This window comes from Oncorhynchus masou, chromosome 29, assembly GCF_036934945.1.
Source record: "Oncorhynchus masou masou isolate Uvic2021 chromosome 29, UVic_Omas_1.1, whole genome shotgun sequence".
Classification (NCBI taxonomy): domain Eukaryota; kingdom Metazoa; phylum Chordata; class Actinopteri; order Salmoniformes; family Salmonidae; genus Oncorhynchus; species Oncorhynchus masou.
Window position 1 is genome coordinate 84292316 of NC_088240.1, and position 114858 is coordinate 84407173.

The window sequence follows — 114858 nt, forward strand, 5'->3', positions numbered from 1 at the left end:
AAAGGTCTCTTCTATGGTTCTGGTAGGTTGTTGAAGAACCTGTAGTTGACTCATCACAGAGAATGTCAACACTCTCCAGTGCCAGTATGGTACGGCTGCCGAAGTGTTATCAGACAGAGCGTGAGTTTCAACATGAGCTGTTTCAGCTTGTTGTCGAGACAAGAGTATACAGGCTCCTCTTATCAAAACAAAATTGATCATCGGGGCCTCCCGAGTGGTGCAGTGGTTGAAGGCACTGCATTGCAGTGCTAGCTGTTCCACTAGAGATTCTGGGTTCGAGTCCAGGCTCTGTTGCAGCCAGCTGCGACCGGGAGACCATGAGGCGGCGCACAATTGGCCCAGTGTCGTCCGGGTTAGGGGAGGGTTTGGCCGGTGACACGGTCGCCAGGTGTACGGTGTTTCCTCCGACACGTTGGCGCGGCTGGCTTCCAGGTTTAGTGGGCATTGTGTCAAGAAGCAGTTGGTTGTGTTTCGGAGGACACATGGCTCTCAACCTTCGCCTCTCCTGAGTCCGTACAGGAGTTGCAGCGATGAGACAAGACAGTAACAACCAATTGGGGAGAGAAAATAATAAAAAATATGATCATCAGGTTCCTGGGATGAGTCAAAACCAACTTATCCACAGAGACAAAGCATTGAGTTATTATTATTATGCAAAAACGGTTTAATAGTACATGTATCAAAGGAGGTTGGTGGCAACTTAATTGGGGAAGATGGGCTGTTGGTAATGGCTGGAGCGGAATCAATGGAATGGATCCATACTTGCAGGACACTGGAGGAATCTATTGGACTTTTCCCGAAGACATGGTGACTGGATTAGAAGCTCATTATTATTAGATTGCTGGAACGTCCATTTTGTTTTTGTCTCGGGGCTGTCAGATTTCTGGAAAGAGCTGGTTTCTTTTATGTTACTCACTTGGAAAGTCCAATCATTGTAAGATTCTTACTTTATCCCACTAAGGTTCCTTCCTACCATTGTGATTGAGACCTGTGATCAAGAGAGAGAGAGGTCAGAATTCCCCCTCACATACTTCACATGTGACTTTGTGAGAGTTCCCATCCCCAACTTTCAGCTAAACCCCCCTCTCTGCTACGTCCATATTGTGTATGTCTGGCATTGGTAACAGTAGCAGCAGCCATATCCACCCTTCTCCCCTTCAATTCCCCATCAGGACTGTCCCCACCTGACCCACCACTGGATATTTCGCTCTGAAGGGCAGACATTTCCTCTTTTACGTTCATTCAAGCTGTTTTCATGAAGGTTAGTCTATCATACAGGCCATGTGGTTGAATGAGATGGTGGTAAAGCCCTACAGTGGGGGCAACTTCTCATCTCTTGAGCATGTTTGTCAACCAACTCTCCATGAGCATTTTAGTCCTCTGCAATTATTGAGAAATTGTTTGATATATCGCAAGCTAAATATGTGGCCCTCAATCAAATGACAGGAAAACGCTGTCTCTAGAACGTATCCAAAAGTTAATACGGTCATTCACATGTGGCCTTGCTCAACCGAGCATTTCACAAGACATGCGAAGGTTTGTTTCGCTGGCTGAGGAGATTCCACCAGGGAAACCTGATGCTCATTGTTTCACACCAGTCCGCTCTGCATCGTGTCCCACTGTAGTTCACTGCTCTGCAGTTTACTCTTGGCTGTCCACTACTGGTATAGAGTCTGATGGATGGAGTTCCAGATACTCTGTGTATTGTCCTGCTGCCAGCTCCATGATGTATCCCCCTGGGGGCCAGACCAGCTCCATGATGTATCCCCCTGGGGGCCAGACCAGCTCCATGATGTATCCCCCTGGGGGCCAGACCAGCTCCATGATGTATCCCCCTGGGGGCCAGACCAGCTCCATGATGTATCCCCCTGGGGCCAGACCAGCTCCATGATGTATCCCCCTGGGGGCCAGACCAGCTCCATGATGTATCCCCCTGGGGGCCAGACCAGCTCCATGATGTATCCCCCTGGGGGCCAGACCTCCCTCCTGCCTCCATACGGTTCCATTATTCTCCTCTGTTTGTCTCTGCTCCATAACCCATAGGAGAAGTCTCTGTTTGTCTCTGCTCCATAACCCATAGGAGAAGTCTCTGTTTGTCTCTGCTCCATAACCCATAGGAGAAGTCTCTGTGTGTCTCTGCTCCATAACTCATAGGAGAAGTCTCTGTGTGTCTCTGCTCCATAACTCATAGGAGAAGTCTCTGTTTATCTCTGCTCCATAACCCATAGGAGAAGTCTCTGTGTGTCTCTGCTCCATAACTCATAGGAGAAGTCTCTGTGTGTCTCTGCTCCATAACTCATAGGAGAAGTCTCTGTGTGTCTCTGCTCCATAACTCATAGGAGAAGTCTCTGTGTGTCTCTGCTCCATAACTCATAGGAGAAGTCTCTGTTTATCTCTGCTCCATAACTCATAAGAGACGTCTCTGTGTGTCTCTGCTCCACAACTCATAGGAGAAGTCTCTGTTTGTCTCTGCTCCATAACTCATAGGATAAGTCTCTATTTGTCTCTGCTCCATAACTCATAGGAGAAGTCTATGTGTGTCTCTGCTCCATAACTCATAGGAGAAGTCTCTGTGTGTCTCTGCTCCATAACTCATAGGAGAAGTCTCTGTGTGTCTCTGCTCCATAACTCATAGGAGAAGTCTCTGTGTGTCTCTGCTCCATAACTCATAGGAGAAGTCTCTGTGTGTCTCTGCTCCATAACTCATAGGAGAAGTCTCTGTGTGTCTCTGCTCCATATCACATAGGAGAAGTCTCTGTGTGTCTCTGCTCCATAATTCACAGGAGAAGTCTCTGTGTGTCTCTGCTCCATAACTCATAGGAGAAGTCTCTGTGTGTCTCTGCTCCATAACTCATAGGAGAAGTCTCTGTTTATCTCTGCTCCATAACTCATAAGAGACGTCTCTGTGTGTCTCTGCTCCACAACTCATAGGAGAAGTCTCTGTTTGTCTCTGCTCAATAACTCATAGGATAAGTCTCTATTTGTCTCTGCTCCATAACTCATAGGAGAAGTCTATGTGTGTCTCTGCTCCATAACTCATAGAAGTCTCTGTTTATCTCTGCTCCATAACTCATAGGAGAAGTCTATGTGTGTCTCTGCTCCATAACTCATAGGAGAAGTCTCTGTTTATCTCTGCTCCATAACTCATAGGAGAAGTCTCTGTATCTCTGTGCTCCACAAGTCATAGAAGTCTCTATTCATCTCTGCTCCACAAGTCATAGAAGTTTCTGTTTATCTCTGCTCCATAACTCATAGGAGAAGTCTCTGTTTATCTCTGCTCCATAACTCATATGAGAAGTCTCTGTTTATCTCTACTCCATAACTCATAGGAGAAGTCTCTGTTTATCTCTACTCCATAACTCATAGGAGAAGTCTCTGTTTATCTCTACTCCATAATTCATATGAGAAGTCTCTGTTTATTTCTACTCCATAATTCATATGAGAAGTATCTGTGTGTCTCTGCTCCATAATTCATAGGAGAAGTCTCTGTGTGTCTCTGCTCCATAATTCATAGGAGAAGTCTCTGTGTGTCTCTGCTCCACAAGTCATAGAAGTCTATGTTTATCTCTGCTCCATAACTCATATGAGAAGTCTCTGTGTGTCTCTGCTCCACAAGTCATAGAAGTCTATGTTTATCTCTGCTCCATAACTCATATGAGAAGTCTCTGTGTGTCTCTGCTCCACAAGTCATAGAAGTCTATGTTTATCTATGCTCCCTAACTCATATTGAGACGTCTCTGTGTGTCTCTGCTCCATAACTCATAGGAGAAGTCTCTGTGTGTCTCTGCTCCATAACTCATAGGAGAAGTCTCTGTGTGTCTCTGCTACATAACTCATAGGAGAAGTCTCTGTGTGTCTCTGCTACATAACTCATAGGAGAAGTGTCTGTTTATCTCTGCTCCATAACTCATAGGAGAAGTCTCTGTTTGTCTCTGCTCCATAACTCATAGGATAAGTCTCTATTTGTCTCTGCTCCATAACTCATAGGAGAAGTCTCTGTTTATCTCTGCTCCATAACTCATAGGATAAGTCTCTATTTGTCTCTGCTCCATAACTCATAGGAGAAGTCTCTGTTTATCTCTGCTCCATAACTCATATGAGAAGTCTCTGTGTGTCTCTGCTCCACAAGTCATAGAAGGTTCTGTTTATCTCTGCTCCATAACTCATAGGATACATATCTGTGTGTCTCTGCTCCATAACTCATAGAAGTCTCTGTGTGTCTCTACTCCATAACTCATAGGAGAAGTCTCTGTGTGTCTCTGTGTAACGACGTTCTTTGTTTGTCGAAAGAGAGTCGGACCGAAATGCAGCGTGTTGGTTACACTTTTTTTTTTAATGAAACAAATTATGAATACATGAAAATAACTGAGACAAATACAAAACAACAAAACGGAACGTGAAACCTACTTACAGCCTATCTGGTGAAACTACACAGAGACAGGAACAATCACCCACGAAATACACAGTGAAACCCAGGCTACCTAAATACGGTTCCCTATCAGAGACAACAAGAATCACCTGACTCTGATTGAGAACCGCTTCAGGCAGCCAAACCTAAACTAAACACACCCCTAATCAACCACAATCCCAATGCCTACAAAAACCCCAATACGACAACACAATAACATAAACCCATGTCACACCCTGGCCTGACCAACTAATTAACTAAAACACAAAATACTAAGACCAAGGCGTGACAGAACCCCCCTCCCCCCCTAAGGTGCGGACTCCCGGACGCACCTCAAAACCATTGGGAGGGGGTCCGGGTGGGCGTCTGTCCATGGTGGCGGTTCCGACTCGGGACGTGGACCCCACTCCATAAATGTCATAGTTCCTTCCCTTCGCGTCCTGGGATAATCCACCCTCGCCGCCGACCATGGCCTAATAGTCCTCACCCAGAACCCCACTGAACTGAGGAGTAGCTCGTGACTGAGGGGCAGCTCGGGACTGAGGGGCAGCTCGGGACTGAAGCAGCTCGGGACTGAGGGGAAGCTCGGGACTGAGGGGAAGCTCGGGACTGAGGGGCAGCTCGGGACTGAGGGGCAGCCCAGCACTGAGAGGAAGCCCAGCCAGGCAGTTGAATCCGGCAGATCCTGGCTGGCTGGCAGTTCTGGCAGATCCTGGCTGACTGGCGGATCTGGAAGAGTCTGGTTGACTAGCAGATCTGGAAGAGTCTGGTTGACTAGCAGATCTGGAAGAGTCTGGTTGACTAGCAGATCTGGAAGATTCTGGTTGACTGGCAGATCTGGAAGAGTCTGGTTGACTGGCAGATCTGGAAGAGTCTGGCTGACTGGCAGATCTGGAAGAGTCTGGTTGACTGGCAGATCTGGAAGAGTCTGGCTGACTGGCAGATCTGGAAGAGTCTGGCTGACTGGCAGATCTGGAAGAGTCTGGCTGACTGGCAGATCTGGAAGAGTCTGGCTGACTGGCAGCTCCTTGCAGACTGGCAGCTCCTTGCAGACTGGCAGCTCCATGCAGACTGGCAGCTCCATGCAGACTGGCTACTCTGGCTGCTCCAAGCAGACTGACAGCTCCTTGCAGACTGGCAGTTCCTTGCAGACTGGCAGCTCTAGCTGCTCCATGCAGACTGGCAGGTCTAGCTGCTCCATGCAGACTGGCAGCTCTGGCTGCTCCATGCAGACTGACAGCTCTAGCTGTTCCATGCAGACTGGCAGCTCTAGCTGCTCCGAACAGGCAGGAGGCTCCGGCAGCGCTGTAGAGGAGGAAGGCTCTAGAAGCGCTGAACAGGCGGGAGACTCCGACAGCGCAGGAGAGGAGAGGCGCACTGCAGGCCTGATGCGTGGTGCTGGCACTGGTGGTATTGGGCCGAAGACACGCACAGGAAGCCTGGTGCGGGGAGCTGCTACCGGAGGACTGGGGTGTGGAGGTGATACTGGATAGACCGGACCGTGCAGGCGCACTGGAGCTCTTGAGCACCGAGCCTGCCCAACCTTACCCGGTTGAATACTCTCGGTCACCCTGCCAGTACGGCGAGGTGGAATAGCCCGCACTGGGCTATGTAGGCGAACCGGAGACACCGAGCGCAAGGCTGGTGCCATGTAAGCCGGCCCAAGGAGACGCACTGGGGACCAGATGCGTAGAGCCGGCTTCATGGCATTTGGCTCAACGCTCAATCTAGCCCGGCCGATACGCGGAGCTGAAATATACCGCACCGGGCTATGCACCCGCACTGGGGACACCGTGCGCACCACTGCATAACACGGTGCCTGCCCGGTCTCTCTAGCCCCCCGGTAAGCACAGGGAGTTTGCGCAGGTCTCCTACCTGGTGTAGACATACTCCCTGAAAGCCCCCCCCAAGAAATTTTTGGGGCTGATTCCCGGGCTTCCATCCACGTCGCCGTGCTGCCTCCTCATACCAGCGCCTCTCCGCTTTAGCCGCCTCTAGTTTCTCCTTGGGGCGGCGATATTCACCAGGCTGAGCCCAGGGTCCTTTTCCGTCCAGTTCTTCCTCCCATGTCCAATTCTCCAAGTGGTGCAGCCTCTCCCACTGAAGCTGCTTCTGTTGCCTCTTCTGTGGCTCCTGCCTGTTAACATGCTGCTAGGTCCGTGTGTGGTGGGTGATTCTGTAACGACGTTCTTCGTTTGTCGAAAGAGAGTCGGACCGAAATGCAGCGTGTTGGTTACTCATGTTTTTTAATGAAACAAATGACAAATACATGAAAATAACTGAGACAAATACAAAACAACAAAATGGAACGTGAAACCTAATTACAGCCTATCTGGTGAAACTACACAGAGACAGGAACAATCACCCACGAAATACACAGTGAAACCCAGGCTACCTATATACGGTTCCCTATCAGAGACAACAAGAATCACCTGATTGAGAACCGCTTCAGGCAGCCAAACCTAAACGAAACACACCCCTAATCAACCACAATCCCAATGCCTACAAAAACCCCAATACGACAACACAATAACATAAACCCATGTCACACCCTGGCCTGACCAACTAATTAACTAAAACACAAAATACTAAGACCAAGGCGTGACACTCTGCTCCATAACTCATAGGAGAAGCCTCTATTTGTCTTTGCTCCATAACTCATAAAAGTCTCTGTTTATCTCTGCTCCATAACTCATAGGAGAAGTCTCTGTGTGTCTCTGCTCCATAACTCATAGGAGAAGTCTATGTGTGTCTCTGCTCCATAACTCATAGGAGAAGTCTCTGTTTGTCTCTGCTCCATAACTCATAGGAGAAGTCTCTGTGTGTCTGTGCTCCACAAGTCATATAAGTTTCTGTTTATCTCTGCTCCATAAATCATAGGATAAGTCTCTGTTTATCTCTGCTCCATAACTCATATGATACGTCTCTGTTTATCTCTGCTCCATAACTCATATGAGAAGTCTCTGTTTATCTCTATTCCATAACTCATATGAGAAGTCTCTGTTTATCTCTGCTCCATAACTCATAGGAGAAGTCTCTGTTTATCTCTACTCCATAACTCATATGAGAAGTCTCTGTTTATCTCTGCTCCATAACTCATAGGAGAAGTCTCTGTTTATCTCTACTCCATAACTCATATGAGAAGTATCTGTGTTTATCTCTGCTCCATAACTCATATGAGAAGTCTATGTGTGTCTCTGCTCCATAACTCATATGAGAAGTATATGTGTGTCTCTACTCCATAGCTCATATGAGAAGTATCTGTGTTTGTCTCTGCTCCATAACTCATAGGAGAAGTCTCTGTGTGTCTCTGCTCCATAACTCATAGGAGAAGTCTCTGTTTATCTCTGCTCCATAACTCATAGGAGAAGTCTCTGTTTATCTCTGCTCCATAACTCATAGGAGAAGTCTCTGTGTGTCTCTACCCCATAACTCATAGGAGAAGTCTCTGTTTATCTCTCCTCCATAACTCATAGGAGAATTCTCTGTTTTTCTCTGCTCCATAACTCATAGGAGAAGTCTCTGTGTGTCTCTGCTCCATAACCCATAGGAGAAGTCTCTGTGTGTCTCTGCTCCATAACTCATATGAGACATCTCTGTGTGTCTCTGCTCCATAACTCATATGAGAAGTCTCTGTGTGTCTCTGCTCCATAACTCATAGGAGAAGTCTCTGTATGTCTCTGCTCCATAACTCATAGGAGAAGTCTCTGTTTATCTCTGCTCCATAACTCATAGGAGAAGTCTCTGTTTATCTCTGCTCCATAACTCATAGGAGAAGTCTCTGTTTATCTCTGCTCCATAACTCATAGGAGAAGTCTCTGTTTATCTCTGCTCCATAACTCATAGGAGAAGTCTCTGTGTGTCTCTGCTCCATAACTCATATGAGAAGTATCTGTGTTTATCTCTGCTCCATAACTCATAGGAGAAGTCTCTGTGTGTCTCTGCTCCATAACTCATAGGAGAAGTCTCTGTTTATCTCTGCTCCATAACTCATATGAGAAGTATCTGTGTGTCTCTGCTCCATAACTCATATGAGAAGTCTCTGTTTATCTCTGTTTATCTCTGCTCTCCTCCATAACTCATAGGAGAAGTCTCTGTGTGTCTCTGCTCCATAACTCATATGAGACATCTCTGTGTGTCTCTGCTCCATAACTCATATGAGAAGTCTCTGTGTGTCTCTGCTCCATAACTCATAGGAGAAGTCTCTGTTTATCTCTACTCCATAACTCATATGAGAAGTATCTGTGTTTATCTCTGCTCCATAACTCATATGAGAAGTCTATGTGTGTCTCTGCTCCATAACTCATATGAGAAGTATATGTGTGTCTCTACTCCATAGCTCATATGAGAAGTATCTGTGTTTGTCTCTGCTCCATAACTCATAGGAGAAGTCTCTGTGTGTCTCTGCTCCATAACTCATAGGAGAAGTCTCTGTGTGTCTCTGCTCCATAACTCATAGGAGAAGTCTCTGTGTGTCTCTCCTCCATAACTCATAGGAGAAGTCTCTGTGTGTCTCTGCTCCATAACTCATAGGAGAAGTCTCTGTTTATCTCTGCTCCATAACTCATAGGAGAAGTCTCTGTTTATCTCTGCTCCATAACTCATAGGAGAATTCTCTGTTTTTCTCTGCTCCATAACTCATAGGAGAAGTCTCTGTGTGTCTCTGCTCCATAACCCATAGGAGAAGTCTCTGTGTGTCTCTGCTCCATAACTCATATGAGACATCTCTGTGTGTCTCTGCTCCATAACTCATATGAGAAGTCTCTGTGTGTCTCTGCTCCATAACTCATAGGAGAAGTCTCTGTATGTCTCTGCTCCATAACTCATAGGAGAAGTCTCTGTTTATCTCTGCTCCATAACTCATAGGAGAAGTCTCTGTTTATCTCTGCTCCATAACTCATAGGAGAAGTCTCTGTTTATCTCTGCTCCATAACTCATAGGAGAAGTCTCTGTTTATCTCTGCTCCATAACTCATAGGAGAAGTCTCTGTGTGTCTCTGCTCCATAACTCATATGAGAAGTATCTGTGTTTATCTCTGCTCCATAACTCATAGGAGAAGTCTCTGTGTGTCTCTGCTCCATAACTCATAGGAGAAGTCTCTGTTTATCTCTGCTCCATAACTCATAGGAGAAGTCTCTGTGTGTCTCTGCTCCATAACTCATAGGAGAAGTCTCTGTTTATCTCTGCTCCATAACTCATAGGAGAAGTCTCTGTGTGTCTCTGCTCCATAACTCATATGAGACATCTCTGTGTGTCTCTGCTCCATAACTCATATGAGAAGTCTCTGTGTGTCTCTGCTCCATAACTCATAGGAGAAGTCTCTGTTTATCTCTGCTCCATAACTCATAGGAGAAGTCTCTGTTTATCTCTGCTCCATAACTCATATGAGAAGTATCTGTGTTTATCTCTGCTCCATAACTCATATGAGAAGTCTCTGTGTGTCTCTGCTCCATAACTCATAGGAGAAGTCTCTGTGTGTCTCTGCTCCATAACTCATATGAGAAGTATATGTGTTTATCTCTGCTCCATAACTCATAGGAGAAGTCTCTGTGTGTCTCTGCTCCATAACTCATAGGAGAAGTCTCTGTGTGTCTCTGCTCCATAGGAGAAGTCTCTGTTGGTCCTGGGCAGGGAAGATAAGGTTTATTTCTCCCCTGAGGCATACCAAACAAATGAGGTGGGGCTCTCCAAACCCAGAATCCACATTTAATGGAACAATGGCTTTTGTTAGCTTGCAAATAACACACTGCGTAATCCTCATGTTGGGTGTATCTGATAGGTTTGTAATAGGAGATGTTGAGGAGCACAATGACTTGGAGTGTAGTTCAGTGAAAGACATGATGGGATATGAGGTATGATATAGATGGCTTTTAGTTTCAGGGCTGACCAGGTTTTTGGTCATAGCATTTCGCTCTCTTCCCTTTTTCCACAGCAAACATAGAGGACTATGAGGAGGAATATGATGACTATTCTACACAAACACCAGACTATGACTACACCGCCACCTTCGATTACGCCTATTTCAGTAAGCCACTTAACCAGATATGTTAGTTCAAGTGTTAGTGTGGCCTCACTTTGTGGTTCTCCTCACCAACATCGTTGATGTCTGTCATCTTTTAAGATAACACCACCGGCCATGAGGACTATAGTTTGTATGTAATTCTAGGAGAGAAGAAGAATGTGGAGGAGAAGGATCTTGAGAATAAGGTACAGTATGTTTGGCTTTATGGCTGCTTCCTATCTCAGCACACACCACTAAATGACAGCCTGGCTTCATACATCTCCCCATCAATGTATAACATGAAGGAAAACCTGTGTTTTGGACAAGGTCTGCAGACTGAAAGCAAATCTATTCTGTTTTTGTTTGTCAGTATGTCCCGTTCTGTCTAATGTCCCAAATGCGTCTCATATAATATGGCAGCTTCTTCATGTCATACAGTGGTGTATTACTGTATTTTAAATGTGATGATGTCATACAGTGGTGTATTACTGTATTTTGAATGTGATGATGTCATACAGTGGTGTATTACTGTATTTGAAATGTGATGATGTCATACAGTGGTGTATTACTGTATTTTAAATGTGATGATGTCATACAGTGGTGTATTACTGTATTTTAGATGTGATGATGTCATACAGTGGTATATTACTGTATTTTAAAGGTGATGTTGTATAACCAAATGTAATCGTTAATGTCCATGGACTCCCTCATCCTGTGTCACACCCTATACATCCTATACACATCCTGGATCAGTTTTGGGTCTTGTCATGCCTCCACGACATGAAAAATTGTGTTTGACCAAATGCAATGCTATTTCTCTGTAAACAAATTGAAAACAGACTTTCAGCATGCTTATAGGGAAGGGCACTCAACAGGACACAAATGACTGATTGACTGGTTGAAAGAAATTGACTGGTTGAAAGAAATTGATAAGAAGAAGATTGTGGGAGCTGTACTGTTAGATTTCAGTGGACCTTTGATATTATTGACCATAACAATTTACTAGGCAATTCAGTTAAGAACAAATTCTTATTTTCAACGACGGCCTCAGAACAGTGGGTTAACTGCTTTGTTCAGGGGCAGAACGAAAGATTTGTACATTGGCAGCTCAGGGATTCGATCTTGCAACCTTTCAGTTAATAGTCCAAGGATCTAACCACTAGGCTACGCTGCCACCCCATGTTGTTGAGAAAACTTTTTTAATGGATTTTCAACCTGTGCCATATCGTGGATTCAGAGCTATCTATCTAATATAACTCAGAGGGTTTTCTTCAATGGAGGCTTCTCTGATGTCAAACATGTAGGGTGTGTCACACCCTGATCTGTTTCACCTGTCTTTGTGATTGTCTCCACCCCCCTCCAGGTGTCGCCCATCCTCCACATTATCCCCTGTGTATTTATACCTGTGTTCTCTGTTTGTCTGTTGCCAGTTCTTCAAGCCAACCAGTGTTTTTATGTCAGCTCCTGCTTTTCCCCAGTCTTGCTTTTCCCATCCTCCTGGTTTTTGAACCTTGCCGGTCCTGACCATGTACCCACCAGCCTGACCCTGAGCCTGCCTGCACCTTTGCCCCACCTCTGGATTACCGACCTCTGCCTGAGCCTGCCTGCCCCTGTTGCTGTAATAAACATTGTTACTTCAACATGGTCTGCATCTGGGTCTTACCTTGATACCTGGTGCATCACATGGCAGTTTCCTGGCCCTCTACTTGTTTCTATTTTTACCATGACCGGCCACTGGCATTTATTTTTTTATTTTAACTTTAACCAGGCAAGTCAGTTAAGAACAAATTCTTATTTTCAATGACGGCCTAGGAACAGTGGGTTAACTGCCTGTTCAGGGGCAGAACGACAGATTTGTACCGTGTCAGCTCGGGGGTTTGAACTTGCAACCTTCCGGTTACTAGTCCAACGCTCTAAACACTAGGCTTCCCTGCCACCCTGTGAATTAAACAAAGCCTGTATGTCCATGTATGCTGATGATTCAACCATATAAGTGGCAGCAACCACAGCTAATGAACTCACTGAAACCCTTGTCCTGAACATCTCTAAAACTAAGAGCATTGTATTTGGTACAAATCATTCCCTAAGCTCAGCTGAATCTGGTAATGAATGGTGTGGCTGTTGAACAAGTTGAGGAGACTAAATTACATGCCGTTACCTTAGGTTGTAAACTGTCATGGTCAAAACATATAGATTCAACGGTTGTAAAGATGGGGAGAGGTCTGTCTGCAATAAAGATGTTCTGCTTTTTTGACACCACACTCCACAGGCTCTAGTTGTATCTTATCTTGATTATTGTCCAGTCGTATGGTCAAGTGCTGCAAAGAAAGACCTAGTTAAGCTGCAGCTGGCCCAGAACAGATCGGCACGTCTTGCTCTTCATTGTAATCAGAGGGCTAATATAAATACTATGCATGCCAGTTGTTACATCTGCTCCTGCCACGCCCTCTACTTCTCATCCTGTGTCTCCCTAACCTGCCGCCACTCCCCCAGTGCTCTCTCCCTCTCTGTGCGTGTGTGATTGTGTGAGTGGAGACAGGTGTGCTGGAGGCAGAGCAGATCCCCACCAGCTGCAACCTGTTCCATATTCAAGACCTCTACAAATGCTGCCTGTCCTTGAGCTGTTCTTGTCTATTAATGTTCTGTATTATGTCATGTTTCATGTTCTGTGTGGACCCCAGGAAGAGTAGCTCCGGCTTTCGCAACAGCTAATGGGGATCCTAATAAAATACCAAAAATACCATGATCATTGTAATCCCTCAACGAACACAAACGTGTCTTTGTGGGCCTCCGTATTTTAGATTTGTCACATTTGAGCAGGAAAAATGTATTTCAGTAAACACAAGGGGTAAATAATGCTGAAGTGTCACATATTGTAGTTCCAGCATTTACAGAGACAGGAGGTCTCTGCAGGAGGAGCAAACTTGCCAAGACAGCGATGAAACATGCAAACACTAACCCCAGTGAAGAATGTTCTTATAACACTTCCATTCTGCAGCTTATCATGTTCTAATGACCTTTTACCGACCACTATTCAGGCTTTAGCGATTGGCTCCCCATGCCCAGTGCTACTCCTCGGATTGGCTGCTCACCAACTCCATCGATTACTGTGAATGAAACCGAGCACTGCAGAACATACACAGGTACATCTACTTATTGACCAAAACTTTCTTTAACATGTCTTTGTCTTTCTTTCTCCCTTCTCCTATTTCTCCTCAATACTTTACAGGTTGCAGGACATAATGAATGTGGAAAAGTGCTATGCATTGATAGCACACAGTGGTACACAAGTACACACTAGGACTAGGAAGTTAACCCAGGACCTTGAGGTCAAAGGTTAAGTACCCTGACCACTTTATTTGTGACTCCAATCATTCATAGGCCCATAGCCATAAAGATATCTCTCTCTAGACATTCATGTGAAGGCCCCAATGGGATGAACGCCGAAGGGCACCTAAGTAACCATCATTTTTCACCTCGTCTAGAATCGAAGGGTCTTGAAAATAAACAAAGTTAATTGATGACAATGTCCTGTGAAAAGGCTTTTTTAATGATTTGGTGACAGGGTCATAAACCTCTTGTTTATTTTCTCCACTAATATGTGTTTCTCAATTCTTACAGATATACAGGACCCTGAACTGAGCAGAAAGTTACCCAATATTCTGGAATTGGACTGAGGAGAAAGCTAATCAATATTCTGGAATTGGACCTTTTTAGGGATCAAATGGACACAGCATGAGATTCTCCACCACTGTCTTTCTATACTATAGTTGTAAAAACTCCTAGTGACTCCTGAATCCTAACTTGTGAAAGAAGCCCACACCTTGAATTCATAAACATCGGCCATAATAATATTTGCATTGTATGCGCGTCTCAAGTTGTAAGATCAAATCAAAATCAAAATCAAATTTATTTATAAAGCCCTTCTTATGTCAGCTGATATCTCAAAGTGTTGTACAGAAACCCAGCCTGAAACCCCAAACAGCTAGCAATGCAGGTGTAGAAGCACGGTGGCTAGGAAAAACTCCCTAGAAAGGCCAGAACCTAGGAAGAAACCTAGAGAGGAACCAGGCTATGAGGGGTGGCCAGTCCTCTTCTGGCTGTGATGTGTCCCTTAGAGTAATAATAGCACAAAGCCAATATACCCACGTATTCCATCTTGTTTTGACTTCATACAAACTAATATGTATATTATACATGCTGTTTATCTTTTAACACATCTTTTCCAAGTATGTTTTGTTTCTGTTTGATATTCTGTTATGAAAATATAATGCTTTCTACAACCATGGTACATTTTTTCTCTTCTTTATGGTCAATGGTTAATAGTCTATGGTTTAATGACATGCAGATGTGAAATGAGGCAACCCATGTATTAGTTATAGGGTTCTAATTTCCTTCCCTGCCCTAGAAAAGCATTTAAAAGAGAATTATATGTTAACAATAAAACAGAGAAATCCCCAATGAGGTGCAAGGAGGCTTTAGAGCCATTTACAGAGGGGTAGAGGGATGGGACTGGGCCTGTACAGGGGTAGAGGGATGGGTCTTACTGAGATTTACTGTCAGGGTCCAGGTCTGGTAGAATCTGTGCAGAAGATCTAGGTGCTGCTGTAGGCCCTCCTTGGTTGGAGACAGAAGCACCAGATCATCAGCAAACAGTAGACATTTGACTTCAGATTCTAGTAGGGTGAGGCCAGGTGCTGCAGACTATTCTAGTACCCACGCCAATTGGTTGAAATATATGTTGAAGAGGGTGGGGCTTAATTAAGCTGCATGTCTGTCTCACCCCACAGCCCTCTGGAAAGAAATGTGTGTTTTTTGCCCATTTTAACCGCAAACTTCTTGTTTGTGTACATGGATTTTATAACATTATATGTTATAAATTTGTAAGTCGCTCTGGATAAGAGCGTCTGCTAAATGACTTAAATGTAATGTAAATGTATGTTTTTCTCCCAACACCACTTTCCATCAGTTTGTATAGCAGACCCTCATGACAAATTGTGTCAAAGGCTTTTTTGAAATCAACAAAGCATGAGAAGACTTTGCCTTTGTTTTGGTTTGTTTGTTTCAATTAGGGCGCAGGGTGAATATGTGGTCTGTCGTTTGGTAATTTGGTAAAAAGCCCATTTGGCATTTGCTCAGTACATTGTTTTCACTGAGGTAATGTACGAGTCTGCTATTAATGATAATGCAGAGGATTTTCCCAAGGTTGCTGTTGATGCATATCCCACGGTTGTTATTGAGGTCAAATTTATCTCCACTTTTGTGGATTGGGGTGATAAGTCCTTGTTTCCAGATATTGGGGAAGATGCAAGAGCTGAGGATAATGTCAAAGAGTTTAAGAACAGCCAATTGGAATTTGTGGTCTGTATATTTTATCATTTCATTTAGGATACCATCAACACCACAGGCCTTTTTGGGTTAGAGGGTTTGTATTTTGTCCTGTAGTTCATTCAATGTAATTGGAAAAACCAGTGGGTTCTGGTAGTCTTTAATAGTTGATTCTAAGATTTGTATTTGATCAGGTACAGTATATGTTTTGCTGTTTGTTCTTTGTTATAGGGCCAAAAAGATTGGATAAGTGTTTTGTCCATCTCCATTTTGGATAGATAACTCTTTGTGTTGTTTGTTTAGTGTTTTCCAATTTTTCCCGAAGTGGTGTTCTATGGATTCTTCAATTACTTTGAGCTGATTTCTGACATGCGTTCCCTTCTTTTTCAGTAGAGTATTTCCGTATTGTTTTAGTGATTCACCACAGTGAAGGCTCAGCTTTTCTGGGTCTCTATTTTTTGGGTTTGATAGGTTTCTCAATTTATTTCTTAGGTTTTTGCATTCTTCATCAAACCATTTTCAGCTTCCCTATTAGATTTGATAGGGAAGCTGAGAGGTCAAATATACTATTTAGGTTTTCTACAGCCAAGTTTACACCTTCAGTTTTACAATGAAACATTTTGTCCAGGAAGTTGTCTAGAAGGGATTTAATTTTCCTTCCATTTACAGTATTTCGACTTTATTAATGACCAAAGGCTCGTATTTCGGTGTGTTATTATGTTATAATTAAGTCTATGATTTGATATTTGATATTTGATATTTGAGCAGTGTGACTGTGCGATGGTAGGCAGCAACAGGCTCGTAAGCATTCATTCAAACAGCACTTTTGTGCGTTTTGCCAGCAGCTCTTCGCAAGCATAGCGCTGTTTATGACTTCAAGCCTATCAGCCTAATGGCTGGTGTAACCGATGTGAAATGGCTAGCTAGTTAGCAGGGTGCGCGCTAATAGCGTTTAAAAACGTCACTCGCTCTGAGACTTGGAGTAGTTATCCCCCTTGCAAGGGCTGCGGCTTTTGTGGAGCGATGGGTAACGCTGCTTCGCGTGTGGCTGTTGTCGATGTGTTCCTGGTTCGAGCCCAGGTAGGGGCGAGGAGAGGGATGGAAGCTATACTGTTACACTGGCAATACTAAAGTGCCTATAAGAAGATCCAATAGTCAAAGGTATATGAAATAGAAATGGTATAGAGAGAAATAGTCCTATAAATACTATATTAACTACAACCCAAAGCCTCTTACCTTGGAATATTGAAGTCTCATGTTAAAAGGAACCACCAACGTTCATATGTTCTCATGTTCTGAGTAAGGAACGGAAACGTTGGCTTTTTTACATGGCACATATTTTACATGGCACATATTTTACATGGCACATATTTTACATGGCACATATTTTACATGGCACATATTGCACTTTCCCTTCTCCAACACATTGTTTTTGCATTATTTAAACCAAATTGAACGTTTCATTATTTATTTGAGGCTAAATGGATTTTTATTGACGTATTATATTAAGTTAAAATAAGTGATCATTCAGTATTGTTGCAATTGTCATTATTACAAATACATTTTAAAAATCTGCCGATTGATCAGTATCGGATTTTTTTGGTCCTCCAATAATCGGTTTCAGTATCGGCGTTGAAAAATCATAATCGGTCGACCTCTAGCTTGAACTATAATATTAGTGCCAAATTTCTTACAACTTCTGAATAGAAAAAAACTTCCAGATGCATGTGGTACGATACTGTTGTGTTCCGCTCAAAGCCGTCTCTCTAGAAAATGTGTGGGTTAAATTAGTGTTCCGCGTTGCCACTGTCTAATAACGGATGTAAAAAAAGAAAGATAGCAAAAATGAGTTATGTAAAAATGATTTCATACTCCACATTTAGGGGGGCCACAAGGGGGTCCAAAATTGTTGTCACAGGGGAACTGGTCCCTGAAGTATCAACATTTTGTTGGCTGCATCAATCACCTTTACACACCTGTTAGTGCCAGCCCAGAGCGATGGGCCATCTACAAAGAGAAAACAGGCTGCTCTTTGTATCGCCTCTCCGATACCCGCTGGAGGGCAGGGATCGATGCTGTTGAACCTGTAGTAAAACACCTTGTGTCATCAAGGCCCTTGATAGCATACCCAGGAACATGCTCTTTGTATCGCCTCTCTGATACCCGCTGGAGGGCAGGGATCGATGCTGTTGAACCTGTAGTAAAACACCTTGTGTCATCAAGGCCCTTGATAGCATACCCAGGAACATGCTCTTTGTATCACCTCTCTGATACCCGCTGGAGGGCAGGGATCGATGCTGTTGAACCTGTAGTAAAACACCTTGTGTCATCAAGGCCCTTGATAACATACTCATGACATGCTCTTTGTATCATCTCTCTGATACCCGCTGGAGGGCAGGGATCGATGCTGTTGAACCTGTAGTAAAACACCTTGTGTCATCAAGGCCCTTGATAGCATACTCATGACATGCTCTTTGTATCACCTCTCCGATACCCGCTGGAGGGCAGGGATCGATGCTGTTGAACCTGTAGTAAAACACCTTGTGTCATCAAGGCCCTTGATAGCATACTCATGACATGCTCATTGTATCACCTCTCTGATACCCGCTGGAGGGCAGGGATCGATGCTGTTGAACCTGTAGTAAAACACCTTGTGTCATCAAGGCCCTTGATTGCATACTCATGACATGCTCTTTGTATCACCTCTCTGATACCCGCTGGAGGGCAGGGATCGATGCTGTTGAACCTGTAGTAAAACACCTTGTGTCATCAAGGCCCTTGATAGCATACTCATGACATGCTCTTTGTATCGCCTCTCTGATACCCGCTGGAGGGCAGGGATCGATGCTGTTGAACCTGTAGTAAAACACCTTGTGTCATCAAGGCCCTTGATAGCATACTCATGACATGCTCTTTGTATCGCCTCTCCGATACCCGCTGGAGGGCAGGGATCGATGCTGTTGAACCTGTAGTAAAACACCTTGTGTCATCAAGGCCCTTGATAGCATACTCATGGCATGCTCTTTGTATCGCCTCTCCGTTACCCGCTGGAGGGCAGGGATCGATGCTGTTGAACCTGTAGTAAAACACCTTGTGTCATCATGGCCCTTGATAGCATACTCATGGCATGCTCTTTGTATCACCTCTCTGATACCCGCTGGAGGGCAGGGATCGATGCTGTTGAACCTGTAGTAAAACACCTTGTGTCATCAAGGCCCTTGATAGCATACCTAGGAACATGCCGTCTCAACAGTGAGGCCAGATCAGAAGCTAGTGGTCGGAAAGAACTACTTCATGTCATTCAACGCTATTGTCCTCCTCTGGCTGAAAGTACTGCAATGCATTGAGGACAGGAATGTGATTCTCCAGTCAGTACAAATCTCACTTGACACAGAGGCAGCCAATATCAGAGCCTTAAAGGAAGAGGTGCAGGCTCTTAGAGATGGATGGGAGTCTCTCCTGTCTGTGGAAACACTGACTGCTACGCAAATGGATGTTGCACCTCAATTTAGCAAGGAACACATCTGCCAGAGGAAAAGGAAGAGATTCCATGATGAGACCTCTCAAGAGGAGACAGCTCAGGACAGTGTAGTAACGATGTATCGGACACTGTGTTTTTTACTGCTATGGACAACATCATATGTGACTTGGACACTAGGTTTCACACCACTGCAAAAATGGTTATATCATTTTCTGTTGTTCTGAAAGTTGGTCAGATTAGTGAGGGTAAAGTATTTTCTGCATGCCAGAGATCTTACACCTGAGTTTCAACATGAAGTATTCCAGAGATCTGACACCTGAGTTTCAACATGAAGTAAGACAGAGATCTTACACCTGAGTTTCAACATGAAGTATTCCAGAGATCTTACACCTGAGTTTCAACATGAAGTAAGACAGAGATCTTACACCTGAGTTTCAACATGAAGTATTCCAGAGATCTGACACCTGAGTTTCAACATGAAGTAAGACAGAGATCTGACACCTGAGTTTCAACATGAAGTAAGACAGAGATCTTACACCTGAGTTTCAACATGAAGTAAGACAGAGATCTGACACCTGAGTTTCAACATGAAGTAAGACAGAGATCTGACACCTGAGTTTCAACATGAAGTAAGACAGATGAACACTGTATAAGCTGACACTTAAGCCCCCCTAACTTGTGCCCTCTTTGTCTCCTGACACCTGAACACTGTATATGCTGACACTTCCCCCCCTAACTTGTGCCCTCTTGGTCTCCTGACACCTGAACACTGTATATGCTGACACTTCCCCCCCTAACTTGTGCCCTCTTGGTCTCCTGACACCTGAACACTGTATAAGATGACACTTAAGCCCCCCTAACTTGTGCCCTCTTGGTCTCCTGACACCTGAACACTGTATATGCTGACACTTACCCCCCCTAACGTCTCTTTGTCTCCTGACACCTGAACACTGTATATGCTGACACTTCCCCCCCTAACTTGTGCCCTCTTGGTCTCCTGACACCTGAACACTGTATATGCTGCCACTTCCCCCCCTAACATGTGCCCTCTTGGTCTCCTGACACCTGAACACTGTATATGCTGCCACTTCCCCCCCTAACTTGTGCCCTCTTGGTCTCCTGACACCTGAACACTGTATATGCTGACACTTCCCCCCCTAACATGTGCCCTCTTGGTCTCCTGACACCTGAACACTGTATATGCTGACACTTCCCCCCCTAACATGTGCCCTCTTGGTCTCCTGACACCTGAACACTGTATATGCTGACACTTCCCCCCCTAACTTGTTCCCTTTTGGCCTCCTGAATGCAATTTGTCAGATGCAGCTGCAAAGCATTTTTGGAAAAGTGTTCATTGCTTTCCGTATATGTTGCACACTGCCTGTGACTGTTGCTGGTGGCGAGAGAGCTTTCAGTAAGCTAAAACTGATTTAAAAAACTATTTGAGGTTCACTATGTCCCATGACAGGCTTTGTAAACTTGCCATGCTGTCCATTTAAAGTCAGTTAGCTAGAAAGCTGGACTTCAAAGACTTGATCAGGGACTTTGCTAGCCAGAAGGCTTGGCGCTGGCCTCTTGGTGAGTAAGGCTGAGCAGGGGCCAGTGGTATCTGTTAAATGGCTGTAGATATTGGATCACAATACAAATGATGCTCGCCGGCTGAGAACAAGACTGAGAACAAGATATATCTCATAGTAATGGCTGGATTGCCATAACATTTGTTGTGCACAATCAAGACCCCAAGTGGAAAGAACCTATTGATTTGGTGACCTCATGACCTTTCCTCTAGCGCCACCATCAGGCCTTTTCATTTACATTTCCATTTTGTTTTCCATTTTCCATTTCCACTTTTCCAGCTGCTTATTTTCTAGTTGGTATGTATACTTAGTTCTGAAATCTGCTGCTGATTTGATCATTTTGTCTGTTATATCATTCTATAGATGATAATGTTCATTTATTTTAATTGAAAATGTTGATGTATATTTAAGTTATATTTATTTTAAGTTATTCATTCATGTTAAGAGAATTTTCCATTCAAGAATTTTACCATTAAAATGACATTTAGACTGTAAAAGATGGCCTTTAGCACATTTCTTATACAGGGTATCAGTCTTGCATAAAATAATGAATTCCATTGTATGCAGAATATTGCATGTATTTCTGCACGGTGTTATATTATCACAGCTCGTTGTCAGGAAATATTGAACAGTAAATATTGGACTACAAGAGAGTTGCAAGCCTGCAAAGGTAGAGTTATTTAAAGCTTTGAGTGGATCGATTGGGTTTTGGAGGTGTGTGGTTACAGCAATTGCGCAGGGTTGACATGGCCTGTGGTGGTGGAGCCCAATGTGATATCTTTTCATGGGAACCAAAATCCCTGGCGGTGCTCCTGGGTGGGGGGGTGGATGTGGCTGGTGGTGCTGTGGTCTGGATGAATTCTCTCTCTCTCTCTCTCTCTCTCTCTCTCTCTCTCTCTCTCTCTCTCTCTCTCTCTCTCTCTCTCTCTCTCTCTCCCTCTCTCTCCCTCTCTCTCCCTCTCTCTCCCTCTCTCTCTCTCTCTCTCTCAACCCTATAGAGATTTTACCTGGAATTTTATGACGTCATGACATGGAAATCCTTGGATGATACATGTACGAGATCCTCGCCCTCTGACGTTACCAAGGTATTTAATCCATCTAAATAAGGAAAAGATTACATCAGGGGAGTCAAGAGATTAACTGGGGTGTCTTTTTGTCATATTATGTAACAGGACTACAGCATAGGTGGACTGGACATCTAGCATTTCGGGCAAATGCCAGATGGGCTGGTCCATTTTTAGCCCAGTGGATCTGTCTAACATGTTGTTGTTTTTTGCGCAAAGTTATCATTATCTGGCTAATAATAGGGGCCGATGTGGGGGACTCAAGGAAAAGAATGGGCCGATGTGGGGGACTCAAGGAAAGGAATGGGCCGGTGTGGGGGCTCAAGGAAGAGAATGGGCCAGTGTGTTAGATATTCCAGGGCCGATTTTTGGTCCCAATCTGCCCCTGGCCTGCAGCAATAATAAGGTGATATGCTATATTTAGAGGGATGAATGCAATGTCATCTCATTCACAAAATTGTGCCACTTTCCCACGGTCACAGTGGGGTTGGAGCCAAAAAGTCTCTGTCAACACGTTTAAAAACATGCCTTTCAGCTCACATGTATGCTTATTTGTCATTAGGAGTCTACCTTTGGGAAATCCATGCAATCCAATTAACTCAAACAACTAAGACACAGAATGAAAACAAACATGTTGTCCTCCTCGTATATTTCTGTAGCCTACTAGTCTGCTATATGGGGATTAATGACATAAAGGGACGTGTGTGTGACTTCTTTATTAGATGGGTGTCTGATAAAGGAGCTAAACCCAGATGACTAAATCAACCCAGGGGTTTCTGTTCAGCACCTTGGACAGCACCTTCCACTACAAGCGCAGTACATCGGTTATCTGCCTCTCTCTTGACCGGACAGTAGATTATCCGTTCCGCCCTAGGTGGAAAACACAACAATTAGAAACAGACATGGCAAAATCAGCAGCTATCTTGCTGGTGTTAATTTCCTTTTTGTACATCCTATCTCAATCAGCCCATGTGGTTGCAGGATGGACAGATGAAAGGCTACCAAAGGCTGAAGTTATAGAGGACTCTAGGGAACTGGTGAGTAACCTGCTATAGTAATAAGTATTAGTTGAGGTTATGATACAATTAAAGAATGCTATTGACACTATTTGATCATATAGGCCAAATGTACTGTACATTCATAGTGAGTCATTGCAATTAACCAATAAACATGGCCTATTGTGAGACGACAGATTTGATGTAGGGCCATTTCAATACAGAAGGGTTTTTCTCTGTGTGTGTTGCAGCTGGGTGTCCTTCACAATGTCCTGGAGAAACTCCAAAACAGAAGAATGGCTGTGTGGGAAAGAAGACAAAGCCACCTTCCTAGTGTAAGCAAGCTATTTCAGGCACCACAGGTGAATAGTTGAATAGGTGATTGATTTCCCAAATGTGTGGGTCAGACCCTCTGGTGGGTTGTGGGTGGCACCCTTTGGATTGCGGGTCAAGACTACATTCCTGCTAGAGCATGTTCTAGGGAAAATAAACACTCCAAAAGCTTATGCTGTGTCCTTTTTTTGAAGATGACTGAAAGCTACTAAAGAAACAAAGTCTCAAAGGATTCTATTCAGAACTGATTTAGATTATACACAGCCTTTTGAATAACTAATGGGTACATTTAACCCCACAAATAGATGGAGTTTTTCCCACTGAATGAATACTATTCTGTAGAAAAAAACTATAAAATGAGGAATAAAACATAAATGTAATAAACAGATGGAACTTTGAGCTTTGTTTATGTTATGCAGTTCATAGAAAGATTTGTGCGGTTGCAAAAGCCTGCAAAAGACAGACCATCTTGTCGGCTGCAACAAGGATTGTGATGGGAAAAGTACTGTCTTATGGCGACATCTAGTGGTCAAGGTACTTAAAAGTACTGTCAACTTTTCCTTCCTTGTGAATATCTAATTTGGAAAATTCTACCATAACATTTTTGTTCTATTTTCTTCCCAGTGTATTGTCGGTGACTACTGCACAGTGAAAAAGGGACCACGGTACGGCCAACTATGTGACTGTCCAAGAGGATCAAAGTGCAACCTCTTCTTCCTCAAGTGTTTGTGATTTATTTTTGTTATGGTATTAGTTCATTTATTTCTGTTTGAAATATAGTAGATTTTGAAATTTCGCTTCACTAACTTCTAATATATATCCTTCTTCTGACCTATTCCATCCATGTGTTCTTTAATTTGCCTCTCATTCTACCATTCTGGTTGTTGTGCATTCAGCACAGATATGAAGGTAAGCTCTGTAAATATGAAAAAGAGAGGCTCTTTTTTAAATAAAAATGTTGATTAATAAACTGTCCAATTCCTTTCACAACTTAAGCAGAAAAAAAGCAGAACTATATTTACTAACAAAAACCTACATTGTGCACATACCCTAAGTTTATTTTTATTGGTCATAAATAGAAAGTGCAATAAACTGTACAATTTGCTACACACTTACAGCAATGTAATAATTAGGAATAGTGTTAACAGTGCTGTAAAATACATAAATACTGTAAGAAATCAGAGGAAACATGGTTTTACAAATAGTGTGTAACCAAAATTGAAAAGGCACTCACACATCTGAGCTATCTTTGTTGCAGGTGCCTGGTAACAGATGAATAAGATCAGAAAAACGAAGAAACCAGCATACTGCTCGATAGTGTCACTGCTCTTTATTAAGCTAGTGTGTAACCACAAGGAAACGCTTGTCAAATGACACCATAAATAAATAGATGTGTATAGTTTAGACAGACCTGAATTTCACACAAACGTGATTGACCAATCATTGGTAAATACACCGTAAGCACATTGATCACAGACCAAAAAATGTAATCTATCGTAGCGCATTAAATGAGGCTGGTAATACCCAGTTTTCAGAAATCAATCTTTAAAGGAAAATAGGGTACATATTAAAAAATAACACATAGATATTTGTGGTATTCGTCTCTCTGGCTGGACCAACTCCGTTATTATGGTGACAATGCAGACAATGTGAGACAATGTCAGGAAGTGAGACCAAGTTGACATGTTCAAATCCCCAAAACTGACACATGGAATAGTTAGGCAGGACTATACTCTAATCACAGACACAGAAAAGATATCAACTATGACAACAACATAAAGACATGCTGTGCTGCAATATTAACTATACTGCAGTAATGACTTGGAACATATTGTAAGATTAGTTCAAATCAATAACTATTGTGCAGTGTATGGGTCATACTTACACATAGACATTTCACAAATAAGGCCACAACAAAACATGGGATCAAAATGGAAATGGTGATACCAATGTGCAAGTTCTGCCATTCAAGTCCTTCAAACATTTGATCGGTCAAGCGCCGGACAACAGCACCCAGTCTCTATATGGACAGGATCTGCCTGCGGACCTTTTCAGAAGCCAGGTGGTCCAGGGATCTCTGACGAGCTATAACCACCAGGACCAAGACTACCGTCAGGCACATCATGATCCCCTCAAACCTCCAGAATAGGCGCTCATCAATCCAAGAGGAACGGCAGCTGAGAAAAGAGAAAGATAGAATTGTAGTCGGACCTGAATTGGCGGTTGCATCAATTTAGGAAAATACTATAATAAAGATATACAAAAAAGGGGGTAGGCTACCTCTTGTATTCAACTTTGTTGGTTTTTGCACAGTTGATCTTTTCTATGAATCCAGTTCTGGCGCAAGGTGCCCATGATTTCTAGAGGAGACAGACACGTGAGGGGATGCCATAATTAAGATGTTATTGATCAGTATTAAGGTGTTCAAGAAGATAGGAATTATTTTAACCCTCACCATCTGAAAGGGGTTGCACCTTACACACTCTGTCAAAATCGAAAACTCATCCTCTTGCCAGCAATGAAGGGATGTTGTGCTTATCGCTACAAAATAAAGAGATTACAATAACTAGAAACTTCAATTGTTGGGTCTACAGCTACCCGATCTGTATTTAAGTGTTATTTAACTAGCTAGGGTCTACCTGTAGTAGAGTACTCCTCTCCTGAAATAGCACCATGGACACTAGAAGAAAATGATATAATGATTTGGTTTACACATTCACAAAAGTCAGAGGTTTGACGACAGCTCAGTCAGTGACATTGCACACTCACCTAATTGACGCAGGTACAACCAGGAGTAGTGTTAAGATCGAGAACATTCGGGAATCGCTCATTGTGCTGGTAAGGGGGGCACGAACTCTATAGACTGTCAGTAACTTCTAATGAGATGGCTAAATAACGTAGCTTCTGTAACGTTTGGCTTCTAGCTAGCTACATATTAGCTAAGGTTAGTTATCGGTTGAGTTCCAGAAGTATATTTACAGCAGCAAACCCACTACGGAATACTCAAGTGTCACTGTAAGCATCTTTAAAATGTTAGTTATTCCATTATAAAATGGTTTTGACTTGGCAGAATTGTAGCCATCTTGAATCCTCGAAGTTCCTCCCCATGTCACCTGACCTGAGTAACATGCTTGAAGTGCTCTCCCCAGCCCTAGCGGTGACAAGGCATTTAAGTTCGTTGGTAACTTTCTGGCTCATGTCTATGCTGTGAGTGACAATTACATTTATACTGAAGGTCAATAATGAACTGCCGCCATGTTTCTAGACATGTCATGATAATGTTTATATCATTGGGTAGCAACAGCTTTAAATATTTTTATTAAAACAATGTTGAGCATATCAAAACTCTTAAGAATATTTTTAACAGTTGGGCCATTCATTCTCAAAAAAAACAACAAAAAAAAACATTATCTGACAGGAACTGGTTGGATAACTAGTCCTCTTACTACAAATGGTGGCAATTTCTCTCAGCTAAACTAAAATCAACATTTCTATATAAATCCACAATGCAGCCAAACCTGGCAAGCTGAGGTACATACAATACAGTCTGTCACAAAATAAAAAAATAAACTCAGTTTTGAAAGTACATTGTAGCAAAAACATGACATCTATAGTGTGAAGTGTCTTGGACAAACCCACAATGTACCTGAGCAAAGAGAATTGGTTGGCTTGTGATTTTACTGAACAAGTAATTATTTTTAGACAAGTCTTGCAGACCTTCATACTTCTTTCTTAGGCAATGTTTTAGCCCACCTTGCTCAGCACTGAGCTAAGTTTATAAATGAATAAATGATGAAAAGAACATAACAGTTAAAGTATGACTCTAGAGAGCTCCAATTCAGCCACATAACACAGGCTTCTGGGCTTGTGTGTGTACCACCACATATTTGTTCACAAATAGTGCTTTTAACAATAGTTCTGAGTAAGCCAGAGAGCCTGGTTGTCACATCCATCTGTTTCCAGTGAGGGATAGTTCTACTAATGAATCACCCCTGGACAGCCTCAGTGTATTTGTTGATGCTGCCTACTCGTCTTCCAGCAGGGTTCTACTCCATGTAGTCGGAACCTGCCGTGGCCATGTAGGAATCCAGCTCTGCGTCTAGGTGGCGCTTGGTCATTGACATGTAGTTGTCTAGTTGGTTATCCAGCTCCTCTTTGGTGGGGATTTTCTCAGGTTTGCCCATGCCTCGGAACCATCCCCGGCCCCGCAGGCCCAGACCAGCTCCTCTACCTGGTAGGGATGACAAGATATGAGTGAGGGCAGTGGGAGAAGGGAGGGCAGAGTACACACAGTTAAGAGAGTACTCTCACCTCTTCCTCTCAGGCCCAGTTCATTCCTGGCTCCGCAGCTAACCAGCACTCCAGCATCGTTCAGCTGGCCACCTTGCAACCTCAAGCCCCGACGAAACCTAAACTTAGTCACCCCTCCCCGGGCACGCATCTGACTCACTCCTGAACGAGAGAGGGATACAAAGTTAAACTGGCTCCAACTGTGCTACAGTTGAAAAACATTACACCCACCTCTGAAAGCATAGCCACCTCTGAAAAATCCCCTTCTGTTGTTTCCACACACTCCGAAACCTCCTCGATGCATTCCTCGCAGTCCCCTTACAGCAAATCCTTGGCTTCTGGTGGCCCCCCGCATCAGGGTCCCCATTGGCCGACCTAGCCTTGCCAGGACATTGCCCTTCCCCAGGCACTGCTTCAGGCTCTGTGGGACATTGGGACATACCAGAGTTTGGGTGTATTCCATTTCAATTCAATAGATGAACTGAAAGTCAAGTCATGCCCAGGAGGTGGCGCCCTTAGTTTCAAAATTCAAATGAACTTTTCAATGCTTCTAATCTAGTCCACTTCTTAATTTCTCTGATGAAAAAGGAAAATAGTGATACTGGGGTAGTTCTGATCTGGGGTGCGTTCAGCTTTTAATTCAATGGAAACGACAAGTTGAAGAACAGTGTGATTATGGTTTCGCAGACGGAGATAACTCTACAGACATGTACATATTACCTCAATTAACCGGTACCCCCCCTGTATATAGTCTTATTTTACTGCTGCTCTTTAATTACTTGTTACTTTTATTTCTTATTCTATTTTTTTAATAATTAAACTGCATTGTTGGTTAGGAGCTCATAAGTAAGCATTTCACTGTAAGGTCTACATCGGTTGTATTCAGCGCATGTGACTGATACAATCAAATCAAATTGTATGGTCAGATGGTATGGTGTATGCTGCACACGTTTTTGTGATTTCAAAATGGCCACACCCATATTGATCATGCCACATCCACCAAAGTGGTGCGCACCATTTTGGGGAAACGGGCCCTTCAGTACAAACTGTCATGGAATGTTACACTGAACTGAATGCAGCCCTGGAATAGTGACACTTAATCTAACTAACTAACCTAGAGAGGTTGAAAAGTGGATGGTTAGTTCCCTCACCTTGGGCTGCAGGGCAGCCTGCACAGAGGTTCTGTTCTCCATCTGCCGAGCCAGTCTCCTGTTGCGGACACTGGCCACTTGCTGCTGCTGCATGTTGACTGGTACAGCCACTGGCTCCAGCTGCTTGTTGTTCAGCAGGGTGGTGAAGCTTGGAGGAGCAGGGGTTGAGGGATAAAGGAGGACAGAATGGGGCAGGGGTGTCAAACTCCTTCCATGGAGGGCCGAGTGTCAGCTGGTTGGTACCTTACCTTTGAAATATGTCCAATTAAGACCTAGACAACCAGGTGGTGGAGTCCCTAAATGATCAGTGACTTTACTTGATCAAGTACATGGGAGTGAACCTGCAGACACTTGGCCCTCAGTCGAATAGGGTGATATAGGATGGGAGGATTTAAGAACCACAGGAGGCTGGTGGCGGCATAATTGGGGAGAGCGGGCTTATGGTAATGACTGGAGTGACATTAGTGAAATGTTACTAAATACAGCAAACACCTGGTTTCAAGGCATTTGATGCCATTCGCTCCGTTCCAGCCATCGTCATGAGCCGTCCTCCCATCAGCAGACTCCTGTGTTAATTAAGAACATACTGCTAAGCATACTACTGTATCCATGTAGTTGCGTTCCCCTGCCCTTACTGCCTATACCAGGGGTGGGCAACTCCAGTCGAGGGCCTGATTGGTGTCACTTTCTCCATCCCTAGCAAACACAGCTGATTAAATCAAATGTCATTCTGAACTGAAGACCACGATTAGGTGAATATTGAAGTCAGGTGTGTTAGCCGGAGCAAAACTGACACCAATCAGGCCCTCCATATACAATACACATGTGTACATGGGTGAAGTCCCCCAATTATCCAGCTGTAGCTTGTAGTCTAGCAAGCAGACCAGTTTGGCCTTGGACTCTGGATGTTGTATCAAGGGAGAAGAAAGACTGATAAGAGAAAAGACACTTCGTCATAACAGGGTTTGCAATGAGCAAGATATGGAGTACAGGAGGTGGCCTCTGCAAACTCATCACCACTGACTAATGGTTGTCTCACCGATCGTTGAGGGAAATTGTTGAGGTGCTTTTCAGCACGATTTTCTCTGTTGGTGAAGTCATTACGTCTGTTTGCTGATACATTCCTGTGGAGACACTCAACAGGGAGACCGATATATTGCAATGGAACAAAAGCATAACTTTAGTTGGTAGTTATAGTGACAATCTAAGAATGACCTGATGTTAAGATAGGAAACTGCCTTGTAACATAACTTTCAAACAACGTTACTAGCTACTAACTAGCTGTTCATTCGTTTGACATGCTGGCTTGGTTGGTAAACTTTTGCTAATTTGCTGCCATGTGAGATGGTAGCAAAACCTCAAACTAGATAAACCTAACTAGCTTTTAATCAAGTTGACCACGCTAACGTTTGTCTTACTCACTTTAATTAAAGAACAGCACTGGAAGATGCTAGCAAAAAAAATGGTTAGCCTCCCCCTCTTGACTGTCCGCACCAAAGATGCACCTACCTGCACACCATTAAAAAAAAAAAGAAGTTATTCTCAACTAAGGAAAGCCTCAAGTTTCGTACTGTAGTTACCGCCCAAAATATAGACGCAAGAATTCAATCAAACTTGTACATTGATTCGACCACATGCGGAAAACTACAAATGCTCGTTTACAAATCAAGAACGGATGAAAAGTTGCATTTTTGCAGTATATAGATAATTAATTTGACTAAGACCCCAAATACACAATCACTTTTTGAAAAGTCGGTAAAAAAAGATTTTTTTTAAGACACTGGCCAAGTAAGATTTCAAAACGGTACCCACATATTTTGCTGCATGACAGTGGAATTGAGGAACAGAGGGCTAAGCAGCAATGGAGCTACCGAATAGCCTACCTTCGAGAGACAGAGGTACAATTTACAAGAACCCCCCCCTTTTCCTGGTAAAGTACCTGATAAACTATCCACCTACTGCTATCTTAATATTCTAGCCTGGTGTATTTATTGTAAATTCAACACTAGCCTTCTGAGTTCCCATAAGGTAAATGCAACACATACTTGAAACAAATCATCCACTTTGTGTAGAGAGCAGATTATCTAAAACACCGTTAGTCTATAAAACACAAGCTGTGGATTTTTTATATATAGTAATGAGAAAAAAGTGACAATATACTCTTCTATGTAAAGCCTAACTGGCTTTTGTGTAGCCTACCAAAAATAATACATTACAGTAAAAAACTGTCAGCCACTAGAGGACAGTACAGTCTCATATTTAACAGTCATGGAAATCTACAGTTATTTGCGATATTGTCCGATTTTTTTTCCAGAAATGTCACTGATCAAGAAATGTACAAGACAATGGTCATACGATGTGTATTAGATGTGTATGTTTGTATGCATGCTTGTTTTGGACTATAGCTAGCTATAACAAGGGCAGAATATCCAAGCCAAACATACAGCCTCATGATGATGTTGGCTGTTGTGCTTTTTTCCCTGGTTATTTTCATGAAATTTGAGGTCCATTATTGCGTTACTGTGCTCAGTATTGATGTGTTTAACTACTAATGTGTATTATTTCACATATTGCCATGGTGAAATACACTTATTATTGCGGACCTCTTCATTGGTATGGACCATTGTGGGATTCTTTCCAGCTAGCTACGTTTCTTTGACGTCAGAAATTAATGCGGCTGATGCCCAACCATAGAGAATGATAGAGGCCGAGTAGTGGCCAAAATGCTTTATTTAGCATGGGCAGCGCCATTGAGGGCTTCCACCACTTGAATGTAGTCTACTGGGTGGGACTTCTAACTGCATGGACATGATTCCAACAGGGTCACCAGGAGGGATCAGTCAATCGTGAAGAAGAAACTGACTACTTTAAAATGGAGAGAGTATCAATGGTGCTGCCCATGCTGTCACATACCCTACAATGGCACAGATACAAACATTAGTCTTCCATCTATCTCTATGTGCCCAACACACTTACGGCGCCGCCGCAACCGTTTCTGGGAGGAGAATGATTTCGACGAGAGATGCAATTCAATCCCAAGAACGTTGCAATGCCTTGTTTCACTGATGAGGTTTGGGCATAGGCACCGTGTAAGTGTCATTGGTAATCACAACAGAGGAGGATACAATTAGTTAATAATAAACTTCATCGGGGGTAGAACGAAGGACATTATTTATCATCCAGTGTACTAGCTAGCTGAAGATTTCGGCTTGATGTTTACTGGAGAGAGTGGTAAGTCCGACCAGCCGTTGTTAGCTTGCTAGCTTGTAGCTAGGGTTAGTTTAGTTATCAGTGTATTTGAGGTTACGTTAGCTAAACTCACGTTAACCAACGTTCGTTCATACAATTATTTGAGGAAATTACAATTAAATCGGCGCCGCAAGATGAGTTTATCCAACGTCAAAATATGTTGTTACCCAGTAATACCTAGCTAGTTAAGTAACTAACGTTTCGCTAGCTACTGTTAGATAGCTAACGCGTTACTCGGTGAATGAACGAGTCACTAGTACGGTAACGTAGCTAACACAGGCCTATCAAGCTGTTTCTCTGTCTCATGTGATGGAAGCTTACGCGTTAGCTAACTAGCCAACTGCTTTCATGGACTAACTAACTTAAACATTAGCTAGCCAAGTATAATCATGTCAAATAGCTAGTTAACTAACTTTTAGCCACTTGAAATTGGCTAACTAGCTAGCTAAGTTAGTGAGCTAGCTACTGTACTGTATCTTGTCATGACAACCAAATCACCTGACCTGATCTCATTTAGCAATTGTGTGGTAGTTAAAATGTTACATAACTAAATTCTTTCCTATATGTAACTAGTAGTCATGTTCCCTGTATGCATGCATTAGTAGTACAGTATTGGCTTCAATTCATAGCTACATTGTCATTGTAGCTAGCTAGGTATTTAGTAATGTGTGGTGTATGTTATGGCTACATTTTCAAGAAGGAAATACTGTAGCGTCCATTGATTATGAATGATGGAACGTCTTTGACTATAATACCCACGTGGGGTTAATGGCTACATTAACTAAATCCTACCAATTGAACCTGCAAATAAGCTCAACACAAGCTCAACTGTCAGTCCAAATTCCTTGCAACTTTGAAACTCAGTGGGTCTGTAAGGCTAAACGTTACATATATTAAATCAACCCTTTTGTAAGTTAATTTGGTGTTTTTCTTCATGTATCTACGAGCTTCACTGCTAGACCCTTGGCTTTGTTTTTGTTGAACAACAGAAATTCGGGTGTAATCATTACTCCAAACAGTCGCAAAACGTTCTGTTTTGCAATGAAAACTAGCGTTTCTACTGGACAGATCTACTGGACAGGTAGGGCCCTAACTGTTTGCTGAACCGTCCCAATAGAAATGGTAATTTCTGTTGCAAAACAGAATGTTTGTCAACTGTTTGAAGTAATGATCACACCCCAGTACAAATCTGTGAGATGTTCCGCAATGACGGTTTGAGTCAGGCGGTAGGCCTCATTTCCTTCAAGTCACTTTAAAGTGAAGTTTTGTTCTGTTGATATTCTGATGTAATTTTCTCTCATTGTTACTCTTAGGAAGTGGACATCATGGGCACGAAATTAACATCCAACGTGTTGAAGTAAAGTGGACCCACGAAACTGCTTAAAACCCATCCCCAGCCATGGCAGGCTTCAAACGAGGGTATGATGGCAAGATTGCAGGGCTCTATGACCTGGACAAGACGCTGGGCCGTGGCCACTTCGCCGTGGTCAAACTGGCGCGCCACGTCTTCACGGGGGAGAAGGTGGCGGTCAAGGTCATCGACAAGACCAAGTTGGACACGGTTGCCACGGGTCACCTGTTCCAGGAAGTGCGTTGTATGAAGCTGGTACAGCACCCCAACATTGTCCGGCTCTACGAAGTCATCGACACGCAGACCAAGCTCTACCTGATCCTGGAGCTGGGCGACGGAGGAGACATGTTCGATTACATCATGAAGCACGAGGAGGGCCTCAGCGAGGAGCTGGCCAAGAAGTACTTTGCCCAGATCGTCCATGCCATCTCCTACTGCCACCGGCTGCATGTGGTGCACCGTGACCTCAAGCCGGAGAATGTGGTGTTCTTTGAGAAGCAGGGAGTGGTGAAGCTCACTGACTTTGGCTTCAGCAACAAGTTTCAGCCAGGGAAGAAGCTCACCACTAGCTGTGGCTCGCTGGCCTACTCTGCCCCAGAGATCCTGCTGGGAGATGAGTATGATGCTCCGGCCGTAGGTAAGACATCTAAGCTTGTAGGCCTGGATACATTAGATAAATGACATTTGACGCTGTCTGCCGTAGATTTTTTTAAATTTAACCTTTATTTAACTAGTCAAGTCAGTTAAGAACAAATTCTTATTTACAATGACGGCCTAAGAACATTGGGTTAACTGCCTTGTTCAAGGGTACAATGACAGATTTTTACCATGTCAACTTAGGGATTCGATCTAGCAACCTTTCGGTTACTGGCCCAACGCTCTAACCACTAGGCTATCTGTTGCCCCAGATAGCCTATCTCTTAGAGTCATAGTATGATTGTATTGACCTGGGCTGGCTGTAAGCTTTGGCACTTAGTCTAATAGGCATGTGTTGAAAACCCTTCAAGGTAATAGCCTCATATCAGCAAGCTCACAACCCTGTGTAATGGGGCCATGGTGATTCTGTGAGATTGTTGCATGGACTTGAGGGCTAAGGATCGCAGAGTCTAAAAAAATGGAGTTGTATGCTGACATTGCATTACTGTAGCCTAGAAATTATTACTTATATGTATGTATGATGGTTTAGTCTGGTTTTGAACTTGCAATTTCAAAAGTGCAAGGTTATGTTGTAGCTAGGGAAGCAAGTTACTGCTATGTGTTGCTATGATACACAAGGCCAGTTCTCCTGGTGTTGGTGCCTAGAGTGTTTCATTGCACTTAATTAACTGGCTCATTGATTTCCTGTGTGGACTGACTGACTGTAGTGCATACAGCAGCAGCACTGACTTCTCCAATAACCTCCTGTGTGCCAAACCAGGCATTTACATATCAGATCATTTGTAAGTTGATTACTTATATTCTATGATATAACCTATTTCTTTAACATTTCAATGTCCCAGACATTTGAAAGGAGAGTCTGCAATACTCCAATGTTATAAACACGCACATCTCTAAATATAGGCCCTAGGCATGATAATGTCTTTCGATAAGCATTTGTGTTAGCCATTATTGCTTCCCCTATTTGACTATGCCTGTCACACTTGTAGGGTGTAACTGTAACCTGAGGAAACTGTGGTCATTCTCTCTCACATACACACAGTGTTTATTTGCAAAGAATGACAGAGCATCTTACAGTAATAGGTCTGGGGCTGTGTGCAGCCTGTGTTGTGTTGTAATTGTCATGGTTGTGCATCAGATGAAGGTCTCTAGAGCGAAGAGAGAAGGCTGACTGCTGTTAATTGCAGACCGGTTACAATCGCCGGCTCTAGGCAGAACAGTTAATCCATCCTTTGTTTGTACTGAACATCTAGTGCTGAAGCCCTGATTAAATATTTTATTATTGACATTGTGGGGTTGATTAAAATACATTTCTACATGATAGCCAGTGGAAGCCTCGCACACAATTTATATGGTTTCCAGCATAGCCCTGCCAAATCAATATTCCATCCTGCAGCCTCTCTGTCCAGAACTGTGTCACAGGCCATCTCACTGCCTCTAATCCATCAATTCACCCTCTCACTGAACAAACATTGAGCCAGCAGCAGTGTTGCCTGGCCCTGGACTGGTGGGATGGATGAGCACTCCGAGTGTAAGTGTGAGAGAGTAGAGCTTACCTATGACCCAGGGCTCTGCTCTGCTGTCTCAGGGCTCTGCTCTGCTGTCTCAGGGCTCTGCTCTGCTGTCTCAGGGCTCTGCTCTGCTGTCTCAGGGCTCTGCTCTGCTGTCTCAGGGCTCTGCTCTGCTGTCTCAGGGCTCTGCTCTGCTGTCTCAGGGCTCCGCTCTGCTGTCTCAGGGCTCCGCTCTGCTGTCTCAGGGCTCCGCTCTGCTGTCTCAGGGCTCCGCTCTGCTGTCTCAGGGCTCCGCTCTGCTGTCTCAGGGCTCCGCTCCGCTGTCTCAGGGCTCCGCTCCGCTGTCTCAGGGCTCCGCTCCGCTGTCTCAGGGCTCCGCTCCGCTGTCTCAGGGCTCCGCTCCGCTGTCTCAGGGCTCCGCTCCGCTGTCTCAGGGCTCCGCTCCGCTGTCTCAGGGCTCCGCTCCGCTGTCTCAGGGCTCCGCTCCGCTGTCTCAGGGCTCTTGGCTTGCGTACTGTTACGTTTTGGGAACAATTAGTCAGAACTCCTGGGAGAGAGCCTGGCAAAAAAATCATCTCTTCTCTCACCCCCTCGCCCTCCATTGCCTATGATTGGTGACAGAGGGCCAGGCAGAGTGAGCATCCTAAATGGCACCCTATTCCCTATATTGTGCACTACTTTAGATCAGAATCCCATAGGGCTCTATGCACAATATAGGGAACAGGTTGCTGTTTGAGACTCAGCCAGTGTGCAGCAGATGTTTTTGTAACTGCTCAGAGAACACCAGAGGTAGCATGAGGCCAGGAATGTGAATGAGCAAGAGTCATTGTACAAAAAGAGAGGAAACTGTTGGGCATGTGGGTGTATGTTATGATGAACACTTTTCTTGGAATGTGACCAATGAGAGAGAGACACACTACAGTCTACTGCCAACCCTGTGGCTGTTTGTCACTCTGCCATGTTCATTCCTATGTAACGAGAGCACAGGGTGCTGGTGGTGTCAAGGAGGATTAGGTCAGTCTGACAGAACAGGGTGCTGGAGGTGTCAAGGAGGATTAGGTCAGTCTGACAGAACATGGTGCTGGTGGTGTCAAGGAGGATTAGGTCAGTCTGACAGAACAGGGTGCTGGTGGTGTCAAGGAGGATTAGGTCAGTCTGACAGAACAGGGTGCTGGAGGTGTCAAGGAGGATTAGGTCAGTCTGACAGAACAGGGTGCTGGTGGTGTCAAGGAGGATTAGGTCAGTCTGACAGAAGGAGGATTAGGTCAGTCTGACAACATGGTGGTGTCAAGGAGGATTAGGTCAGTCTGACAGAACAGGGTGCTGGAGGTGTCAAGGAGGATTAGGTCAGTCTGACAGAACAGGGTGCTGGTGGTGTCAAGGAGGATTAGGTCAGTCTGACAGAACATGGTGGTGTCAAGGAGGATTAGGTCAGTCTGACAGAACATGGTGCTGGTGGTGTCAAGGAGGATTAGGTCAGTCTGACAGAACAGGGTGCTGGAGGTGTCAAGGAGGATTAGGTCAGTCTGACAGAACATGCTGGTGGTGTCAAGGAGGATTAGGTCAGTCTGACAGAACATGGTGCTGGTGGTGTCAAGGAGGATTAGGTCAGTCTGACAGAACAGGGTGCTGGAGGTGTCAAGGAGGATTAGGTCAGTCTGACAGAACAGGGTGCTGGTGGTGTCAAGGAGGATTAGGTCAGTCTGACAGAACATGGTGCTGGTGGTGTCAAGGAGGATTAGGTCAGTCTGACAGAATAGGGTGCTGGTGGTGTCAAGGAGGATTAGGTCAGTCTGACAGAACATGGTGCTGGTGGTGTCAAGGAGGATTAGGTCAGTCTGACAGAATAGGGTGCTGGTGGTGTCAAGGAGGATTAGGTCAGTCTGACAGAATAGGGTATTGTATGGGCTGTGGTGCTGGAGGTGTCAGGGAGGCCCAGTCTGAGGATGATGCCACATGGTAGGGGCTATAGTAGGGTGGGATTTGGAACAAGCTTACCTGACTGGTGTTGGTGACCTTGTACCACTCACTCATGGTTAGACAATGTTCCTCAGAAATAACCTGTTGATAAAAATGTTGAAAGAAAATAAAATTAAAGACATTTACTGTGACTATCAGCTGAGAGTATTTATATTCAACCTCTCTTTGAAAGGCAACACACTGCAAATATTGTCTCCAGAAAAATCTGCTAAATGTTGTGAGAATGCCTACTATGCAATGAATGTGCAGAGCCCAGTTACAGTGAAGTGGAGGAACAGGCTTGTTTAATTTTATGGCTGAAGAGGGACAAATCGTGTGAGTGATAATCAGAATGTTTATGGTCCCTCCCTGACGCACACTCAGCATGTTTTCTGCCTGTTCTAGTCCCATTAATGCAGGTTCCACTAATGCTGTGAGGAACCTTCCGGTCTGGTGTATTCTAGCAGCTCTGCTCAGGATGATCTGGAAAGCCCAGCAGTATAGAACGAGACGACGGTGTGTCAATAGGTTCTTGACATTGAGCTTCCCAGTTACCACTGCGTCAAGTCATACAAGTGACTTACCCTTCATACAAGCTATTTTCAGGTCCGCGGGTCTGTACCCTCTTTGCTTTGGCCCCTTGGATCTAAGTGGAGCCTTGATTTATGTCAGTGTCTCAGGTTCAATGGTATTTCTCACCTCCTAAAACCTTAACGGTACCCTTTCTCTGAGACCCTGAGCAGCAACCCCTCTCTCCATTCTGCCTGTCTGTGTGGCCAAGTTGGCAGGTTGTACTGTACACACGTCATGGCTTGGTGGATATAGACCTAGAACTGACCAGCCACCAGACCAGCTATTTATAAAATTCTATTGGTCAGAGAGCAGCCATGCCAGAACTCAGCAAGAACAGAGCTCTTTGATCGTTCTCTCTTTTTTTTTGTGTATGTGTGTAGTGTTACTGTTCAACGCCGGCCGGTGTGAATGTTCCCAGCTTCTCTCTCCCCGTGATCCGTTCAGCAGGCAGCTCCACTTGACAGCTCAGGTTCACATTGCCTGCCGCTGTGGATGTTCCCAGCTTCTCTCTCCCCGTGATCCGTTCAGCAGGCAGCTCCACTTGACAGCTCAGGTTCACATTGCCTGCCGCTGTGGATGTTCCCAGCTTCTCTCCGTTCAGCAGGCAGCTCCACTTGACAGCTGATCCGTTCAGCAGGCAGCTCACATTGCCTGCACTTGACAGCTCAGGTTCACATTGCCTGCCGCTGTGGATGTTCCCAGCTTCTCTCTCCCCGTGATCCGTTCAGCAGGCAGCTCCACTTGACAGCTCAGGTTCACATTGCCTGCCGCTGTGGATGTTCCCAGCTTCTCTCTCCCCGTGATCCGTTCAGCAGGCAGCTCCACTTGACAGCTCAGGTTCACATTGCCTGCCGCTGTGGATGTTCCCAGCTTCTCTCTCCCCGTGATCCGTTCAGCAGGCAGCTCCACTTGACAGCTCAGGTTCACATTGCCTCCCAGCTTCTCTCTCCCCGTGATCCGTTCAGCAGGCAGCTCCACTTGACAGCTCAGGTTCATTGTTCCCAGCTTCTCTCTCCCCGTGATCCGTTCAGCAGGCAGCTCCAGCTCCACATTGACAGCTCAGGTTCACATTGCCTGCCGCTGTGGATGTTCCCAGCTTCTCTCTCCCCAGTGATCCGTTCAGCAGGCAGCTCCACTTGACAGCTCAGGTTCACATTGCCTGCCGCTGTGGATGTTCCCAGCTTCTCTCTCCCCGTGATCCGTTCAGCAGGCAGCTCCACTTGACAGCTCAGGTTCACATTGCCTGCCGCTGTGGATGTTCCCAGCTTCTCTCTCCCCGTGATCCGTTCAGCAGGCAGCTCCACTTGACAGCTCAGGTTCACATTGCCTGCCACTGTGGATGTTCCCAGCTTCTCTCTCCCCGTGATCCGTTCAGCAGGCAGCTCCACTTGACAGCTCAGGTTCACATTGCCTGCCGCTGTGGATGTGACACTTCTGCTATATATAAAGGTGTGGGACTTTTTCGAAAAGTTCAGCCTTTCCACTTTGGGCCCTGTGTCTACTGTACCAACCACACAGCTACTCAATTAATAGCCTCATTAAATTAAATCATCCACCACTTCATCTTATAGGCTACGTATTAAAATGCAATGTATTACTACTTTGATTCAATCAGGACGAGGGCTGGGAATTGCCAGGGACATAACGGTACTGTCAAGATACTTTGGTGGCGATACAATATTTATTGCGACTCTCACGGTTCTATATGTTTTGCGATTCGATACTGCTTTTAATATATATATTTATGATTTGATATTCCAGACATATTGCTCACTATTTGTCTAAGCCGAGAGGATTAGAAAAGTCATGGAAATGAAAGTGCTGAAAAGATGTTGGCTCACTTTAAAAAGATGGATTTATGATTTTTTTATTTTACAAATGGTTGGTTGTAAGTCAAAGTATTGATATATAGTATTGTCCATTTTTAATATTTCTATATGTAACTGGATCCATTTCCCCATCACTAATCACGACTGACCTTACATCATGATTCCCAGCTCTTCCATATTTTCATACAGTAATTATTATCACTAATGAAACACATTTCAGTGTATAGTGTTGAAAAAGCCCCTCTCTCTGGCTCTGTGTTATTAACTGAGGAAGAAGGCTGTCCTGGTGTGACCAGTAGAATACCCAGCTGACTGAGTGAACCAGTTCCACACTGTGATTGCACAGGGAGGGAGGGGAAGAGTGGGGGTTGGAGGGATACAGATGATTAACAGTAATTATTATTTTCACTGACCTGAGCGAAATGACGGGGAATGACTTTATGTGCATCCCAAATGGCACCCTATTCCCTATTTAGTGCACTACTTTTGACCATGACCCATAGGATTCTGGTCATAAGTAGTGCACTATTCAAGAGAATAGGGTTCCATTTGGGATGCACGCGCCGAAGAACGAAGCACGCGCCGAAGAACGAAGCACGCGCCGAAGAACGAAGCAAAGAACGAAGCACGCGCCGAAGAACGAAGCACGCGCCGAAGAACGAAGCACGGCAGCAACCCTTTCCAATCGCCACCTGTCCGTCTGCTTCCATGGATTTTTTTTCCCATCAGTGGTGAAGCCCACATTTTGACCTCCAGATGAACCTTCTGTTGAATCTGTGTTTAGCACTGTGTGATGTGTCATGGGCAATGTGAAATGAGCCTTACGTTGGGGGCATTACTTCGGCGTTTTGTAGTGGGAAACCAATAAATGTTTTTTTTTTTTTTTACACTGTCTCACGTTAAGACATTCAGACACTCAGTGTCTGAATGTATTATCAGCCTGCATACCAGACCTGTTTGCTCTCATTCCACTCCTTGCCACTCCTTGTCATATGCCAAACAAAAATGTCCAAACTAATTCATTGCCTACTTCAAGTAACTTGCATTAACTTTTTTAAATAAGTCCTGTAAAATGTAGGCTAATGGGGACCATTTGACTTTTGTATATATTGTGTACTTCAGTATGTGGACACCCCTTCAAATTTGTGGATACGGCTATTTCAGCCACACCTGTAAGTGACAGGTGTATTAAACCGAGCACACAACCATGCAATCTCCATAGACAAACATTTGCCGTAAAAGGGCCTTACTGAAGAGCTCAGTGACTTTCAACATGGCATCGTCATAGGATGCTGCCTTTCCAACAAGTTAGTTCGTCAAATGTATGCCCTGCTAGAGCTGCCCTGGTCAACTGTAAGAGATGTTATTGTGAAGGGGAAATATCTATGCATAACAGCGTCTCAGTCGTGAATTGGTAGGCCGCACAAGCTTACAGAACGGGACCGCTGAGTGTTGGGCGTAAAAAATCTGTTCTCAGTTGCAACACTCCCTACCAAGTTCCAAACTACCTCTGGAAGCATCGTCAGTACAAGAAATGTTAGTTGGGGAGTTTCATGAAGTGGGTTTTCATAGCCGAACAGCCGTACACAAGCCCAATATCACCATGCGCAATGCCAAGCATTGGCTGGAGTGGTCTAAAGCTCACCGCCGTTGGACTCTGAAGCAGTGGAAACGTGTTCTCTGGAGTGACGAATCACACTTCACCATCTGGCAGTCCAACTGACGAATCTGGGTTTGGCGGATGCCAGGAGAACGCTACCTGCCCCAATGCATAGGCCCCCTTGCTTCCAGTGAAGGGAATTCTAGACGATTCTGTGCTTCCAACTTAGTGGCAACAGTTTGGTGAAGACCCTTTCCTGTTTCAGCATGACAGTGCCCCGTGTACAAAGTGAGTTTCAGACAGAAATGGTTTGTTGAGATCGGTGTGGAAGAACTTGACTGGCCTGCACAGAGCCCTGACCTCAACCCCATTGAACACCTTTAGGATGAATTGGAACGCCAACTGCGAGCCAGGCTTAATCGCCGAACATCAGTTCCCTGAACTCACTAATGCTCTTGGGGCTAGCATGCATTGTTCCTAAACCAGGCTTTATCTCCATCAGGAACAGCGTTGCTCCTTGCCATTGCAATAGCAGTGACCATAATATCAGGGTCATTCCATATCATTTCAGCAAGCCATGTCAACAGCTCAGATTGTTCTGAGATCATCTCTGTAGTTAGAAATGTAAGATTAGCATTCCTGCAACATTATTTTGTTGAAATATCATCTTTGATCTGAGATTAATATTCATTAAAAACTTCTTAGCAGAGGATTGCCTTTGATTTGACGGGTGCATGTGCGCAGTTCTGTGTGAGATGACCTTTAGACCCAATAACGTCTTTCTTCACATGCGCTTAGCTAGCCAACGCCACCATGACTTCGCCTACAAGTGTTATCAGGGACCACTATGGAAAGATGACTCTCATGAACACGATGGCGTTCTCCGGTTTGCTTTACGACCCCTGTGTGCAACTGGCAAAGCAATAGATTTCTCAGGTCATACCAAAAGCAGTAGGCCTAATTCTGGTATAGCAGCAGGCAGTGTGTTCTACTGACCTGTAAATCACTCAACTGAATATCTATTTTAACCAAAGATTCCTACCATAACTTGGTCAAAGCAAGGAAATTAGTTCTCCCACTACTTTCACTCCATTTTTGTCCACAGCCACATCTCCCTGTTGTACCTCTGTTCACACTGCACCTTAGCCCAGGGCTAAGAGCTTCCCTGGGCTCAGGGAGATTTTAACCTGGGGCTGAGATCACACTTGCGCATTCTAAAGTGGGCAAGCACCAATCTTATCCTAGGACTAGCTGGCTCTGCTCTGGAGCAGGATTAGCACTGACTTTTCAGGGTTCGCCCCAGAAACACGGTGCCAAAATAGCCAGTATGAAACGGGGTCAAGAACAACGCCTAGAATCCTCACTGTCCAATCACAAAGCTGCACTGTCACTTAATTGACATTTGCCTGTAATCTGTTCTGAATATTATTTTGATGAGTAAATTCATACAATTTCATCCTTCCATTTTGAGGACAAAAAACAACAAATGCTTTCAACAGGGCAAAAACATTTTGTTGCTATGCCTAACAAAAATGGTTGCTATGCAGCAGACTGGCTAACATCTTCTCATTTGGCCAACTAAAGCTGCAAACTCTACAGCTGGAAGGGCAGCAAATGCTAAATTTGTCTGTTTTCAGAGCTTTTATTTACATTAAAATTGGCTATATCCATGATGCTGATAATATTGTGTGATTTTTGCCTGGATCAGAAAAGTTTGTTGTTCATGCATAGCATTCTCTGCACAGTAGCAAGATGCAAGTTGTTACAGTGCTTGGAATACAAGTGAGAATCTTTAGCCCAGGGCTAAAGCTTAGCCCAGGGTTCAGAAAGGCTTGTGTGAACACAGGCTAAGCTAGCCCAGGACCAGTCTTGTCATAACATAGCCTGGTGCTAAGAACAATGCAGTTTGAAAAGGCCTCTTGTGAACCTGTCCAGAGAGGCTTGGATACCAAGCTAAACTCCTGGGAAGATGTCCTCCTGCAGCAGTTTGTTAGTTCACTAATCTACCACAAAATAACTCCTGATCGCTCAACTGCACCTCAGGACCTTGTTTGGCTGAATCAACTGTAAGGCTGTGGAAATCCCATCAACGGAGGGGTCACCATTTATAGAGGAGTGCATTTTCCAACCATTATGTTGAATATAATAAACTGCATTCGTCAATCTGACTCCCAATATTATGCAAATAAATGCAACATGCCCTGTATGCCTCTGGAGGAATCTAGTCAATGGAGCAAGCCTTACATCACCTCTCAGTATGACTATAATCAGCATGTGTTTAACTTGCACCGATTTATACAATTTATTAATAGACTAGATACAAACAGCTAATCCTGGTGACCAATGTTCTAGTGTTAATTTATTGAGGCAAGCCGATCAGAGATGTCAAGGTGGTACCCAAGCATGTGCTATGCATAGTGTATATAACTACCAATAGACCTAAATGATATAGTCAAAGAATTACCCTGTTAAACAAGGAATGTGTTTACTCAATTCAACTAATATCATTTATTAGTCACAAAATAATTAACACTCAAACAATTGTGGTACTTGAGATACATGGCACATTACAGAATGAGACAGAGTAAATGACTATCACCAATAAGATAAGACTTCACATGGTTACAGCTGTCTTCAGTTCAGAATAATCTCTAAGAGAATCTCTGTCTTATACGCACAGGAGTTTGGTAGCAAGTTCTCAAAGTATAAACAGTCACTGCCCAAATTCACTGCTTATACTTGCATAACTTATACTTGCATACCTTTATGAGCTGGATTTCCTGTTTTGTCATTTAGTTTCTTTTCTTTTCTGCTCATTAGCATATTTAGCTATCAGCCTCTTGAAATTTGCTATTAGTTTATGCTAGATTTGTTTGCATACTTATAATAGATCACCAGTGGGATTTTTTTCTGTGTTTTTAGCTCCCCTTGTGTACCAAGATGGGAATACCGTTCATCCCTGGATGAGAGAAGGACATGAAGGTTGTGAGGATTCTCTATACCATACTGTCTAGCGAAAACCATGTGGTGTGATTTGTTAACTTAGCTAGAACAAACTGTGGCTCAAAGCAGCCTCCTAAATTTTATCAGTCAGACATTCACACTTGCCATACAGACTTCAAATATCTAGCCAATACATTTTGAATCGAATAACATTGCTTGTGAACTTCAGAGCTGTAATGATTTGATGCTTTGGTTCTTGGCAAATACAAACACATATTAGTAGTATTCAGTCTATACATTCTGGGTGATGCGATATGTCTTCATTGGCTTTTTCTCTGGCAAGCTCTCATTTGGCTATTGCTGATTGTTCTACAAACTAGTTGTTGCACATCTCACTACAAGAGCATTGCAGATTTTGTTCAGATAAAAACCAACGTGTTTGAAAATATCGGGATGTCTGGGACTGCTCAAAGGACTGGATCGGTAGCTCGCATTAAACGACGGTCAGTGACGTCTGCTCACCCGAGTAGGCAACAACGTGCGGATTTTGTCTCCGATCTCAACTTGTCTGGGACAGCTAAATCGGGAGGAAAATTGTGCAGTGTGCGCCCGGCTTTAGGGTTGTCCGCTTCTGGCTAATATATGAACTATGGGGTTAGAGTTCCGTGCTCTGTCTCCTCCAGTGAAGACTTTATTTACAGTCGGATTCCCATGGTGTGGCACCAGATTTCCTGTATAATACACTTAATAGGGAAAGGGGTGCCGTTTTGGGATGCGTGTGTTCTAATGGCTCAGACCTCAGGTCAAACCGACTGACGTGCCCTGACGTGGTGAGGTCTTCCTTGGCTCTCAGTCAGTCTGGGGGGGTCAGTGTTTTACAAGTGTTCCATCCCGAGAATAAATGATTTATTCTCCTGATTTTAACCTGGTATTTCCTGCCCAAACCAGAAGTGTCATTCAATAGCATTATAAAACATTTTTTTTTATTTTGCCTTTACCTCCATTATCTCACCTCATTTGCTCACATTGTATATAGACTTATTTTTCTACTGTATTATTGACTGTATGTTTGTTTTACTCTGTGTAACTCTGTTGTATGTGTCGAACTGCTTTGCTTTATCTTGGCCAGGTCGCAATTGTAAATGAGAAATTGTTCTCAACTTGCCTACCTTGTTAAATAAAAAATATACATAGGCCTGTGTCTGCATTTGATTAGAGCATTGTTCGAAAATGAAATCCTGACGCTACCAGAGCCTGATGAGCCCTACATTAAATACATTTTGAGCCCTACATTAAATACATTTTCATGAGCCTTAGCCCAAAAAAGCCCAAATGATTGTACCGTTAGCCTATATCATATACACTGCTCAAAAAATAAAGGGAACACTTAAACAACACAATGTAACTCCAAGTCAATCACACTTCTGTGAATCAAACTGTCCACTTAGGAAGCAACTCTGACAATACATTTCACATGCTGTTGTGCAAATGGAATAGACAACAGGTGGAAATTATAGGCAATTAGCAAGACACCCCCAATAAAGCAGTGGTTCTGCAGGTGATAATGTGATAATCACAGACCACTTCTCAGTTCCTATGCTTCCTGGCTGATGTTTTGGTCACTTGAATGCTGGCGGTGCTTTTACTCTAGTGGTAGCATGAGACGGAGTCTACAACCCACACAAGTGGCTCAGGTAGTGCAGCTCATCCAGGAAGGCACATCAATGCGAGCTGTGGCAAGAAGGTTTGCTGTGTCTGTCAGCGTAGTGTCCAGAGCATGGAGGCTCTACCAGGAGACAGGCCAGTACATCAGGAGACGTGGAGGAGGCTGTAGGAGGGCAACAACCCAGCAGCAGGACCGCTACCTCCGCCTTTGTGCAAGGAGGAGGAGGAGCACTGCCAGAGCCCTGCAAAATAACCTCCAGCAGACCACAAATGTGCATGTGTCTGCTCAAACGGTCAGAAACAGACTCCATGAGGGTGGTATGAGGGCCCGACGTCCACATGTGGGGGTTGTGCTTACAGCCCAACACCATGCAGAACGTTTGGCATTTGCCAGAGAACACCAAGATTGACAAATTCGCGACTGGCGCCCTGTGCTCTTCACAGATGAAAGCAGGTTCACACTGAGCACATGTAACAGACGTGACAGTCTGGAGACGCCGTGGGGAATGTTCTGCTGCCTGCAACATCCTCCAGCATGACCGGTTTGGCGGTGGGTCAGTCATGGTGTGGGGTGGCATTTCTTTGGGGAGCCCCACAGCCCTCCATGTGCTCGCCAGAGGTAGCCTGGCTGCCATTAGGTACCGAGATTTGATTTGATTTGAGATGAGATCCTCAGACCCCTTGTGAAACCATATGCTGGTGAGGTTGGCCCTGGGTTCCTCCTAATGCAAGACAATGCTAGACCTCATGTTGCTGAAGTGTGTCAGCAGATCCTGCAAGAGGAAGGCATTGATGATATGGACTGGCCCGCCCGTTCCCCAGACCTGAATCCAACTGAGCACATCTGGGACATCATGTCTCGTTCCATCCACCAACGCCACGTTGCACCACAGGCTGTCAAGGAGTTGGCGGATGCTTTAGTCCAGGTCTGGGAGGAGATCCTCAGGAGCCCATCCACCACCTCATCGGGAGCATGCCCAGGCGTTGTAGGGAGGTCATACAGGCAGGTGGAGGCCACACACACTACTGAGCCTCATTTTGACTTGTTTTAATGACATTACATCAAAGTTGGATCAGCCTGTAGTGTGGTTTTCCACTTTAATTTTGAGTGTGACTCCAAATCCAGACCTCCATGGGTTGATAAATTTGATTTCCATTGATCATTTTTGTGTGATTTTGTTGTCAGCACATTCAACTATGTAAAGAAAAAAGTATTTAATAAGAATATTTCATTCATTCAGATCTAGGATGTGTTATTTTAGTGTTCCATTTATTTTTTTGAGCAGTGTATGTATTGGATATCTATACTGCACAACAGACAAACATAAAAGCCTATAGATGTAGCTAGCTATATGATCTGTTGGGTAAATAAATGAACCTAGCTCCAGTAGGCCAATCTTTTTTTAGTGTGAACAGTTACAATAGAGTACAGTATTTTATGAACTGTAATTACGCACATCGTTCAAACCATGATAATGCAGAAAGGAACATGCGGTTCTGGCACAGCACAATGTGGCCTACAAAGTTACAAGTATAGGCCAGTGAATTAGATTTGAATTTAGAAATATAATCAAGCCTATTTGTATAATTTGTAGGCTGACGCATAATACCTGTTATTAGCCTGTCTCTTTTTCTAGAGTTGCTTCATTCCTTCCATGGTTTCAACAGTTCAATTAAATAGGCTTTGTTGTCCTTATCTTCATCATTCTAATGCCATCCTTTGTATAACACAGGACGAGTATTAGATGCAGAAGGCTTTCATATCTCTTCATGAAGATTGAGTGGTTATGGGTCTGAATAAATAACTGCTATAGCCTTTCGCTATTGCACGTTCGCTCTTCTTTCAAACTACCCATGAGTTCTATTTGATGCTGTGTTTAACATTCAGCAAACAAGATTGTGTTCCTCTTCCTTCAAATTGCCTATTGGTATAAGAAATGCTAAAACAAACCATGTCCAACAAGCTATTCTAGTCTGGTTTTTCCTGCATGGGGAAAAAAGTGTTTTTAAGGCGAGAGGCCAGGGGAGCCCAGGTACGTGAGTATTGTGTGAGCAACAGACAAAGGCTATAAATTAGAAGCTTATTATGCATACCCACCATTAATTAGCTACATATAAGCCTAATACTGCATTGAATTTATTACCTGAAATAGGTAAGCCAGGACATCTAGACAATCTGAAACAGGATTATCTATTTTGGATGCAATTTGAACGGGGAGAGAGACTGCGAGAGAGTGCTAGCGCGTGCACTGATTTTAAAGCAACAATATTTGAGTGATAGGCTGTTTTTAAAACTCTGCAGCTGCAATTAAAAAAGTATAATCTTTACAAAAAAGTAAATAAGTTGACCCCTGAAAGTTGGATGGGTAAATTAGCCGCTCATTCAGTCTTTCCATTGCTGTAGCATAGACTATGCTGCAGTAAATGTAGGCCTTCCTGTGACAGAATAAGTTACCATGAGGCGGTCTACATGCATTGTGAACTGCACTCCATACTGAGACGGGCTGTCTGTCCCCATCCGGAGCGTTGATGAGTCATCATGCGGAGGCCGAGAGAAGACACATTTAGTCACCGCATATCATTTAACAGTTCCATTTCACACCATGCTGTTCATATACACTTCTCTTCTATACACCTGTTATTTATCCCGGGAAAAGGGAGTTGTTTTGGGCGGTAAATCTCAGTAACTGGTCAGTGTTGCCCCTAGGCTTGATTCACCGACCTCACTGTCCACGAGCTGCAGCTCCTACTCTGGTGATGGGCCTGGTTGGTTGGTTGGACTTGCTTGACAGGGGATGAGGTGGGGAGAGAAGTTCCGTCATGGCTGCTAATAGTGGCTGTTCACGTCTTCTGTGTGCTTCTTACACTTGGGCAGTATCCAGATTGTCATACCTTCATTCCAACCTCTGCCATACTCGGATATTTGGTATCCTATTCAGTAATACCGCCACTGAACACAAGGGGCGCTGTTTTCAAATCCCACTGATACTAATCTGAAGGTTAGCAATGCTAACAATTACATGTAAAATCCCATGCAGAATACTAACTAAATGCTAACCAGCGCATTGCGAGCATTTTAGTACTTTCTGATATAAACTATACAAGTAACAAAATAATGCTTCTCAGTTTGCTGCACAAAACAAACATTAGACAGCAAGGCTCTTGATCCAAGAGGGGATTCTCTGCTGTTACCAAGCGAATGCTTGATTTTTTTTTTTTTTTTTGAAGAAGCTAACTAGCTAATAAATTAGCAAACCAAATACACAACTGCAGAGCATTTAGCACATTTTAGACCGTTAACTTAATAGCTGTAAGATATCTATCTGGCAAACACTTTAGTGGTGGAACTCCGTAATGTCATTAAATCACCTGGCGCATGCTGCACAACAGTGAGTGACTCCCAAGGCTCTCACCGCCCAAGCCTAATTCTTCTACTCACTGCCAGTGATGACTTGCCAAGTTTGTCGTCTTTATGCCAACTCAGTTGGATGCACTTAAACACCAACCACCACGTTATACACCAGGAACATTTGTGCTCAAGATAAGTGATCTCTCCACATGTCCTGGGGTCTCTGCTCTCTCTCATCAAGACAAGTGATCTCCACATTACCTGGGGTCTCTGCTCTCTCTCATCAAGACAAGTGGTGAGATCTCCACATCTCCTGGGGTCTCTGCTCTCTCTCATCAAGACAAGTGATCTCCACATTACCTGGGGTCTCTGCTCTCTCTCATCAAGACAAGTGATCTCCACATCTCCTAGGGTCTCTGCCCTCTCTCATCAAGACAAGTGATCTCCACATCTCCTGGGGTCTCTGCTCTCTCTCATCAAGACAAGTGGTGAGATCTCCACATCTCCTGGGGTCTCTGCTCTCTCTCATCAAGACAAGTGATCTCCACATCTCCTGGGGTCTCTGCTCTCTCTCATCAAGACAAGTGATCTCCACATGTCCTGGGGTCTCTGCTCTCTCTCATCAAGACAAGTGATCTCCACATTACATGGGGTCTCTGCTCTCTCTCATCAAGACAAGTGGTGAGATCTCCACATCTCCTGGGGTCTCTGCTCTCTCTCATCAAGACAAGTGATCTCCACATTACCTGGGGTCTCTGCTCTCTCTCATCAAGACAAGTGATCTCCACATCTCCTGGGGTCTCTGCCCTCTCTCATCAAGACAAGTGATCTCCACATCTCCTAGGGTCTCTGCTCTCTCTCATCAAGACAAGTGATCTCCACATCTCCTGGGGTCGCTGCGCTCTCATCATACTCATTATCTACATGTTTAACAGAGATTGAGCTCTACTGATGCATAAGTGTGTGTGTGTGTGTGTGTGTGTGTGTGTGTGTGTGTGTGTGTGTGTGTGTGTGTGTGTGTGTGTGTGTGTGTGTGTGTGTGTGTGAGAGAGAGAGAGAGACGTGGCCGTCTGCATTAATCAGGTTACTCTGTTTTTTTGCCTCGCTCCTCTCAACATCTGTTACTCTTCATGTCACTCACAGGAGGCAAACTACACACCCCAATGCCCCTATTAACATCGGCACAGAAATCCTCTCCATAATCACTGCCTGCTGCTGTTTCTGTGCCTTGTTGTGATAAATCCTTTGAGTGCTTGTCAATCATCACGTTGAAATGGAGCCAGGAAGATGTATAGTACATTTAAGTATTCATCCCCTTTGGATTTCTTCACATTTTATTCTTACAAAGTGGAATTAAAATGGATTTAATTGTCTTTTTTTTTTGTAAACAATCAACATAAAATACTCTAATGTGAATGTGGAAGACATTCTAACATATGAAAAATAAAACACTAACATAATATAGCTTGATTAGTTAAATATTCACCCCCCTGAGTCAATACATCTTAAAGACCTTTTGGCAGGCAGGTATTACAGCTGTGAATCTTTTGGGTTAAGTCTCTCAGAGCTCTGCATACCAAGATTGTACAATTATTTAGACTTCAATTCTTCAAGCTCTGTCAAGTTGGTTGTTGATCATTACTAGACAGGCATTTTCAAGTCTTGACATAGATTTTAAAGCAGATTTAAGTCAACTGTAATTGGGCCACATATTAACATTCACTGTCTTGGTAAGAAACAGCAGTGTAAATTTGTCCTTGTGTTTTACGTTATTCTCCTGCTGAAAGGTGAATTCATCTCCCACTGTCTGGTGGAAAGCAGTCTGAACCAGGTTTTCCTCTAGGATTTTGCCTGTGGTTAGTTAGATTCTGCAGGGTTTTATTCCTGAAAAATCGAGAGTCCTTGCCAATGACAATCATACTCATAACATGATGCAGCCACCACCATGTTTGAAATATATAGAGAGTAATAATCAGGAATGTGTTGTGGATTTGCCCCAAACAAATGTATTCAAAACAAAAAGTTTTGGCAAATGTTTTGCAATATTACTTGTTTAGCCTTTTTGCAAACTGGATACTTTTTATTCTGAACAGACTTCCTCCTTTTCACTCAATAATTTTGGTTAGTATTGTGGAGTAAATACAATGTTGTTGATCCATCCTCAGTGTTCTACCATTCACAGCCATCTGTTAATGTTTTAAAATCACCACTGGCCTCATTGTGAAAACCCCAAGGGGTTTCCTTCCTCTGCTGGCTTCTCTGTTAGGAAGGACAACTGTGTCTTTGTAGTGACTGGGTGTATTGATACACCATCTAGTGTAATTAATAACTTCACCATGCTCAAATGGATATTCAATGTCTGCCTTTTTACCCATCTACCAATAAGTGCCCTTTGCGAGGAACTGGGGGGAAAGAACTGGTCTTTGGTTGAATCTGTGTTTTGAAATGCACTACTCAACTGAGGGACCTTACAGATAATTATGTGTGTGGGGTACAGATCATGTTGAACACCGATTTCCGAATGTTATGAAAACTTGAAATCGGCCCTAATTAATCGGCCATTCCGATTCATCGGTCGACCTCTAGTATCTTGTGAAGATTACTACTAGTCTGCCTCAAAGCTCTGACTCTGACGTGTTCTGACAATCCTGGTCACCATGTATGTACGGTGCTGGAGGGTTGGCAATGGGATCATTTGCTTATTTCAGAGACATGTAAGGAGAGGGGGAAACACCCCATGGAACTCAGCCTATTTCATTTCTACATTTTTAAAAGATGTCACATCGCGTTTTGCAATCCTGTCTCTCTCTGCATGCACATATGACCCTAAGATAAACAAGTTGAGTTGTGAGCACCGAGGAGAATGTGTTGGTGTTCTACTTTAGTGGTTCCCAACCAATGTTCCCTGTAAGCTGTGAGTGTGCACGCAGCAGTCAGAGCGCGCTAAAGACATATCGGCCCACAGTGACAAGCACGAGATTGAACTTCACTCAACTCTCTAGAGTTTTCCCTGTTAACGCTATCAATGTTTCTCTTTTACTGTTAACACTGTCAACATTTCCCTTGACTGTGGCAATCAACGTTTCCCTTGACTGTGGCAATCAATGTTTCCCTTGACTGTGGCAATCAACGTTTCCCTTGACTGTGGCAATCAACGTTTCCCTTGACTGTGGCAATCAACGTTTCCCTTGACTGTGGCAATCAACGTTTCCCTTGACTGTGGCAATCAATGTTTTCCTTGACTGTGGCAATCAACGTTTCCCTTTACTGTGGCAATCAACGTTTCCCTTTACTGTGACAATTGTGATTTGAATCAGCCAATATTAGCCACTTTCAATGCAACAAAACAAAGTATTCAAGATATTTTGTTGTAGGTAGGAGTAGGATTCTATTGGGCACAACTCCGCTTGTACTCTACACAGACCAGTGTGGCATAACCAATCACATTTGCAGTAGGCCTATATGCAAATAGACCATTGCCATATATGGATCTGTTTTTATGACTTTGTTGTGAGTAGATGTGCTTGTTTTGAGATCAAAGCATGGGCTGCATATAGCCACGTGTGCACATTTTGTTCATATCTTTTGCTAGTTAGTGAGTTATTAGCCCAGTTAGAGAGAATTTCTAGTCTGCAATAGGGGAGTGATTTGCTTCCTACAAGAGCACAGAACGTGTACATTTCTAGACATCTTTAAAAACAAGTCGGATTTAAAGAGTTATTCTTTTATTTTGTCTATTTTATTTAACTAGGCAAGTCAGTTAAGAACAAATTTCTTATTTACAATGACGGCCTACCCCGGCCAAACCCTAACCCGGACGACGCTGTGCCATTGTGTGCCACCCTATGGGACTCTCAATCAGGGCCAGTTGTGATACAGCTGGAATCGAACCAGGGCCTGTAGTGACACATCTAGCACTGAGATGCAGTGCCTTAGACTGCTGCGCCACTCAGGGGCATAGTTGTATTTTGAGACATGCTTGAATAAGCTAAGTCGCCAATAGGCAGAGGGGAGGATAATTTATCTGATTCTCTGTAATAATGGTATGGGAATAATAATGCATTTTATTTTGTAAACTGGTTTCTTGCAACAAACTACATTTTCAGTCACCTCCTTTGTCTGAAGGATAAACAGGTTAATATCAAGCCTGCCATGTTTTTTTCAAAAGCCTCATAGAATGTAGGTCTACATTGAACACCACACATTGGCTATTTCCATGTAAAAATGTAATGGGATACACTTTCTCCATGGTTTCTGATGGTAGGCCACTCTGATAGGTCTACATTATGATCACATAACCACAGCAGTCTACTTGGCCACTGTTAGAACTGTAACTTAAAGTGGAGACAGCCTCAGTGTCACAGTTATAACACGTGCTGGAAGTTGCACAGAATTTTCACAATGTTCAAGTTTGTGCTCAGAAGACCTGATATTTGCTCAGGACCGGAAAATATTTGAGGGTTATTCCCAACCCCGGTCCTCCAGTACCCCCAACAGTACACATTTGTTATTGTAGCCCCCGAAAAACACACCTGATTCAACTGTCAACGAATAATCAAGCCCTCAATAAGTTGAATCAGGTGAGTTTGTCCAGGGCTACAATGTGTTCTGTGGGGGTACTGGAGGACCGGAGTTGGAACCACTGCTCTACTTGAACAAAGCATTGATAAGGAGCTTCACAATACAGCAGCACTGTAGCCTATTTCAGTGTTAAAGGACAGGTCCACATACCTTGCTGGCACTATAAACACGAGCCACTTGTCAACACTGAATGATTGTCTGTCTGACTGGGGATATTTACACAATTCTCAAGGTTATTGATAGACAATACTTAGGCTAAGACCAGATGCAAATAGTGAAAATCCCACTGCCTCTTCAGACCGCCTACATTCAACTCGGCCTGTTCTTTAGAGTTTAATGTCAACAGTCCCCTTAGACAGGGCTGTGTTAGAATGGCTATGAGACCGAAGCCTGATATGGAAGCACGCTGGAGACGACAAGGAGAGGTGTTGTGGCAGGGACAGGCTGGCAGGCTGTGTTAGAATGGCTATGAGACCGAAGCCTGATATGGAAGCACGCTGGAGACGACAAGGAGAGGTGTTGTGGCAGGGACAGGCTGGCAGATGACTTGGCTATGAGACCGAAGCCTGATATGGAAGCACGCTGGAGACGATCTCCTTAGAGGTGTTGTGGCAGGGACAGGCTGGCAGGCTGTGTTAGAATGGCTATGAGACCGAAGCCTGATATGGAAGCACCTGGAGACGACAAGGAGACTTGTTGTGGCAGGGACAGGCTGGCAGGCTGTGTCTGGCTATGAGACCGATGATATGGAAGCACGCTGGAGACGACAAGGAGAGGTGTTGTGGCAGGGACAAGCTGGCAGGCTGTGTTAGAATGATTGAGACCGAAGCCTGATATGGAAGCACGCTGGAGACCAAGGAGAGGTGTTGTGGCAGGGACAGGCTGGCAGGCTGTGTTAGAATGACTATGAGACCTGATATGGAAGCACGCTGGAGACGCAAGGAGAGGTGTTGTGGCAGGGACAGACTGGCTGGCTGTGTAGAATGACTTTTCCTGATATGGAAGCACGCTGGAGACGACAAGGAGAGGTGTTGTGGCAGGGACAGGCTGACAGGCTGTGTTAGAATGACTATGAGACCGAAGCCTGATATGGAAGCACGCTGGAGACGACAAGGAGAGGTGTTGTGGCAGGGACAGGCTGGCAGGCTGTGTTAGAATGGCTATGAGACCGAAGCCTGATATGGAAGCACGCTGGAGACGACAAGGAGAGGTGTTGTGGCAGGGACAGGCTGGCAGGCTGTGTTAGAATGACTATGAGACCGAAGCCTGATATGGAAGCACGCTAATCGACAAGGAGAGGTGTTGTGGCAGGGACAGGCTGGCAGGCTGTGTTAGAATGACTATGAGACCGAAGCCTGATATGGAAGCACGCTGGAGACGACAAGGAGAGGTGTTGTGGCAGGGACAGGCTGGCAGGCTGTGTTAGAATGGCTATGAGACCGAAGCCTGATATGGAAGCACGCTGGAGACGATTGTTGTGGCAGGGACAGGCTGGCAGGCTGTGTTAGAATGGCTATGAGACCGAAGCCTGATATGGAAGCACGCTGGAGACGATTTGGCAGGCTGTGTTAGAATGACTATGAGACCGAAGCCTGATATGGAAGCACACTGGAGACGACAAGGAGAGGTGTTGTGGCAGGGACAGGCTGGCAGGCTGTGTTAGAATGACTATGAGACCGAAGCCTGATATGGAAGCACGCTGGAGACGACAAGGAGAGGTGTTGTGGCAGGGACAGGCTGGCGGGCTGTGTTAGAATGACTATGAGACCGAAGCCTGATATGGAAGCACGCTGGAGACGACAAGGAGAGGTGTTGTGGCAGGGACAGGCTGACAGGCTGTGTTAGAATGACTATGAGACCGAAGCCTGATATGGAAGCACGCTGGAGACGACAAAAGGTGTTGTGGCAGGGACAGGCTGGCAGGCTGTGTTAGAATGGCTATGAGACCGAAGCCTGATATGGAAGCACGCTGGAGACGACAAGGAGAGGTGTTGTGGCAGGGACAGGCTGGCAGGCTGTGTTAGAATGGCTATGAGACCGAAGCCTGATATGGAAGCACGCTGGAGATGACAAGGAGAGGTGTTGTGGCAGGGACAGGCTGGCTGTGTTAGAATGACTATGAGACCGAAGCCTGATATGGAAGCACGCTGGAGACGACAAGGAGAGGTGTTGTGGCAGGGACAGGCTGGCAGGCTGTGTTAGAATGGCTATGAGACCGAAGCCTGATATGGAAGCACGCTGGAGACGACAAGGAGAGGTGTTGTGGCAGGGACAGGCTGGCAGGCTGTGTTAGAATGGCTATGAGACCGTGATATGGAAGCACGCTGGAGACGACAAGGAGAGGTGTTGTGGCAGGGACAGGCTGGCAGGCTGTGTTAGAATGGCTATGAGACCGAAGCCTGATATGGAAGCACGCTGGAGACGACAAGGAGAGGTGTTGTGGCAGGGACAGGCTGGCAGGCTGTGTTAGAATGACTATGAGACCGAAGCCTGATATGGAAGCACGCTGGAGACGACAAGGAGAGGTGTTGTGGCAGGGACAGGCTGGCAGGCTGTGTTAGAATGACTATGAGACCGAAGCCTGATATGGAAGCACGCTGGAGACGACAAGGAGAGGTGTTGTGGCAGGGACAGGCTGGCAGGCTGTGTTAGAATGGCTATGAGACCGAAGCCTGATATGGAATCACGCTGGAGACGACAAGGAGAGGTGTTGTGGCAGGGACAGGCTGGCAGGCTGTGTTAGAATGACTATGAGACCGAAGCCTGATATGGAAGCACGCTGGAGACGACAAGGAGAGGTGTTGTGGCAGGGACAGGCTGGCAGGCTGTGTTAGAATGACTATGAGACCGAAGCCTGATATGGAAGCACGCTGGAGACGACAAGGAGAGGTGTTGTGGCAGGGACAGGCTGGCAGGCTGTGTTAGAATGGCTATGAGACCGAAGCCTGATATGGAAGCACGCTGGAGACGACAAGGAGAGGTGTTGTGGCAGGGACAGGCTGGCAGGCTGTGTTAGAATGACTATGAGACCGAAGCCTGATATGGAAGCACGCTGGAGACGACAAGGAGAGGTGTTGTGGCAGGGACAGGCTGGCAGGCTGTGTTAGAATGACTATGAGACCGAAGCCTGATATGGAAGCACGCTGGAGACGACAAGGAGAGGTGTTGTGGCAGGGACAGGCTGGCAGGCTGTGTTAGAATGACTATGAGACCGAAGCCTGATATGGAAGCACGCTGGAGACGACAAGGAGAGGTGTTGTGGCAGGGACAGGCTGGCAGGCTGTGTTAGAATGACTATGAGACCGAAGCCTGATATGGAAGCACGCTGGAGACGACAAGGAGAGGTGTTGTGGCAGGGACAGGCTGGCAGGCTGTGTTAGAATGACTATGAGACCGAAGCCTGATATGGAAGCACGCTGGAGACGACAAGGAGAGGTGTTGTGGCAGGGACAGGCTGGCAGGCTGTGTTAGAATGGCTATGAGACCGAAGCCTGATATGGAAGCACGCTGGAGACGACAAGGAGAGGTGTTGTGGCAGGGACAGGCTGGCAGGCTGTGTTAGAATGACTATGAGACCGAAGCCTGATATGGAAGCACGCTGGAGACGACAAGGAGAGGTGTTGTGGCAGGGACAGGCTGGCAGGCTGTGTTAGAATGACTATGAGACCGAAGCCTGATATGGAAGCACGCTGGAGACGACAAGGAGAGGTGTTGTGGCAGGGACAGGCTGGCAGGCTGTGTTAGAATGACTATGAGACCGAAGCCTGATATGGAAGCACGCTGGAGACGACAAGGAGAGGTGTTGTGGCAGGGACAGGCTGGCAGGCTGTGTTAGAATGACTATGAGACCGAAGCCTGATATGGAAGCACGCTGGAGACGACAAGGAGAGGTGTTGTGGCAGGGACAGGCTGGCAGGCTGTGTTAGAATGGCTATGAGACCGAAGCCTGATATGGAAGCACGCTGGAGACGACAAGGAGAGGTGTTGTGGCAGGGACAGGCTGGCAGGCTGTGTTAGAATGACTATGAGACCGAAGCCTGATATGGAAGCACGCTGGAGACGACAAGGAGAGGTGTTGTGGCAGGGACAGGCTGGTATCAGGCTGTGTTAGAATGGCTATGAGACCGAAGCCTGATATGGAAGCACGCTGGAGACGACAAGGAGAGGTGTTGTGGCAGGGACAGGCTGGCAGGCTGTGTTAGAATGGCTATGAGACCGAAGCCTGATATGGAAGCACGCTGGAGACGACAAGGAGAGGTGTTGTGGCAGGGACAGGCTGGCAGGCTGTGTTAGAATGACTATGAGACCGAAGCCTGATATGGAAGCACGCTGGAGACGACAAGGAGAGGTGTTGTGGCAGGGACAGGCTGGCAGGCTGTGTTAGAATGACTATGAAACCGAAGCCTGATATGGAAGCACGCTGGAGACGACAAGGAGAGGTGTTGTGGCAGGGACAGGCTGGCAGGCTGTGTTAGAATGACTATGAGACCGAAGCCTGATATGGAAGCACGCTGGAGACGACAAGGAGAGGTGTTGTGGCAGGGACAGGCTGGCAGGCTGTGTTAGAATGACTATGAGACCGAAGCCTGATATGGAAGCACGCTGGAGACGACAAGGAGAGGTGTTGTGGCAGGGACAGGCTGGCAGGCTGTGTTAGAATGACTATGAGACCGAAGCCTGATATGGAAGCACGCTGGAGACGACAAGGAGAGGTGTTGTGGCAGGGACAGGCTGGCAGGCTGTGTTAGAATGACTATGAGACCGAAGCCTGATATGGAAGCACGCTGGAGACGACAAGGAGAGGTGTTGTGGCAGGGACAGGCTGGCAGGCTGTGTTAGAATGACTATGAGACCGAAGCCTGATATGGAAGCACGCTGGAGACGACAAGGAGAGGTGTTGTGGCAGGGACAGGCTGGCAGGCTGTGGTTGACTTCAAGTGTCTCAGTAAGAGACCTGGCCAGCAACAGCTCTGGGTTTGTCACCAACAGGTCCATTTCTAGCAGGGTCACTGGTCTTGAAGGGGTAATACTGAAACTAAAGTGTTCTTCCAGTTGACACCTTGTGTGCATGTGCAGCAGACAGATAGTAAATGCTGACTTGGGGAAGTTAATACACAACTTTCTACCTGACTCCATTCAGTTGAACCCGCATTGCAGTATTTATGCAATAGTGTGTAGCCTAAACATAGAACTAGCTTTTCCCCCCATGGTCAAAATACATTCACAGAAGGCTTTTGGTTCCTGTGGAAATACCAGGTACTCTTCCTACAGGTACTGATACCCACAGTTTTTGGTAACATAATGTGTGCGCCTTCCTGCGGGACCCAGCTAGGTTGTAGACAGGCAGTATAAACAGTGGCACGGCAGGTTGGATTGAGTCTGGCGCTCCTCCACGGTCAGAGATGGGAGAGTTGCAGGGAGTTATTTCTGGGCTCAGTCGGTGCTCAGGATGTCTGATCTGGGTCACAGCATGGAAATATTCTCTTTTTGATGATGGGGAAAATACAGTTGACTGCATGTGTGATTGGCATGATGTGAAGTCAAGCACGGCTTTAGAACGTTGTGTTCTATTTGCTGTAATGAAGCAATGGGCCTCCTGATTGCAATGCATGGCTTTCCTGCAAATCCCATTGGAGCTCATCACTGTTGCTACTGTTCTCGCATCTCACGACTAATATATATACATACATACACACACACACTGAGAAATAAACATTGCAGAGGCATCAAGGCCCCCAGAAGGTTCAGGGTTGTTTTTTTCTCTCTCACTATACAGTAAATGTAACCACAGGCTAGTGGGTTGCATGCAGAATGACAGATATGCTGAAGCTAGGTTGTCTGATTTTTAATCTGAAAAATGATATCCTTGGTAAAAAAAAGGTTTGAGCAAAAACATTTTACTGCACTCAAACTAGCAGCATGGTTTGCTGGGACAGGGTCTTTAAACTGGCCCGCTAGTGAGTCTTGGTGGTGACATACAGAGAGCCTGCGCTGATTCACAGAGAAGAGAAGGAGAGAGCGTAGTACACCAGCCTATTAGAGGAGGAGGAGCCAACACCACCACCGTCTAGGCTCCGCCCAGTCCACAACAACTAGATGTTCTGCTGTTCAGGGGAAATAGAAAAGACAGCCAGCGACTTCATTTCCATCTTAACTCCTCCACATTTTACTAGATGGGTTGAACAGTGTAGAAGATAACCTCTCTGCAGTTTAGAAGAAAAAAAAAATATTGTATTTGTAGGTACCAGTATGTAGGGGATCAGGTGTTTATTTTACGCCTGCTACATTAGGTTCCCGCTGTCTAATAAAGCACACTAGCTGCCATGTAGAAAATCCTCCTCATTGTGAGAACCCCAAAGCATCGTTTGATTTAGGATTTGTTGACACGGAATGCCATTGAAACACTGAATACTCATTGACATCGTGGGAACCTTCCCCTTAAAACGCCATGGTAATATTTAATCAGCCAAGCTCATGGCAGAGCTGCAAGTGGTGGGGATGGAGGTGTGATGTGCATCATGGCTACTGCAGACTGTATCCCTCGTCTCCAACCGTCCGTACATACGTCGGTCTCCTCCGTCCGTCCTTCCCTCCCTCCATCCCGCTGCAGACTGTATCCCTCGTCTCCAACCGTCCGTACATACGTCGGTCTCCTCCGTCCGTCCTTCCCTCCCTCCATCCCGCTGCAGACTGTATCCCTCGTCTCCATTCCGTCGGTCTCCATCCCGCTGCAGACTGTATCCCTCGTCTCCAACCGTCCGTACATACGTCGGTCTCCTCCGTCCGTCCTTCCCTCCCTCCATCCCGCTGCAGCTTGCTGAGGTGGAATGGGAGCTCCTGGATGCCCCTCTCGAGGCAGCCGTAATAATATGACCGCAGCTTTAACAGAAATAAGGAGGAGCCCTGTGGACTAGTTTCACCTTCCTCCCTGGAGCTGCTGGCATCAGACAACAACAGGAGTTGTGAATGATACAGCACATCACAGAAGACCCAGCAGATACAACGACAAGCGGCCTCTGACACCTTTTATTGTTGGGCAGTCAACCCTCCTCAGTGACACATAGACCTCTGCAACATTCCTACATCCTGTGACCTATAACAGTTCCATTACATGGCACTTTCAAATCCTCCGATGAACAGGTTGTTGGACCCCAGGAGGATTTGAAAGTGTTTTGTGGGCTACTAGCTACAGTTATATTTCTTTTTGTATCTTTAACTGGCACTGTTTGTTCAATGAGTGTTAGGCTATAAGCTGTGACTTAGTTCAGTTTTTGAGGGCATCTAGGCTTAATGAGAATTATTTCAAATCCTCACTGTAATTGTAATCTGTGTTTTAAGTGCTTTTTGCAAGTGTCTGACTGACTAATTCTGAGACAAGCAGGGCATTAAAGATAGTATGTGTTTATGTAATAATTAATTCCTTATTCTGAGTCGGGCTGAATCACAGCTGCACTAAAATAACTGACTTCAGTATCAGCTATGACAGGCGGATTTCAGAAGTCCCTATGGGCCCTAGTCAAAAGTAGTACACTATATAGGGACTAGGGCCCTAGTCAAAAGTAGTACACTATATAGGGACTAGGGCCCTGTTCAAAACGTTGTACACTATATAGGGACTAGGGCCCTGGTCAAAAGTAGTACACTATATAGGGACTAGGGCCTGGTCAAAAGTAGTTCACCAAATAGGGACTAGGGCCCTGGTCAAAAGTAGTGCACAAAAAGGGACTAGGGCCCTGGTCAAAAGTAGTACACTATATAGGGACTAGGGCCCTGGTCAAAAGTAGTACACTATATAGGGACAAGGGCTCTGGTCAAAAGTAGTGCACTATATAGGGACTAGGGCTCTGGTCAAAAGTAGTGCACTATATAGGGACTAGTGTCATTTGGAAAGCCATCTCTACGTTTACTGCTGCCTAGCAGAGCTGACGATACATCTCTACGTTTACTGCTGCCTAGCAGAGCTGACGACACATCTCTACGTTTACTGCTGCCGAGCAGAGCTGACGATACATCTCTACGTTTACTGCTGCCGAGCAGAGCTGACGATACATCTCTACGTTTACTGCTGCCGAGCAGAGCTGACGATACATCTCTACGTTTACTGCTGCCGAGCAGAGCTGACGATACATCTCTACGTTTACTGCTGCCTAGCAGAGCTGACGACACATCTCTATGTTTACTGCTGCCGAGCAGAGCTGACGATACATCTCTACGTTTACTGCTGCCGAGCAGAGCTGACACATCTCTACGTTTACTAGCATGGTGACTCTACGTTTACTGCTGCCGAGCAGAGCTGACGATACATCTCTACGTTTACTGCTGCCGAGCAGAGCTGACGATACATACATCTCCTAGCAGAGCTTTACTGCTGCAGAGCTAGCAGAGCTGACGACACATCTCTACGTTTACTGCTGCCTAGCAGAGCTGATGACACATCTCTACGTTTACTGCTGCCTAGCAGAGCTGGTGACACATCTCTACGTTTACTGCTGCCTAGCAGAGCTGACGATACATCTCTACGTTTACTGCTGCCTAGCAGAGCTGACGATACATCTCTACGTTTACTGCTGCCTAGCAGAGCTGACGATACATCTCTACGTTTACTGCTGCCTAGCAGAGCTGACGATACATCTCTACGTTTACTGCTGCCTAGCAGAGCTGACTATACATCTCTACGTTTACTGCTGCCTAGCAGAGCTGACGATACATCTCTACGTTTACTGCTGCCTAGCAGAGCTGATGATACATCTCTACGTTTACTGCTGCCGAGGAGAGCTGATGATACATCTCTACGTTTACTGCTGCCTAGCAGAGCTGACGATACATCTCTACGTTTACTGCTGCCTAGCAGAGCTGACGATGCACCTCACCGTTTACTGCTGCCTAGCAGAGCTGATGATACATCTCTACGTTTACTGCTGCCTAGCAGAGCTGATGATACATCTCTACGTTTACTGCTGCCTACTGCTGATACATCTCTACGTTTACTGCTGCTTAGCAGAGCTGATGATACATCTCTACGTTTACTGCTGCCTAGCAGAGCTGACGACACATCTGGAACTCTAGTTCAGGTTTATTTAGCTAGTGATCAAATCTAATTTTATTAGCCATATGCGCCGAATACCATAGGTGTAGACCTTACAGTGAAATACTTACTAACGAGCCCCTAACCAACAATGCAGATACATTTTTTTTTAAGAATAAGAGATACAAGTAATTCATCTCTGCGCACGGAACCCGCTAGCGGGCTGAAATTCCACAACATACGGTGCTCGCTATATAAATAGTCATATTAAACATTCATGAAAATACAAGTGTCTCACATGTATCGAAAGCCTAGAATCTTGCTAATCCAACTGCGTTGTCAGATTTAAAAAAGGATTTACTGCGAAAGAATACGATGCGATTATCTGAGCATAGAGCCCCATAAAAAAATATAAAAAATTACCAGCACAGGCGTAACATAATCACAAACTGCATTAAAATAAATTGTTTACCTTTGACGATCTTCGTCTGTTTACAATTCCAATGCTCATTGTTACACAATGAATGATCTTTTGTTTTTTAAATCAATATTTTTTTTGGGGGGAGGGGGGGGTGTTAGAATACCATTTTGGTATTTTGTATATAGTTATTTGTTTCAAAATGTATACCTTCACCAATATGGACACTTGGGTACATTTGGGCTACTTATGTGGGATACCTGGGTGACTTCATGATAATGTCATGTAGCACACTCATTTTGGAAGTTATCATTCTGAAACTTTGCACAAGTACTGTTGCCCTCTTATATTTTTCACTGAAAATGTCCCCATCATCCTATCTGAATGTTTGTTTTATCTAGTTCATTTTAAAGATGATGATACAAAAATAAAAAACATATGGTTTTTTTCATTGTTTTATCTAAACCAGATCTATTGTGTTATATTCTCCTACATTCAATTCACATGTAGACAAACTTCAGAGTGTTTTCTTTCAAATGGTACCAAAAATATGCATATCCTTGGTTCTGTGCCTGAGCTACAAGCTGTAGGTGGTGGGAGCTGTAAGAGGTTAAAGAGCAGTGAAATAACAATAGTGAGACTATATACAGGGGTACTAGTACAGTCAATGTGTGTGTGGGCACCGGTTATTTGAGGTAGTATGTACATGTAGGTAGAGTTATTAAAGTGACGATGCATAGATGACAACAGAGTAGGGGGGTGCACTGCAAATAGTCTGGGTAGCCTCGTCTGGGTAGCCCCGTCGATGAGAATGGGGACATGCTCTTTCCTCTTTTTCCTGTAGTCCACAATCATCTCCTTTTTGTATTAATCAAGTTGAGTGAGAGGTTGTTGTCCTGGCACCACACGGCCAGGTCTCTGACCTCCTCCCTATAGGCTGTGTCATCGTTGTCGGTGATCAGGCAATACATTTACTGTTGTCATCAGAAAATGGAATGATGGTGTTGGAGTCGTGCACGGCCACGCAGTCATGAGTGAACGGGGAGTACAGGAGGGGGCTGAGCATGCACCCCTGAGGGGCCCCCGTGTTGAGGATCAGCATGGCAGATGTGTTGTTACCTACCCTTACCACCTGGGGGCGGCCAGTCAGGAAGTCCAGGATCCAGTTGCAGAGGGAGGTGTTTAGTCCCAGGGTCCTTAGCTTATTGATTAACTTTGAGGACACGATGGTGTTGAACGCTGCGCTGTTGTCAATGAATTAGGATTCTCACATAGATGTTCCTTTTGTCCAGGTGGGGAAGGGCAGTGTGGAGTGCAATAGATTTGCATCATCTGTGGATCTGTTGGGGCGGTATGAAAACTGGATTGGGTAACCACAGTGCTGTGATGTGATGTGTGAGGTTGAGCTGGGGTGTTTGGGGTCTGCGTGGTTAATTCCCCCCCCCACACACACTACAATTTGATTTTGAATCACCAAGGTAGTTTCAGCAGGGGGAATCCAGACTGTGTTTAGCCCAGGCCAGCAGAATCCCAGGGCTGACAGAACACTGTGCTCTGAACCTACAGATGGTTCTACAGTACCCAGCCAGGTTATAGTGTAGCAGAAAGATCCATTCACCTTCTCGCTCTCTCTCTCCTCTTCCTCCTGTTAGATATCTGGAGTCTTGGTGTGATCCTGTTCATGCTGGTGTGTGGACAGCCCCCCTTCCAGGAGGCCAACGACAGCGAGACCCTCACCATGATCATGGACTGTAAATACACTGTACCCACCCACGTCTCCAACGCCTGCAAAGAGTGAGTCCCGCATACACACACGCAGACATTTACACGCATCCTAATTAACAAGTGTTCTCCAGAACAGATGCTGACCTCTGTCTTTCAGCCTTGGTTATGTAACAGATGAGCTGTAAACATCTGAATAGGAGCCAGACCTCTGACTACCACATCTCTCCTTTGTGTTAAGCCTGAACGTCTGTCTGGACGCCAGTCAACACTGTGGTCTGGAAGGTTGCCAGTCAGATCTGTGCACATCCAATCATTGGCAGTTCACTTTTCTTCAGGCACTTCTCTGAGCTTCCTGAATCAGGATGGTCCTGACAGATAAATATGTCTGCTGCTATTCCCATAGCTTTGGATTGACCCCGGGGTTGATGCTTATCGCTCTAGATTGAGTTCTAGTTGAGTTCAGGGAGGGGGGTAATAAACGGAGCCAGTGTTTGACTCCAGTAAAAGGTCATGTCTCTACTAGCTACTCTCATTGTTTATCTTTCCATCTCAGTATTTTTAGACTCAGGAAATGCTATCTTTTTCATTTGAACAAATTATCTACTGTGATTTATACTGTGGGCTAAATGAGGATTGCACAGCCACATAGAATATAGGCCTGACAGCCCTCCATTTACTCTCTGAATTTGCTCTCTCTTTCTAGCAAGGCATGACAGCAGTTTATTTGTCATATGCACATAACAGTGTAGGGGACAGTCCATCTGCTCCGTTTGAACTAGACCGCAGTCTGTAAAGACCAGGCCTGGTTCTATGTTCCCCAGCAGAACAGGCAGTCTGTAAAGACCAGGCTTGGTTCTATGTTCCCCAGCAGAACAGGCAGTCTGTAAAGACCAGGCTTGGTTCTATGTTCCCCAGCAGAACAGGCAGTCTGTAAAGACCAGGCCTGGGTCTATGTTCCCCAGCAGAACAGGCAGTCTGTAAAGACCAGGCCTGGGTCTATGTTCCCCAGCAGAACAGGCAGTCTGTAAAGACCAGGCCTGGTTCTATGTTTCCCAGCAGAACAGGCAGTCTGTAAAGACCAGGCCTGGTTCTATGTTCCCCAGCAGAACAGGCAGTCTGTAAAGACCAGGCCTGGTTCTATGTTCCCCAGCAGAACAGGCAGTCTGTAAAGACCAGGCTTGGTTCTATGTTTCCCAGCAGAACAGACAGTATGTAAAGACCAGGCCTGGTTCTATGTTCCCCAGCAGAACAGACAGTCTGTAAAGACCAGGCTTGGTTCTATGTTCCCCAGCAGAACAGGCAGTCTGTAAAGACCAGGCTTGGTTCTATGTTCCCCAGCAGAACAGACAGTCTGTAAAGACCAGGCTTGGTTCTATGTTCCCCAGCAGAACAGACAGTCTGTAAAGACCAGGCCTGGTTCTATGTTGCCCTTGTTTTGTCAAGCCGTGACTGATGATGATATTTTGGCTCATTGAACATCCAGTTCCTTTCCTCCCGGCTCTGCTGTACTAAATGTTTATATGAGTGTCCTCCTTCCTTGATTGAATCAAGGCAGAAATCTGAACAATCTTCACAGTCAAATGAAATGAACAGAGGGGGGAAATAACGCTCACTAGCCCCAAATGGAATTGAATATGGAACATGTTGTCTATAGAGTTGTGTTACCTATCATTAGAATTGAATATGGAACATGTTGTCTATAGAGTTGTGTTACCTATCATTAGAGTTGAATATGGAACATGTTGTCTATAGAGTTGTGTTACCTATCATTAGAGTTGAATATGGAACATGTTGTCTATAGAGTTGTGTTACCTATCATTAGAGTTGAATATGGAACATGTTGTCTATAGAGTTGTGTTACCTATCATTAGAGTTGAATATGGAACATGTTGTCTATAGAGTTGTGTTACCTATCATTAGAGTTGAATATGGAACATGTTGTCTATAGAGTTGTGTTACCTATCATTAGAGTTGAATATGGAACATGTTGTTACTATCATTAGAGTTGAATATGGAGTTGTGTTACCTATCATTAGAATTGAATATGGAACATGTTGTCTATAGAGTTGTGTTACCTATCATTAGAATTGAATATGGAACATGTTGTCTATAGAGTTGTGTTACCTATCATTAGAGTTGAATATGGAACATGTTGTCTATAGAGTTGTTACCCATCATTAGAGTTGAATATGGAACATGTTGTGTTACCTATCATTAGAATTGAATATGGAACATGTTGTCTATAGAGTTGTGTTACCCATCATTAGAATTGAATATGGAACATGTTGTCTATAGAGTTGTGTTACCTATCATTAGAATTGAATATGGAACATGTTGTCTATAGAGTTGTGTTACCCATCATTAGAGTTGAATATGGAACATGTTGTGTTACCTATCATTAGAATTGAATATGGAACATGTTGTCTATAGAGTTGTGTTACCTATCATTAGAATTGAATATGGAACATGTTGTCTATAGAGTTGTGTTACCTATCATTAGAATTGAATATGGAACATGTTGTCTATAGAGTTGTGTTACCTATCATTAGAATTGAATATGGAACATGTTGTCTATAGAGTTGTGTTACCTATCATTAGAATTGAATATGGAACATGTTGTCTATAGAGTTGTGTTACCTATCATTAGAATTGAATATGGAACATGTTGTCTATAGAGTTGTGTTACCTATCATTAGAATTGAATATGGAACATGTTGTCTATAGAGTTGTGTTACCTATCATTAGAGTTGAATATGGAACATGTTGTCTATAGAGTTGTGTTACCTATCATTAGAATTGAATATGGAACATGTTGTCTATAGAGTTGTGTTACCTATCATTAGAAATATGAATATGGTGTTACCTATCATTAGAATTGAATATGGAACATGTTGTGTTACCTATCATTAGAATTGAATATGGAACATGTTGTCTATAGAGTTGTGTTACCTATCATTAGAATTGAATATGGAACATGTTGTCTATAGAGTTGTGTTACCTATCATTAGAATTGAATATGGAACATGTTGTCTATAGAGTTGTGTTACCTATCATTAGAATTGAATATGGAACATGTTGTCTATAGAGTTGTGTTACCTATCATTAGAGTTGAATATGGAACATGTTGTCTATAGAGTTGTGTTACTTATCATTAGAATTGAATATGGAACATGTTGTCTATAGAGTTGTGTTACCTATCATTAGAATTGAATATGGAACATGTTGTCTATAGAGTTGTGTTACCTATCATTAGAGTTGAATATGGAACATGTTGTGTTACCTATCATTAGAATTGAATATGGAACATGTTGTGTTACCTATCATTAGAATTGAATATGGAACATGTTGTCTATAGAGTTGTGTTACCCATCATTAGAATTGAATATGGAACATGTTGTCTATAGAGTTGTGTTACCTATCATTAGAATTGAATATGGAACATGTTGTCTATAGAGTTGTGTTACCTATCATTAGAATTGAATATGGAACATGTTCTATAGAGTTGTGTTACCTATCATTAGAATTGAATATGGAACATGTTGTCTATAGAGTTGTGTTACCTATCATTAGAATTGAATATGGAACATGTTGTCTATAGAGTTGTGTTACCTATCATTAGAATTGAATATGGAACATGTTGTCTATAGAGTTGTGTTACCTATCATTAGAATTGAATATGGAACATGTTGTCTATAGAGTTGTGTTACCTATCATTAGAATTGAATATGGAACATGTTGTCTATAGAGTTGTGTTACCTATCATTAGAATTGAATATGGAACATGTTGTCTATAGAGTTGTGTTACCTATCATTAGAATTGAATATGGAACATGTTGTCTATAGAGTTGTGTTACCTATCATTAGAATTGAATATGGAACATGTTGTCTATAGAGTTGTGTTACCTATCATTAGAGTTGAATATGGAACATGTTGTCTATAGAGTTGTGTTACCTATCATTAGAATTGAATATGGAACATGTTGTCTATAGAGTTGTGTTACCTATCATTAGAATTGAATATGGAACATCTATAGAGTTGTGTTACCTATCATTAGAATTGAATATGGAACATGTTGTCTATAGAGTTGTGTTACCTATCATTAGAATTGAATATGGAACATGTTGTCTATAGAGTTGTGTTACCTATCATTAGAATTGAATATGGAACATGTTGTCTATAGAGTTGTGTTACCTATCATTAGAATTGAATATGGAACATGTTGTCTATAGAGTTGTGTTACCTATCATTAGAATTGAATATGGAACATGTTGTCTATAGAGTTGTGTTACCTATCATTAGAGTTGAATATGGAACATGTTGTCTATAGTTACCTATCATTAGAATTGAATATGGAACATGTTGTCTATAGAGTTGTGTTACCTATCATTAGAATTGAATATGGAACATGTTGTCTATAGAGTTGTGTTACCTATCATTAGAATTGAATATGGAACATGTTGTCTATAGAGTTGTGTTACCTATCATTAGAATTGAATATGGAACATGTTGTGTTACTATCATTAGAATTGAATATGGAACATGTTGTCTATGTTGTGTTACCTATCATTAGAATTGAATATGGAACATGTTGTCTATAGAGTTGTGTTACCTATCATTAGAATTGAATATGGAACATGTTGTCTATAGAGTTGTGTTACCTATCATTAGAATTGAATATGGAACATGTTGTCTATAGAGTTGTGTTACCTATCATTAGAATTGAATATGGAACATGTTGTCTATCATTAGAGAATATGTGTTGTGTTACCTATCATTAGAATTGAATATGGAACATGTTGTCTATAGAGTTGTGTTACCTATCATTAGAATTGAATATGGAACATGTTGTCTATAGAGTTGTGTTACCTATCATTAGAATTGAATATGGAACATGTTGTCTATAGAGTTGTGTTACCTATCATTAGAATTGAATATGGAACATGTTGTCTATAGAGTTGTGTTACCTATCATTAGAATTGAATATGGAACATGTTGTTGTTACCTATCATTAGAATTGAATATGGAACATGTTGTCTATAGAGTTGTGTTACCTATCATTAGAATTGAATATGGAACATGTTGTCTATAGAGTTGTGTTACCTATCATTAGAATTGAATATGGAACATGTTGTCTATAGAGTTGTGTTACCTATCATTAGAATTGAATATGGAACATGTTGTCTATAGAGTTGTGTTACCTATCATTAGAATTGAATATGGAACATGTTGTCTATAGAGTTGTGTTACCTATCATTAGAATTGAATATGGAACATGTTGTCTATAGAGTTGTGTTACCTATCATTAGAATTGAATATGGAACATGTTGTCCTATCATTAGAATTGAATATGGAACATGTTGTCTACCTATCATTAGAATTGAATATGGAACATGTTGTGTTACCTATCATTAGAATTGAATATGGAACATGTTGTCTATAGAGTTGTGTTACCTATCATTAGAATTGAATATGGAACATGTTGTCTATAGAGTTGTGTTACCTATCATTAGAATTGAATATGGAACATGTTGTCTATAGAGTTGTGTTACCTATCATTAGAATTGAATATGGAACATGTTGTCTATAGAGTTGTGTTACCTATCATTAGAATTGAATATGGAACATGTTGTCTATAGAGTTGTGTTACCTATCATTAGAATTGAATATGGAACATGTTGTCTATAGAGTTGTGTTACCTATCATTAGAATTGAATATGGAACATGTTGTCTATAGAGTTGTGTTACCTATCATTAGAATTGAATATGGAACATGTTGTCTATAGAGTTGTACCTATCATTAGAATTGAATATGGAACATGTTGTCTATAGAGTTGTGTTACCTATCATTAGAATTGAATATGGAACATGTTGTCTATAGAGTTGTGTTACCTATCATTAGAATTGAATATGGAACATGTTGTCTATAGAGTTGTGTTACCTATCATTAGAATTGAATATGGAACATGTTGTCTATAGAGTTGTGTTACCTATCATTAGAATTGAATATGGAACATGTTGTCTATAGAGTTGTGTTACCTATCATTAGAATTGAATATGGAACATGTTGTCTATAGAGTTGTGTTACCTATCATTAGAATTGAATATGGAACATGTTGTCTATAGAGTTGTGTTACTATCATTAGAATTGAATATGGAACATGTTGTGTTACCTATCATTAGAATTGAATATGGAACATGTTGTCTATAGAGTTGTGTTACCTATCATTAGAATTGAATATGGAACATGTTGTCTATAGAGTTGTGTTACCTATCATTAGAATTGAATATGGAACATGTTGTCTATAGAGTTGTGTTACCTATCATTAGAATTGAATATGGAACATGTTGTCTATAGAGTTGTGTTACCTATCATTAGAATTGAATATGGAACATGTTGTCTATAGAGTTGTGTTACCTATCATTAGAATTGAATATGGAACATGTTGTCTATAGAGTTGTGTTACCTATCATTAGAATTGAATATGGAACATGTTGTCTATAGAGTTGTGTTACCTATCATTAGAATTGAATATGGAACATGTTGTCTATAGAGTTGTGTTACCTATCATTAGAATTGAATATGGAACATGTTGTCTATAGAGTTGTGTTACCTATCATTAGAATTGAATATGGAACATGTTGTCTATAGAGTTGTGTTACCTATCATTAGAATTGAATATGGAACATGTTGTCTATAGAGTTGTGTTACCTATCATTAGAATTGAATATGGAACATGTTGTCTATAGAGTTGTGTTACCCATCATTAGAATTGAATATGGAACATGTTGTCTATAGAGTTGTGTTACCTATCATTAGAATTGAATATGGAACATGTTGTCTATAGAGTTGTGTTACCTATCATTAGAGTTGAATATGGAACATGTTGTGTTACCTATCATTAGAATTGAATATGGAACATGTTGTCTATAGAGTTGTGTTACCTATCATTAGAATTGAATATGGAACATGTTGTGTTACCTATCATTAGAATTGAATATGGAACATGTTGTCTACCTATCATTAGAATTGAATATGGAACATGTTGTCTATAGAGTTGTGTTACCTATCATTAGAATTGAATATGGAACATGTTGTCTATAGAGTTGTGTTACCTATCATTAGAATTGAATATGGAACATGTTGTCTATAGAGTTGTGTTACCTATCATTAGAATTGAATATGGAACATGTTGTCTATAGTTGTGTTACCTATCATTAGAATTGAATATGGAACATGTTGTCTATAGAGTTGTGTTACCTATCATTAGAATTGAATATGGAACATGTTGTCTATAGAGTTGTGTTACCTATCATTAGAATTGAATATGGAACATGTTGTCTATAGAGTTGTGTTACCTATCATTAGAATTGAATATGGAACATGTTGTCTATAGAGTTGTTTACCTATCATTAGAATTGAATATGGAACATGTTGTCCTATCATTAGAGTTTGTGTTACCTATCATTAGAATTGAATATGGAACATGTTGTCTATAGAGTTGTGTTACCTATCATTAGAATTGAATATGGAACATGTTGTGTTACCTATCATTAGAATTGAATATGGAACATGTTGTCTATAGAGTTGTGTTACCTATCATTAGAATTGAATATGGAACATGTTGTCTATAGAGTTGTGTTACCTATCATTAGAATTGAATATGGAACATGTTGTCTATAGAGTTACCTATCATTAGAATTGAATATGGAACATGTTGTCTATAGAGTTGTGTTACCTATCATTAGAATTGAATATGGAACATGTTGTCTATAGAGTTGTGTTACCCATCATTAGAATTGAATATGGAACATGTTGTCTATAGAGTTGTGTTACCTATCATTAGAATTGAATATGGAACATGTTGTCTATAGAGTTGTGTTACCTATCATTAGAGTTGAATATGGAACATGTTGTGTTACCTATCATTAGAATTGAATATGGAACATTAGTTGTGTTACCTATCATTAGAATTGAATATGGAACATGTTGTGTTACCTATCATTAGAATTGAATATGGAACATGTTGTCTATAGTTGTGTTACCTATCATTAGAATTGAATATGGAACATGTTGTCTATAGAGTTGTGTTACCTATCATTAGAATTGAATATGGAACATGTTGTCTATAGAGTTGTGTTACCTATCATTAGAATTGAATATGGAACATGTTGTGTTACCTATCATTAGAATTGAATTGTGTTACCTATCATTAGAATTGAATATGGAACATGTTGTGTTACCTATCATTAGAATTGAATATGGAACATGTTGTCTATAGTTGTGTTACCTATCATTAGAATTGAATATGGAACATGTTGTGTTACCTATCATTAGAATTGAATATGGAACATGTTGTCTATAGAGTTGTGTTACCTATCATTAGAATTGAATATGGAACATGTTGTCTATAGAGTTGTGTTACCTATCATTAGAATTGAATATGGAACATGTTGTCTATAGAGTTGTGTTACCCATCATTAGAATTGAATATGGAACATGTTGTCTATAGAGTTGTGTTACCTATCATTAGAATTGAATATGGAACATGTTGTCTATAGAGTTGTGTTACCTATCATTAGAATTGAATATGGAACATGTTGTGTTACCTATCATTAGAATTGAATATGGAACATGTTGTGTTACCTATCATTAGAATTGAATATGGAACATGTTGTGTTACCTATCATTAGAATTGAATATGGAACATGTTGTCTATAGAGTTGTGTTACCTATCATTAGAATTGAATATGGAACATGTTGTGTTACCTATCATTAGAATTGAATATGGAACATGTTGTCTATAGAGTTGTGTTACCTATCATTAGAATTGAATATGGAACATGTTGTCTATAGAGTTGTGTTACCCATCATTAGAATTGAATATGGAACATGTTGAGTTGTTACCTATCATTAGAATTGAATATGGAACATGTTGTCTATAGAGTTGTGTTACCTATCATTAGAATTGAATATGGAACATGTTGTCTATAGAGTTGTGTTACCTATCATTAGAATTGAATATGGAACATGTTGTCTATAGAGTTGTGTTACCTATCATTAGAATTGAATATGGAACATGTTGTGTTACCTATCATTAGAATTGAATATGGAACATGTTGTCTATAGAGTTGTGTTACCTATCATTAGAATTGAATATGGAACATGTTGTCTATAGAGTTGTGTTACCTATCATTAGAATTGAATATGGAACATGTTGTCTATAGTTACCTATCATTAGAATTGAATATGGAACATGTTGTGTTACCTATCATTAGAATTGAATATGGAACATGTTGTGTTACCTATCATTAGAATTGAATTGGAACATGTTGTGTTACCTATCATTAGAATTGAATATGGAACATGTTGTCTATAGAGTTGTGTTACCTATCATTAGAATTGAATATGGAACATGTTGTCTATAGAGTTGTGTTACCTATCATTAGAATTGAATATGGAACATGTTGTGTTACCTATCATTAGAATTGAATATGGAACATGTTGTCTATAGAGTTGTTTACCTATCATTAGAATTGAATATGGAACATGTTGTCTATAGAGTTGTGTTACCTATCATTAGAATTGAATATGGAACATGTTGTGTTACCTATCATTAGAATTGAATATGGAACATGTTGTCTATAGAGTTGTGTTACCTATCATTAGAATTGAATATGGAACATGTTGTCTATAGAGTTGTGTTACCTATCATTAGAATTGAATATGGAACATGTTGTCTATAGAGTTGTGTTACCTATCATTAGAATTGAATATGGAACATGTTGTCTATAGAGTTGTGTTACCTATCATTAGAATTGAATATGGAACATGTTGTGTTACCTATCATTAGAATTGAATATGGAACATGTTGTCTATAGAGTTGTGTTACCTATCATTAGAATTGAATATGGAACATGTTGTGTTGTGTTACCTATCATTAGAATTGAATATGGAACATGTTGTCTATAGAGTTGTGTTACCTATCATTAGAATTGAATATGGAACATGTTGTCTATAGAGTTGTGTTACCTATCATTAGAATTGAATATGGAACATGTTGTCTATAGAGTTGTGTTACCTATCATTAGAATTGAATATGGAACATGTTGTCTATAGAGTTGTGTTACCTATCATTAGAATTGAATATGGAACATGTTGTCTATAGAGTTGTGTTACCTATCATTAGAATTGAATATGGAACATGTTGTCTATAGAGTTGTGTTACCTATCATTAGAATTGAATATGGAACATGTTGTCTATAGAGTTGTGTTACCCATCATTAGAATTGAATATGGAACATGTTGTCTATAGAGTTGTGTTACCTATCATTAGAATTGAATATGGAACATGTTGTCTATAGAGTTGTGTTACCTATCATTAGAATTGAATATGGAACATGGATCATTAGAATTGAATATGGAACATGTTGTGTTACCTATCATTAGAATTGAATATGGAACATGTTGTGTTACCTATCATTAGAATTGAATATGGAACATGTTGTCTATAGAGTTGTGTTACCTATCATTAGAATTGAATATGGAACATGTTGTGTTACCTATCATTAGAATTGAATATGGAACATGTTGTCTATAGAGTTGTGTTACCCATCATTAGAATTGAATATGGAACATGTTGTCTATAGAGTTGTGTTACCCATCATTAGAATTGAATATGGAACATGTTGTGTTACCTATCATTAGAATTGAATATGGAACATGTTGTGTTACCTATCATTAGAATTGAATATGGAACATGTTGTGTTACCTATCATTAGAATTGAATATGGAACATGTTGTGTTACCTATCATTAGAATTGAATATGGAACATGTTGTGTTACCTATCATTAGAATTGAATATGGAACATGTTGTGTTACCCATCATTAGAATTGAATATGGAACATGTTGTGTTACCTATCATTAGAATTGAATATGGAACATGTTGTGTTACCTATCATTAGAATTGAATATGAACATGTTGTGTTACCTATCATTAGAATTGAATATGGAACATGTTGTCTATAGAGTTGTGTTACCTATCATTAGAATTGAATATGGAACATGTTGTCATGAGTTGTGTTACCTATCATTAGAATTGAATATGGAACATGTTGTGTTACCTATCATTAGAATTGAATATGGAACATGTTGTGTTACCTATCATTAGAATTGAATATGGAACATGTTGTTGAATATGGAACATATAGTTGTGTTACCCATCATTAGAATTGAATATGGAACATGTTGTGTTACCCATCATTAGAATTGAATATGGAACATGTTGTGTTACCCATCATTAGAATTGAATATGGAACATGTTGTGTTACCTATCATTAGAATTGAATATGGAACATGTTGTGTTACCTATCATTAGAGTTGAATATGGAACATGTTGTGTTACCTATCATTAGAATTGAATATGGAACATGTTGTCTATAGAGTTGTGTTACCCATCATTAGAATTGAATATGGAACATGTTGTGTTACCTATCATTAGAATTGAATATGGAACATGTTGTCTATAGAGTTGTGTTACCTATCATTAGAATTGAATATGGAACATGTTGTCTATAGAGTTGTGTTACCTATCATTAGAATTGAATATGGAACATGTTGTCTATAGAGTTGTGTTACCCATCATTAGAATTGAATATGAAGCATGTTGTGTTACTTATCATTAGAATTGAATATGGAACATGTTGTCTATAGAGTTGTGTTACCTATCATTAGAATTGAATATGGAACATGTTGTCTATAGAGTTGTGTTACCTATCATTAGAGTTGAATATGGAACATGTTGTGTTACCTATCATTAGAATTGAATATGGAACATGTTGTCATGTTGTGTTACCTATCATTAGAATTGAATATGGAACATGTTGTCTATAGAGTTGTGTTACCTATCATTAGAATATGAATATGGAACATCATTAGTCTGAATATGGAACATGTTGTGTTACCTATCATTAGAATTGAATATGGAACATGTTGTCTATAGAGTTGTGTTACCTATCATTAGAATTGAATATGGAACATGTTGTCTATAGAGTTGTGTTACCTATCATTAGAATTGAATATGGAACATGTTGTCTATAGAGTTGTGTTACCTATCATTAGAATTGAATATGGAACATGTTGTCTATAGAGTTGTGTTACCCATCATTAGAATTGAATATGGAACATGTTGTGTTTACCTATCATTAGAATTGAATATGGAACATGTTGTCAATAGAGTTACCTATCATTAGAATTGAATATGGAACATGTTGTGTTACCTATCATTAGAATTGAATATGGAACATGTTGTGTTACCTATCATTAGAATTGAATATGGAACATGTTGTGTTACCTATCATTAGAATTGAATATGGAACATGTTGTCTATAGAGTTGTGTTACCCATCATTAGAATTGAATATGGAACATGTTGTCTATAGAGTTGTGTTACCTATCATTAGAATTGAATATGGAACATGTTGTCTATAGAGTTGTGTTACCCATCATTAGAATTGAATATGGAACATGTTGTGTTACCTATCATAAGAATTGAATATGAAACATGTTGTGTTACCCATCATTAGAATTGAATATGGAGCATGTTGTCTATAAAGTTGTGTTACCCATCATTAGAGTATGGAACATGTTGTGTTACCTATCATTAGAATTGAATATGGAACATGTTGTGTTACCTATCATTAGAATTGAATATGGAACATGTTGTCTATAGAGTTGTGTTACCTATCATTAGAATTGAATATGGAACATGTTGTCATAGAATTGAATATGGAACATGTTGTTACCTATCATTAGAGTTGAATATGGAACATGTTGTGTTACCTATCATTAGAATTGAATATGGAACATGTTGTGTTACCCATCATTAGAATTGAATTTGGAACATGTTGTGTTACCTATCATTAGAATTGAATATGGAACATGTTGTGTTACCCATCATTAGAATTGAATATGGAACATGTTGTGTTACCCATCATTAGAATTGAATATGGAACATGTTGTGTTACCCATCATTAGATTTGAATATGGAACATGTTGTGTTACCTATCATTAGAATTGAATATGGAACATGTTGTGTTACCTATCATTAGAGTTGAATATGGAACATGTTGTGTTACCTATCATTAGAATTGAACATGGAACATGTTGTCTATAGAGTTGTGTTACCCATCATTAGAATTGAATATGGAACATGTTGTCTATAGAGTTGTGTTACCCATCATTAGAGTTGAATATGGAACATGTTGTCTATACAGTTGTGTTACCCATCATTAGAGTTGAATATGGAACATGTTGTGTTACCTATCATTAGAATTGAATATGGAACATGTTGTGTTACCCATCATTAGAATTGAATATGGAACATGTTGTGTTACCCATCATTAGAATTGAATATGGAACATGTTGTGTTACCCATCATTAGAATTGAATATGGAACATGTTGTGTTACCCATCATTAGAATTGAATATGGAACATGTTGTGTTACCCATCATTAGAATTGAATATGGAACATGTTGTGTTACCCATCATTACAATTGAATATGGAACATGTTGTGTTACCCATCATTAGAATTGAATTTGGAACATGTTGTGTTACCTATCATTAGAATTGAATATGGAACATGTTGTGTTACCCATCATTAGAATTGAATATGGAACATGTTGTGTTACCCATCATTAGAATTGAATATGGAACATGTTGTGTTACCCATCATTAGATTTGAATATGGAACATGTTGTGTTACCTATCATTAGAATTGAATATGGAACATGTTGTGTTACCTATCATTAGAGTTGAATATGGAACATGTTGTGTTACCTATCATTAGAATTGAACATGGAACATGTTGTCTATAGAGTTGTGTTCCCTATCATTAGAGTTGAATATGGAACATGTTGTGTTACCTATCATTAGAATTGAATATGAAACATGTTGTGTTACCTATCATTAGAATTGAATATGAAACATGTTGTCTATAGAGTTCAAATCAAATTTATTTATATAGCCCTTCGTACATCAGCTGATATCTCAAAGTGCTGTACAGAAACCCAGCCTAAAACCCCAAACAGCAAGCAATGCAGGTGTAGAAGCACGGTGGTTAGGAAAAACTCCCTAGAAAGTAGAAAGGCCAAAACCTAGGAAGAAACCTAGAGACGAACCAGGCTATGTGGGGTGGCCAGTCCTCTTCTGGCTGTGCCGGGTAGAGATTATAACAGAACACGGCCAAGATGTTCAAATGTTTATAAATGACCAGCATGGTTGAATAATAATAAGGCAGAACAGTTGAAACTGGAGCAGCAGCACGGCCAGGTGGACTGGGGACAGCAAGGAATCATCATGTCAGGTAGTCCTGGGGCATGGTCCTAGGGCTCAGGTCCTCCGAGTGAGAGAAGGAGAGAATTAGAGAACGCACACTTAGATTCACACAGGACACCGAATTGGACAGGAGAAGTACTCCAGATATAACAAACTGAACCCAGCCCCCCGACACATAAACTACTGTAGCATAAATACTGGAGGCTGAGACAGGAGGGGTCAGGAGACACTGTGGCCCCATCCGAGGACACCCCCGGACAGGGCCAAACAGGAAGGATATAACCCCACCCACTTTGCCAAAGCACAGCCCCCACACCATTAGAGGGATATCTTCAGCCACCAACTTACCATCCTGAGACAAAGCTGAGTATAGCCCGCAAAGATCTCCGCCATGGCACAACCCAAGGGGGGGCGCCAACCCAGACAGGATGACCACATCAGTGAATCAACCCACTCAGGTGACGCACCCCTTCCAGGGACAGCATGAGAGAGCCCCAGTAAGCCAGTGACTCAGCCCCTGTAATAGGGTTAGAGGCAGAGAATCCCAGTGGAAAGAGGGGAACCGGCCAGGCAGAGACAGCAAGGGTGGTTCGTTGCTCCAGAGCCTTTCTGTTCACCTTCCCACTCCTGGGCCAGACTACACTCAATCATATGACCCACTGAAGAGATGAGTCTTCAGTAAAGACTTAAAGGTTGAGACCGAGTTTGCGTCTCTGACATGGGTAGGCAGACTGTTCCATAAAAATGGAGCTCTATAGGAGAAAGCCCTGCCTCCAGCTGTTTGTTTAGAAATTCTAGGGACAATTAGGAGGCCTGCGTCTTGTGACCGTAGCGTACGTGTAGGTATGTACGGCAGGACCAAATCAGAGAGATAGGTAGGAGCAAGCCCATGTAATGCTTTGTAGGTTAGCAGTAAAACCTTGAAATCAGCCCTTGCTTTGACAGGAAGCCAGTGTAGGGAGGCTAGCACTGGAGTAATATGATCAAATTTTTTGGTTCTAGTCAGGATTCTAGCAGCCGTATTTAGCACTACCTGAAGTTTATTTAGTGCTTTATCCGGGTAGCCGGAAAGTAGAGCATTGCAGTAGTCTAACCTAGAAGTGACAAAAGCATGGATTAATTTTTCTGCATAATTTTTGGACAGAAAGTTTCTGATTCTTGCAATGTTACGTAGATGGAAAAAAGCTGTCCTTGAAATGGTCTTGATATGTTCTTCAAAAGAGAGATCAGGGTCCAGAGTAACGCCGAGGTCCTTCACAGTTTTATTTGAGACGACTGTACAACCATTAAGATTAATTGTCAGATTCAACAGAAGATCTCTTTGTTTCTTGGGACCTAGAACAAGCATCTCTGTTTTGTCTGAGTTTAAAAGTAGAAAGTTTGCAGCCATCCACTTCCTTATGTCTGAAACACGTGCTTCTAGCAAGGGCAATTTTGGGGCTTCACCATGTTTCATTGAAATGTACAGCTGTGTGTCATCCGCATAGCAGTGAAAGTTAACATTATGTTTTCAAATAACATCCCCAAGAGGTAAAATATATAGGGAAAACAACAGTGGTCCTAAAACGGAACCTTGAGGAACACCGAAATTTACAGTTGATTTGTCAGAGGACAAACCATTCACAGAGACAAACTGATATCTTTCCGACAGATAAGATCTAAACCAGGCCAGAACTTGTCCGTGTAGACCAATTTGGGTTTCCAATCTCTCCAAAAGAATGTGGTGATCGATGGTATCAAAAGCAGCACTAAGGTCTAGGAGCACGAGGACAGATGCAGAGCCTCGGTCCGATGCCATTAAAATGTCATTTACCACCTTCACAAGTGCCGTCCCAGTGCTATGATGGGGTCTAAAACCAGACTGAAGCATTTCGTATACATTGTTTGTCTTCAGGAAGGCAGTGAGTTTCTGCGCAACAGCCTTTTCTAAGATTTTTGAGAGGAATGGAAGATTCGATATAGGCCGATAGTTTTTTATATTTTCTGGGTCAAGGTTTGGCTTTTTTCAAGAGAGGCTTTATTACTGCCACTTTTAGTGAGTTTGGTACACATCCGGTGGATAGAGAGCCGTTTATTATGTTCAACATAGGAGGGCCAAGCACAGGAAGCAGCTCTTTCAGTAGTTTAGTTGGAATAGGGTCCAGTATGCAGCTTGAAGGTTTAGAGGCCATGATTATTTTCATCATTGTGTCAAGAGATATAGTACTAAAACACTTGAGCATCTCTCTTGATCCTAGGTCCAGGCAGAGTTGTGCAGACTCAGGACAACTGAGCTTTGAAGGAATACGCAGATTTAAAGAGGAGTCTGTAATTTGCTTTCTAATAATCATAATTTTTTCCTCAAAGAAGTTCATGAATTTATCACTGCTAAAGTGAAAGTCATCCTCTCTTGGGGAATGCTGCTTTTTAGTTAGCTTTGCGACAGTATCAAAAGGGAATTTCGGATTGTTCTTATTTTCCTCAATTAAGTTAGAAAAATAGGATGATCGAGCAGCAGTAAGGGCTCTTCGGTACTGCACGGTACTGTCTTTCCAAGCTAGACGGAAGACTTCCAGTTTGGTGGGGCGCCATTTCCGTTCCAATTTTCTGGAAGCTTGCTTCAGAGCTCGGGTATTTTCTGTGTACCAGGGAGCTAGTTTCTTATGAGAAATGTTTTTAGTTTTTAGGGGTGCAACTGCATCTAGGGTATTGCGCAAGTTTAAATTGAGTTCCTCAGTTAGGTGGTTAACTGATTTTTGTCCTCTGGCGTCATTGGGTAGACAGAGGGAATCTGGAAGGACATCAAGGAATCTTTGTGTTGTCTGTGAATTTATAGCACGACTTTTGATGTTCCTTGGTTGGGGTCTGAGCAGATTATTTGTTGCAATTGCAAACGTAATAAAATGGTGGTCCGATAATCCAGGATTATGAGGAAAAACATTAAGATCCACAACATTTATTCAATGGAACAAAACTAGGTCCAGCGTATGACTGTGACAGTGAGTGGGTCCAGAGACATGTTGGACAAAACCCACTGAGTCAATTATGGCTCCGAAAGCCTTTTGGAGTGGGTCTGTGGACTTTTCCATGTGAATATTAAAGTCACCAAAGATTAGAATATTATCTGCTATGACTACAAGGTCCGATAGGAATTCAGGGAACTCAGTGAGGAACGCTGTATATGGCCCAGGAGGCCTGTAAACAGTAGCTATAAAAAGTGATTGAGTAGGCTGCATAGATTTCATGACTAGAAGCTCAAAAGACGAAAAAGTAATTTTTTTTTTGTAAATTGAAATTTGCTATTGTAAATGTTAGCAACACCTCCGCCTTTGCGGGATGCACGGGGGATATGGTCACTAGTGTAGCCAGGAGGTGAGGCCTCATTTAACACAGTAAATTCATCAGGCTTAAGCCATGTTTCAGTCAGGCCAATCACATCAAGATTATGATCAGTGGTTAGTTCATTGACTATAATTGCCTTTGAAGTAAGGGATCTAACATTAAGTAGCCCTATTTTGAGATGTGAGGTATCATGATCTCTTTCAATAATGACAGGAATGGAGGTGGTCTTTATCCTAGTGAGATTGCTAAGGCGAACACCGCCATGTTTAGTTTTGCCCAACCTAGGTCAAGGCACAGACACGGTCTCAATGCTGATAGCTGAGCTGACTACACTGACTGTGCTAGTTGCAGACTCCACTATGCTGGCAGGCTGGCTAACAGCCTGCTGCCTGGCCTGCACCCTATTTCATTGTGGAGCTAGAGGAGTTAGAGCCCTGTCTATGTTGGTAGATAAGATGAGAGCACCCCTCCAGCTTGGATGGAGTCCGTCACTCCTCAGCAGGTCAGGCTTGGTCCTGTTTGTGGGTGAGTCCCAGAAAGAGGGCCAATTATCTACAAATTCTAACTTTTGGGAGGGGCAGAAAACAGTTTTCAACCAGCGATTGAGTTGTGAGACTGCTGTAGAGCTCATCACTCCCCCTAACTGGGAGGGGGCCAGAGACAATTACTCGATTGCCGACACATCTTTCGAGCTGATTTACACGCAGAAGCTATGTTGCGCTTGGTGATCTCTGACTGTTTCATCCTAACATCGTTGGTGCCGACGTGGATAACAATATCTCTATACTCTCTACACTCGCCAGTTTTAGTTTTAGCCAGCACCATCTTCAGATTAGCCTTAACGTCGGTAGCCCTGCCCCCCGGTAAACAGTGTATGATCGCTGGATGATTCGTTTTAAGTCTAATACTGCGGGTAATGGAGTCGCCAATGACTAGAGTTTTCAATTTGTCAGAGCTAATGGTGGGAAGCTTCGGCGTCTCAGACCCCGTAACGGGAGGAGTAGAGACAAGAGAAGGCTCGGCCTCTGACTCCGACTCGCTGCTTAATGGGGAAAACCGGTTGAAAGTTTCTGTCGGCTGAATGAGCGACACCGGTTGAGCGTTCCTACAGCATTTTCTTCCAGAAACCGTGAGAAAGTTGTCCGGCTGCGGGGACTGTGCCAGGGGATTTATACTACTATCTGTACTTACTGGTGGCACAGACGCACAGAGTTATGTTACCCATCATTAGAATTGAATATGAAACATGTTGTGTTACCCATCATTAGAATTGAATATGGAACATGTTGTGTTACCTTTCATTAGAATTGAATATGGAACATGTTGTGTTACCCATCATTAGAATTGAATATGGAACATGTTGTGTTACCCATCATTAGAATTGATATGGAACATGTTGTCTATAGAGTTGTGTTACCTATCATTAGAATTGAATACGGAACATGTTGTGTTACCCATCATTAGAATTGAATATGGAACATGTTGTCTATAGAGTTGTGTTACCCATCATTAGAATTGAATATGGAACATGTTGTGTTACCTATCATTAGAATTGAATATGAAACATGTTGTGTTACCTTTCATTAGAATTGAATATGGAACATGTTGTGTTACCTATCATTAGAATTGAATACGGAACATGTTGTCTATAGAGTTGTGCTGTCTATTGTCATGTCTTTACTATCATTAAATTGAAGACTTATTGTTTTTATCAAAGATTCTCTGTAATTAGTATTACACGATCATCTGATTAATCATGTAACTGTAATTAACTAGGAAGTCGGGGCACCAAGGAAAAATGTTCAGATTACAAGGTTATAATTTCCTAAAATAACTTTTCAGATATTTTATCTGATCAATTAGTCTTCGAATTAACCTCTTGAAACTCCCCATCCCGGATCCGGGATTGTGACTAAGCCTCAGGCTCATTAGCATAACGCAACGTTAACGATTTCTGAAAATCGCAAATAAAATTAAAATAATGCGTTTGCTCTCAAGCTTAGCCTTTTCTTAACAACACTGTCATCTCAGATTTTCAAAATATGCTTTTGAACCATAGAAATTGACTAATTTGTGTAAGAGTATGCAAAGCTAGCATAGCATTTTGTGTAGCATGTAGCACGCAACATTTTCACAAAAGCCAGATAACCAAATAAATAAAATCATTTACCTTTGAAGAGCTTCTGATGTTTTCAATGAGGAGACTCCCAGCCACATACCAAATGCGCAGTGTTTCCTGAAAGCGTCTGTGTGTAGGAGAAATCGTTCCGTTTTCTACATTGCGCCTGGCTACCGAAACGAACCGAAAATGCAGTCACCTACAACGTGAAACTTTTTCCGGATTAACTACATAATATCGATGAAACATGGCAAACGTTGTTTGGAATCAATCCTCAAGGTGTTTTTTCACATATCTCTTCATTGACATGCAGTTCGTGGAAGCTTGCTTCTCTCTGTGCCCCATGGAAAAATACTGGCAGGTGACTTTTGCGCACCAATTTCGGCGCAGGACACCGGGCGGACACGTGGTAAATGTGGTCTCTTATGGTCAATCTTCCAACGATCTGCCTACAAATACGTCACAATGCTGCAGACACCTTGGGGAAACGACAGAAAGGGCAGACTCATTCCTCTTGCGTTCACAGCCATATAAGGAGATCATGAAAGACAGAGCCTCAAAAATCCTTGTCATTTCCTGGATGCCAAGTCATCTTGGTTTTACCTGAAGCTCACGCTAAAGGGCACGCACAGAGAAGATATTTGTATTTCTGGACACGTCAGAGTGTTTTCTTTCGAACAGTAGCAATTATATGCATAGTCGAGCATCTTTTTGTGACAAAATATCTTGTTTAAAACGGGAACGTTTTTCTTCCAAAAATGAAATAGCGCCACCATAAGTGTAAGAGGTTAATGAATTATTTACTTTACCTCACGTTAGTCTCATTCCAAACGTCGTAAATATTTGGTCATCTGCACGAACCCAGTCTTCACTGAGTCATCCAAACATCAATCGTCTTTACTTAGTTAGTAATAAATAACTGATTTATCACAGAAATACATAAACAAACAAACAAGGTAAATGTGGTTACGAGAAATGATAGGAGAATGTGCCCTAGTGGGCTAAACCGGCATCGTGGCTTGTTAGACAAAAGGGAAGTGGGGTTCGACTGAGAAGACAACGTACAGTTGATAATTCTAACAATTGAAATGCTAATCCTTTCCACATGAACGCTCACTCATTCGGGAACAATTACAATCATTACATATATTTACGCTCAGTGTGTCGTCTTGATCGCTGGTCAAAAGTTGTTTATTTTGTAGAATTGTCCGTCTCTCTCCCCCTCTCTCTCTCTCGCAGTTATAGTGGATAGTTCAGAGTGACATTAATTTGTTTTGTTATAGAATGGGTGTTTTGGCGGTTGTCGTTCTTCGCGTTCAATGATACCGAATTCCTAGCTGCAGACTAGTAATTAATATCGAAGACTCGTTCTTATTCTGTCGGTATCGATGGTCTAAGAGTTTAACCACGTGGTATGGTTAAAAGTTTCAGCAATGGTCTACAACCTTTGTCCTCCTAATGGAGTAAAACATGGTCTGGTGATAATTTCCCAAAGTTGGGTTTTACTTCCGGCGCCGACAGAGATGGCCGCCTCGCTTCTCGTTCCTAGGAAACTATGCAGTTTTTTTTTTTTTTTTTACTTTTTATTTCTTACATTAGTACCCCAGGTCATCTTAAGTTTATTACATACAGTCGAGAAGAACTACTGAATATAAGAGCAGCGTCAATTCACCATCAGTACGACCAAGAATATGACTTTCACGAAGCGGATCCTGTGTTCTGCCTTTCACCCAGGACAATGGAATGGATCCCAGCCGGCGGCCCAAAAAAATGACTTCGTAAAAGAGGGAAACGAGTCGGTCTTCTGGTCAGACTCCGGAGACGGGCACATCGTGCACCACTCCCTAGCATTCTTCTCACTAATGTCCAGTCTCTTGTCAACAAGGTTGATGAAATCCGAGCAAGGGCAGCATTCCAGAGGGACATCAGAGACTGTAACGTTCTTTGCTTCACGGAAACATGGCTCACTGGAGAGACGCTATCGGAGTCGGTGCAGCTAGCTGGTTTCTCCACGCATTGCGCCGACAGAAACAAACATCTTTCTGGTAAGAAGAGGGGCGGGGGCGTATGCCTTATGGCTAACGAGACGTGGTGTGATCACAAAAACATACAGGAACTCAAATCCTTCTGTTCACCTGATTTAGAATTCCTCACAATCAAGTGTCGACCGCATTATCTACCAAGGGAATTCTCTTCGATTATAATCACAGCCGTATATATTCCCCCCAAGCAGACACATCGATGGCTCTGACCGAACTTTATTTGACTCTTTGCAAACTGGAATCCATACATCCTGAGGCTGCATTCATTGTAGCTGGGGATTTTAACAAGGCAAATCTGAAAACAAGACTCCCTAAATTGTATCAGCATATCGATTGCGAAACCAGGGCTGGCAAAACCTTGGATCATTGCTATTCTAACTTCCGCAACACATATAAGGCCCTGCCCCGCCCTCCTTTCGGAAAAGCTGACCACGACTCCATTTTGTTGATCCCTGCCTACAGACAGAAACTAAAACAAGAAGCTCCCACGCTGAGGTCTGTCCAACGCTGGTCCGACCAATCTGATTCCACACTCCAAGACTGCTTCCATCACGTGGACTGGGATATGTTTCGTATTGCGTCAGACAGCAACATTGACGAATACGCTGATTCGGTGTGCGAGTTCATTAGAACGTGCGTTGAAGATGTCGTTCCCATAGCAACGATTAAAACATTCCCAAACCAGAAACCGTGGATTGATGGCAGCATTTGCGTGAAACTGAAAGCGCGAACCACTGCTTTTAATCAGGGCAAGGTGACCGGAAACATGACCGAATACAAACAGTGCAGCTATTCCTTCCGCAAGGCAATCAAACAAGCTAAGCGTCAGTATAGAGACAGTAGAATCTCAATTCAATGGCTCAGACACGAGGTATGTGGCAGGATCTACAGTCAATCACGGATTACAAAAAGAAAACCAGCCCCGTCACGGACCAGGATGTCTTGCTCCCAGGCAGACTAAATAACTTTTTTGCCCGCTTTGAGGACAATACAGTGCCACTGACACGGCCTGCAACGAAAACATGCGGACTCTCCTTCACTGCAGCCGAGGTGAGTAAAACATTTAAACGTGTTAACCCTCGCTAGGCTGCAGGCCCAGACGGCATCCCCAGCCGCGCCCTCAGAGCATGCGCAGACCAACTGGCTGGTGTGTTTACGGACATATTCAATTAATCCCTATACCAGTCTGCTGTTGCCACATGCTTCAAGAGGGCCACCATTGTTCCTGTTCCCAAGAAAGCTAAGGTAACTGAGCTAAACGACTTCCGACACTCACTCACTTCCGTCATCGTGAAGTGCTTTGAGAGACTAGTCAAGGACCATATCAACTCCACCCTACCTGACACCCTAGACCCACGCCAATTTGCTTACCGCCCAAATAGGTCCACAGACGATGCAATCTCAACCACACTGCACACTGCCCTAACCCATCTGGACAAGAGGAATACCTATGTGAGAATGCTGTTCATCGACTACAGCTCGGCATTTAACACCATAGTACCCTCCAAGCTTGTCATCAAGCTCGAGACCCTGGGTCTCGGCCCCGCTCTGTGCATCTGGGTACTGGACTTCCTGACGGGCCGCCCCCAGGTGGTGAGGGTAGGCAAGAACATCTCCACCCCGCTGATCCTCAACACTGGGGCCGCACAAGGGTGCGTTCTGAGCCCTCTCCTGTACTCCCTGTTCACCCACGACTGCGTGGCCATGCACGCATCCAACTCAATCATCAAGTTTGCGGACGACACAACAGTGATAGGCTTGATTACCAACAACGACGAGACAGGGTAGTAAGTTTTAAGTTCCTCGGCATACACATCACAGACAAACTGAATTGGTCCACCCACACAGACAGCATCGTGAAGAAGGCGCAGCAGCGCCTCTTCAACCTCAGGAGGCTGAAGAAATTTGGCTTGTCACCAAAACCACTCACAAACTTCTACAGATACACAATCGAGAGCATCCTGGCGGACTGTATCACCGCCTGGTACGGCAACTGCTCCGCCCACAACCGTAAGGCTCTCCAGAGGGTAGTGAGGTCAACGCATCACCGCAAACTACCTGCCCTCCAGGACACCTACACCACCCGATGTTACAGGAAGGCCATAAAGATCATCAAGGACAACAACCACCCGAGCCACTGCCTGTTCACCCCGCTATCATCCAGAAGGCGAGGTCAGTACAGGTGCATCAAAGCTGGGACCGAGAGACTGAAAAACAGCTTCTATCTCAAGGCCATCAGACTGTTAAACAGCCACCACTAATATTGAGTGGCTGCTGCCAACACACTGACTCAACTCCAGCCACTTTAATAATGGGAATTGATGGGAAATGAGGGTAAAATATATCACTAGCCACTTTAAACAATGCTACCTAAAATAATGTTTACATACCCTACATTATTCATCTCATATGTATACGTATATACTGTACTCTATATCATCTACCGCATCTTTATGTAATACATGTATCACTAGCCACTTTAACTATGCCACTTTGTTTACATACTCATCTCATATGTATATACTGTACTCGATACCATATACTGTATCTTGCCTATGCTGCTCTGTACCATCACTCATTCATATATCTTTATGTACATATTCTTTATCCCCTTACACTTGTGTGTATAAGACAGTAGTTTTGTAATTGTTAGTTAGATTACTTGCTGGTTATTACTGCATTGTCGGAACTAGAAGCACAAGCATTTCGCTACACTTGCATTAACATCTGCTAACCATGTATATGTGACAAATAAAATTTGATTTGATTTGATTTATTCGGAATTGCAGAAAGGGGGCTGTCCCAGAATGCCTGACCCTCACTGGGCTCAGGGGTGGTCCTCTGATTTAGTTCAAATCAAAGGGAATTGTATTTTCCTTCATTAAACAGTCCAAAATCATATTACACAATTTTACAAACAGTATCATACTCACTCATTCATCTTATACAACAATTAGATGTAAACCTCATATCTGAGGCTATTATATAAACAGCGTTATGGTAATGTGGCCGCACTCATCTCCCATGAGCTTCCCCAAGTTGCAACAAACGGACCAGTTCGTAGCTGGATTCTTCACCAATCTTTTATACTTTCTCCAAAACATGAAATTTGTTCGAACCTCAAGTTCTGTGAGGTGGAAGAAATTCCTTTGTGCTCGTTGAAAATGTACTCTGCTTCTTATACTATGTGGCCATGTGGCAGGGTCTTCTCAGGAATTATGACCTCTCTCTGACCACAGCAGCCTGGTTGAAGGAGGCAAGGGGAAGGCAGGGAGAGGGGGATGGGGCTTGCTATACCCAAAGAGGGCAACGTCATGACACTATCATTAGAGTTGAATTGGAAACCACAGTATCATTTTGTCTTGTTTCCATATTCTTCGTAACGAGTGGGAGGAATTTGTCTTGTTAACCTCAAATCATTGTGTCGGGGGCGTGATGGAGGAAAATTTGATAGTTACATATCACTATATTATTTTGGAAGATATAATATCGATACTTAGACTTTTTTTTTTGCTCGGTGGCGTTAGCTAGTGCTAGTCGGCTGTACTTGCGTCAAATTTTTTTCAACCTATAGCTTGTTCTCCTTTTTAAACAGTGAGCCAACAAGTTTTCAATCCTTTTATTTCCATGTCTGATCAAAACGTATTTTCTCAGCCTCTCTCATCTCTCTGCAACAGACATAGTGAGCAATGTGGTTAGAATTCCAATATCGGATCGTAATACAATAGAATTATGAGAATCGCAATACATATGGTATCGGCCCGTAAGTATCATCATTATATTGTATCAAGAGGTCTCAGGCGGTTACCAGCCCTAATGTATCGTCTATTACATCCACATGTTTATCTTAACAAACCGTTGTTTGTTACAACTTGTCACAATTTGACTAATGTGTTTTGATAATCAGTGTCTTTGACTTTTTTACCAAGGAATGTATCTCATGTCAGAGCAGACATCTATCTAACCAGGGCCATTCATACAGCTCTCACTATGCACCGTCACACATACCAAATCTGCATGTTGACATTAGCCGTTTTGTGTGTCAAATCTAATTTTGTCACATGCTTCGTAAACAACAGGTATAGACTAACAGTGAAATGCTGAACTTACAGGCCCTTTCCAAATATGCAGAGAGAACATTTTAAAACATAGAAAGATAATAACACAAGGAATGAATAAATCCACAATGAGTTGTATACACGTGTTACCAGTACAGTGTGTTGTCCTCATTCTACATACCAGAGAGTTTATTATGATGATGAATAGGCCTGTATTGCATTTATCTTTGGTCTCTACAGAAAACAACTACAAGCCACACCTCATTTTAATGGACTAAAGCTGATTTAGGTAGCTTAGTGGTTAGAGTGTTGGACTAGTAACTGATAGGTTGCAAGATCGAATCCCCTAGCTGAGAAGTTAAAAATCTTTTGTTCTGCTCCTGAACAAGGTAGTTAACCCACTGTTCCTCGGCTGTTATTGTAAATAAGAATTTGTTCTTAACTGACTTGCCTGGTAAAGTAAAAAAAATAATTCTAGGTGTAACTTTCTGGGGTCAGGATTGAGATAATGAGGTCAACAAAATAAGTTAGTCAGTGTTGGCTGATTTTAATGAATAGAACAGTACTGTGAGGTGAGTCAGGCTGTTAGCATTATGCGAATTAGCCGTTGGCAAGTGAACTTTCTGTGAGTTGCCGCCCCTATGGAGGATGAGAGGAGAGTGAAGAGATTGGACTGGGGAGGCAGGTTGCTTCAGGGCTCAGCACAGCAGACTACACCACGTTGACCCTGCCTGACTCAGTCACAGAGGGGGAGCAGGTGTTGTCCGGGAAGAGAGACTGAAACCACCAAAACAGCCTTTAGCCCATTTAGGCTCAGCCAGTCAGTCCCCTATCTCTCTCTCTCTCACTCCTCTCTCTCTCTCTTGCTTTCTCCTCTCTCTCTTGCTCTCTCTTGCTCTCTCTTGCTCTCCCCTCTCTATCTCCCGTCTCCTCTCCCCTCTCTCTCACTCCCGTCTCCTCTCCTCTCTCTCTCACTCTCGTCTCCCCTCCCCTTTCTCTCTCTCCCGTCTCCTCTCCCCTCTCTCTCACTCCGGTCCCCTCTCCCCTCTCTCTCACTCCCGTCTCCCCTCCCCTCTCTCTCACTCCCTTCTCCCCTCTCTCTCTCTCCCGTCTCCTCTCTCTCTCACTCCCATCTCCCCTCCCTCTCTCTCCCTCCCTTCTCCTCTCTGACTCCCTTCTCCTCTCTCCCCTCTCCTCTGACTCCCTTCTCCTCTCTCTCTCCCGTCTCCTCTCTCTCTCCCATCTCCCCTCCCCTCTCTCACTCCCCTTCTCCTCTCTCTCTCTCCCGTCTCCTCTCTCACTCCCATCTCCCCTCCCTCTCTCTGACTCCCTTCTCCTCTCTCTCTCCCGTCTCCTCTCTCTCCCACTCCCTCCCCTCTCCCCCGTCTCCTCTCTCTCACTCCCATCTCCCCTCCCCTGACTCCCTTCTCCTCTCTCTCTCCTCCCATCTCCCCCTCCTCTCTCTCTCCCTCTCCTCTCTCTCTCCCATCTCCCCTCCCCTCTCTCTGACTCCCATCTCTCCCCCTCTCTCTCCCCTCTCCTCTCTCTCTCCCATCTCCCATCTCCCCTCTCTCTGACTCCCTCTCCTCTCTCTCTCCCACTCCCATCTCCCCCCGTCCCCCCGTCTCCTCACTCCCATCTCCCCTCCCCTCTCTCTGACTCCCTTCTCCTCTCCCGTCTCTCCTCTCTCCTCTCTCTCTCTCACTCCCATCTCCCCCCCTCTCTCTGACTCCCTCTCCTCTCTCTCTCCCTCCCCTCTCTCTGACTCCTCCCATCTCCCCTCCCCTCTCTCTGACTCCCTTCTCCTCTCTCTCTCCCGTCTCCTCTCTCTCTCACTCCCATCTCCCCTCCCCTCTCTCTCTCACTCCCGTCTCCTCTCTCCCGTCTCCTCTCTCTCTCACTCCCATCTCCCTCTCCCCTCTCTCTCCCCTCCCCTCCCTCCCTTCTCCTCCCCTCCCCTCTCTCTCTCTCTCTCTCCCGTCTCCTCTCTCTCTCACTCCCATCTCCCCTCCCCTCTCTCTCACTCCCTCCCTCTCCTCTCCCGTCTCTCTGACTCCCATCTCCCCTCCCCTCTCTCTCTCCCTTCTCCTCTCTCTCCCGTCTCTCCTCCCATCTCCCCCTCTCCTCCCTCTCCTCTCTCTGACTCCCGTCTCCTCTCTCTCCTCCCCCATCTCCCCTCCCTCTCTCTGATCTCCCCTCCTCTCTCCTCTCTCTCACTCCCATCTCCTGACTCCTCTCTCCTCCCATCTCCCCTCCCCTCTCCTCTCACTCCCCGTCTCCTCTCTCTCCCTCTCCTCCTCTCTCTCCTCCCATCCCCTCCCCTCTCCCCTCTCTCTCTCCCCCGTCTCCTCTCTCCCATCTCCCCTCTCTCTGACTCCCTTCTCCTCTCTCTCTCCCGTCCCATCTCCCCTCCCCTCCCCTCTCTCTCCCGTCTCCCGTCTCCTCCCATCTCCCCTCCCCCTCCCCTCCCGTCTCCTCTCCCATCTCCCCCCTCCCTCTCTCTCTCCCTTCTCTCTCTCTCCCGTCTCCTCTCTCTGACTCCCTTCTCCTCTCTCTCTCCCCCCGTCTCCTGATGGAAAGAGATCAGTAAGAGGCTTTCAGTTTAGGATGGGGCCTGGGCAGTGTTGTGTTTTTCGTCCTAGATAAGCAGGTCCACCTGGGATAGGGCTGTACTGCCAAGCTGCTAGATTCCTGTTTTTTTCTTCTTCCTCATTAGCATATTTCTTGTCCCTGTTCCATTCTTTCGCCCATGCTTTGCCAAAATGTGTTTACTTGCCACAATGCCACAATTAATAATTCAGGAAGTCTTTTGCATTTTATCCCCTTGAGTTGTTTGATTTTGTCATTCCTGGTTTTAATAAATATGCTTTTTGGGGGGGGGGGGATTAGATTTTAAAACGCTGAGTTTCTCAGCATGACGTGGGAATGCTCTTCATATTGAGCCAATCACAGAGGATGAAACACTGTACTTTTCAGTTGTTTTGTTCATTGATCATGTGCATTGTCTGTTTGTCTGGAATCCATTTCACTCAGTCTTTGATTGCTGTCCTCGTCAACTCCTATCACGTTGTATCTGTTGTACCTTCCTACTTCTGCAGGCCTACTCCGAAGTAGTTGACGTTGTGTCTCTGGAACGGTCTTCTGGGGAGCTGAAATCATGACCATTTTCTAGAAATATGGAGTAACGTGCTTCATCTCTTTTCTATGGCAACATTATAATTTTATTCAATAGACTAGGCCTAGCCTTTGTTGCGCGTGATGTCACATTATATATGCTATAAAGTGTCTTCATATGGAGAGGAATGTGCAATTAATAAAATGACATACCAGCACATTACTCCCTTCTCTCTCTTTCTCTCGGTCTCTCACTTCCCGCTTTCTTTTCTTTGCTTCTTTCTCTCTTCTCTCTTGCTGTTGCTCTATCACAGGTCCTCCTCTTCCCCCTTTCTCCTCTCTCTCCATGCCTGCCTGCTGTTAGAGTACGCTAGCCAAGCCTCCATTCTCCAGGAGAGCGGAGATACTGCATGCATGACTAGGAGGTTACTATAAATATCCCCATAGCAGTTTCCTGTCTTCTTCCCCTGAGAGAAGAGTCTGAATGAGAGACAGGGACTGAGTGAGGCTGGAATGGTTAGAGGCTGGAATGGTTAGAGTCTGGAATGGTTAGAGGCTGGAGGACTGAGTGAGGCTGGAATGGTTAGAGTCTGGAATGGGTAGAGGCTAGAGGGGAGAGGCTGAAGGTGTGAAGCTGGAATGGTGAGGCTGGAATGGAGAGGCTGGAGGGGTGAGTCTGGAATAATGTAGAGTCTAGGAGGGATGAGTCTGGAATGCTGGAGGGGTAGAGGCAGGAGGGATGAGTCTGGAATGGGTAGATGTCAGGAGGGATGAGGCTGGAATGGGTAGAGGCAGGAGGGATGAGTCTGGAATGGGTAGAGGCAGGAGGGGTGAGTCTGGAATGGGTAGAGGCAGGAGGGGTGAGTCTGGAATGGGTAGAGGCAGGAGGGGTGAGTCTGGAATGGGTAGAGGCAGGAGGGGTGAGTCTGGAATGGGTAGAGGAATGGGTATTCGACCATGCTGGTCATTTATGAACATTTAACATCTTGGCCATGTTCTGTTATAATCTCTACCCGGCACAGCCAGAAGAGGACTGGCCACCCCACATAGCCTGGTTCCTCTCTAGGTTTCTTCCTAGGTTTTGGCCTTTCTAGGGAGTTTTTCCTAACCACCGTGCTTCTACACCTGCATTGCTTGCTGTTTGGGGTTTTAGGCTGGGTTTCTGTACAGCACTTTGAGATATCAGCTGATGTACGAAGGGCTATATAAATAAATTTGATTTGATTTGATTTAGAGGCAGGAGGGTAGAGTCTGGAATGGGTAGAGTCAGGAGGGGTGAGTCTGGAATGGGTAGAGGCAGGAGGGGTGACTCTGGAATGGGTAGAGGCAGGAGGGGTGAGGCTGAAATGGGTAGAGGCAGGAGGGGTGAGGCTGAAATGGGTCTGGAGAGGCAGGAGGGGTGATTTTGGAATGGGTAGAGGCAGGAGGGGTGAGTCTGGAATGGGTAGAGGCAGGATGGGTAGAGGCAGGAGGGGTGAGGCTGGAATGGGTAGAGGCAGGAGGGGTGAGTCTGGAATGGTTAGAGACAGGAGGGGTGAGGCTGGAATGGGTAGAGTCAGGAGGGGTGAGGCTGGAATGGGTAGAGGCAGGAGGGGTGAGGCTGGAATGGGTAGAGTCAGGAGGGGTGAGGCTGGAATGGGTAGAGTCAGGAGGGGTGAGGCTGGAATGGGTGGAGGCAGGAGGGGTGAGGCTGGAATGGGTAGAGGCAGGAGGGGTGAGTCTGGAATGGTTAGAGACAGGATGGGGTGAGGCTGGAATGGGTCATTTATGAACATTTGAACATCTTGGTCATGTTCTGTGAGGCTGGAATGGGTAGAGGCAGGAGGGGTGAGGCTGGAATGGGTAGAGGCAGGAGCCTGGTTCCTCTGGAATGGTTTCTTCCTAGGTTTTGGCCTTTCTGGAATGGGCTTCTACACCTGCATTGCTTGCTGTTTGGGGGGTGAGGCTGGAATGGGTAGAGGCAGGAGATATGAGGCTGGAATGGTTAGAAACAAATTTGATTTGAATTAGAGGCAGGAGGGTGAGGTCTGGAATGGTTAGAGACAGGAGGGGTGAGTCTGGAATGGGTAGAGGCAGGAGGGGTGAGGCTGGAATGGTTAGAGACAGGAGGGGTGAGTCTGGAATGGGTAGAGTCAGGAGGGGTGAGGCTGGAATGGGTGGAGGCAGGAGGGGTGAGGCTGGAATGGGGGAGGAAATAATACATGTAGGTATGCATCAGACTCTTAACATGCTCAGACAGGAGGGCTTATGTCTGGATAAATATTGTAGAGGCAGGATTTGACGGATAGCATTATGATGGATAGGCCTAGTCTTGGGTCTAGTCAGAAGATCTCCTAATGGGTGTGTGCAGGAGCCATGCGCATGCATTTCTGTGGTCTGGTCAATGGTTACAGCTGGCAGGGGAAATGAGGCTGGAATTAAAAAACAGGTTGCCTGGCCTGCCACTCTTTAGTAATTCTCAGGAGGGGTCTGCCTGGCCTGGAATGGTTAGATAGACATACTGGGGTCTACAGCAGCCCAGAGCTGACATCCCTGGTAGACAGACAGACTGCACACCGACTGGGCTGAGACACCATGCAGAAGAGGAGGGTACAGCACACAAATGGGCTAACCCACATCTGTTCTCTCTGGAGGAGGCTGTAGCTAGTCTGTGAATGGAGGCTGTAGCTAGTCTGGAGTGTAGGCTGAGTTAGTCTGTGAATGGAGGCTGTAGGTAGTCTGGAGTGTGAGGCTGGAATGGTCTGTGAGTGTAGGCTGTAGCTAGTCTGTGAGTGAGGCTGGAATGGGTAGAGGCAGGAGGGAGTGGAGGCTGGAGCTATGTGAGTGGAGGCTGGAGTCTGTGGTGAGGCTGGAATGGGTGGAGGCAGGAGTCTGTGAGTGAGGCTGGAATGGGTGGAGGCTGAAATAATCTGTAGTGTAGGCTGTCAGCTACTCTTAACATGCTCAGACTGAAGTGGAGGCTGTATGTTTAGATAAATATTGCTGAGCTAGTCTGAACCTGTGGCTGATAGCATTATGATGGATAGGCTGTAGCTAGTCTGTGGTGTAGTCTGAAGATCTCCTATCTGTGAGTGTAGGCGTGCTAGTCTTGCCATGCGGCTGCATTTCTGTGAGTGTGGGCTGTAGCTAGTCTGTGAGTGTAGGCTGGCAGTCTGGAAATGGAAGGCTGTAGCTAGTCTGTTAGTGTAAAAAAGCTAGGTTGGATTCTTCTGTATCTAGTCTGTGAGTGTAGGCCTGCTAGTCTTTAGATGAGGCTGTACTAGTCTGTCCGAGTGTCTACTGTAGCTAGTCTGTGAGTGGAGGCTGACATCCCTGTGCTAGTCTGTGAGTGAGGCTGCACACCTGAGTGGGGCTGAGACACCATGCAGAGTGGAGGCTGTAGCTAGTCTGTGAGTGTAGGCTGTAGCTAGTCTGTGATGTGGCTTCTCTCTGTGGAGGCTGTAGCTAGTCTGTGAGTGGAGGCTGTAGCTAGTCTGTGAGTGGAGGCTGTAGCTAGTCTGTGAGTGTAGGCTGTAGCTAGTCTGTGAGTGGAGGCTGTAGCTAGTCTGTGAGTGGAGGCTGTAGCTAGTCTGTGAGTGGAGGCTGTAGCTAGTCTGTGAGTGGAGGCTGTAGCTAGTCTGTGAGTGGAGGCTGTAGCTAGTCTGTGAGTGGAGGCTGTAGCTAGTCTGTGAGTGGAGGCTGTAGCTAGTCTGTGAGTGGAGGCTGTAGCTAGTCTGTGAGTGTAGGCTGTAGCTAGTCTGTGAGTGTAGGCTGTAGCTAGTCTGTGAGTGTAGGCTGTAGCTAGTCTGTGAGTGTAGGCTGTAGCTAGTCTGTGAGTGTAGGCTGTAGCTAGTCTGTGAGTGTAGGCTGTAGCTAGTCTGTGAGTGTAGGCTGTAGCTAGTCTGTGAGTGGAGGCTGTAGCTAGTCTGTGAGTGGAGGCTGTAGCTAGTCTGTGAGTGTAGGCTGTAGCTAGTCTGCGAGTGTAGGCTGTAGCTAGTCTGCGAGTGTAGGCTGTAGCTAGTCTGTGAGTGGAGGCTGTAGCTAGTCTGTGAGTGTAGGCTGTAGCTAGTCTGTGCGAGTGTAGGCTGTAGCTAGTCTGTGAGTGTGGCTGTAGGTCTGTGAGCTAGTGTGTGTCTGTGAGTGTAGGCTGTAGCTAGTCAGTGTGAGTGTGTGCTAGTGTAGGCTGTAGCTAGTCTGTGAGTGTAGGCTGTAGTGTCTGTGAGTGTAGGCTGTAGCTAGTCTGTGAGTGTGTGTAGGCTGCAGCTAGTCTGTGTGTGTGTGTCTGTGTAGGCTGTAGCTAGTCTGTGTGGAGGCTGTGTGTCTGTGAGGCTGTAGCTAGTCTGTGTGTGTGGGCTGTAGCTAGTCTGTGAGTGTGGGCTGTAGCTAGTCTGTGAGTGTGGCTGTAGCTAGTCTGTGAGTGTGTGTGCTGTAGCTAGTCTGTGAGTGTAGGCTGTGCTAGTCTGTGTGTGTGTGTGTGTGTAGGCTGTGCTAGTGTGTGTGTGTGTGGGGCTGTGCTAGTCTGTGTGTGTGTGGGCTGTAGCTAGTCTGTGTCTGTGTGGTGTGCTAGTCTGTGTGTGTGGGCTGTGTCTGTGTGTGTGTGGGCTGTAGCTAGTCTGTCTGTGTGTGTGGGCTGTGTGCTAGTCTGTGTGTGTGTGGGCTGTGCTAGTCTGTGTGTGTGTGGTGTAGGCTAGTGTGTGTGTGTGTGTGTGTGTAGGCTGTAGCTAGTGTGTGTGTGTTTGTAGGCTGTAGCTAGTGTGTGTGTGTTTGTAGGCTGTAGCTAGTCTGTGTGTGTGTGTGTTGGCTGTAGCAAGTCTGTGTGTGTGTGTGTGTAGGCTGTAGTTAGTCTGTGTGTGTTTGTAGGCTGTAGCTAGTGTGTGTGTGTAGGCTGTAGCTTAAACTGCTGTTTTAGGTCTCGTTCTGACAGTCTTTTGGTTTTCCAGCATCATTTACAGCATCTAAGATCTAAGAGAAAGGAAGGGGCAGAGACAGGATGTTGTGTTGATTACTTGGTCATTGTCCACTGTACAATATGTCATTTAGCAGACGCTTTCATCAAAAGCGACCTTTATACAGTGGGGCAAAAAAGTATTTAGTCAGCCACCAATTGTGCAAGTTCTCCCACTTAAAAAGATGAAAGGCCTGTAATTTTCATCATAGGTACACTTCAACTATGACAGACAAAATGAGAAAAAAAATCCAGGATTTTTAAAGAATTTATTTGCAAATTGTCGTGGAAAATAAGTATTTGGTCACCTACAAACAAGCTAGATTTCTGGCTCTCACAGACCTGTAACTTCTTCTTTAAGAGGCTCCTCTGTCCTCCACTCGACCTGTAAATGGCACCTGTTTGAACTTGTTATCAGTATAAAAGACACCTGTCCACAACCTCAAACAGTCACACTCCAAACTCCACTATGGAAAGGACACCAGAAAAAAAAATTGTAGACCTGCACCAGGCTGGGAAGACTGAATCTGCAATAGATAAGCACCTTGGTTTGAAGAAATCAACTGTGGGAGCAATTATTAGGAAATGGAAGACATACAAGACCACTGATAATCTCCCTTGATCTGGGGCTCCACGCAAGATCTCAACCCATGGGGTCAAAATGATCACAAGAACGGTGAGCAAAAATCCCAGAACCATACGGGGGGACCTAGTGAATGACCTGCAGAAAGCTGGGACCAAAGTAACAAAGCCCTACCATCAGTAACACACTACGCCGCCAGGGACTCAAATCCTGCAGTGCCAGACGTTGTCCCTGCTTAAGCCAGTACATGTCCAGGCCCGTCTGAAGTTTGCTAGAGAGCATTAGGATGACCCAGAAGAAGATTGGGAGAATGTCATATGGTCAGATGAAACCAAAATAGAACTTTCTGGTAAAAACTCAACTCGTTGTGTTTGGAGGACAAAGAATGCTGAGTTGCATCCAAAGAACACCACACCTACTGTGAAGCATGGGGGTGGAAACATCATGCTTTGGGGAGGTTTTTATGCAAAGGGATCAGGACGACTGATCCGTGTAAAGGAAAGAATGAATTGGGCCATGTATCGTGAGATTTTGAGTGAAAACCTCATTCCATTAGCAAGGGCATTGAAGATGAAACGTGGCTGGGTCTTTCAGCATGAAAGAGAGGGAGTTGAAAGTCCGTGTTGCCCAGCAACAGCCCCAAAACATCACTGCTCTAGAGGAGATCTGCATGGAGGAATGGGCCAAAATACCAGCAACAAACAGTGTGTGAAAACCTTGTGAAGACTTACAGAAAACTTTGACCTTTGTCATTGCCAACAAAGGGTATATAACAAAGTATTGAGATAAACTTTTGTTATTGACCAAATACTTATTTGCCACCATAATTTGCAAATAAATTCATTAAAAATCTTACAATGTGATTTTCTGGATTTTTTTTCTTCTCATTTTGTTTGTCATAGTTGAAGTGTACCTATGGTGAAAATTACAGGCCTCTCATCTTTTTAAGTGAGAGAACTTGCACAATTGGTGGCTGACTAAATACTTTTGGGGGGGGGTCGTTGCTGTGGTCGTTTGCAATGTGACTAACATGGTGCCCTCTCTTTTCTGCCTCTCTTTTTGCCTCTGTTTCTCTCTCTCTCAGTGCAATTCAATGAGCTTTATTGGCATGATAAAACATCTTACATTACTAGAGCAAACCTATAAGAGCAATTTCAGTCAATGATGACAAAAACAATGAGTAGTTTTTCCTCCCTCTAGTCTGGTAGGCCGGATGCTGCAGCGGGACCCAAAGGGCCGTGCGTCTCTGGAGGAGATAGAGAGCCATGCCTGGCTGCAGGGGGTGGACCCGTCTCCAGCCACCAAGTTCAACACCCCCCTGGTGTCTCATAAGAGCCTGTCTGAGGATGAGCACAACGGGATCATACAGCGCATGGTGCTGGGGGACATCGCAGACCGAGAGCCCATAGTAGAGTAAGTCAACACACATACATAGACATAAACTCAGCAAAAAAAGAAATGTCCTCACTGTTTACTGCTTTTATTGTCAGTAAACTTAATATATGTAAATATTTGTTTGAGCATAACAAGATTCAACAACTGAGATATAAACTGAACATAAATTGAATAATGTGTCCTTGAACAAAGGGGGGTCAAAAGGGGGGTCCAGTTCTTGATGTGAGACGTTATTAACCCACTCTTCCACCAAGGCACCTGCAAGTTCCCGGACATTTTTGGGGGGAATGCCCCTAGCCCTCACCCTCCGATCCAACAGGTCCCAGACGTGCTCAATGGGATTGAGATCCGGGCTCTTCGCTGGCCATGGCAGAACACTGACATTCCTGTCTTGCAGGAAATCACGCACAGATCGAACAGTATGGTTGATGGCATTGTCATGCTGGAGGGTCATGTCAGGATGAGCCTGCAGGAAGGGTACCACATGAGGGAGGAGGATGTCTTCCCTGTAACGCACAGTGTTGAGATTGCAGGCAATGACAACAAGCTTAGTCCGATGATGCTGTGACAGACCATGACGGACCCTCTTCCTCCAAATCGATCCCGCTCCAGAGTACAGGCCTCGGTGTAATGCTCATTCCTTTGATGATAAAACCAGAATCCAACCATCACCCCCGGTGAGACAAAACCGCGACTCGTCAGTGAAGAGCACTTTTTGCCAGTCCTGTCTGGTTCAGCGACGGTGGGTTTGTGCCCATAGGCTACACTGTTTTTGGTGAGGACTTGCCTTACAACAAGCCTACAAGCCCTCAGTCCAGCCTCTCTCAGCCTATTGTGGACAGTCTGAGCACTGATGGAGGGATTGTGCGTTCCTAGTGTAACTCCATTGCAATTTATTTCCCTGGCCACATCTGCAGTCCTCATGCCTCCTTGCAGCATGCCTAAGGCACGTTCACGCAGATGAGCAGGGACCCTGGGCATATTTCTTTTGGTGTTTTTCAGAGTCAGTAGAAAGGCCTCTCTAGTGTCCTAAGTTTTCATAACTGTGACCTTAATTGCCTACCGTCTGTAAGCTGTTAGTGTCTTAAGGACCGTTCCACAGGTGCATGTTCATGAATTGTTTATGGTTCATTGAACAAGCATGGGAAACAGTGTTTAAACCCTTTACAATGAAGATCTGTGAAGTTATTTGGATTTTTACGAATGATCTTTGAAAGACAGGGTCCTGAAAAGGGAAGTTTCTTTTTTTATGTATAGACATATACAAACATGTACCTATACTAGGGCTGTTATGGTGTCCGTATTACCGCCACACCGACGGTCACAAGTCGTGACTGCAGTCAAATTCCACATGACCGTTGAGTCTCAGGAACTAGGCTTTTCTAAAACTGTGCTCTGATGCTATTGTCCCTCCATCAGGTCCTAATGGCCTGGTACTCAGGGCTCTACAGTCCCTCCATCAGGTCCTAATGGCCTGGTACTCAGGGCTCTACAGTCCCTCCATCAGGTCCTAATGGCCTGGTACTCAGGGCTCTACGGTCCCTCTAACAGGTCCTAATGGCCTGGTACTCAGGGCTCTACGGTCCCTCCAACATGTCCTAATGGCCTGGTACTCAGGGCTCTATGGTCCCTCCAGGTCCTAATGGCCTGGTATTCAGGGCTCTACAGTCCCTCCATCAGGTCCTAATGACCTGATACTTAGGGCTCCACAGTCCCTCCATCAGGTCCTAATGGCCTGGTACTCAGGGCTCTACGGTCCCTCCATCAGGTCCTAATGGCCTGGTACTCAGGGCTCTACGGTCCCTCCAGGTCCTAATGGCTTGGTACTCAGGGCTCTACGGTCCCTCCAACATGTCCTAATGGCCAGGTACTCAGGGCTCTAAGGTCCCTCCAACATGTCCTAATGGCCTGGTACTCAGGGCTCTATGGTCCCTCCTGGTCCTAATGACCTGGTATTCAGGGCTCTACAGTCCCTCCATCAGGTCCTAATGGCTTGGTACTCAGGGCTCTACGGTCCCTCCAACATGTCCTAATGGCCTGGTACTCAGGGCTCTACGGTCCCTCCAACATGTCTTAATGGCCTGGTACTCAGGGCTCTATGGTCCCTCCTGGTCCTAATGACCTGGTATTCAGGGCTCTACAGTCCCTCCATCAGGTCCTAATGGCCTGGTACTCAGGGCTCCACAGTCCCTCCATCACGTCCTAATGGCCTGGTATTCAGGGCTCCACAGTCCCTCCATCAGGTCCTAATGGCCTGGTACTCAGGGCTCTACGGTCCCTCCAGGTCCTAATGGCCTGGTATTCAGGGCTCTACGGTCCCTCCATCAGGTCCTAATGGCCTGATACTCAGGGCTCTATTGTCCCTCCATCAGGTCCTAATGGCCTGGTACTCAGGGCTCTACGGTCCCTCCAGGTCCTAATGGCCTGGTATTCAGGGCTCTACGGTCCCTCCATCAGGTCCTAATGGCCTGATACTCAGGGCTCCACAGTCCCTCCATCAGGTCCTAATGGCCTGGTACTCAGGGCTCTACGGTCCCTCCAGGTCCTAATGGCCTGGTATTCAGGGCTCTACGGTCCCTCCATCAGGTCCTAATGGCCTGATACTCAGGGCTCCACAGTCCCTCCATCAGGTCCTAATGGCCTGGTACTCAGGGCTCCACAGTCCCTCCATCAGGTCCTAATGGCCTGGTACTCAGGGCTCTATTGTCCCTCCATCAGGTCCTAATGGCCTGGTACTCAGGGCTCTATTGTCCCTCCATCAGGTCCTAATGGCCTGGTACTCAGGGCTCCACAGTCCCTCCATCAGGTCCTAATGGCCTGATACTCAGGGCTCTATTGTCCCTCCATCAGGTCCTAATGGCCTGGTACTCAGGGCTCCACAGTCCCTCCATCAGGTCCTAATGGCCTGGTACTCAGGGCTCTACGGTCCCTCCAGGTCCTAATGGCCTGGTATTCAGGGCTCTACGGTCCCTCCATCAGGTCCTAATGGCCTGATACTCAGGGCTCTATTGTCCCTCCATCAGGTCCTAATGGCCTGGTACTCAGGGCTCCACAGTCCCTCCATCAGGTCCTAATGGCCTGGTACTCAGGGCTCCACAGTCCCTCCATCAGGTCCTAATGGCCTGGTAAATCAGGGCTCTACGAGTCCCTCCAGGTCCTAATGGCCTGGTATTCAATGGCCTCTTAAGGTCCCTCCATCAGGTCCTAATGGCCTGATACTTAGGGCTCTCAACTGTCCCTCCATCAGGTCCTAATGGCCTGGTACTCAGGGACTCCACAGTCCCTCCATCAGGTCCTAATGGCCTGGTACTCAGGGCTCTACGGTCCCTTAAATCAGGTCCTAATGGCCTGGTATTCAGGGCTCTCACGGTCCCTCCATCAGGTCCTAATGGCCTGATACTCAGGGCTCTATTGTCCCTCCATCAGGTCCTAATGGCCTGGTACTTTTTCAAATCCCATATGTTTTGATAAAGCTCCATCAGGTCCTAAATGGCCTGGTATAGGCCTACGGTCCCTCCAGGTCCTAATGGCCTGGTATTCAGGACATTACGGTCCCTCCATCAGGTCCTAATGGCTTGGGAATCATGGCTCTATTGTCCCTCCATCCACTCTGACATAAATGCAATGGAAAATCATGAATCCTGTTTCCAACATTTCTATAGGCTATGAATAACTGAGATACAATGGCCTCTTAAGAGGATCCCATCAGCTTTCTATAGGCTTACTATATTTAATTCTCAACTTCCCTGATATTAAGCACATTGCTTCTCTTTACAACAGGAGTAGCCTACCTGGCTGGCATGAAAATGGACCGTGGGAAAAGCATCCTCCATTCGCTATTTATGTGATGACATGTATTTTCCCATCCGTCTTCAGACAGGTGCATGATAATGGTCCATTCTAAATCTAAATGAATTTCCTACTTATATTATTTAATTTATGTAAAGACAAAATTCAATTGAGAATAGTCTAATACCAGGCCAATAGTCTAATCTAATATTATCACTTGTGAATGATACCCAGTGTGTGCCGTGTTAGACAAGAAATAGCACATGCCTTTTTGCAACTTTTTAACAAATCCCATATGTTTTGATAAAGCTTTTATCACAACTAACGTGGCCAAATAAATCTAAGTCTAGTCTATAGGCCTGGGAGCCCTGCAACACGGTGTAGTCTACCTGGTATACATAGGCGTGGTGTGAGTAGGACATTAATCCTCTTTCCAACCGGTGTAGTCTACCTGGTATACATAGGCGTGGTGTGAGTAACACATTAATCCTCTTTCCAACCGGTGTAGTCTACCTGGTATACATAGGTGTGGTGTGAGTAACACATTAATCCTCTTTCCAACCGGTGTAGTCTACCTGGTATACATAGGTGTGGTGTGAGTAACACATTAATCCTCTTTCCAACCGGTGTAGTCTACCTGGTATACAGAGGTGTGGTGTGAGTAGGACATTTTCACCATAAAAGTGCACCTTTTATAATAAAGCATCATTGCATTTGCAGACTTATGTAAGATGCCTATTATTCATAATGTGATAGGCTAATAATATAACTCCATCACTGTTTGCAACAAAAGACAGGTTAAATGCATGGCTGAGTGCATATAGTGTAGAGTGGACCTAGGCTCTATCAGATGGGTTTCTTCTTTGTATGGGAAAAATGTGGTCTTTTAGAAACACATTTTATGCAATTTTATTACACTTTATATGACTGGAGACATTAGCAGAATCATTTTTAATGACAAATGACAGAGTAGCCTATTCTGCTGACACTGAGGAACAATCAATTAAAACGATGTCCATTATCAGCGGAGACAAATAGAAAATAACGTCCATCTAAAGTGGAGCAGGAAACTGTTGTCCAATAACTAACTTTAAAGTGGCACTGACCCGACAATGATAAATAGTCAATCTGCACAATGTGCACTCACCGGACATATTGCTCTGTCTCTGCTGGTGCCAATAAAATAGGTTCTACTGTTGTTCGCTCAATTAAGTTGACAATTTTGATAACTAAAGGACAAATTAGTATTTTCCTTGTCTTCTCTTTACAGCAATAACAATTTGTTTTCCAATCTGTTTTCCCGCGATTGTATTTTGAATATTGCGATATGCCTGGCTTGGCCTCTCTACTTTTCAGACAGTCGCAACTCAACAATAATCTGCCCAAATTGCGCACGCTGCCCTTCCTTCCAACTGTAGGCAATGCGATTTAGAACAATCCACAATTATTATTTTTTTAGCTAATGGTCCTCTTTGGCCAAATCATGATTTATTTATTTTATTTCATCTTTATCTAACCAGGTAGGCCAGTTGAGAACAAGTTCTCATTTACAACTACGACCTGGCCAAGATAAAGCAAAGCAGTGCAACTGTAGCCTATTTTGAATGATTTTATTTCTTTCTGTATAGACGAGGTAAGGCTAATTAGGCTTGTAGTTTGGCCATTTGATTTACTTTAGAGAAAGCTTCCCCGAGCCTTAGGGACGCCCTGCACGTGACCTCCATTCCACTGTTCCAGTGCAGGCTACGGATTACATTTAGGGTTTTTGTGTGCCATTCTAAATCAAAAAGAATATTAGTAGGCTTAATGTAAAGACCAGATTAAATTGAGAATAGTCTGATGGGTGAGAATATTATCAAGAGCTTGTAAAATTGTGAATGAGAGACTGATGAAGTGTGTGCAGCCTGTGCAAGAAACAGAACAGAGCTCATGCCTTTCATGCAACTTTTTTCAAATCCTTAGTCGCATCATGCAGTCTTTAAACTGTACCAACATTAGGCTCTATGTTTAGATGTTTTTTGTATCACAGCTAAAGTGTCATAAATAACTCTAAATGAAGCATATAGCAGGACGAGTTTCTTTGTTGACCGCTCAACACAGAACAGCAGCATGAGCACACACCCTTGGAAAAGTTTTGAGAAAATATCCTTTCTATTTTATTCAGCTAAACATATTTATGTTAATTAACGGTCAGTTACCATGAGACCAACAGTTATTTGCATGACAATCACCAGATGACAAAATTGAATGACCGCCACAGACCTAACCTACACACACACACACAATTGCAGATGTCCGTTAATCTTCTGCAAGTGACGAGGTATTTGACAGAATGCATTTTGCCTTGACCGACTGTGCCACTTGCTGTGGAGGCATGAATGATGTTCCTTAGTCGGCTCTTCATTTGTCCTTTTCATATTGCGGGTTCTGCAACCCACCAAACCTGTTTCTGTGTCACGCTCACCACTGACATCAGTACTACTAACGCATATAACTGAACCTGAACATCTGAGGGGACTCAGTCAGCAGATAAGAGACCAGAGTGTTGAACTGTAGCATGTGAACCCAACAGCAGCCCTCCCTTAGCCTCCTACCCTGAACATGAATCATGGATGTGATTTGAAACACACATACTGGCTCCACTTTAAAGCAGCAGGCCCGCTGCCAGCTGTCTTTCACAGACACACACTGGCCTTCTTTATTAACCCTGTCTGAAGGAAGGGCTTTACTGATGATGAGGAGAGAGCAGAGGGATATTAACCCTGTCTGAAGGATGGGCTTTACTGATGATGAGGAGAGAGCAGAGGGATATTAACCCTGTCTGAAGGATGGGCTTTACTGATGATGAGGAGAGAGCAGAGGGATATTAACCCTGTCTGAAGGATGGGCTTTACTGATGATGAGGAGAGAGCAGAGGGATATTAACCCTGTCTGAAGGATGGGCTTTACTGATGATGAGGAGAGAGTCTGAAGGAGGGATATTAACCCTGTCTGAAGGATGGGCTTTACTGATGATGAGGAGAGAGCAGCAGGAGGATGAGGAGAGAGCATATTAACCCTGTCTGAAGGATGGGCTTTACTGATGATGAGGAGAGAGCAGAGGGATATTAACCCTTACTGATGATGAGGAGAGAGCAGAGGGATATTAACCCTGTCTGAAGGAAGGGCTTTACTGATGATGAGGAGAGAGCAGAGGGATATTAACCCTGTCTGAAGGATGGGCTTTACTGATGATGAGGAGAGAGCAGAGGGATATTAACCCTGTCTGAAGGATGGGCTATACTGATGATGATGACGAGAGAGCAGAGGGATATTAACCCTGTCTGAAGGATGGGCTTTACTGATGATGAGGAGAGAGCAGAGGGATATTAACCCTGTCTGAAGGAAGGGCTTTACTGATGATGAGGAGAGAGCAGAGGGATATTAACCTTGTCTGAAGGAAGAGCTTTACTGATGATGAGGAGAGAGCAGAGGGATACAGGGAGTAAACGCCAGGGGATTTATCCCCACTTCCCAGGCATTCAAGAGATTGTCCCGCTGAGGCCCCCACCTCCCACCTGACAGACAGTTACATTCTCACACACACACACACACCACAGCACTTGGCTGAGGATTTCACTTGATTGTTCGTTAGCACAGCGTAGAGTAATCCCAGAGGCTGTCGAGGGACGTGAACCAGCCACCTACTGTCATTGACTCCAGAGGGGTTAGAGGGCAACGAAAGGTTAGAACCTGTTATGTTGCTTTGTTTCCATTTTAGATACATCAAATGCCGCCGTGGGTTTGCTCTGCGGTGACTTGCCTGTTGACATACCGTACTTGTCTCTCGTGTGTGGGTGTGTCACCCTCTCTTGGCCTTCTCTCCCAGCCTGTCCTAACATGTTCTGTCCATGGTGTTTGTTCCAGAGCCCTGGAGACCAACAAGTACAACCACATCACTGCCACCTACTTCCTGCTGGCTGAGAGGATCCTGAGAGAGAAACAGGAGAAGGAGGTCCAGACACGCTCCTCCAGCCCCAGCAACATCAAGGCCCAGTTCAGGTGACAAACACACATGCAACACATACAGTTGAAGTCGGAGGTTTACATACACTTAGGTTGGCATCATTAAAACTTGTTTTTCAACCACTCCACAAATGTCTTGTTAACAAGCTATAGTTTTGGCAAGTCGGTGAGGACATCTACTTTGTGCAGGACGCAAGGAATCTTTCCAATTGTTTACAGATTATTTCACTTATAATCCCCTGTACCACAATTCCAGTGGGTCAGAAGTTTACATACACAAAGTTGACTGTGCCTTTAAACAGCTTGGAAAAGTCTAGAAAATGATGTCATGGCTTTAGAAGCTTCTGATAGGCTAGTTGACATCATTTGAGTCAATTGGAGGTGTACCTGTGGATGTATTTCAAGGCCTACCTTCAAACTCAGAAATCAGCCAAGACCTCAGGGGGGAAAAATTGTAGACCTCCACTAGTCTGGTTCATTCTTGGGATCAATTTCCAAACGCCTGAAGGTACCACGTTCATCTGTACAAACAATAGTACGCTAGTATAAACACTCAGGAAGGAGACGCGCAAAATAGATGGCATCATGAAGAATTGAAAATTATGTGGATATATTGAAGCAACATCTCAAGATATTAGTCAGGAAGTTAAAGCTTGCTCACAAATGGGTCTTCCAAATGGACAATGACCCCAAGCATACTTCCAAAGTTGTGGCAAAATGGCTTAAGGACAACAAAGTCAAGGTATTGGAGTGGCCATCACAAAGCCCTGACCTCAATCCTATAGAAAATTTGTGGGTAGACCTGAAAAAGCGTGTGCGAGCAAGGAGGCCTACAAACCTGACTCAGTTACACCAGCTCTGTCAGGAGGAATGGGCCAAAATTCACCGAACTTATTGTGGGAAGCTTGTGGAAGGATACCAGAAACGTTTGACCCAAGTTAAACAATTTAGAGGCAATGCTACCAAATACTAATTGAGTTTGTCAACTTTTGACCCACAGGAAATATATAAAAGCTGAAATAAATAATTCTCTCTACTATTATTCTGACATTTCACATTCTTAAAATAAAGTGGTGATCCTAACTGACCTAAGACATGGAATTTTTACTCAGATTAAACATCAGGAATTGTGAAAAACTGAGTTTAAATGTATTTGGCTAAGGTGTATGTAAACTTCCAAATTGAACTGTTCATACATGCAACACACACACGCGCGTGTGACGCATACACACAACACCAAAACTATCCCCTCCAGATGAAACCCACCAGATCCAACCACTCTAACTGTTTAATAGCCTGCTACACACACTCATCCATTTATTGGGGCCATTCAGATTGTCATAATGACGACGACTCAATGACTAGGATGAGGAAGCAGCCAAGGCTCTGACGGTAATTGACCTCTTATGCTTCAGTAGCTGTGGGTGCTGCTCTGCTTGGTGTCGTTGACCGTGCCTGGCATTAGAAGGAGAACCCATGCTGTCCTTTCCTCATGGTCTGGTTCCCCTCCCGCCCCCTCTGGTCATGTGATCCCTCAACGTGGTGACATGTGTTGTTAAGGCTGACTGCAGTAAATGCTTTGGAGTGACCTAGAAAGGGGAAGTCTGGCTTTGATATTCCGAGAGAGAAGCAGAGAGAGGGAGCCACTCCTTTTGTAGGAAGAAGAGAGATCAAACGCATGCAGGCTGAAGCTGCTCCCTCCTGGCCTGCTCGCTGTAACCCATGTGGCCAGAAACCCATTGCCAAACAGGTGCTCGGAGGGAAAAGGCCCAATTTTTAGCTGCTGGGTCGTGGCAGGAGCAGAATGTGAGCCAAATCCACTGTCATGTATAGTGCAGCAGTACAGGTTTCTACATCTACTGTTTCTACTGGCCTGCGCTCCTCCATTCACCACTTAGTTTTTGAGGGTTGTTCTGTATTTTAACACAAACACTGTCAGCGTGTGGCTTCAGGTAACATGGCATCATAACAGAAATAACATTCTGATGGTGGTTCAATTATTTTTAGGAATAACAACAGTCAACTGTGTATCATGCATGCCAGTTTATATATGCCCAAAACAGTGACCTGGACAAGAGAGCGAATGCTAAGTGTGTTAGCATAGTGCCCCCGCGCTCTCTCGCTCTCTGTGCCATCGTGGGCTGAAGATGAGCTTCATCAGGTAGTAGGCTTCAGGGATTGTCTGTAGAGTCTGTCAGGGTCGTCTGAGGATGAGAGTGAATGGAGTCTGAGCAGTGTCACACACCTGAGGTGTGTGTCTGAGAGATTCTACTGTAGTTACGCCTTTTGAAAGCCTGGCTGAATTAACTAGGATGGTGGCAGAGCAGCACTAAGGGCCCTGTGGTGACCCGACCCAGCCTCCACCACCATGCAGCAGCGTGGAGGGTCACACATGCACCCGGCAGGCAGGACTACCATAGGATTAATTGTGTTAGATTGCGTGCCGCTGGGACATGCCCGGGCTCCGTCGAGAGAGATCCCCAGTGCTCTGTTCTGTTTGTTTTCTCGCTCTGCCATGTCAACAAGGACCTTCTACATTAGAAGAATGTTGACTCACTGAGCTGTGCAGTCAGGTTCAGCAGTTCAGGACTGGATTACACATGAATCATCTGACCTCATTCTAAGATCATACTGTTTATTTTATCTTAGTTTATTTTCTCCTCTGACTCTATATAAAGTCATTGCAGTGTATACTAACCAGGGGAATAGTTTGGGTAACTCTGGTCTGCTCTCTGCCCTTCCAGGCAGTCCTGGCCGACAAAGATTGACATGCATCAAGACATCGAGGACAGTCTGGCAGCCTCCTCCATCTGCCACGCTGGTGGTCCCCAGTCCCCCGCCCGCAGCGCTGAGAGCCTTCTCAACGGACACCGCACCAAAGGCCTGCTGGAGCTCCGCAGGGACGAGAGCAACGCAGGGGCCCCCGGTGCCCCTGCCCCCATTTCTGGGCCCCCTAGAGCTGGGGCCACGGCCCCCACACCCTCCACCTCCTCAGCCAAGCAGCGCAGCTGCCTGTTCAGGGTGGAGGAGGATGAAGAGGAGGAAGAGGACCCGTCCCCTCTGTCCACCCAAGTGATCCTGCGTCGCAAGGCTCCATCTATCACCAACCGGCTGACCTCCAGGAAGAGCGCCCCAGTCCTCAACCAGATCTTTGAGGAGGAGGGTGAGTCAGACGACGACTTCGACATGGACGAGGGCCTGCCACCCAAACTCAGCCGGCTAAAGATGAACATCGCTGCAGCAGCGGCCGGGTCGCCGGGCACCACTCAGAAACGCTATCACCGCCGCAAGAGCCAAGGCCGCGGCTCGTCCTGCTCCAGCTCAGAGACCAGCGACGACGACTCTGAGAGCCACCGCCGGCGTCTGGACAAAGACACAGGCTTCACCTACAGCTGGAACCGCAGGGACAGCAGTGAGGGCCCGCCTGGAAACTCAGGGGGAAATGGTGGAGGGAGCAGTGGAGGGCAGAGTAAACCCACCGGGGAGGGGGGCAGTCCTCCTGGAGGGGGAGGTGGGGGGAGTAGTGACAATGGAGGGAGTGGTAGTAGTGGGGGAGGGGGTAGTAAGGGACAGGGTTCCCCCTCAAGTTGTTCTAACGGCAGCAGTAACCACTCGTCTTCAGGCTCAGGGTCCACGCGGAGACACTGTGCCTCCCGCAGCCCCGGGGCAGCAGAGCTGGTGGAGAGCCTGAAGCTCCTGAGCCTGTGTCTCAGCTCCCAGTTACAGCACAGGGGGAGAAGTGGAGGCCCCGGCCTGGCAGGGGGGATGGGCCAGTTCATCATAGACCCTCAGAACCTGTCCAATAGTCTGTCCAGCAGCCTGTCAGCTGGCAGCGTCAAGACACAGGAGAGGTCATCTTGGAAGATGTGCATCGGCTCCAACGACAGCTTGGACCTGGAGTTCGACACCATCGCTCTGCCCACCACCGCTGTCAACACTCCAAGGTCATACACAGACCAAACGGCAGCAGCACTTAGCGAACTGGCCCTGGCCACCAAGGAGAATAACAAGCTGAACAACCTGAAAAAGAATGTTCTCCAGCTACCTCTGTGTGAAAAGAGCATCTCTGTGAACATCCAGCGCAGCCCTAGAGAAGGGCTCCTGTGCACCTCTCAGGCCAGCTGCTGCCAGGTCATATGACACACACTCCCTGGCGCCCTCTGACACCACTCTGCCAGTCCAATCTGTCCAACCACAGTCACCGCTGTAGCATACGTCTGACCTCAGAACACCTCCCCATCACAACCTGCCTTCTGCTGTTGTCTTAAACGATGACACTTGTTATTGTTTTTGTTTGTTCACTAGGACCTATGAGCTGCATGCTGCAGGGGTTCTTTTGTTTTGTTTCTGCTACATCACTAGCTCCCCCCGGAATGAGCCGAGGTAACAGAGCTTAACTCAATTCTAAGGTGAGTTGGGGTGTTGATGTAAACATAAATATGGATGTTGGTTTGATTTTAGATGAACTATATTTTGGGGTACAAAATACCAAACTTTTAACAGTGGGTAAGTAGTAGCACGTGATAGTTAAAGGGTAAGCACTTAAATGAGATTATTGGTCTACTGTCTACTATGTAAAGGGTATGCTAGGAGAGGTAGAGGAGGACAGGACAGAGATACCATACAGCTGGGAGAGATAGGAGGACAAGACAGAGATACCATACAGCTGGGAGAGATAGGAGGACAGGACAGAGATACCATACAGCTGGGAGAGATAGGAGGACAGGACAGAGATACCAGTCACCATACAGCTGGGAGAGATAGGAGGACAGGACAGAGATACCAGTCACCATACAGCTGGGAGAGGTAGAGGAGGACAGGACAGAGATACAGTCACCATACAGCTGGTAGAGAAGAGCAGGACAGAGATACCAGTCACCATACAGCTGGGAGAGATAGGAGGACAGGACAGAGATACCAGTCACCATACAGCTGGGAGAGGTAGAGGAGGACAGGACAGAGATACCAGTCACCATACAGCTGGGAGAGGTAGAGGAGGACAGGACAGAGATACAGTCACCATACAGCTGGTAGAGAAGAGCAGGACAGAGATACCAGTCACCATACAGCTGGGAGAGATAGGAGGACAGGACAGAGATACCAGTCACCATACAGCTGGGAGAGGTAGAGGAGGACAGGACAGAGATACCAGTCACCATACAGCTGGGAGAGGTAGAGAAGAGCAGGACAGAGATACCAGTCACCATACAGCTGGGAGAGGTAGAGGAGAACAGGACAGAGATACCAGTCACCATACAGCTGGGAGAGGTAGAGGAGAACAGGACAGAGATACCAGTCACCATACAGCTGGGAGAGGTAGAGGAGAACAGGACAGAGATACCAGTCACCATACAGCTGGGAGAGGTAGAGGAGAACAGGATAGAGATACCAGTCACCATACAGCTGGGAGAGGTAGAGGAGTACACGACAGAGATACCAGTCACCATACAGCTGGGAGAGGTAGAGGAGAACAGGACAGAGATACCAGTCACCATACAGCTGGGAGAGGTAGAGGAGAACAGGACAGAGATACCAGTCACCATACAGCTGGGAGAGGTAGAGGAGAACAGGACAGAGATACCAGTCACCATACAGCTGGGAGAGGTAGAGGAGAACAGGATAGAGATACCAGTCACCATACAGCTGGGAGAGGTAGAGGAGTACAGGACAGAGATACCAGTCACCATACAGCTGGGAGAGGTAGAGGAGGACAGGACAGATATACCAGTCACCATACATGGTCCTGGAGGAAGGGAAGTAACCTGTAACCTTCATGTTGATATAAGCTCCTGCCATGCAGTCACATGGCAACGACCAACTGAGACAGAAACTTGGTAACCTCTAGAGATGTTTTCATTTGATTCATTGATTAACCTCATTTTACAGTGACCTACTGTCTGAAACGTTATTTCACTTTGATATTGCACACAGACAATCTGTTTTATGTTTGTATTTTTTTAGTGTATGGAATTAAAGATGCATTTTAGATGGCTATACAGCTCACTGAATTGATTTTGAAGGCAACATGATTTATTGTTTCCAAACCGCTGTTTATCAAGTGCTACTTCAACACATCTGGTTTACTTTGGTGTTACTGAGAGCCAGTAAC

At 44.1% G+C, this 114858-nt stretch overlaps 3 protein-coding genes across 5 annotated transcripts; 1 reads left to right on the forward strand and 2 right to left on the reverse strand.

The window, feature by feature from the left end:
* Positions 1-24502: 24502 nt before the first annotated feature.
* On the reverse strand, positions 24503-26326 carry LOC135520838 (protein JTB-like). The gene is made up of 5 exons (XM_064946644.1): positions 25957-26326; positions 25827-25867; positions 25643-25728; positions 25468-25547; positions 24503-25364 (listed from the first exon to the last, which is right to left on the reverse strand). Exons 1-5 carry the CDS (start codon positions 26016-26018, stop codon positions 25208-25210), a joined length of 426 nt encoding a protein of 141 aa, XP_064802716.1. The 5' UTR covers positions 26019-26326; the 3' UTR covers positions 24503-25207.
* A 156-nt stretch (positions 26327-26482) lies between these two features.
* Positions 26483-31639, reverse strand: LOC135520837 (chromatin target of PRMT1 protein-like). Of its 3 annotated transcripts, XM_064946643.1 has the most exons (6): positions 30051-31639; positions 29668-29752; positions 28629-28776; positions 27709-27898; positions 27499-27639; positions 26483-27418 (listed from the first exon to the last, which is right to left on the reverse strand). In XM_064946643.1, exons 2-6 carry the CDS (start codon positions 29748-29750, stop codon positions 27234-27236), a joined length of 747 nt encoding a protein of 248 aa, XP_064802715.1. In that variant the 5' UTR covers positions 29751-29752; positions 30051-31639; the 3' UTR covers positions 26483-27233. The 3 variants fall into 3 exon arrangements, with proteins under 3 accessions (XP_064802715.1, XP_064802714.1, XP_064802713.1); XM_064946642.1 differs by having other exon boundaries at positions 27727-27898; positions 29668-31639; XM_064946641.1 differs by having other exon boundaries at positions 29668-31639.
* A 9-nt stretch (positions 31640-31648) lies between these two features.
* Positions 31649-113472, forward strand: snrka (SNF related kinase a). Its single transcript, XM_064946640.1, has 6 exons — positions 31649-31859; positions 33191-33865; positions 64991-65132; positions 100761-100973; positions 108651-108785; positions 111494-113472. Exons 2-6 carry the CDS (start codon positions 33277-33279, stop codon positions 112887-112889), a joined length of 2475 nt encoding a protein of 824 aa, XP_064802712.1. The 5' UTR covers positions 31649-31859; positions 33191-33276; the 3' UTR covers positions 112890-113472.
* The last annotated feature ends 1386 nt before the right edge of the window (positions 113473-114858 follow it).

Bases quoted from the DNA above. Each gene is read 5' to 3' on its own strand.
- snrka (XM_064946640.1), top strand. From the start codon at position 33,277: ATGGCAGGCTTCAAACGAGGGTATGATGGCAAGATTGCAGGGCTCTAT. The intron at 33,866-64,990 runs GTAAGACATCTA...TCCTCCTGTTAG, and splicing joins GTATGATGCTCCGGCCGTAG to ATATCTGGAGTCTTGGTGTG. The intron at 100,974-108,650 runs GTAAGTCAACAC...TGTTTGTTCCAG, and splicing joins GACCGAGAGCCCATAGTAGA to AGCCCTGGAGACCAACAAGT.
- LOC135520838 (XM_064946644.1), bottom strand. From the start codon at position 26,018: ATGAGCGATTCCCGAATGTTCTCGATCTTAACACTACTCCTGGTTGTA. The intron at 25,868-25,956 runs GTGAGTGTGCAA...ATTTTCTTCTAG, and splicing joins GTTGTACCTGCGTCAATTAG to TGTCCATGGTGCTATTTCAG. The intron at 25,729-25,826 runs GTAGACCCTAGC...TTTATTTTGTAG, and splicing joins AGAGGAGTACTCTACTACAG to CGATAAGCACAACATCCCTT.
- LOC135520837 (XM_064946641.1), bottom strand. From the start codon at position 29,804: ATGCTTTTGTTCCATTGCAATATATCGGTCTCCCTGTTGAGTGTCTCC. The intron at 27,899-28,628 runs GTGAGGGAACTA...AATGTCCCACAG, and splicing joins AGGCTGCCCTGCAGCCCAAG to AGCCTGAAGCAGTGCCTGGG. The intron at 27,419-27,498 runs GTGAGAGTACTC...CATCCCTACCAG, and splicing joins ACTGGGCCTGAGAGGAAGAG to GTAGAGGAGCTGGTCTGGGC.